Source organism: Emydura macquarii, unplaced genomic scaffold (genome assembly GCF_026122565.2).
Source record: "Emydura macquarii macquarii isolate MOO-44397 ecotype Brisbane River unplaced genomic scaffold, CSIRO-AGI_Emac_v2 contig_2531, whole genome shotgun sequence".
NCBI classification, from domain to species: domain Eukaryota; kingdom Metazoa; phylum Chordata; order Testudines; family Chelidae; genus Emydura; species Emydura macquarii.
Window position 1 is genome coordinate 9770873 of NW_027132668.1, and position 127190 is coordinate 9898062.

At 41.5% G+C, this 127190-nt stretch overlaps 1 protein-coding gene across 4 annotated transcripts; it reads right to left on the bottom strand.

Moving 5' to 3' along the window:
- Positions 1-373: 373 nt before the first annotated feature.
- On the bottom strand, positions 374-75749 carry NAXD (NAD(P)HX dehydratase). Of its 4 annotated transcripts, none has more exons than XM_067563696.1 (12): positions 74464-74490; positions 73100-73681; positions 71387-71758; positions 67491-67641; positions 62317-62362; positions 61022-61110; positions 45526-45634; positions 33441-33491; positions 33251-33355; positions 32758-32878; positions 13562-13682; positions 374-779 (listed from the first exon to the last, which is right to left on the bottom strand). In XM_067563696.1, the coding sequence occupies exons 2-12, from the start codon at positions 73659-73661 to the stop codon at positions 629-631; spliced, it is 1878 nt and encodes a 625-aa protein (XP_067419797.1). In that variant the 5' UTR covers positions 73662-73681; positions 74464-74490; the 3' UTR covers positions 374-628. The 4 variants fall into 4 exon arrangements, with proteins under 4 accessions (XP_067419797.1, XP_067419796.1, XP_067419798.1 ...); XM_067563695.1 differs by lacking the exon at positions 74464-74490 and adding an exon at positions 74167-74446; XM_067563697.1 differs by lacking the exons at positions 71387-71758; positions 73100-73681; positions 74464-74490 and adding an exon at positions 75614-75749.
- Between the last annotated feature and the right edge of the window lie 51441 nt (positions 75750-127190).

The window sequence follows — 127190 nt, forward strand, 5'->3', positions numbered from 1 at the left end:
AGTTTTTAAAATGTGGTGATCCTCAATTTTTTCTGAAAAACTAAGAGCAAGAATTTCAAATCAGATATTGCTGTCTCAGTCTAGGAATGGGCAAAAGCAACCAATTATATTCAAAATTGAAAACAAGTCTCAAGTTTTCCCTTTCCAAAAAGGCATTTAAAAAGGGGGGAATACAAGTGTGGAGAAAAATGAACTGGAGTAGCTAATTCTAGAAACAGAGTCTAATAACAAAATCATGACAACCTTGGTGCAAGCCAAGAAATTCAGTTGAGCTGGTGGAAGAATTTTACTTTCATCTTAAGTATCAAGTGCATTTTTGCAGTTCACACACACTTTAGTTATTGCTCAATAACTATGAAAAAGAACAAAGGAATACTTTCACTTTAGTTTTATTATATTATATAACAGATCTGCAACTACAGCATATTTCAGCCAAAACATTTTTTGTATTCCAAACTCTTAAAAAATATCTACATTAATCATTTTTTCTATTTAAAAAAAAAGAAACTACCTAGCATACCAATGCCGCTACAGCACTTGAAAGGGTGCATTACTTATGTATATTCTACTGTAAATTTAATTACTGTTGTAGCCATTGTTCTTTTCCTTTCTCTCTGCTGCTTTGGCTTCAGGTTTCAAAAAGTTTGTTAAAAGCTGTTCCAACTTCTGAAACCATATCAGATGCAGTCATTGAACGTCCAAATTTTTGAAAGGCTTGGTTGTTACATTGCCTTGTAAGAGAACAAGCTCCAAATGCAGCCACTAGAAAAGGATTTTGACTAAAGAAAAAAGGAAAAAACTTGGTTAATTTTTGAAAAAAAAATTCTTTTACACAGGGCAACCTTGCACAACCCCAAAACCTAGTGGTTTATGAAGATGGAGGGATGCAGTAAAAATTAAATTCTGCTGGAATACACTGACATCTTGTTACTGAAGTTAGTGTTAATGTAATTTATATGCATGAATGATTTCTGCTACAGACTAATTATGAGATTCTTCAATTCTTCCAGTATTTACCTTCTTGGCGCATATATTTCCTATAGCTATAAAAGTTATCGACATTACAGTGAATTTATCCTTATTTACCACCTTGCACTGGTTCTTACGCTTCCACAGTATGGAACCTGGCTAGGCTAGAAATCCCAGTGTGAACACTTCTCTCCTCAACCCCCCATACTGGTATAGTACTCAATTATAGGAAGAGTAGTATCAGGACAGAAGGACACAAGATAAAAACAGTCTTGCTTTACTGTAATGGGTGAGTGCTTAGTTTCATTCCTATCTTGTATCCATGCACTGCATTTCCTTTTCCTGCGGGTAGGGCCATTGCTCAGCCCTTGGCAGATCTAGGCTTGGTAGTTCATAGCCCCAGCACTTCTGGGCTTATTGCATAAATTATGAATGTAAAAAAATTGCTTGAGCCCCGACACCTCTAATTACAAATTAAGCAACGGGCAGGGCTTTAGAATCAAATCTCCCCCTCTAGCCTCTTTTCTAGTCTCTCTCCTTTAGTTCTGTCATCTCGTATATTTGCAACAGGCTAGTACATAGGGAGACACAATCTCTGTTCCTGATCTTGGTGCAGGAATGGGAGAGGATGACAAATGCTGCTTTAAGTCACCTTTGTGCCTCCCATACTCTGCCTGACTCAGGTGGGGAACTGTCAAGCTGCAGGACCGCTCGAAAGCCTGCTGTACAGTTTTGTACAGAATTATTTCAAGTAGAGGTCTTTTTTTAAGTCAAATAGTTTAATCAGTACAGCCCCTAGTGAGGATGTAGCTATACTGGTAGAAAAGTGCTTACCGACCAGTATAATATTAGTCCCATAAATTTACAAGAATAAGCTATACTGATACAACAGCATCTACCCTAGGGGGCTATCCTATTTTAACTAGACTGGTTTCAAACAGATGTAGTTAAAGCAGGACCAAACTGTGTAGACAAGCCCTAAGCTGCACTGCCTTGTAATGACCCCAAGGTCTGTTCCGCCAGCTGTACTTCAAGCATAGTGTAATCCAGCCATACCTCTTCCAGTGGAGGTAGCATAGAGCCCTCACAGCAACCCTATGCTACATCAGGTTCCCCCTTACACAGAGCTCATTCCAGGATAGCCATTTTGGCTGCCTTCAACACTGCAGTGTAAAAGGGCTGCAGCATAATTAACAATCTGTCCAAGAGTTCAGAGAAGTGACTGGTTAAAAGAGCTTCAAGAAACCTGGAGTGCTGGTCTGGACTACAATAAGCCAGAAGTCAATGCTTGAAGAGCTACAGATTTCTGTAGCAAAGTAAGAGTTCTGTGGGCCAACCAAAAGCAAAGGAACCCTATATTAAATAGAACTTGAATTCAAGATTAAATGGAGCAGCACAGCCCTGACTACTGTTCCCACTGAAAGCAGCAACTAAACCTATTGCTATTCCTCTTCCAGGTGTCAGGGCAGTGACAGCTTTAGCAGCCTTCTCTCTAGCAGTTAAGAGACTTCCATAATTCTGCACATTCAAATGCTGCACTCAGATTAACAAGAATCACCTTAAAAGTCCTACGCTCAGAAATATCTAAAGATTAGCACCTGTAGGAAGCTGTTTCTAAAGCTACTACATACGCAGCTTATTGCATTATCAAACTTCTGAGAGGACTCCTTCTTATATCCTGTAGTAGCTGCTTACTTACACATAAGGTCCATGTATTCCACAGCAATTACTCCTGAATTCCACTGCTATCCTAATTTATTTGACAGCCTTCATTTCTACCTCTCCCCCTTCCCCCACAGGCCCATTGTCTCTGGTTTCGTGTTATCTAAACTAGCCAGGGAGCGCCAGAAGTGTGGACTGGTCACCTGGCAACCCCTAGAACATTATGGGGGATGAGATCCAGGGACATGAGCCATTAAAGCTAGCTACAAGAGTCCTTCTCCCTGGCACATGCAGGGAAGTTGGCAAGAGAGATGTTCTGAGCTGGGCCACCTGAAGAACACTCCAAGAGGCAAGACTGATGAGGCACTAACCCTAAAACAAGCAATAAGCTCCTCCTCCTTTCCCTGGCACAGATGGAGAAAAGGATGTTTCATGTGGGCTACCTAGAGAAAGCTGCTGGAATTAAAGACTAGGGAGCAGAAGCAGCCCACCTCTCTGAAGGATTAGCAACCTGCTTTATGTTGCACACAACATAATATTTTTAACCTATCATGGCAGCTGCAACTAATTTTCAGCGAATAAAATTGTTTATTTCACACTAGACATCAAATTTCAGCATTTAAAAAGTGTCTGATTATTCTGTCAATAGTTCTGTAGCAAGTCCTTGTTCACTGATATAATGAAAGCGTAACTACAGACTACACTGAACTCTGTGTTCACACTAGACAGCATCCAGAGAACACTAACATAAGTCATTTCACACCTGTAATGTCAGCAAGAAATCAAAATTATTTTTTAAACTACAGTTTAAAAAAAGTTGAGCCAACCGAAAAGAGCACAAGTTATGGCTGACAAAACGTAAGACTGGAATTGAGAAGTAAGATGGAAATCTGAAGAGCAAACTGTCAAAGATGCAGAAACAAAAAGGACATTCTTTAAATATTATTACAAGCCGAAAGCCTGTGAGAGAACTGGTAGGTCTGCTGGCCTACAGGGAGTAAAGGGAACAATTAAGATAAGGACATTGCAGAGAAACTAAATTGATGCAAAAAAAGTAACCAAGGATGATACTGGGGAGACACCTAACCAAGATCTACTCTTTTCGGTGAGTGAAGATGATTGAGATGTTGGAACAAATGGATTAAAAAGTAATAAGTCAGAAGGATTAAATGTTAGCCAAGGAGAGGTTACTTACCTTACAGTAACATGAGTTCTTTGAGATGTTTTGGATCTATGGGTGCTCCACTATAGGATTTGCGTGCACCCATGCGCTCGACCAGAGAATACAAAATAGTGTCCAGAGACCCACACAAGAGCAGAGCAGTGCCTCATGCCTCCATATGAGGGCATTTGAGACGGCGTAGGCCTGCCACCATTCAGTTCGTTCTAGACTGCAAAGCTGAAGATTCCACAGCAGAAGGGAAAGAGGGTGGGAGGTGGAGCACCCATAGGGACAAAATATCCTGAAGAACTCAAGTTAGTGTGAAGTAAGCAACTGCTCCTGCTCCTTCAAGTATATGTCCCTGTGGATGCTCCACTGTAGGGTACTCCCAAGCAGTAACTCATTGAAAAGGTGGGTGCGAAGGAGACAAGTCAAAGGTGTAGTATCATCCCTAGAAGCAGATGAGATGGCATCATGATTTGCAAAGATATGCATGGATGGATGGTCTAGTAGCAAATCTATGGAAATTTCTTTCACAAGAGCTAGAGATACAGAGTGGACCCTCATGGAATGTGCTCTCTGTGAGGAGGCTGCATACCTACAGATTCATAGCAATTTAAGATGCATCCTGAAACCCATTAGCTAGCTTTTGTGTGGAGATAAGTTATTTGTATCATTTGAAGACAGGACGAAGGGACAACCTAAGAGATCCGAAAGGTCTTGAGTCCTATCAAGGTAGAAGGCAAAGGCCCTTCTGACCTCCAGTGTGTGTGAAGGCATGTTTCCTCTCTGGAGATTTTAGGTAGAACACCGATAGGCAAATCTCCTGGCTAATGGGATATTCCAAATAAATCTTCAGGAGGAAATGAAGATGGAGCACAATGTGACTTTAACTCTATATAAGATGGTATGTGCCGAGCTCCCACTGTCAGGCTGATATGATGACTGAGGAATGAAGTCTTAAGGGAGAGATGTAGAAGAGAGCAAGTAGCTATTGGTTCAAAACGAGGCTTCCTCAGAGCATTAAGAACCAGGCTGAGGTCCCACTGTGGGGCTGGAGGAAGAAGGTTGTGAAGGCCCTTGAGGAATCTGGCTGAGGTAGGATGGGCAAAGACTGAGAAGCCTTGGATAGGTGAGTGGAAGGCTGTAATGCTGGCCAAATGCACTTTAACTGATCTTACTGATAGCCCTTGTGTCTTTATTTACCCAAGAAAGAAAATCTCAACCTCCCTCCACCAGTTGAAGAGGTCATGAAAGCCATCAAACAACTGAACTCTGGCAAGGCATCCAGAAAGAATGGAATTCCAGCAAAACTGTAAAAAGCAGCAGGCCCAAAGGCCATTGAGGTGTTTCATGACATTCCGAGTTGCATTTGGGAGGAAGAAGAAATGCCACAAGACTTTAAAGATGCTATTATTATATCACTGTTCAAAAACCAAAGGCAGCAAAACTGACTGCAGAAACTACAGAGGCATTTCTCTCCTCTGTTCAGCAGGGAAAATACTAGTTTGCATTCTACTGAAAACACTCATTGCGAATATATCTGAGGAGAATCTACCAGAAGCTCAGTGTGCTTTCAGACCAGGTCGCAGTACTACAGACATGATTTTTGTTGTAAGGCAGGTTCAGGAAAAATGTTTAGAGCAGAACATGAATTTGTATGCAGTTCACTAAAGACTGTGGAGGGTCTATGCGCTATTCTACATAAACTGCGCTGCCCAAAATGTTTGATACAAATCATCTGTCTGTTCCATGATCACAAGACAGTGCAAATGCTCTCCAAAGGTGACTCTTCTGATGCATTTGAAATCTCAAATAGAATGAAGCAAGGCTGCATACTTGCTCCAGTGCTCTTCAATTGGTTCTTTGCCTGTAGAGTGGTCCTAACATCTCTTTTGTAAGGTTCTGAGACATGGACTGTTTATAGATGGCACATTAAACAGCTTGAGCAATTTCATATGCGCTCCCTCTGCTCAATAATGAACATTTGCTAGCAGGACAGAGTGACCAATACTAAGGTCTTTGGAGAGACCAAATACAATCAACACTGAGGACATGCCACTGACAGCACAACTTAGGTGGACTGGCCATGTCATCAAAATGGAAAACCACTGCCTCCCAAAACAGATCCTCTATGGGGATGCTAAGGCAGGGCAAAAGAAAGAAAAGTCATCTGTATAAGTGCTTCAAAGATAACTTGAAGAGCAGTCAGCAGTGGGGGCTGACATCAATATCAAAGAACTTGAGCAAACGGCTTAGAACAGGATTCACTAGCAGCCTCTGACAAGATTGGCATGCAACAGGTTTGAGCAGGATTGATGAAATTGTCTCTATGCTGCACGTGAAAGGTGCCACAGAACTGCATCATCAATCATCATGGGTAAGGACTTCCCACATCCTCAGTGCTGACTTTGTGCATCAGGGTTCACACTTCAGAGTCATATGCATAGCCATAGATGAGAATTGTGACAATAGTCAGTGATGGACTACTACTAGTGTGTCTAAGTGTAACAGATAATCCAGGACCTTGGAAGGTGGGACTCTGAGGCTTGCGAAGATGGAAGAGAGCACCAGGAATAGAAATGTTTCCACTTTTGAAGACAAATTTTTTGGGCATTAGAGGTCTTGTACTGGACAGGACGACTGTTTGAACTCCAGTGGAGCAGGTTAGTTTCATGCTTGATAACCATCTGGGAGCCAAGCTGTAGGGTCGAGGCCTGGGATGGAAGAGGGTCCCTAAATTCTGTGACAGGAGGTCCTTCCTGAGAGAGAGTCAGATAGGAGTTGCAGCAAGCGCAATGTGAAGTAGGTTCGAGTACCACACTTGTCGTGGCCAGGCCAATGATTTCAGGATAAACCTTGCTCTTCGCTGACAGTTTGAATAAAATCTTGAGGATTTGAGATAGGGGTGCATGGGCATACATCAAGGTAAGGTGCTACGTTATTTTCAGGGCATCTCCCAATGGCCGTAAGCCCCTCTTGGAGCAGAAAAGGTGACATTTCGCATTATCCAAAGTGGCAGAAAAGTGTACACCACTGAGACATCCAAAGTCTGGCAGATGCTGTGGAAGACATTGTCTTTGAGTTCCCATTAGTAGTCCTGCCAGAAGTATCTGCTCAGAGAGTCTGCAGTTGTGTTCTGGAGGCCTGGCAGATAGAAAACTCAGCAGTCTATCTGATGTGAGATGCACCAATTTCACAGCCTCAGAGACACTGCACTAGAAGATTGGGATCTTGCTTCACCCTGTCAATTGATATAATATATCACTGCCCTTTTGTCAAATATTGCCCTGACGGAGCAGCTCCGTATACTGTAAAGGAAGTGCTGGCAAGCATACATACCACACTGCTTTTAACTCCACGATTTTGATATGGAGCGCCGCCTTCTGTGTGGACCATTTGCCCTGGGCGATATCCCTTTATAGATGGGCTCACCATTCCAATGGAGAAACATCTGTTGTCAGGATATGTGTTGATGGACGCTGAGAGAAGGGAGGTCGCATGCAAACCTTCCAAGGATCCTTCCACCATGTAAGAAAGTCTAGCATCATCTGTGATAATGTGACATTTGCAGAGGTTACGTCTGCTTGGAGTATACATGGATCTTAACCATGTTTGAAAACATCTGAGATGCAGATTTGCAGGAGGTGCTACAGATGTGGAGGTTGACACGTGGCCCAAGAGTTGCAGGAAGGTCCTACAGCTTTTTGTGAACTGCACGGTACTGTCAAGATTAGACTGGATAGCATGGAAAACCTGTATTTGGGTAGGTAGGCTCTGGCTGTTAGGAAGTCCTGGGTCGCTCCTATGATGTTTTGGGGTTGTTTTTTTTTTTTTGATTGGAGTTAGAATAGATTTCTTATAACTGATGAGAGGGCCCAGGGATTGGAATAGGTAGTGCCTGGGAGGTTGCTGACTGAAGCTGTAGGTCTGACTTGCCTCTGATCTGCCAGTTGTTCAAGTATGGGAATATTGCAATGCCCCGGTGACAAAGGCGAGCTGCTATGGCTAAGAGGATGTTTGTAAAGACGCTCAAGACCACGGAGAGCCTGAAGGGGAGGGTTCACTATTGGTAGTAATCTTATCCTCTTACAAAGCATTGAAAACACTTGTGGGAATGATGGGTAGCTACATAAAAATAGACATTGTGTAGGTCAATGGCAATAAATCAATCTTCCTTACCTAGGGATGGAATTATGGTCGCTAGAGTCACCATTCTGAAATGCTGTAACGCAGTTGTTCAAATTCCTGAGGTTGAGGATTGGTCTCCATCCTCTGTCCCTCTTGAGGACTAGGAAATAGCTGGGCTAGAACCCTCTTCTGATAAACTTGGATGGTACCAGTTCTATTGCCCCCAATAATAAGAGAGATTGTATCTTCTGTTGTGGGAGATCCTCGTGAGAAGGGGTCCCTAAAGACGGAATAAGAGATGGGGGGGGTAGAGTAGATGCATATGGTGTAACCCACTTTGATGACCTCCAAAATCCATTTGTCCAAGGTGATGCATTCCCAGGAAAACAGGAATTGAGACAGGCAGTTTCCAAAGCTAGGTTGGATGGAACAATTGCACAGCACAAAATCTGCTGGAGAAGATTGCTCGATGCCCTCGACCAAGGTTTCAAAACTGCCTCTTAGAAGACGGTGCAGACTTGACAGTTGTAGAAGCAGGTGGACTTCTCTTTTGAGATTTAGGTCTTTGCCTGAATGTCTTCAGGGTCTGGGGAAGGCGCGATGGTATTGAAACAGCCTGGAATGCTGAGTGGTTTGAGATCTGCTAACACATATTTATACTGCAGGGACATAAATACCCAAAGATCAGAGTGTTGTCCTGGAGTCTTCAGGGTATGAAAAGAGTGCTCAATGAAAAGCTTGTGCCTTTCAAAGGGAAGGTCTTCTACAGTGTTCTGCACCTTTCTTATGAGTCCAGAAAACTGAAGCCAAGATGACCTTCTCATAACCACAGCCATGGCCATAGATCTAGATTAGCAACTGTGTCAGCAGCATCTAGATCAGCCTGCAGACAATTAACTGGACTTCAGAAATGAGGGACAGAAATTGGTCTCTTTGGTCTTGTGGCAGGTATTCAATAAAGTGTGTGAATTTCAAGTAATTGTTGAAATCATATTTCACCATCAAGGCCTGATAGTTAGCAATTTGAAATGGAAGAGCAGATGATAAGTAGCACTTTCTGCCCAGTAAGTCTAGTAATTTTGACTCCTTATCCGGGGAGAAGGTCTAGAGCAAGCCTGACTGTTCCTTTCCCTGGCTGCGTCTACCCCTAGAGAATTTGGGGTGGGATGAGAGAAAAAGTGCTCTATTCCCTTTGGTGGAATATAATTTTTTAATTGTCCACTTACAGGTGGGTAGAACTATTGCAGGTGTTTGATATAGAGTGTAAGCAGGAGACAACAGTGCCTCATTAATTGGAAAAGCAATCTTTCCCTTTGGATTGATGTTAAAATACCCACCAAAGGGTGCTGGGACTCCTGGACTTCTTCCAGTGAGATCTGTAGGGAATTTGCCAGGCACTTCACGAGGTCCTAGAAGGCCCTGAAATGATTAACATATGATGGTGGCAGAGGCATTACTGCCTCTTCTGGAGGATGAGGACCATCTGCCTGAGGAAGCGAGACCTCTTCGGTCTGTGGTTCTTTGCTTCTTCTGTGTGCCATCTGATAGTGAGGAAGTCCAAAGCAGATTGTGAAGATTTACAAAGGGATCTCACAAAACTGGGTGACTGGGCAACAAAATGTCAGATGAAATTCAATGTTTGATATATTTAAAAGAATGCAGATTGGAAAACATAATCCCAACTATACATATAAAATGATGAGGTCTAAATTAGGTACAGAAAAAGGCAACAAAATGATTAGGGGTATGGAAAAGCTTCCATATGAGGAGAGATTAATTAGTGATATTTTTCATCTTGGAAAAGAGAAGACTAAGGGGGGGTATTATAGTGGTCTATAAAATCATGACTGGTGTAGAGAAAGTAAATTAGGAAGTATTATTAACTCCTCCTAACACAAGAACTAGGGGTCACCAAATGAAATTAATAGGCATCAAGTTTAAAATGAACAAAAGGAAGTATTTCTTCGCACAATGCACAGTCAACCTGTGGAACTTGTTGGCAGAGGATGTTGTGCAGGCCAAGACTGTAATGGGATTCAAAAAAGAACTAGATAAGTTCATGGAGGATAGCTCCATCAGTAGCTATTAGCCAGATGGGCAGGGATTGCTGTTTGCCAGAAGTTGGGCATGGGCAACGGGATGGATCACTTGATAATCAGCTGTTCTGTTCATTTTCTCTGAAGCACCTGGCATTGGCCACTGTCCGAAGACAGAACACTAGGCTAGATGGACCATTGGTCTGACCCAGTAAGGCCGTTCTTATGAGGTGCTCCATGGACAGGAATCTAGAGGATGGTAGAGGACGATGCTAGCCAATGGCCAAAGCTGGAGTCAGCACCGCAGCTGGGAATACCTATCAGGAAGAAGGTGGCAAATGAGGTACCAAAGAGACTGCTGGATCTTCTCTGACTTCAGAACTCTGGTGGTACCTGAGCATGTAGGGGTAAGTCTACGTGTATGCGATGCTTCGGTATCAGACGGTACCAGTGAAGATGGTGCCTTGAGGGTAGGGGGCTTGTCCATGCGGAATTTTTTATGCAGTACCCGTGCCTCAGTACCAGATACAATGAAGCCACAGTGGAGCCTTTTGCGGGATGTGAGGTCTCCTGGTAAGTCTTTTGAGATGTTCCACCCCTCTCTTCTTGTTTCCTATTTGGAGAAGTTTGCTTTTTTCCAGAAGATCTTATAGACTCAGACTCTAAGGTCAGAAAGGACCAATAAGATTATCTACTCTGACCTCTTGCACAATGCAGGTCACAGAACCTCACCCACCCACCCCTGTAATAAACCTCTAACCTATGATTAAGTTATTAAAGTCCTCAAATCATGGTTTAAAGACTTTAAGGGACAGAGAATCCACCAGCAAGTAGTGAGCTGTGCCCCATGCTATAGAGGAAGACGAAACTTCCCCACCCCAAGCCTTTGCCAATCTGCCCTGGGGGAAAATTCCTCTCTGACCCCAAATATGGCGATCAGTTAAACCCTGAGCATGTGGGCAAGACTCACTAGCCAAACACCCAAGAAAGAATTCTCTGTAATAAGTCAGAACCCACCTCATCAAATGTCCTATCACAGGCCATTGACATATTTACCACCAATAGTCAAAGATCAGTCAATTGCCAAACCAGGCGGTCCCATCATGCAGTCCCATCATACCATCCCCTCCATAAATTTATCAAGCTCAGTTTTGAAGCCAGCTAGATTTTTTTCCCCCCACTGCTCCCCTTGGAAGGCTGTTCCAGAACTTCACTCCTCTGATGGTTAGAAACCTGCGTCTAATTTCAAGTCTAACTTCCTGATGGCCAGTTTATATCCATTTGTTCTTGTGTCCACATTGGCGCTGAATTTAAATAACTCCTCTCCCTCCATGATATTTATCCCGCTGATGTATTTATAAAGAGCAATCATGTCTCCCCTCATCTTGGTGTCTAGGGCTGCTGACAAGGTTCCAGTAGACACTGGAGTGGCCTGAAATGTTGATGTTGATGTACTGGGACAGTGCTGCCTTTGCACTTTGAAGGGATGTGGGATTCATCCAAACACCTCAGGCAACTGGCATGTCCATCACTATGGGGAAAAGACGTTTGGCAGGTCTGGTAAGGTTTAAATCCTGGGATTTTAGGCATAACCAAGAGGATCTAAACATTAACTCCAAATTCTAAGGTGTCAAGCCCTGTCCCCTCCACCCCAAACGAGCATAACTGTGCTACAGTTGAAATAAAACAAATTAAATAAAATAAGTCAAGGTTTCACAGGGAAAAAGCAGGAAGCTGAAAACAAAGGACATCAAATCACTCTGCTGGAACTGCAGGAGGTTGAGAAGGAACTGAGTGGTGGCAGGCTCATGCTTCCTCATATGCCCTCGTATGGATACACTAGATGCTTCTCTGCACTGATGTAGGCCCATGGACACTATTTTGTATTTTCTGGTCAAGAGCGCATGGGCATGCACGCATCCTAGAGTGGAGGACCCATGGAGACACATACTCAAAGAACTAAGAGTTCTAAAGAAACTTAAGAATAAAATGGCAGAGCTGCTTCTAAAACTATGGAATCATTAATATCAGCTACTATAATGGAGCACTATGAGTAGTTAACATTCTAACTATTAAAAAAAAATGGCACTAGAGATGATGCTGGGATTTACAGACCAATGATCCTTACCTTCAGTACCAGGAGAATAAGTAGAAACGATGATTAAAATTAGAATTTAAAAAAACACCAAGATGAAAATAATAATGGGAAGAAAAAATTGGGCATCACTATGGATAGTTCACTGAAAAGCATGTTCCATGCACACAGGTGGTCAAAAAAAGCAAACAATATTAAGATGTATAAAGAATGGAATAGAAAAATAACTGATGATTTTCTAATACTAGGAGTCAATGGTATGCCCAAACCTGAAATACTGTGGTCAGTCCTGGGTTAATTTATCTCAAAACAGATACAGTGAAAACAGAAAGGGTTTAAAGATGATGAAAATGTCTAGAAGCATAAATCAAAACTGCCACATGAGGAGAGATTAAAAAGACCGAGACACTTTAGGCAAGACATATAATAAGGTGCGTCATAAAAAATATATAAAACAATTAGCATAGAGAAAGTAAATGGGAAGTTCCTGCTTACTCTCTCACTATAAAAGCTAGGAGACATGCAATTAAATTTAAAAAGGCAACATATTCAAAATTTACAAAAGGAAGTTCTTTTTACATGTGTACAACCCATGGAATTGATTGGCACAGTAGGCCTCTGAGGCCAAGAATACAGTAGGATTAAAAAAGGATTACATGTTTATATGGCTAATGAGAACATCTCCAGTTCCTAAGGTATTAGAAAGAAGGAAAGTTATTCCATAATTGTGCACTCCTGGATTTTTTGTGATTTCTTTTCAAGCAGCAGGTACTGGCTACAGAAAGGATACAGAACTATATAGACCGCTAATCTGATCAGATAGGAATCATTATATATTCTTAAAACAGCTGACAACAGTAGCACAGTTGCTTAACCTTTTATTTAAAAATGTTTTATTGTGAACTCAAACTACTCCTGAGATTTTGATATAACCAAATGAAACGTTTAAGTACCTGTAATTGGTTTAGTTGGTTCTTCAGTTCATTAGAATTTTACATTTTATTTATATATTTAAAATTTACACGCCAAATTACATTTGTATAATCACCTGATTGCACCAACATAATTCATCATCAATATACCACAGAAAGAAAACAAAATTATATATTATTTGTGTACTGTTGGGATTTCACTGCTTTACAGCAACTGCCATTTATTTAATATTATGTTTTATATATATGCTGTCTAGGAAATTCATTTAGAAAACACATTCTGGTATATGAATGTTCTTAGAAGTCAGTTCAGGTTTGTGTTACTTTTCTGCCTCATGATCTTGGGTCATTCTCACAGTCAAGAGACAGTTCAGCTTCATCAAAATCAGAACTATTACGATGACTACTGTCTAGTCTAGAATGCAAAGTTTTTCTGGATGTAACACAGATGTCCTATCCCAATGGCCCAAATTCTGATTTTTTATGGTTTCTTAATAGCATTTCTACAGCAACGGCAGAAAGGAACATGGGTTCATATGAGATAAAAAAAGTTGAAGAATTAATGAAATCATACCCATTTGTTTTTTCTGGTCCAGCAAGAAATGCCCAGTGTGCCAGGACTCCAAGAGAACCTGAAAGAAGATCCCCTTGTCCACCACATCTTCGGCTGCTTCCTTCATGACTGCATACAAGTACTAAAAGAAACCAAAAACAACAGGTCATATATACTTATCCTTTATTTACATGACATACTGCCATGGCTGCGAGGGCTGAGGAAACACAGGAAATGCAATGTATGTTACACTTCTTCACTGAGGAGAGACACTGTCAGGTTAGAATTTATTTTAAAGAAGATTAGATCACCCATTTCTAAAAGACATCTTTTAACGAGTAAAAACAAAATTATTTAAAAATAAACTTATCAAGTATGCAGTTTACTTTTTCCATTTCTGTCAGCATGGAAAATAGACTCTGCCTCTAGTCAATTTCACGTGTAGGTTTTCGTGTACTATTAATAATAATAATAATTATTATTATTAAATATTTACATTACCATAGTGACCAGAAGCCCTAATCAGGATTGGGTCCCCATGGTGTGAGCCACTGTACAAACACAAAGCACACCACAGTCCCTGACCTGAAGAGTTCACAAATCTCAGACAAGTGATTTACAAAGAGGGAAAGGGGGGGGAAGAAATAGAATTAAAAACCAACCAACCAACCTGTATGTAGCGTTTGGGTTGTAAATACTGCTTGGAAAAAAAGTTTTTTTGACTTTGTAAAAGAAAGCTTTTTTTTTGTTAAAAAAAAAATCTATATTGTTGGCAAAATTTGATCCAAGTATCCCTTTCAAAGGTCATAAATAATTATCAAAACACTCAAACATCTTATGGAATCTGCATTAACTGTCCCAACAACTCGGTGTAGGCAATTTAAAAAAAATTAACAGAATATTAGAGCACAAAAGTTTACTGTGTCTCTTAACACATTGTAAACTCCCAGGAAAAAGGACAATAGGCAAAATTTTCAAAAGCATCTAAAAGTCATTTAGGAGCCTAAGTCCCACTGAACATTAATGAGATTCAGGCACTTCGGTAAATGAGACCAACGTGCTTCTGAAATTTTTACTTTCAGATTTTGATTTTACTAATCAGAAATTATTGAAAAGCGCTGTTACTATATTTACAGAAATTTAATTTTCCCATTACCTTACTTTGTGCAACTTTACCTTGGCCAACTGCATATATTTAAAAGTATTTACTCTTGCTTTTCCTTGTTAAGTGTGTAATGTAATAGTTCTGTCTTCTGTTAAATGTAAAACTATACAGCATAACACGGTTATGTTATCACTGTTGTAGAAGCCACATAGAAGATAGAGCTCTGGACTGTACTCAGGAGACCTGGGTTCAAAACCTGGCTCTGCCACCAGTGTGCCGGTGATCTTGGCAAGTCATTTTATTTCTCTGTACCTCAATCCCCTCCCAACCCCGCTCAGTAAAACAAGAATGATGCTTACCTCCCTTTACAAAGTGCTTTGAGATCTACTGATCAAAAACTATATAAGCAATAGGTAATTTTTTTTAAAATGTTAACTTTGACACCTTTATATGCTGCATTACTTTTGGGGTGATCTTTTTTCTTTTTAAAAGGGAAAAGATTGCCTATGCTAAGTAGATTCTAGGTAGCGTTTAAAATTATTTTCTTATGGAGGTGGAGGAAGGGGCAAGTTCAGACCTGTGCAACTAAGATTTTCTTCTATCCTTTGCTGGCAATGTTACTGAGGAAAGGCTAGGTCACAGTACTAGATTTTGCATTTTTACTCTGAAGGCACCAAGATTCATGGTCACACTGACTTCTTCCTGGAGTGAATTCAAGATACTATGGGCATGTAAATAGTTTAATTCCTACTGCCCACAGGATCACTTTCCACATATTGAGCTGGAAGGGCTCATGAAGCAAATGAAAAGAAAACAAAATAAACTCAGGCATATCCCCTCCAAAACCCCTCAACCAGGCGAACACGCAGCCTCACCCTCTTCTCTCTCTGCTGTCGGTCTATGCGGCAAGAGGCACAAAGCCTCTCCCAGGTCCACAATAAACCAACACTGTACCAGCAATTACTTGGCACAGTAACCCCTGCTCTAGTTCTCTAAAGACTACCTCTGAGTCCTGGCCTTGAATTCCCCAAGACCCCTGAACATTGCTGTTCATCTCAAATACCTGAGCTGCTCTCACTTGAATTTTCTGCAAGAGGAACCACTCAGCCTTTTTATTTAGAAAGCTGGGTGATTTGCATGAAAAATTAAGATGTGCAAATAAATTTCCACAAGCAGTAGCATTTAAAATCTGGTTCTCACAATCACACCCGTTCCAGTTCAACTCTAAGGCAGTGCTCTCTCTCTCCCTTTGTTGGTGGGTGTGGCAGAGAAATGAGAACCTCTCTCTCCTGCCAGTTGTCCCAGCAGTCTGGGCTCATCAGGCCAAGCAACTGTGCTTTGCTGGTGTCATCAAGAGGGCATGGATTTATTAATTACCAACAGCATTTTAGCAGATGCTACTGCAACCTGCAAGAAGTTAATTTTTCAATCACTCCTCTGTCCACCCTTCCCCCAAATTAGGCTGTGGATTTGTTTCTCAGTGAGTACTATTTATGTCTCAAGTTTCAAAAAAGTCAGAGGTTTTTTTGAGTTAGCAGTGTGAAAAGGGTATGTAGTTTGGAGGAAATTTTCTCTAATTCTGCTATTCTGAAAATAATATAATATATCTCAGGATTTTCACTGGAAGGTCTTGAACTCTTGGCAAGAGGCAGGATGGAAAATCCTCTGTTCAACGCTTTTTTTGATCTGAGTGGCAGCTGAGCACAAGACCCTGCTTATTAGTCATGTGTCACCATCTGTCACTACCCTCACAGCCCCTGAACCTTCCAGTCAATTCTGAATTGTGCAGGAAGCAACTGCTCCTCAAACTGAGCCAATTATAAAAGAAAACAAAGTAAAAGATTTCTGCAAGCCTCATATGTACACATCACAAACAAAAGACCCCCAAACCACAAGTAGAGATGATGGGGCACAAATCAGTGAGGAAGCTTCAAAGAAGAATTACCCGTAAGTAACTTAAATAATGGGGAAAGGTACCATCAGCCTCAAAAGATTCTTACTCTTGGAGACTCAGTAACTCAAGGTATGTTTCAAGATAGAAGGATGACACACTGCAGTAAGCATTGCAAAAAGGAAAAAAGGCCAATGACCAGTATTAATACCCAAAAATATTTTAAATAAATAAATAAAAAGGAATAAAATACTTCCAAGCAACAACAAAGGCATTAACCGGTGGACTGGCAGAGCTTCAAAGGATATGTCCGTCTTCGTGACACTTTTTCAAAAATTTGGCCAGCTCCATAAGAGATCTCTTCTGACTTTCCAAAGGAACTCTAGGGCACCCTGTCTTGGAAACAGGTTCTGCTGTACTGACAGTTTGGATCTGGGCTCTTTCCTAGAAGCCAAATCTAAGCAACAGTGCTTTGTAAAAATGGGTAAGGAAGACCATGTGGCTGACTTTCATATATCCTATATTGAGCACTGGCAGCTAGTGGCAATGGTGTAGGTCCATCGCTAGATAGAGATGCTAAAATTGTTATTAAATGATGCAGAAAAGAGTTCAATAAATATTTCTGTTCTGTATTGGAAAGAAGCAGAATGACGTACTTATTTCATACAAGGATGAAATACTTTCCATACCATTATTTACTAAAGAGGATTTTAGACAAGAACTGCAAGGGATAACAAACACTTTTAAATCAGGGCCAGATAACTTGCACCTAAGAGGCTTAAAAGAGTTGGCTGAAGAGATCTCTCACCTGCTGATGTTAATTCTGAATAAATCATGGAATACTGGGGAAATTCTAGAAGACTGGAAGAGTGCTAACGTTGTGCCAACATTCAAAAAGGGCAAGGCTGACTAGCCTGACATCAATCCCAGAAAACATCAGAGGAAAGCTGATATGGGATTCAACTGATAAAGAATAGGAATATAAATTAATACCAGTCAAATTGGTTTTATGGAAAATAAATCTTGGCAAACAAACCTGATTCCATTCTTCGATGAGATTATAAATTTGGTTGGTAAAGGTAACTCCACTGATGTAATATGCTTAGACTTCTTGTAAGGTGTTTGATTTAGTATTTTAGGACATGCTGATTTTAAGACCAGAATTATAATATCAACAGAGCATTTGTTGAAGAGATTAAAAAACTGGCTGACAGATGTAAAAAGTAGTTGTCAATGGGGAATCATCATTGAATGGGGTGTTTGCAACAGGGTTCTAAGTACAAAGCTCAACGATATTCAATATTTTCATCAATAATCTGGAAGTAAATATAAAATCACTGCTGATAAAAATCTGTGAATGACACAAAGATTAGCAGAATGGTAAATAATGATGAGGATAGTCATACAGAGCAATCTGGATCTCTCTGGAACCTGGGCCCATTCAAACAAAATGCATTTTGATACAGCCAAATGCAAAGTTATACATCTCGGAACAAAGAATGCAGGCCACACCTTCAGAATGGGGGATTGTATCTTGGAAAGCAGTCATTCTAAAAAGGATTTGGGGTCATAGTGGACAAACAACTGAGCATGAGCTCCTGATACAAGGCTGTGGCAAAAATGGCTAATTACGATCCTTAGATGAATAGTTAGGGGAGAAGTGAATATGAGTAAAGAGATTATTTCACCTCTATCCATAGCACTAGTGAAAGAGATATTGGAACACTGCATCCAATTCTGGTGTTCACATTTTAAAAAAACTATGTTGAAAAACTGGATCCAGTGCAGAAAAGAGCCAAAAAAATTATTTGAGGGCTGAAGGAAATTGTTAGAAATAATCAAACAGGTTGTCCCGGGGTGGATTGGGGAGATGGAACCCTTTATTGCCTGCTTGTTCCACCTTGACGCCGCGAGTGAGCAACGAGGGGATTACTTTACAATTCTTTTATCCATAACAGTATATAAATGTATACATTTTCAGCAACTCCCCATAGACTCTTAGTTGGTTACATTGACACCTATAAAATGAATATTAACAACTACCTAATGAATATAATTATACCCGCCCCTGTTTGTTGTTTACAGGATTACCATACAGAGGTCAGACACATCACTTTAAAACCTATAAATTTTACACTAACATTCTTTGAAGTAAAGGGATGCCAGGGGGAGGAGGAAGATAATACTTTTTTTCCCACCAAAAGGCCTTGCACAGAAATAGCGATAAACCTATCCCCTGCGAGATGGCCAGGAAGGAAGGAGAAGAAGAGAGATGATAGACTAATTAAAATTCCCACGAATTAGAAACAGAAACAGAATTTGCCCTTGCCTTGACCCCATTTCCTGTAATTTACGCCTGGCCACTTGTCCAGCTTTTAACTCTTTACTTTCCTACACTCCCCCACTCTCTTTCAAAGAAAGGCCCAGGCGCCCATCCTTCCCGCACACTGGCCAGCGAGGCACTGTTCCAGGAGGCCCTGGCTCTAAATGGCCCAATGCCTTGATCCACCGGTCATGCTTCGGGGAGGTGAGGGAGGCAGGTTACTGACTGAACAATATGCCTAAAATTACAGATATGGCTTTCGGGGAGAGGCTAGGACGGTGCAAAATTTTAAACATCCCATAAACATAATTAAAAAAACTAATATAATTAATATTCCTACAACATGAGTACTACGACGGAGGAGCAAATGAGAGTCTGTTAAGCCTGTTCGAAGGGCACAGGCTACATCAGTCCAATCACAGTCAGCAGGCAATTTAGTTGGAACGCATTGGTTCCTCAGAGGGCCTGGGCTTCCAAAACCTGCGTTGCTCAGTTTGGAGTTGTTTTAAAAGCTGTGTTAGGTGGTCCCAATTTATCCAGGAGGGTTCAGGTACAGCCTTAATCCAGTTCATTGGAATTGTTGGGTGTCCTGTTATATTAAGCTGTTTTATGGCCCATATGTGGATTTGATAGCTGGAGTTTCCTACTTCCAGGGAAAAGTTTCCTGGTCCAAACCCCACCCGTTCCACACACCTTCCATCCTTTAGCCCCTGACCATTTAGCACAGCTGACCCCGCCCAGCAGATTTTATTTCCCTGTTCCACTCAGTGCTGAGGGGATACCGGTTCTATACATCGTAATGGTGGTGGTTCTTGTGACCATCCCAAAAATAGTTAACATCCCATCGTTTTTGGAGATTAACCCCTGCTGAGTTTGTAATTGCCCACATCAGCAATTTTTCATACTCTGGTAAATTATGTTGCACCCTCCTCTTACACACCATACCCCCACTCCTGCAGTCACATGCCCTTTGATGCTTTATACTCTATTTTGGGGGGGTTGAAGAGTAGCATTTGGGTGACCCCTCCCCTTCACCACCACTCTTGTGGAATTGTGATTCCCAATACCAAGCAAAACCGAGTGTATTATTATCCTGAATTACCACCCCTACCCTGCCTGATGATTTCCATTGTTCCTACTAGCCCTTTCCTTCCACTGCAATAACTGGGCAAATAGATACCTTAACTCCCCCAACAACTTGTGAGAATTTCCATTCACAGACAGACATATTACATCCCCCTCCCAACTTGGATCAAGTGACAGTGGGCCACTGTTTGTGCTGTTACAGCGAGCTGTCCCACTTCGATGACTCCCTTTGGAGATATAGTGATGAGTCTAATGCTTGCAGCAGAATTGGGGGTAGAAACTCTGGATGTACAGACACCATGCTTGGTACGGAATGCGGTATTTACAATAAACGTCCGAAAGCCTTTGGAGTATTGGGGTTCACAGGTTACGCACAGCAGCACGGTACCACCCACGTTCCAATCATAGAGGTCTGAGCAAAAATTTGTTACTTGTTCCCTCCCCCCACCTTCCCAGGTTCATATTGCGAGTGGTCAATTACCCAGGGACCGTTCCCGGGCTGTGTAACCACAGCTGACCATTAGCCATATTAATTGTACAGCCCGGAGGATCATAAAATCATAGAATATTAGAGTTGGAAGGGACCTTAGGAGGTTATTTAGTTTAACCTCCTGCTTAAAGCAGGACTAGCCTCAGCTAAAATTATCCCAGCTAGGTAACCCATTCCAGTGCTTCACCACCCTCCTAGTGAAAAACTTTTTCTTAATATTTAACTTAGACTTCCTCTACTTTAACTTGACACTATTGCTTCTAGTTTTGTTATTTACTACTATTAAGAACAGCCTAGCTCCATTTTACCTGGAACCCCGTTTTAGGTCGTTAAAGGCTGCTATTAAATCCCCCCTCCCTTTTTTTTTTTTTTTTGCATACTAAACAAATTTAGTTTCCTCAGCCTTTCCTTATAAGTCTTGTGCTTTAGCCCCTTAATAATTTTTGTTGCCTTTCGCTGGATTCTCCCTAACCTATTAACACACTTTTTGTGGTGGGGGGCCCAAAACTGGACACAATACTCCAAATGCGGCCTCACCAATGCCAAATAGAGAAGAATAATTACTTCCCTCGATTTGCTGGTAATGCTCCCCACAATGTTAATAGTTAAATGGGGACTCATTGCCCAGGTACCATGGACATGGTGGCTCGAGGAAGCCTCCTTGAACCATGCCGGTATTAGCATAGCACTTTGAGAAGCCCCTGCCAAAATTACATTCTTTTGTTATTGAGGTATTTTAAAAAAATTAAACACTCAATAACAAAGTTAAGCAATACTAGCTATTTATGTTTGCTTAGTATTTTTTATACTATAATTTTTATACACTTGTATTTTTATTTTGTACATTTAGAAACAGTCAAATTTTAATGGAAACCCCTTATTTCTTTTTGTAAATTTGACTAATTGTTTAGTAATTAAATTATTTCAATAAGATTCTTCTTTTGCCTGCTGCCCACAGCAGTTATTTACAATTAATTGTTTACAGATGATTCCTTCAGGAAAAGGGCCCATTTTCCTTCAGAATAGCTGTAAAGGCTCCTGGGGACAAAAACATGGTAGTATTAGGTTTGCACGCAATGTGACTGTACCAAATTATACATATATTTACTTTACTGAATATTATTAAACCAAAATATTTTAACACTATTACTCTTATACCATTTCCACAATCATCACCCTTCAACAATTCCACAACTTCTAACTGTTCAATTGTCCTCAACCTTTGTAGTATTAATTCTTACAAAAGCTACCTTTAACTCCTCTCCTTTCCTTAAATTACTTACTTTTGCATTCAATTAAACTTATTTTAGCTTTATTATATCATTCTTTGCTGCCATAGCTTGAACACTTCACTGGCAACATAGTTCTGTGATTTAAAACCTTTTTTTTTTTTTTTTTACTGTATTTATTAGCCACTGCTTTTACTGAGCTGCATTTTTTAAGGTGGCATATTGTGCTTGTATAACCTGAGCCACCAAGTACAATCTTTGCAACACAGCTACTTTAGTCTGTGCCTTGTTAAAAACTTTTTACTTTTCAAGTATATTAAAAATTCCCTCCATTAAAATTTCAGAAAAACAAAAGTGCAAGCGGGGTCTGGGGGGGAATGAGAAGAAAGTGAAACTGGGGGTGTCAGCAATCCTTTCCAGCCATCCCAAGGCTGTACTCCAGGATTTTTCTGCTAACATTCTTTGCTGATTTACTAGCTCCTCCAGGTGAGATTGGCTGTTCCCATTTTGACGGACGGCAGGACCCTCTTCTCCGTCCGATTGGGGACAAGTGGAAATTTGGATACCAGACCAGCGGAGAAGATCTGCGTTAGGGAGGGCATTGGGAACAGTCACGATAGGACAAACAGGGTTATTGTGACTAAGTTTATCTTTATAGGATGCGGGGGGCACAGGGACTAGATGGAAGGGAAGAATAAAAAGGGGACGGGGTAACAGAAGTTTGCTTTAAGGTGTCCTCTTGACCCTTCAGGGACTGGTTCTCTGACTTAAGGCGGTTAAACTTTTCCATGTGGCTCTCAGCCATTCTAACCGCACGTACACTATGATGATTAATTGTGCGCTGATCCTCTGTGATTTGTTGCAAGGTTTCAACCAGGCTTTTAAGACTTGTAACTTCCCATAATCCAGACAAACTCTCCCAGAGAGCTGGTACCAAAATAGCTTTTTCCTTACCCTGGGAAGACCTGGACGTGAGGAAGGCTTCCACCCACCCCTGGATGGCTGGGCCAGTCCTGACATCCCCCGGGAGGCACCCCATCCAGCCCCCCAAACTTCCCTACCAACTTAATATATTCCCTAACTGTGGTTACTTTAAAGGGCCCATCCAACATACCCATGGCGAGGAGTGGTGATCAGGCACTTCTTTATCCTGGGATCCTGTTCATGATGCCAGATGTTAGAAATAATCAAACAGGTTGTCCCGGGGTGGATTGGGAAGACGGAACCCTTTATTGCCTGCTCGCTCCACCTCGATGCCGCGAGTGAACAACGAGGGGGTTACTTTACAATTCTTTTATCCATAACAGTATGTAAATGTATATATTTTCAGCAACTCCCCACAGACCCTTAGTTGGTTACATTGACACCTATACAATGAATATTAACAACTACATAATTAATATAATTATACCCACCCTTGTTTGTTGTTTACAGGATTACCATACAGAGGTCAGGCACATCACCTTAAAACCTATAAATTTTACACTAACATTCTTTGAAGTAAAGGTATGCCAGGGGGAGAAGGAAGATAATACTTTTTTCCCCACCAAAAGGCTTTGCACAGAAATAGCGACCAACTTATCCCCTACAAGATGGCCAGTAAGGGAGGAGGAGGAGACAGATAACAGACGCTAACTAAAATTCACACGAATTAACAGAAACAAAATTTGCCCTTGCCTTGACCCTGTTTCCTGTAATTTAGGCCTGGCCACTTGTCCAGCTTTTAACTCTTTACTTTCCTACAGAAATGCCTCACAGTTCGGGACTTAAAGAACTCAATCTTCTTATTTTATCAAAAAGAAGATTAGGAGGTGACTTCATTACAGCATGTAAGTACCTTCAGAGAGAGAAAACACCAGGTATTAAAACGCTGGACGCTGAAGCCAGACAAATTCAAATTAGAAGTCAGGTACAAAATTCTATCATTGAATTCTATTATATTCTATTCTATCATTTCTATCACTGAATTCTATCATATCACCACTGCAACAAACTACAAGGGACGTGGTGGACAATACATCTCTTGATGTCTTCACAAAGACTAGACACCTTTGGACAATATGCTTTAGTAACACACAAGTTACTGAGCTCAATATAGGGGAAACTGGGTGAAATTTAATGGCCTGTGTTATACAAGCGTTCAGATTAGGTGATCTAATGGTCCCTTTCTGGCCTTAAACTCTATGAATCTATGACATGAGAAGATTTCAAGGAAAGATGATCAGTGGTTCAACTCGTCTATTGCAGTGGTTTTCAACCTTGCGTCTGCAGACTATGTCTAAGGGATTTGCAAAAGGTGGTTGTTACCACAGAACAGTGGTTTTTAACCTGTGGCCCGCAGACCCCTGAGGGTCTGTAGACTACTTCTAAGATTTCCAAAGGGGTCCACAGTTCCATTCAAAAATTTGTAGGGGGTCCACAAATGAAAAAAAGGTTGAAAACCACTGGTCAAGTGGACCTGAGTTCATTTCCTGGCTCTACCACAGACTTCCTCCGTGACCTTAGGCAAGTCACTTAGTCTCTCTTGTGCTTCAGTTCCCCATCTATAAAAAGGGCATAATAGCATTTCCCTACCTCGCAGATAAAACACATTAAAAATGGTCAGGGGCTCAGATATTAAGAGTCCATTGGATAGGGACCCTCATGCCTAGCTACCATTGACAAAATGTTTTGAGCTGAAGGAGTTAATCAGAATGATTAGACTAATTTTGTATATTCGTGGTCATAGTTTTAAAAATATGAATAAATAAAATTTTCAAAATGTGAGATATGGCAGATAATGACTAGTGTAAAGATATAAGTGAAATATGTATAGTGAGGCTGTAGACTAAGACACTAATTCAGAAGAGCAGAGTTCTATTAGTGACTATGCCTGTCTAATTCTTGACTGTAATGACTCAGACAAGTCGCTTAATTTTCTCTGTGCTTGTTTCCCCATCTACAAAGTGGGGATAATGCTGCTTACCCACCTTCTTAAGGTACTCAGAGATCCTCAGATGAAAGGTGCTGTAAGTGCAGTTTCAGACATGCTGCCTGGTCCCAACAGAATTAAATTTCTTCCATGTTTCTCTCAGACATCCATTTTCTTATTTGTTCCATAGTAGCTAGATGGTTTAACTAAATGATTAAAGATTTTTATTTCCTACACAAAACACTTCGTGGCCGTTTCGTGTAGCTATCAAGGACTATTTTAGTTCATTAAATGGAAGATTCAGCTTTAAGAAAGTTATTTCAATTTGAATGAAATCCCCGATCAATACATTTATTTGACCTGCAACTATTCATACTAATGAGTAACATTTTAACCTTTTCTCTTTTGCAGGTTGGTCCACAAAGGAATCCTGTTGACATGCCCCAGCACGCAAAAGAACAGCGATATAAATGCTAATGACTGGGACTGAAGTCATCACTCTAGTGATGTGGGAAAGGTAAGATGGCTTTTATTTAAAGGGTGTTTATACTGTTATATTCCTTAATCACACTTAACATTTAGCTAGGTCCTTGAGAGTAAAACACCAATCATTTGAAAGTTAAAAAACAGTCAGATTTCATTTTAATTTTCCAGTCTTCTCTATTTCTTTGATGTAGGTAGGGACTGAAGAGCTGCTCTGATGGCAGGAGGTGTAGAATAGTGACAGGGAGAATATAGACTGTGCTCAATGGAGTGCATATGGAACCAGTGCACTGGAACTGCATTATCTCAATCAGGTCCAGCTTGGGGATGCAGAGGGGGACAAACACCCTGTTCTCTGATTCAGAGAGCAGAAGAGTCTATTGGCTGGGTGGACATTGCAAAAGCAGCTAAGCAAGAAAGGGATTCTGACAAGCTGTCGAATAGCAGTGGCGTATAGCAACGGCCAAGCCTACATTTGCGCCTTCTTCCCCCTCCCCCCAAGGCCTCATGCCTGCGCCCCTCCCCGCACAGGGCAGGAGGGGTCCCGGCGCTACCCCCCAGCTGCTCCGGGGATGGGAGGTCTGTACCTGTGGGGGTGGAGGGCGGGGTGTGAGGCTTGGGGGAAGGGCACAAATACAGGCTTGGCTCCGCCTCCCGACACTTACCCACTGCACGGTGCCTGCCTCTCCCGCTGCAGCCCTGCGCCGGCTTGGATGGGGCGGCCTCACCCCCAGGCCAGGGGGAGGTGTTTGTGTGTCGCAGGGCCGGCCCTTCATAACGGGCAGGGTGTGGAGGAGGCTCTGCGCCCCTCAGAGCTTCCTGCACGCCCCCCACCCCGCTTGTCATGAAGGGCCAGCCTGGCACGCGCCCGTCCCCCCACTTCCCCACCACTCCAGCCCCGCAACCTGGTGCCTGCTTGGATGGGACAGCCTCACCTCCCCGGGCGGGCACCAGGTCGGCCCTTCATGACACGCGGGGGGGGGTGGGGAGGAGACGCTGAGGGGCATCCCTCCGTCTCCTGTGTCCCCTGCCTCCTGCACATGGTGAAGGGCCAGCCCAGCACCCCCCACAGGCCAGTGCCCCGGGGGCCTGGACACCCCCCTCCACTCCCACCTTTCGTACGCCACTGCTGAATAGCCATTTATCCAGCCATATAGGAAGTAGGGGGAGGAGGTGGGATCTTTAATTTGAAGCCTGAGTGGCACTGAGCTGGCACTTCTGCCAGGAGCTGGCTTTTTGACCACTATTGAATAGCAAGATACTCCTCTCACCTGATCCTTTCCTACTTTCTCATACACCTCTCCAGGCCAGAGGAGAAGAACTGGTGAGGGCAGCATGCTGCTGCTACCTCCTGGCAGATGGAGGCTTGGGGAAGAAGCTAGCTGGCTACTTGTCAGAGACTCTGGCTATGGCTACCCTACAGCTTAAGTCAACATATGTTATGTCACTCAGAGGTGTGAATTAGCCACCCCCTTGACCAACGTGACTTATGCCAATTTAAGCACTGGTGTTGACAGCGCTATGTCAGCGAGAGAGCTTCTCCCACCGACATAGTGACTGCTGCTCACGGGGGCTGGAGTAAATATGCTGAAGGCAGAGCTCTCTCCTGTCAGCTTAAAGCAGCTACACTAGAAAGCAGCCATGTAAGCTCCATATGGCTGTAGTGTAGCCATTGCCTGAGTGTCTTTTCAAGGTATACTTGGAGTAGAGAGAAGCCAGTAACTGATATGGGGCTGGGGGAAAACATACAACAATTTTAAAAGGCAAAATATAAACACTTCAAGGACCTAACTAAATTTTAAACTTATTAGGAACAAAAACCGGTATAACCACACTTTATTATTGCCCAGTTCTCCAAAGAATAATAAAAAGAAAACCTTAGAGAGCTGTGCTATACTGAATAAAAGCTGACTTACCTTTTCCCCATATGCTGAGTACTCACGCCTGCCCTGACCAGTGATGGTACTGATATCACCTACCAACAGAATGTTGGGGCACATCTTTGTAGAGAAGGAAGTCAACAACTGTAGACCAGGCTATAATGTAGAATTGCAAAAGAAAAGAGAAAAAAGTATATAAAACTTAATTAAAAGCCTTCCTGATTATGTTTACTGGGCAGTTGGCAGTGCATACCTGACGCTGAGACTTTTAAAAACCATTACTACAACTCTCAGTCTCCAGAAAAACAGCAGAGAATTTTTACTGGTTTCTCAGAGGACTATGTATGTGAATAAACAAGTCTCAGATTCACAGGCCAAAAGGGGCCAGTATGATCATCTAGTCTGACCTCCTGCCTAACAAGCCATAGATGTGCACCAAATGGCTTCTGCATCAAGCCCATATATTCTGCTTGAGCTATAGTCTATATTTTACAAAGATATCCAGTCTTGATTTAAAGACTGCAAGTGACTGAGAATCCATCAAATACCTGGGTAAACTGTTCCCCTGCTAATTACCTTTACTATTAAAAACACATGTCTTATATTATTCTGAATTTGTCTATCTTCAGTTTCCAGTCATTGGACCTCATTATGCTTTTTTTTTCTGTTACAGTAAAGGGCTGCCTACAATCAAAAATCTTTCGATATAGGTACTTCTAGACTGTGATCAAGTCATCTTGTAACCTTCTCCAAGTAAAGCTAAATAGATTGAGTTTCTTTAGTCTGTCACTCAGATTCGGATACCAAAATAAATAAATAAATAAAAGGCTACTTGTGAGGACTGTACTTGCCTTACAATCATCTGAACAGAAATATGCAATTAGCCAAAGTAATCAATAGATAAAAAAAATAATGCTCATCAATCTAATTTTCACTGCTACAGACATCCGTGTTCTCAGAAAGCTTTCCTGTGCACCAACTGAGCGCAAAGCATCCTGAAAGCTTTATCTTCCAAGTTTTACCTTTTCTGTAGCATATTCAGATATAGTTTTAGTTTCTAGATTTTTTTTATTAGATGTGTAAGAGGTAAGTAAGATGAAGGGTGAGGTCTAGAAACTGCAGTATTTAAAAAAAAAACAACAACAAAGACTAGTGTGCTAAATGCATAAATTGAAGCAGTAGATGTCTGGAAGAAGAAAGGTAAGGGATCAAAAGTAGGCAGCAGGAGTACAAAGATCTTTCAGAACATGGAATTGTATCCATAATCCAGTCCTAATCCAGTGATTTGGATTTTTCCCCAAACTGGAATCATCTCGTGTGTGTCTCATCTGATAAAAAATGAGATCAGACCAGGAGGCCACAGTGACAGATGAAGCAGAAATAAAAAGACTAAAGATCTTGGAAAGACACAGCATGGAGATTAACCTTAGCTGCAGCACAAAAGCAGCCAGCCAGCATTGCCCCCCCCCTCTCAGTACAATTCTGAGAAGCACTTCTTTAGCATCAAGATGCCTCTTAACATTGCCACTGCCAAACAAGAAATGCCAGACTCAGCTGTCTGAGCCCAAAGAACCTCTCTGTCAATGAGTTTGAGGTGTACCTCCAAAACTTTGCAAACTGAATACTTGTCTTGGTTATAACCTCTTCCCCGGCACCACGGACACCAAACATGGACATTTGTAACAGACATCATAACCCTGTATTAAGTTTAGGACCTGAAGACTGCTTTCTTAGCTATGTCAACAATGCTGCCTGAGATGTCAAAGGATCCAAGACAGGGAAAATACTGAATATATGTTCTGATAGGACCAACATAACGAGTGAGGAAAGCAGCTTAACACATTTGGGCCTCAGACAACATCTGTAACAGCTTGGCACCTGAAGTTGTTTTTTAAAATGAAAAACAGAATGGCTGGCTAACACAACCATGAAAAAACAGCACTCAATAGAGTCAGAGAAAGACAGGGGGACCAATGAAGAAACTTCAAAGACACCGGGCATGCTCTGATCTCATTGCACACCTGATGGTCAAAAGTTACTGGAGAACAATTGGAGCATTCCCTCTTTTATGGCCTCTGAATCCTGTGAGAGGAGAGAGGGTGGGGGCTGAATGGCCTCATCTTCTAGAAGATTCTGAGGATGCACTTATCCAAGCAGTGGGGAATTTTCAAAAGGAGAACAGAGAGATATTCCCACACTTTCCACCTTCCAGGAAAACACCTGTATGTAATAAGGAAGCAGTGAAGAAAAACAAATATTGAAAATATCCTACATTGCTCTACAACACTGTTGACAGTGCACCCATGGGATAGCCATACACTGGAGGTCAGGATATTTTGACTTCTGACAGCATATATATAAAATAACTGTTAAAATAACTGTTAATGTGGCATATCCACTTTTTTGAGATTGGTATTCATACCAGCTCATATTAGACCTCAGCTAGCTCGTTTCTTATATAAAACAAGGTCACACAGTCACATGGGCATTACAACATTGTGTGAACTAATTTTCTACTAATTACTAGAAAAACCGTAGCATCAAATAAACAACTCTTAAGAACAGCCATACTAGGTCAGACCAATGGTCCATCTAGCCCAGTATCCTGTCTTCTCACAGTGACCAATGCCAGGTGCTTCAGAGGGAATTAACAGAACAGATAATTATCAAAATGACCCATCCCCTGTCGTCCATTGCCAGCTTCTGGCAACAGACACTAGGGACACTTCAGAGCATGGTTTTGCATCCCTGCCCATCTTGGTTAATAGCCACTAATGGACCTATCTTCCATGAACTTACCTAGTTCTTTTTAGAACCCCATTATAGTGTTGGCCTTCACAACATCCTCTGGCAAGGAGTTCCACAAACTGACTGTGTGTTGCATGAAGAAATACTTCCATTTGTTTGTTTTAAAACTGCTGCCTACTAAATTTCATTTGGTGACCCCTAGTTCTTGTTATGAGAAAGAGTAAATAACACTTCCTTATTTACTTTTTCCACACCAGTCATGATTTTATTTATCTATCATATTCCCCCTTAGTCATCTCTTTTCCAAGCTGAAAAGTACCAGTCTTATTAATCTCTCCTCATATGGAAGCTGTTCCATATCCCTGATCATTTTTGTTGCCCTTTCCTGTACCTTTTCCAATTCCAATAGATCTTTTTTGAGATGGAGCAACCAGATATGCATGCAATATTCAAGATATGGGTGTACCACACATTTATACAGAGGCAATATGATACTTTCTGTCTTATTATCTATCCCTTTCCCAGTGATTCCTAACATTCTGTTAGCATTTCTGACTACTGCTTTACACTGAGTGGATGTTTTCAGGGAACTATCCACAATGACTCCAAGATCTCTCTCTTGAGTGGTAACAGCTAATTTAGACTCCCATCATTTTATATGTATAGTTGGGATTATGTTTTCCAGAGTGCATTACTTTGCATTTATCAACACTGAATTTCATCTGCCATTTTGTTGCCCAGTCACTCAGTTTTGTGAGATCTCTTTGCAACTCTTTGCAGTCCGTTTTGGACTTAACTATCTTGAGTAGTTTTGTATCATCTGCAAATTTTGCCACTTCCTTGTTTATCCCTTTTTCCAGATCATTTATGAATATGTTGAACAATATTGGTCCTACTACAGACCCCTGGGGGACACCACAATTTACCTCTCTTCATTCTGAAAAATGACGTTTATTCCTATCCTTTGTCTCCTGTCTTTTAACCAGTTACCGATCCAGGAGAGGACTTTCCCTCTTATCCCATGACAGCTTACTTTGCTTAAGAGTCTTTGGCAAGGGACCTTGTCAAAGGCTTTCTAAAAATCTTAAGTATACTATAGCCACTATCATCTTTGTCCACATGCTTGCTGACCTCCTCAAAGAATTCTAGTAGATTGGTGAGACATGATTTCCCTTTACAAAAATCATGTTGACTCTTCCCTCAGCAAATCATATTAATCTATGTGTCTGATAATTCTGTTCTTTAGTGTATTTTCAACCAATTTGTCTGGTTCTGAAGTTAGGCTTGCTGGCCTGTACTTGCTGGGATTGCCTCTGGAGCCCTTTTTAAAAATTGAAATCACATTAGCTATTCTCCAGTCATTTTGTACAGATGCTAATTTAAATGGTAGGTTATGGGAATTCTCTGCAATAGCCTTATCTTCCTTGAGAGCTCCTTTAGCATCTTGATCATCCAGTGGCCTCACTGGTTGTTTAACAGGCTTCCTGCTTCTGATGTACTTAAAAAATTTTTTTTGCTGTTAAAAAGTCTTCGGCTAACTGTTCTTACAAATTCTTTTTTGGCCTTCCTAATTATATTTTTACACTTCACTTGCCAGAGTTTATGCTCCTTTTTTCCTCAATAGGATTTAACTTCCACTTGTTAAAGGAGGCTTTTTTGCCTCTAACTGCTTCTTTTAATTTTTTGTTTAGCCACGGTAGCACTCTCTTACTATGTTTTTTAATTTGGGGTATACATTTAAATTGAGCCTCTATTATGGTATATTTAAAAAGTTTCCATGCAGTTGCAGGGATTTCACTTTTGGCTGTGTACTTCTTAATTTCTGTTTAACTAACTTACTCCTTTTTGTGTAGTTCCCCATTCTGAAATTTAATGCTACCGTGGTGGGCTGCTTTGGTGTCCCTCTCCGCCGCACAGGGATGTTAAATTTTATTATGTTACGGTCACTATTACCAAGCGCTTCAGCTATATTCACCTCTTGGACCAGATCCTGTGCTCCACTTAGGACTAAATCAAGAATTGCCTCTCCTCTTGTGGGTTCCAGGACTAGCTGCTCCAAGAAGCAGTCATTTAAGGTGTCAAAAAACTCTCTCTAAATCCCGTCCTGAGGTGATATGTACCCAGTCAATATGGGGATAGTTGAAATCAACCATTATTATTGAGTTTCTTATTTTTATAGCCTCTCTAATCTCCTGGAGCATTCCATAGTCACTATCACCATCCTGGTCGGGTGGTCAGTAGTATATCTCTATGCCTATATTTTTATTATTCAAACATGAAATTACTACCCATAGAGATTCTATGGTACAGTTTGGTTCATGTAAGATTTTTACTTCATTCAACTCTTCGCTTTCTTCCACATATAGTGCCACTTCTCCACCAGTAAGATCTATTCTGTCCTTCCGATATGTAATGTACCTGGTATTACTTTGTCCTATTGATTATCCTCATTTCGCCAAGTTTCTGTGATGCCTATTATATCAATATCTTTATTTAATACAAGGCACTCAAGTTCACTGATCTTAGTATTTAGACTTCTATCATTTGTATATAAACACTTTAAAAGCTGTCACTTTTTTGCTGACTGCCATTATGTGATGTAATTGAATGGGACTCTGTTTCATTTGACTGGAGCCATCCAACACATCTTCATTCCTCAGTCACATCAATATGTGGTGAAACAACTAAGTTGCCCTTGAGTAAATACATCTGGAGCTAGTTTGTTAATAATACATCGAACTAGACTGCACTCTTTTCATCTTAGGATTTTAAAGCACTTCATGAAAAACTAAGCTTCTCAACACCCATGTGATATAGATAAGTATTATGCCCGTTTTAAAGACAGGAACAGAGAAGTTAAAGGACTTGCACATCAAAGCCTCTAAAAATCACACCCCCTTTTTTAAGCATCAAGTTTCAAAAGGCATCTAAAATGCTGTGAAAAATGTATCAGTCAATCCTTGAATCAAATGAATCCGCTACAGATGGACCACAATTTAAAAAAAACAAAAAAAACCCAAACCAACCCTAGAAACCCCCCAAATAATCATACAGCTGAAGACTTCACTTACCTTTTTCTCCATCTGAAATAAGATCTCGTTCTCCCTTCTGAACAACAGTCAAATTCCCCATGGCTTGACTGAGCCTTAACACGCATCCATGTTGATCATTACTATCCACAGGATCTCTAAGCTACAATACAAGAATTCCATACAGAATTACTCATTTTACCATCAATCCAAAACCAAACAATTTAAATCTATGAAAAAGATATTACTTTCAGTCTTTCCATATATATTTTTACACTCTTTCCATCCATCCATTTTGTGCTTCCAAAAAAGAAAATCCTTACAAAAGGGTCTCTTTTTTTGTTTGCTTTAAAGATGTGCCAGCAGTGATCCAGTGTTGTCATGACAACTATCACATGCAGATTTACTTATCCCCATGATGCTTTTTACATAGATAAGGAACAGTATGAGAGTTTGATATAATATCAACATATATTTTTTGAAAGATGAAATAAATACATTCTTATATATCACCAAAATATTATCAGCAGCTCACCATAGCTTCATAAAGTCTGCTAAACTCCATATAGTTTGGAGTAAGAATGGCTCGCTGGTAACCTTGAATAAGAGAAGGCTGTTGGGAAATGAGCCACAATCCATCCTGCACAAAACAGTTAAAAAAAATAATTTATTTAATAGCTTTTTAAATGTCAAGACAAATAAATGAATGAAAAAAAGATACTTACAGCATCAATGACAATAGGAATTCCTTTGACCTTGGCTTTTTCTATAATACCCTGCAAGAAATGTAAATGATTGTAAGTGCTTGCAATGTTAACTCTCAAAAGATCTAAAGGAAATTTAGCAGTTTGTTTCAGTCTAAAAATGCTGTGTAATGAATCTGGTCATATAGATCACCACTGCAAAGAAAGAATTAAAATGTCATTAGAGTATGATAGAAGATACTTCTATATCAAATTTGTGCATTTTACAGACAGATATATCTTCTAACTGCAAGCAATGCAAACTTAGTATGAGGTCTTAAAAGATAAGCTATGCTGTTTCTAGTTCACGCACAACCGGCAGCAGTGGAATCCTGCAACTGAAACTTGGATAACATTTGTGTTGATGTGTAAATGAGAAAATAATCCACCTCACACTCCCACAGCTGTATTGGCTCCACAATCTAGCAAGTAAAATGCAGTAAAAACATCTTTGGTCAGAAAAGGAATAAGATGATGACTAAATACGTTCAGGAAATATATCTGTTGATCAAGACTGTGCTAAATGTAGCCACTTTTCTGACTATAACCACATTGTAATACAACTGCATTAAAAACATATCTTGTGTGACAAGAGACACGAGATGTGTAGTTTCACTTATAAAATGGAGATTCTACACTAGTAGAATTAGTTTAAAATCAAACAGAAAGGGTAGACTTTTACTTGCAAAGTTTCTTGCAACTAGTATCTATCAGTTCAAAAATAGACTGGCTCTCCCTGTCCCCTCATAACTGAAAGGCAGAAGTGATTAATAAAAACTTTTAGAATGTTGTTTGTTGTTGGCTTATGCTCTGAAGCTTGAGGGTTTAGATTTTTTTCTATATAATGTAACGGTGGATATTATCCATCTAAATGGATAATAATTTTTTTAATGCTACTAAACTTGAGTTCAGATGATATCACATGCTGTGAGCTCCACAGATTAACTATATATTTTGTAAAGAAGTATTTCTTTATCAGTTTTAAATTAACCAAAGCTATTCTGTTCTTGTATTATAAGGGAGAGCAAATAAGAGTCCAATTTGCCTTGTCTATACTATTTGTTATTTTATATACATCTATCATGTCCTCACTAACTCATTTCTTCACCATATTAAACAGTTCTAATCTTTTTAAATCTCTCATTGATATGGACATCTTTCCATTCTTCTAACCATTTTCTCTGCTTGTCTTTGGACCCAATCTACTTCAAGTCTACTACTACCTACACAAAATCTACTGATACTGCTGAGGTGACCAGAACTGAACACAGTGCCCATTCTTTGCATACCCTAACATTTGGTTTTTTGTTTGACTGCTGCTGTTAATCAAACAGATGTTTTGAGGGAGCAGTCCACTAACACCCAGGGGCTTTTCTTGAATGCTTACAGTCAATTGATAACCCAATAATGCATATAAGGAGTTCAAATTAGTCCTTCCAATGTTTTTAACCTTTAATTCGTTAACAATTAATTTCAACACGCTCTCATCCTGTTCATTCACCCTTTTTTAGGGCCCAAAGTTCTTCAATCTTCTCATCTCAAACAACCTAAATAATTTTGTACTATTTACGAATTTTTATCACCACACTATTCACCCACTGTTCTAGATCATTACTAAATATATTTAATAGTGGCTCTACTACGGAGCCTAGGGACATCCCCCACAATTTTCCAAAAAATATGCTCTAGTTCAAGCAGGAATTAATTCAGATAAGTTCTATTGCCTGTGTTATGCAGGAAGTCAGAACAAATGATTACAGTGATCCCTCCTCTTTTTATAATCTATGAATTAATCTATTGGAATATTGAAAACTAGGACTATGTATTCCTACTTTTTGCTTTCTTTTCAAGGCTTTATGAAAGTCCAAATGAAACATACGGACATGCTCTCCATTATCCATTATTTTGTTGACACACAAAATTCTAGATTTGCACAGTATGATTTTCCTTTACAGAAAACATGCTAAATTTGTCCTTATATCATGTGCATTTACAATTATATTTAATTGCTATAATCAATCAGTTCACCTGGTAATAAAATAAGGGTTTTGTTTAATTCTCAGGACCAACCCTATCATTTTTAGAATATAGCAACATCATTTACTGCAATCTGGTATCAGAGTCAGTTTTACATAGATTATTTTGCTAGTATCTCAGACACTTCATTCTTAAACTTCTTCAGTACTCCAGGATGATCATCATTCAAACATGGTGACTTACTGCTGCTAAACCTAATCATCATTTGTTCCAGCACCTCATCTTTCAACACCACCTCATTCCTATTACCTGAAAAAATTAGACCTAGGGTTGACACCTCCCTAACACATTCTGCAGAGAAGACATGAAAAAAAAATCAGATCATCTCTCTACAATCCTTATCTTTTTAATTATTCTCTTAACCCCATTACAATCAATCTTATGGACTAGTTAATTCTCTCAAAATGTTTCCTGCTTCTGAAATAATTTGTGTCTTTGCCTAGTTCCTCTTTAAATTCCTTCTTAGTTCTCATAATTTCCATCATAAATTTTACTGGTCAGAATTTATATTCCCAGTCTCTTAGGCTGGATTTCAATACAGCGGGACATCTGTTTGGCTGAAACAGCCTCCTGAATGCTGCCATTTAACCATACTGTTTATTTCTTGGTGCTTCTTTTTTCTTTTAGAGATATGTACACCTTCTGTGACCCAATTATGTGATTCCTCTGCCCTGTCCCCATTGCCATTCTTCTCTTCTCTTTCTGTGTAGCTTATCCCCTCACTGAGTAACTTCTCTCCCCCCCAAAAAAAACTGTGGAACTAACATAACAGTTGCCGTCACATTATTTCAGGGCAAGGACCCCCTACGATATGGTGTTTGTATGGTGCCCAGCACAATGGCTAGCTCTTAGGCCCTACCATAACACACATGAAGAGGAGAAGGATAACAACAACAAGCCTACATGACAAATCTAAGAATTTTAAATATCCTCGCTTTTGACCATAGAGTCTTCCTGACAAACTCTCTTTTAAAAAAATTCTTCCTAAAATTTAGTGTCACAGAGCTATTTTTGGAACATTCCCTTGCTGCCCATTGAAGTTTATTATACTGTAGTCACTATTAACTCCTGTGATTAGTTCAAAAGTAACTTCCTCCTTGTGTGCTCTATACTTACTAGAATTAGTAAATTAGTTTTTGTAGCGCATACAAGTGCTTGAAGATAATTTGTGTCTATTTGGCATGGACATACCACAAAATCAAAAAATGGATGCAAATAAATTTAAAGACTGAAGTTATACTATATTAAAAGACTCTTCTAGGACCCGGAGCTCTTGGAACACTGGGCCAGTGCCCATTGCCACAGAAGTAAGAGATGTCCACCTGATAATGTTTTGTTAGAAAAACAGAATGAGCATATACCTGTCCTCCATAATTCCAATGGAGACACCTTGCTTCTTTCTGCTTCGAAGAAGCATTTAATCTTGCTGAGTAAACTTAATGAACAGTCAACCTGTATTGCCTGGTGAACCTCTAGAGCACCAATTTCTAACCCACCTTACTAAATTAGCCACTTTTTCTGGTCTTTTCTATAGCAAAGATTCAAAGGATCTGAAATCCTTTGTCTTGTCTAGAAGTACTAAACTGCACTTTCTCAATCCAAAGAATGGCAATTATTTTCCTTTTCCAATTTTAACTTCAAGCAAAAGATAGGTTGTTTAAATACAATTCGGAAGTGATCTTCGGAAAAGAAGATTAGACTGTTCTGTTACTATTGTATTGTAACAACACGGATAGAAGAATCCACACAAGGTGGCCACCTCACTTTTCCTCCTGGTAGAACTCAATCTGCAAAGGAAAGGGACTTCTGCTTCCTGTTGCTTATGAGTTCTAAATCCTTTAAATCTTAACTTTTATCCTGGCTATCACCTTCCTTGCCTCTTGAAAAACACTGCTGAGTCAGACAGTCACATATGGAAGATGATGGCTATATCCTCCTTCCAGAGTATTTGTATTGTTTTTGGGGACCATGAAAAATGGCAAGTAAATCCTTCAATTAAATCTGCAACTCCACATTTGGTACTGCTAGTCTACGATTTCAATCTGTGTAGTCATGACAAAATCTTTTTTTGCATTTTAGGACAATTGGAAAATGGAGACTACTTTTGGAAACTCAGGGAAGAGACTAATTCTATTCCCAGCCAAAGAAAAACTTCTTTAACAACTGGAGTTAGGGTTGCAAATAATTTATTTATGGGGAAAATATCCTTAGACAACATTGCGGATGACTAAATAAAATAAAATAAATCAAACTTTAACCTTGAAATTCCAGTATTTCTAAAATATTGTGTACAAAAAACAATCTAAACATACAAAAGCATGGAAATGTAGAGTTAAGGTCATCTATACTGTCTTAACTCTTCCCCAAAGGTCCCCAACAAAACCACCAAAATCCAATTCCACCTTCAAACACTACATATCTTCATCACATCAATAACTCTGAATATTGAAAAGACATCTAAATGGACTCTCTTCTCCTCCACGCAGAACACAATGTACCATAGCAGTTAAAGGTGAATTCCCCTATTCAAAATAGGACGGGACCACCACCTATTTACAGGGTCTTACTTTGGAACCTAATTAAGCTATTTTATGTGCTGACAGGTCATAACAAAAACACCCAGCTTCTTGACACACACTACTTCTCGTGCTCCAATACTTCAATACTCTATTTATTTGAATGAGCATTCAAAGGCAACAAAACAAGCATTAAAAAATATAAAACAGTCTACCAAATATAATAATTAAAATAATGTAATTGTTTACTTCTGTTAAAAAATATGGGAACTGGAACATAGGAGTACAGCCAAATAGAATACAAGATACCAAACCCGCTGGGCAGAAACACCTCTTCAGGAAAAACTCAGCGGATTTGCACATTTAAACTAGTGTGCCCAGGAGATTTCTATTGCTGCTGAACCTCAATCTACAACAATAGCAAAATAATTTTCAGGAACACACCCTGGGTGAGAAGCGCCTACTCTGAGAAGAACCTATGTAAAAATTACTCCTTCTTAATCAATAGATCTGTTCCTTCTGTTATACCTGCTGCTTTTAGTAACAAAGTAGATTATACTGCTTTTTATTTCTGTTAAACTTGCAGAGCAAAAATATTGAGAAAGAATGAGTCTAGTATTTTATTCCATCTTGGGCACCAAAACCAGAATTATTTACTACATTCCAACAACACTAACACTTGTGCAAACCCATTGAAGGCTATGGAGCGGCACAGGTGTGCTGAGGGCTTGATTTGGCCAGCAGAACTTTTAATAGTGGAAAAATGTAAAAGATGGAAAGAATTAACCCAACTTGACTCGGCGGGTATGTCAACACTGCAATAAAAGACCACAGCTGGCCTCAGTCAGTTGACTCAGGCTCGCAGGGCTTGCGCTGCAGGGCTAAAAATTGTAATGTAGACGTTCATGCTTAGGCTGAAGTCTGGGCTCCCGCACGGGAGGAGAGTCTCAGAGCCTGGGCTCCAGCCCAAGTCCTAGCTCCAACCTGAATGTCTACACGTCAGTGACGTAGGCACCTGTTTTTTTTTGTTTGTTTTTTTTAAACATACGCCCTTCTGTATGTGAACTATCCATGTATCAATTCAAACTGAAAGATAGTTAGGAGATTTAATTTTAACATGTACAGAATGCATACAAAATTACTCCCAAAACAATTTTCTTTTGCACAGAAAACAAGTATAGGCAAGACCCACCTCTAGCTTCTCTTTGAATTCAAAAAGCATCCTCTGCCAGTGAACTTGCTGGGAAACTACAATGAAGGGCTCAGGGCAACTGTGCCTGTATTTCCCATCAGTTGTTCAAGGGCACCCATTCTTGGCTCCCAGCTCCCCAGCTGTTGCCTCTTTGGGTCTCTCTCCCTTCTGATCAGAGTGGATTCTCTGAACCTTGAATTCTTTAAACCATTATTTGAGGACTTCAATAACTCAGTCATAGGTTAGGGGTCTATTACAGGAGTGGGTGGGTGAGGTTCTGTGGCCTGCATTATGCAGGAGGTCAGAATAGATTATCATAGTGGTCCCTCCTGACCTTAAAGTCTACTAGTATATGAATTTATTCCCAGACTGAATAGTTGCCTTTCCTTTACTGTGTCATTCCCAGTCAGGTTGTCCTAGAACACCTGGCTTCCTTTCTCTCAGAGATGTATAACAGTGTAACTGCTACAGATATGTTACCACACAACTTTTTGTAAGCAACCCAACTTTATAAAGGTACAAAGCATTACAGAGAAAACATACTAATAACAAGAAAAGAACTTATGCGACATGTTAATAAGCTTACCAGAGTTCATTCCAGCTCTGACACGGGCTCTGAGCAAGTGCAGTCTTTTAATACCCTGCCCTTGAAGCATCCTTATAATTACAAGTTCATCAGACTATGAGCTCAAAACAAGCACACTCATAACATGTTCAGTTTCCTTTTTTATACAGTTCAGGTTCTTTGAACTGGAGCTTCCAGTCAGAAGCAGGTAGTTAGTATACAAAGGGTCTTTCTCTCCAGAGCATACCTTCAAAAGGCTGGCTTTGGAGGGGGACAATTTGCATCCCCTTCACCTCAAGGTGTTTCCTAAGGAAATCCATTTCACATGTATTGATCCAAAAAGATCTTTGAACTTCCTCATATCTAGTTTTTCTGCTAAAGAAATTCCAGTCTCACAATAATACATAAACATTTGCATTTGTAATGCAATGATCTCCAAAGGTGTGAATCCTAATTCAGTAATGTTTAATTTAATTCAATAAAGTTTAATGTCTTAATTCCATACGGTCTGTTCAAGATATTACGGGATATTGTCAAGCTTTCAAATCTAACCTGTTACAACAGCTTCTAATCACTTCCTTCAACCATCGACCATATTCCATAGGAGGAAGGGACATCATTCTTAGGGATGCTTGAAATGCAGAGAACAGCAAAGCAAAAAGATTTTGAACTGCTGTTCCAGTCAGACAGAAAATAAGGCATTCCCTTTTAAAATGTTTCCCCAAAAATTCATGTATAAATGCACACCATTTGGGAAACTATATTTAGCTACTTTCCCCCTAACTCCATCCAAATCCAGTTTAAGCACAGTTTACTTTAATCAAAAGATAAGAGCCCTAAATCAGAACCAAACACATGCACGGACTACCCAGATATTATCTAATCATACTGAACAGATTATGCCAATAAGACAAATTTAAAAGTTCCCAATTCATGCTACATGATGTTCATTGGATTTTAGTGAAGCCTGAAAATTCTTTCCCCATCTCAGTATTATTAGCTTCTAGTATTTCATCTTCAACTGAAAAACAAACATATAATAATAAAAAATCCTATCTATTTAACCACTAACAAATTACATTGTTATGAATGCTTGCTAAACAGCATTCAGAGTGACTCAATCAGACATCTAAGTGCCTTGATATAAATTCCAGAATTTTGCCTATAAACGAAGACTTAAATAGCAAAACACACAAAAGCAAACAAGATAGTGCAAACATAATTTGAATAGAAAAACCAACACCCCACTCAACCCCGGCTCCCCTTTGACATCCCCAGACACACTGACCAAAGCCAGTTAGCACATTTTAAAAATGTGTTGAACCGTGCCTGCACCAGGTACAATGCCACATTTAAAACCCTGTTAGTCAACACATTTTTTAACAATCTATTTTTCTACCCAAGGTAGAAGCAAAATATTTGTAATATCACTGCTTCTAAATACAAGCAGCTGGATGACTCTTTCTGGAGGCTGTGGACAATATAGGATACTCTGTTAGTGCCTCATCTTACACTACACATAAAAACATAAGCATGGCCATACTGGGTCAGACCAATAGTCCATCTAGCCCAGTGCCCTGTCTCAGATGCTTCAAAGGGAATGAACAGAACAGGATAATCATCAAGTGATCCCTCAAGTGTCGTACAATCTCAGTATCTGAAAGTCAGAGACTTAGGAACACCCAGAGCCTGTGGTTGCATCCCTGAAGATCGTGGCTAATAGCCACTAATGGACCTATCCTCCATGAACTTATCTAGTTATTTTTTTTAACCCAGTTTTCCTTTAGGCCTTTACAATATCCCATGGCAACAAGTTCCAACAGTGGGCTTTGTGAAGAAGTACTTCCTTTTGCTGTTTAAAACCTGCTGCCCATTGATTTCACTGGGTGACCCCTGGATCTTGTTCTATGTGAAGAGATAAATAATACTTTCTTATTCACTTTCTCCACACCAGTCATGATTTTATAGAACTTAACATATCCTCCCCTGCCTTAGTCGCCTCTTTCCCAAGCTGAACAGTCCCGGTCTTTTAAATTTCTCCTAATATGAAAGCTGTTCCATACCCTTCATCATTTTTGTTGTCCTTTTCTATAGTTTTTTCAATTCTAATATATCTTTTTTGAGATGTGGCAACCAGAACTGCAACCAGTATTCAAGGTGTGGGCCTACCATGGTTTTATATAGTGGCACTATGATATTTACTGTCTTATTATCCTTTCCTAATGGTTCCTAACATGAGAAATAAGTAGTCTGAATGTATTACTATCTGAGCTCACTCAGGTAACTATGGAGATGTTCAGACAATACAGCAATGAGACAAGATCAGAGTTAAGACAGATGGATAGAGCCCTGAGCCCTCCAACTCCCTAAGGAGCCCTCTTCTTTCCCATATTCACTGCAAGTCAAAGAAAGATATATGGGAGAATAACAAACCTACATCCCATTCCTGTATGCATAAGGCAGCTTGCCTACAGTAGCCAAAAATATTGTAAGGAGAAGAATATACAAAAACCCACCCTTCAGTACAAATTTAAATGGCCAACTGCTGCAACTGCTTTTTCCCCTTCGGGGAAAAAAGTTACAGAAGCTAAATCTAGCACTGGAGCAAACAGACGGCATCTTTCTCTAGCACAGAGATGACATGGGAATCACCACACCTCGCTAAGTGACTGGGATTCACCAGCCCTGACTACACTCACATACTGAAGTCGCAGGTGAATAAATATTTAAACAAAACCAAGTAAGCAACAGAAAGGGGAGTTGAAAAGTAGGCACTTTCTACCCTGTACTGACCCAGGGAACACACACGTAAGACAACATGGTTCCTGGACTTGATGTGCTTTTGCACAGTGCCTAGCAGAGTGGAGCCCTTAACCTGGTAGGCTTGGTCTCCACTATTAAAAAAGGTGCATATTTCATCTCAGGTAATAAATGTGCCTGAGCTATCCTCAAGGCTAAAACACAGTGAAGACAAGAAATTTTAATTTTACCACCAGGTAAGCTCGCCAAGGTCAACCCTATGTTCCTACCTGGAGTTGACTTCGCCTAGTTTACCACATGGCGAAACTAAAGTGTCTGGTCTTCACTGTGTTTTTATCTCAGGGATAGCTCATGTGTGTGTTAGTTACCCTCCGATAAAACATGCCATAATGGCCTCTTCTACAATACAAATAAATAAGCAGATCAAACTGTTTAGACTGAAATTTTTTTACCATTTCAATTTAAACAAGTTTTTGGACTTTTCTTTGAAAATTCTAAACTTTTTGTTTTGCTTTTCAAAAACTTGAAATGAAATAAAAATTTCAAATGAAAATGGAACATTAAAATTGTTTTTTGTTGAAAAAGCCAAACTGCTCATAAAAGTCACATTTTTAAATAAAAAATGTAATTCAATTGTTTTGTTCAAAGTTTTTCACAGAAATAAAGTTGCATTTTTTTTGAACAGCTCTATAAATAAAGAGAACTCCCCACTCGTTAGCACACCAGGAAGGAGGGGGGAGGGTGGGAGAGAGGACATGGTGTTGAGTCTTTTCAGTAATATAGCACCTATATATCATCAAATAATTTTTAAAAATAAGTAGAGGGAAAATGAGTCTCAGTTTGAATGCAGAAGGTCCCAAAAATCATTTTCTATCACATTCAGGGTTCTTTAAACCTTCTGTTTAAAACCTTAAGTTTTTCTTGAATCTACTGTTTTGTAAATTCCACATTTCGCTGTCAATATCTCTGTAAAAGCCAAGCAATCCAACTTTTTGTTAATGTCACGGATTAGTCCAGTATTTCCTTTCACCAGAACTCAGTTTCCAGCATTAGACTGAAACATAAACTTTGGTGTGTTGACACATGATAGCAATAATGCAAGACTTCATCTTGGAATACTGTGCAACAGTTTGTTCCTATCTGTAGAGATACTTAAATGCTCCTTTTTCAACTTTTCACCAAGACATGAAACATGCAGAATTATTGCTTCAATTAGAATGGGAAGTTGATATTTATTTATTATAATGAATAGCAACTCCTCCAATGTGTGGGCGCACATTTGCTACTGATATCGTTCTTGGCCAAAATTTTCAAACCTGGGTGCCTAAAGTGAGTTGAAGCTTAAGCATTTCAGTGATTATTTTGATCATTTCCATTTTGGTGGTGAATCTGTAAAAAAAACAAAGGGAGGAGGCAATATTTTCTAACACAGGTGCCTAAAGTAAGGGGACTAAATACGGAGCTAGGTGCTTACTTTTTAGGCACCCATGTTAGACTATGTTGGCCTTCGTTTTTACAATTGCCACGTCGAAATAGAAGTGATCAAAATAACCATTTGGATGCATGAGCTTCAAGCCTCACTCTGAATTTTTGATGATGCAACTACTACTTAGGGTTTGTCTACTTGGCAAGTTAGTGTGCAGCAAGCCAGGGTATCTATCTACAGTGTACAAATCTGCCTCCCATTTGAAATGGGAGTACGTCAAGGTATACTACATAACTTAATTCAGGGTAGCAATATCCACACAATGAGTTAATGTGCGTCAGCCTAGTGCTTTGTAGACTGACAACCTGGCTTGCTGTGCACCAACTTGTGTGTAGCCAAGCCCTAAGACCTATGACCCTCACCACAAAGCAAATCCCAGTTTTAACTTCTCTCTTTAAATTACAGGTACAGTAGAAATTCAGAGTTATGAACACCACGGGAATAGAGCTTATTCTGAAATGTTGTTACTCTGAACAAAATGTTAGGGCTGTTCTTTCAAAAGTTTATAACAGAATGTTGACTTAATACAGCTTTGAAAGTTTACTATCCAAAAGAAAAATGCTACTTTTAACCATCTTAATTTAAATGAAACAAGTACAGATACAGTGTCCTTACCTTGTCAAATCTATTTTTTTTAAAACATTTTTTTTTTTTTTTTTTTTTTTTTTTTTAATAGCTTACACAATACTGTACAGCAGTAGTTCTCTACCTTTCTAGACTACCGTACCCCTTTCAGGAGGCTGATTTGTCTTGTATACCTCAAGTTTCACCTCTAGTAGTTTAAAATCTACTTGCTTACAAAATCAGACAAAAATACAAAACTGTCACAGCATGCTATTACTGAAAAATTGCTTACTTTCTCATTGTTACCATATAATTATAAAATAAATCAATAGGAATATAAATATTGTACTTACACTTCAGTGTATAGTATATAGAACAGTATGAACAAGTCATTGTCTCTATGAAATTTTAGTTTGTACTGACTTCATTAGTGCTTTTCATGTAGCCTTTTGTAAAACTAGGCAAACGTCTAGATGAGCTGATGTACCCCCTGGAAGACCTCTATGTATCCCTGGGGGTATGTGTATCCCTGGTTGAGAACCACTGCTGTACAGTACAGTATTTGCTGGGGTTTTTTTTGGTCTCTGCTTCCACGTGCTGCCTGATTACACACTTCCGGTTCCAAAAGAGGTGTGTGGTTAACCAGTCAGTTCATAACTCTGAGGTTCTACTGTACTAACATTTAGCGACCAACAGATGTTAACTACTAACCAGTCATAACAAATAGAAATTGTTTACATAAATTTCATTTGAAGGCAGTTTTGATTCAGTTATAGCCAGTCATTTTATTAGATGTTTCTTTCAAATATATTTTAATGACTCCATTAAGACTACTTACACAATAACCCCACTCAAAAATATTTGTTTAGCTGCACAAAAAACTGCAAACTTAGTTTATAAAATTCAATAACAAAAGATGTAGAGCAAAATACTAGAGTATACATTACCTTAGTATTCTCAAGAAGTAAGTCATCTTTACCTAAACCAGGTCCTATGACAACTGAATGCAGTCGCGGCAACCACTTTTCCACTTCATGAACAGCGTTAGGACTGTCACTAAGTAGAGAAAACAAATACAAAGGATTTACTTTCAACACTCTGATCTGAAATCTAGGGTCTCCCATGTACATGTGAGGTTAGCCAAAAGTTACTGCTACCATGCAGGTTCTTGCCCCCCTAGTGAAATAAATAGGTTTCTGTTTTGTTGAAAGTTTTTTTGAGGTGTTTTTTAATCATACTGGGAAGAGGAGAATTGAAAATCATTTTGGGCCTGAGCCTGCGGGCTCTCTAAGGCATGGAACGCCTGTTAACACAGGCCCCAGTCATGCAATTAGATCTGTGCAGATGGGAGCCCACAAGGAATCCTGTTTACTTGAACAGGATGCTACGCAGATCCACCCACATGGATCTACTTGCACAGTCAATGCCCCAATTAGGAGTTCTAGGGATCAAGACCTTAGGCTCAAATACCTGGCTACTTCATTAGTTAAAAGGACTGGTGTGCTCTGCTCTATACAGAGCACACACTTCCCTCAAAATTACTGCACAGAACTGTAAAGAAACCACCTTTTAAAAATGGATTATTTGTGGTAAACGATGCATGTCTATTTACTTATCTTTCATCTTTTCAAAGGTAAGGTCCACTTACTGACGTTACTGTAAGCCCCTACTGTAAATAAATGTCAAACAAGTGGAGTTCTACAAAATTCTGATTTGAGTTTTAAAATATGCCCGTATGAGGAACTTGGCAAAGTACAGTACAAAGATAAATGCCATTGGAGAAATAAGATTCCCGTTCTATTAATATATTAGGCCTTGTGTATACTAAAAAATGCAGTGGTTTAATTAAACTGATTTAACAACTGAGTTAGTTTAACTTGTGCAAAACCCCAATACAGCTGTATTTAAACCATTTTAAGTCTTACTTAAATTCACTTAACTCATATCGATAAATTACCAAAGGGTTAAACAAGTTTAAATGCATGTAGGATTATCGGTTTGCACTGATTTAACTAGACCAGTGGTTCCAACCCGTGGCCCACAGGGGCTTTCAAAGCCACCCCGATTGTAGCAGGGAGCACGGCAAAGCGCTCCACCTGGATCCCTAGGCACTGGGGCTCCTGCCGGAGCCAGAGGAAGGGGAGCACTGATCTCTCATCCTCCTGGCTGCAGAAGAGAGTCATTGCCTAGGGACGCAGGTGGAGCGCATGGGGCTACAGGACTCATGCGGCTTCTCTGCTGCAGCCAGGGGGACGGGAGACCTGCGAGGTGACTGAACTGCTTTCATCTGGCTGCAGGGGGTGGGGGTGTAGCTGGCAGAGACTGGTGGCCTTTCAGGGTTGTAAAAATTATATCTGTGGCCCTCAAGCGAAAAAGGTTGGGAATCACTGAACTAGACTGATTTTTAAATCTATTTAGTTAAAACAGTGCATCTTTCTAGATTAGACAAAGCCTTAGAGATGGAAGAGCTCTCTTAGATCTAATCATTCTCCCTACAGAATTCTTTCCTATGACACAGGAAGATGAAGGTTACTTACCTGTAACTGAGTTCTTTGAGATGGACTCTGCATATTCACGCTCCGGGAGATGTGCCAGTGGGTACACCTGAGACAGAGAAACCTGCTCAGAGCAATGCCAAGCATTCATGTGGCATCCCACCACTCTCCTCTGCATTCATAGATATTCCAAGGCTGAGGCTATGAAAAGGGGGCTTGTTCCACTATTTCCTCAAATTCAAGATTCTGAGGAAAAGGAGAAGGTGGACAGGAAGGGTGAACATGCAGAGTGCATCTCCAAGAATTTTCATTACAGGCAATTAACCTTCATTTCTTCTTTTACTATCCTCTGCATTGTCCCACTCATGGGATAGTTTGATAAACATCACTTCCTGTACAGAAGATGTGATTTGGGGTTCTAACTGAATAGGGATCAAAGCAATGCTCTTCCAAATTGATGCTAAGTCTAGGGAGTAGTTTTTTGTAAATGTACATGCAGAGCTCCAAGTTGCAGCTCGGCAGATTTTCACAATTCAAAGATGTCTAAGACATGATACGAAAACTGCCATTGTCTAGTGGAGTGTAATCTAACCCCCAAGGGAGATGGATCAGATACTAGTTCATAGTGCTCCTCTATGCACTCACTGCCTAACCCATCTAGATAGTGTCTCTGAAGAGAGTGTGCCCCTTACAGTTGTCTGCATATGAAATTAAGGTTTTGTTATGACAGTAATCCAAAGTATGCAGCTCTGTCTTGTCTACATGAATATTAGGTCTAGCGAAAAGACACTGGATAATTAAGATGAAAATCAGACACCACCCACAGAAGGAATCTATGATTAGAGCAATGTACCACCATATCTTTTGGAAGATAGTGAATGAAGGATTCGTTAGGAAGCCATGTAATCCACTCATCTAGCTGATGTTATGGCTATGACGAAAGCCGTTTTGATAGACAAGTAGAACAAAGAACACTCTGCCATGGCCTCAAAGGAAGTCTGCATAAAGACTAATTTGAGATCCCATGATGAGACTGAAACTTTTATGCATGGATACATGCTGACAAGTCCATTCATAAATTCCTTAACTATATCATGTGCAAAGACTGATTTATCTACCAAACACATTATGGACTGCTATAGCTGTTAGGTGAATTTTCAAAGGAGAATATAGAAAATCATGAATGATTAATAAAGCATTCAAGAATAGACTGTATTGCTGCTATTAATGGATATAGGTTTCTCATCTGCCCATTTCACAAACCTATTCCACTTGAGATCATAACACCTTCTAATAACTATTTTCTAGAGAGTTAATCAATGCACTTCTAATATGCAAGATTTCCCAAGGTATATTAGAGTCCTATAGGCTCTGCAGTCAGGCGTAATAATAGGGGGGGTTCAGGAAATCAAATGAGAATGGAACACAGGAGCTTTGTTGATATGCTTAAATGTTTAAAATCTTCCTAAACTTGCAGCTCCAACCTTGCATCTGATCTTAGATCTGACTCAAATTATTGGAGAAACTACGTGACCTGCCGTATGTAAAACGGAAGAAGGGCAAAATAACTTTACTGGGAGAGACCACACACATTTTAAAGGTTGGAAGGAAAGCGTCAAGGGATATCTGCAACGATTTGTCTGATCTTTTCTCTGGCAGGGAGTTTGGAGCAAGAGAACTACCAGGAGTCTTCCTCTTTTATGCTTTCCCTTTGGGAGATGAGACAACATTGCCTCCTTTCAGCTGTGACAACAGGTCCAACTGCAGTTCCATATGATAAACTTGTGAAGACTGATGCAAGGTGGATGGGAGATGCAGAACCTGCTGCTGGATCTCTTCAGATCCAATACAATCTTAGAAACCAGAACATGGCTCTTAACCTGAGTTTACCGTGTCAGATTTTTATTCTTTGGTTTTGGATTTGCAGTCCTTGGATCCGAATCTGAGGATTCCCCTGAATGAGATTTGGCCATGCTTACAGGAACCTTCTTATTCCGCAGAATAAGGCAGCAGGGATGCCAGCTCTTCCCCACCCCCCCTTTTATAGCATCATTGATGAGCACAGAAGGCAGGGATTGGAGGGGCCCATTAGCTCACCAGCAAGCACTGCTATAAGAAAGTGCCACCATCTGGGCTGCATTCACCAGCTCATCCCCACGAGTGGGAAGAGACAAAAGACATCTGTAGAATGTATAGTATTCAGATCCTGTTTGGGTGGCTGTAGACAAATGGAAAAAGGGCAGCAGATTTCCCTACTTGCTGGTGGAAGGAAAAGAAACAGAACAATGGAAGAAGGAATTTAGCTCCTTCCTCTCAATAAGTGTATACCGTTGCCAAAAAAAACTGGTAAATTTAAAACCAAATGAAATTACAAAAAGTGACTCATTTTGTGTGCCCTTTCCACTTCTTACTAGTACCTGGACATTAAGCTATTAGTAACTATCCTCACTTTTGACTGTTAAGTCTCGTACTTAACAGTAACGGTCATTTGCTTGTTGCTGGAACCTTTGAAAAATTTTAATTAGAGAACAATAAGCACAAACTGTTATATGTTTGAGGCATACACCACAACCTGCTTGCAATGAGTATCACTGTTTATTGTTCTAATATGGCAAAGCTATGATCTACTTGTATTCCTTTTCTCAGCTGTTTAAGCATTACAGTTCCGTTATGGCCAAACTCTCCATCCCTTCCCTGTCAATTAAAAGAAAAATCAAACTATTCAACTGGTGACATTACCCAGTAATAATACTTTACGACTTGTGTTCATGGGGAAGTTGAACCTAAGAACTATTGCAGAAATCTCATCAGTTGCAGAATAGCTTTCTCTGAAACGGCTATATTCTGATCCAGGACATTTGGGGACAGGGAGCAGTTTGCCCTGAGTGGGGTGCTGCGACCCCTGTACACCATGTCACAATGCCACTCACTGAAATTCACCTCCAGGGCCCCCCCCGTCACGACGGAGAGGCTAAACCTGAGTGGTGCTGCAGCACCACAGGACAGGAGCCACCACTGGAGGGTGAGACGGATGGGCTCACCCTCCACACTGACCCCCACCAGAGCCTCCCTCAACAGAAAAAAAAGTTTTCTTTGAAGAGGGTGGAGGGCTCAGTTTCAGATTTTGCCCTGGGCTCCCCAAAACCTCTGGGCAGCTCTGTTCTGGTCCACAAGTCCAAATGTTTTCAACGCACTTTACTCAGATATTAATTAATCCTCACAATACCCCTTAGAGTTAGGTAAGAGGTAGTAAGGGGGGGGGGAGGGAATTAGGACTGTTTTTTTTCCTTTTTTAAATGGCAGAAGCAAAACTACATTGTAACAAAGGAATGAACAGCAAACCTTCTCTACATTAAGCAAAAAGGTGTTGCAAGATACTATTACATGGAAAATCCTGAATTTGCAACACTTGTACAAGCCATCCTGGGTGTTTTATAAGCATCAGCCATGACGATTGGTCAAAACCACTGGGAAGCAAATATTTAGCTTAGGTCTGTCAGAACTAATGCACTCTACAATGATTTCTTCAAGTGCGAGGCAGGAGTCAAAAGCATTTGCAGCAACACCAGCTCAACCAGTCCTCTGAAACCCATCCTATGATGCAGTGCCTCATCTGGAAGTTAGCCAAAAGCCTCTCTGAACAGCAACAGATGCTTCAGGAACCCCAGAATGCATTAGTACGAGCTCCCAAAAGGGCACTGTGCGCTGACACTCTAAAACGGTTTAGTAAAAAACAAGGCTGCTAAGCAGAAGTGATGAACCACTGCAAAGATAAATGAGACAAACAGCCATTGGATAAAAATTAGTGTCTCTCCAATGCTTTCCTTGCACAAGTGTATGGATGCTCAATTTCTAATTAAACAATGCAGTTTGTCTCCTTTAAACCATAAGGAACAATAAAAAGAGAGTCTCCAAACAGCTAGTTTCTGACCTCTCTCTAACCTGATCCCCATAACAATTTTATGATATGGATATTAGAAAGTATAGAAAAAACATAGGCGAGTAAAAATGTGCTTCTGGAAGTCTTGAGCTTATAAAGCACTTGTAAAAATGAACAATTTTTAGTATCAAGTAATGTGAAAAGCCTCCAGTAACCCAAATTCTAATTTTCTGGGGGGCGAAATGTATGTGGGCCACTGTTTTATTCATTTATTAAATAACATTTATTTAAGATGTAGAACACAGAGAAGAAAAGTGATGCAATAAGATTCTACCCCATGCTCTAAGAGAAACTTTGAAAAACTTGGATTTAAAATGAACTTGGCTAGTAAAGGCTAAAAGCATTTAATACATAAAAGAGGTGTGTTAAATGTAGGCTAATAGCTGAATCCAAGTCCTCACTAGTTGCATGACTGTCACTTTTTGGACAATTTATGAAAATAGTCCTCATAGCAGGAAATTTGTTAATTGTTTTTTATTTTCAAGCATGAAAAATAAGAGTTTTGTTTCTGCAGCCCAACCAATAATACACACTCCTCAAGACAGAACCATCTCTTGAGAAATGCATAGTCCGATGTCAAGCCACTCCTGCTGATTTTGCCTCTGGTGGTAATACTTAGCGTTCTGTACCGCTTTTCATCTTCAGAGCATTTTACAAACATTAAGTTTCACATAACTCTTTTGCAATTTCACATCAAGAAAGAACACAAAGCAGATGGTCAGAAAGGCCCAGAGATTAGGAGCGACAATAATGGTGATAATACCACAAATCACTGACATAAAGAGGTGCTGAAAAATTATTGCTGGCTGTTTTTTTTTAAATAAGGAAATCAGAACAAGTACTGCATAGAGTAGCATCAACCTAGATTCATTTCAGGATATCTGTGTTCAGAACACAGAAGCTAATGAGAATTATGGATTGCTTATACTGCAGAGTAGTTCTGAATACATAAATTATAAAATTGCTGTCTGATAGACTATTACACACACACACACACACACACACACACACACACACACACACACAGACGTAATCTATGACCCAACACGTAATCTCGCTTTGCTGAAGATATAAATTTGCAGGATTCTCAACCGAAGTAAAAACTAGATCCCCCATTGTAACTGTCCGCCTCCTAAGGCAATGGTTCAGAACCTCGGATGCAGGACCCCCTTGGGGGGGCATCAAAGATTACATGGGGTCCGTGAACTTCTGTAATACTGAGGTCATTTAGCCCCCCTGAGCTCCATGCTAGCTGGGCGCAGCAGCCTCAAGCCCTGAGCTGGCTGGAGTGAAGGAGCAGCCTGCCTCCCCCCGGGAGCAGCAGGACTGAGACCAGAGTGGTGCAACCACCTCAAGCCCCATGTTGGCAGGAGTAGAGGAGCACCCCTCTCCCCCAGTCCTGCGGAGCAGCCCCAGCCAGCCTGCCAGTGCCCTCCACTTCCATTACCCTCAGTCCATGAGGTATGTGAAGAGGCAGGGCCACACGTGGCGTGCGGTGACGGCTGCGCCAGGGCAGGCTTAGTTTCTTACTCAGGTAAAAGTAATTTATTATTATTATTCATGTAATTTTGTAATATCATAATTATGTGTTTATAGAGGTTATATGGGTTTATGGCTGGGGGATGGGGAAGAGCATGATTTACTAGTGTTAACTAGTGAGGTTTTCACTCAAAAAGATTGGGAACCACTGAAAGGAACGTAATTGCTACCCTTTCAGTCAGCACCTTGAACTGACCACTAGGCTAAGCTCCCAGAGAAAAAGAAAAGACTATTCAAAATGATTAACACAATCAAAAATGTGCCTCAAAAGGCAAAAATGTGCCTCAAAAGGGAAAAAATGAAAAACAAAGTGCAAGAGAAACCCTCTTCAAAAAGCATAACCACAAGGCTCTGAGGGGAAGTGGTCAGGAGAGCAAGAATCATAAAAGATGAGCTCTTCAGAGAAGCAAAGTTATGAGGTAAACAAATTTTCTCTTATCCAACAGGCATCACCTCTGCAGGACTCACACACCAGAAGCGTAAGAAGCTCTAGCAGTGTCCCAAAAGAACAACATTAACAATATAAAGAGGAGCCAGAAATCGCTTACAAGTCCAAAAAACAACATTTGATCCTGCAAAAAGGATTAACAATCCAATGCAAGAATTAACCGAATGAAAATTAGGGGTGTTTCCAAATAAAAACTTTTTTGAGCATGGTGACTGGGCAAGAGTTTGGATTCCCCTATCATGGGAATGAAAATCTCACAGTAAAAAATCCACCTGGAGGTTGAATCCAAGCAAAGCAACAATGATTTGTAAATTTGGAGCGTAAACTATATAGTTGCTTTGCAGATCTCTGCAATGGAAACATCCCTGAGGCAGGCCAGAATGGCAGCTTTGCTTCAAATGGAGGGAACCTTCAAGTGGCCACTTAGCTTCAGGATAGCCAGGTAATAGCAATGTGAAATGCCATCAGATAGCCTGTTTGACTAGATTCCCTCAGTAATAGCAAATTAGATGATAGATATAAATAAGTAAGAGAAAGTGGCCCCATAGTGGGATCCGAATGTACTCTCCTGAAAGCCTCAGCAAACATCTCCCTGGTCTTCCTCTGGCTACCGGTAAAAAGAGTGGAAGGGGAAAGGGATACAGAGCTTCACTCTCTCTCTCCAATCAGCTGCTGAGAGGGCATTAGTTTTCCTGGAAGACAGATGTGAGAGTTTTTCTTCCCCGCTCTCCGTTTGAGGGATAACCTACATTTTATTTTCTCATGCAAGTGTGTATAGGCGTTTGTCAGTATCTTATATGCTTGTCCTTCTGCTTCTTTCTACGCTCAAAATATGTACGAGGCAAAATCTGCAGTGAGTAACTAGGAACTGTGAAAGGTGATAAAAAACTATGGTCATAAACTCCTAGGCAAGAGTGTGGCAAGATTTGCTGCTCCTGAAATTTGTTTTAGGTAGAACTGGGAGCGTTCTTTTGTAATCAGAGCTCTGCATCTGACCAAGTGTAGTCTAATCTCCTGCATAATACAAGCCATAGAACCTGCCAAAATAATTCCTACACCATATCTTTTAGAAGACATACTAATCTTGATTAAAAATTTCCAGTGATGGAAAATCCACCATGATCTTTGGCAGACTGTTCCAATGGTTAATTACTCTGACTGTTAAAAATTTACCCCTTATTTCCCATCTGAATTTGTCTAGTTTCAGCTTTCAGCCATTGGATCACGTTATACCTCTCTCTGCTAGACTGAAGAGCCCATTATTAAATATTTGTACCGCAGGTAGGTACTGACAGACTGTAACCAAGTCACCCCATAACTTTCTCTGTAAGATAAACAGACTGAGCGCTTCAATCATATCATTATACAATATGTTTTCTAATCCTTTAATCATTCTAGTGCTTCTCCTCTGAAACCTCTCCAGTTTATCAACATTCTTCTTGAACTGTGGACACTAGAACTAGACATGGTACTCCAGAAGGGTTCACACCAGTGCCAAATACAGAGGTAAAATAACCTCTCTATTCCAACTCAAGATTACCTGGTTTATGCATCCCAGGGTCACATTAGCTCTTTTGGCCATGGTGTCGCATTGGGAGTTCATGTTCAGCTGATTATCTACCATGACCCCCAGCCTTTTTCAGAGTCTCTGCTTCCCAGAATAGAGTTCCCCATCCTGTAAGTGTGGCCTTCATTTTTTGTTCCTAGATATATACATTTTCATTTAGCCATATTAAAATGCATATTGTTTGCTTGCACCCCCTGAATTAGTAACCTGTCCTCTTCATTATTTATCACTCCCCCAATGTGTGTGTCATCTGCAAACTTTATTACAAATGAAGTTATATTTTCTTGCAGATCACTGATAAAAAAAAGTGTTAAATTGCACTGGGCCAACAACCCAATGGGACCCTTCTGGAAACATACCCGCTCCATGATGATTCCGTTTACAATTCCATTTTGAGACCTATTAGTTAGCCAATTTTTAATCTATTTAATGTGTGCCATATTGATTTTATATCATTCTAGTTTTTTTAACAAAACGTCAAGTCAAATGTCTTACAGAAGTCTACGTATATTACATCAACACTACTACATTTATCAATCAAACTTATGATCTCACCAAAAAAAAAAAAGATATCAAGTTAGTTTGACAAGATCTATTTTCCATAAACCCACATTGATTTACATTAGTTACGTTATCCTGCATTAATTCTTTATTAATTGAGTCCTGTAATCAGCCATTCCATTATCTTGCCTGGGACTGATGTCAGGCTGACAGACCCCATAATTACCCAAATCATCCAATTTACCATTTTCAAAAATTGGCTTTTTTAATTTGTTTTGATAGAAACACATACACATTAGCCTTCTTTCAGTCTTCCAGGAACTCCTCTAGTGCTTCCAGACTTACTGAAAATCAACATTAATAGTCTAGAGAGCTCCTTAGCCTGCTCTTTTAAAACTCTTGGACACAAGTTATCTGGACCTGTTGATTTAAAAATGTCTATCTTTACTAGCTTCTATTTAACATCTTCCAGAGATACTAGTGGAAGGGAAAGAGCATTACTACCATATGATGAGATATAATTTTTTCCCAAAATGCAGAACAGAAATATTTATTGAACACTTCTACATTTTCCACATTATTAGTGATAATTCTACCATTTCCATCTCGTAATGGACCAATTTTTTTTGTTAACATAATTAGGAAATTCTTCCTTACTTTCCTTAACTCTGCTGGCCATAGATTTCTCCATGTGTCCCTTGGCTTCCCTTATATTCTATAATTCTGAACTTCTGATATATATTCATTACTATCAATTTCCTCTTTCATTTTTATATTTACACACACACACACACACACACACACACACACACACACACACACACACACACACACACTTTGTGTAGCTGTTCGCATCTAAACCAGGTCTTCTTTTAAACCAACATGGCCTTCTTCTCAACTGTGGGATTGCAGATTTTAGATCATGTAATAAAGTGTTCTTAAATGATTCCCAATCATCACTCATATTTTTCTGATTAAATTCTTCCTTCCAGCTGATTTGTCTCATAATTTTCAGCTTTGTGAAAGTGGCCCTATTAAAGCACCAAATAATACTGGTCTAGACTATATTCTGCTTGCACATTATAAATGTGTTAAAGATCATCAGGTATACCTCCAACTGGCTCACTTCTGGAATTTACTACCCAATATCAAGTCAATGGCAAAATTTTATGCTAATGGAGCGTTAAGGTTGCGTGGTGCTATGCTGTCCCGTTGCAGAACACCGAGCTGAGCAAAACTCAAACTTCTGAAATACAGGAAATATGCATGCAACCTTAAGGTTTTGTCTACACTAGCACTTACGCTGGCAAAACTTTTGTGTTTTTTCACACCCCTGAGCGACAAACGTCTTGCCGGCATAAGTGCTAATGTAGACATGGCCTAAGGCTGCCCTCATTCAGCAATGCCCCAATATGCCCATTAACACATCTTTACTCTGCTCATTCCAGTTCCTCTCCTTTTACAACCCATTCACTCTCACCCACAGAACTCCATTTAATGCTATTAAAAGGACAAAAAATGTGTACACTCATACTTCGCCAAGTCTCCAGAAGGAATACAGCACATGCATAATTTAAGAACCACTTCAAAGCCTCTTACAACTCCCTTACACTTACTCGGAGGATACCATCTCAACCTACACTTTCATTTAACTATTATTAAAGCACAGAATCCTCTCATATTCCACCTCAGAGCTGACAATAATCCATTCTAAGAAAAGCTCTATGCCCTGCTACTGACATAACCTACACAATTCTCCATAAAATGAAGCATATTGCATTCTGAAAGTATGCTTCTCTTAACACAGAGAGAGTGGTAAACATAGATCTTATTTCACAGTCACTGCTCTGTCACACACCTCAAACTAATTCACAGATCTCCCAAACACATCTATACCAAACAGAGCTAACGACTGTCTCCACCATTCAATACAACTACACCTGACACCAACCATGCTCACTTTACTCAAAATACTTGCAAATATAAATGCAGACTGCTGTCATATCCCAGCTTGCTACTGACAACACCCTAACAAAACACTGTGCCCTAATTATATGATGTACACAATTCTACATTGAAATGATGCACAGTAGATTCTGAAGACACACGTGTAGTAATTCCCTTTGCTTGCTCACACAGAGAGGGTACAAATAATCACACCTCAAAAGTAACCCACACATGTCCTCATATCACAAACACACCTTTCACAAGCAGGCCCAATTACTGGTCCACCATTTACTGCAGATACATCTTATAAATTGTCTACACCTGTAGCATATAGAAATAATTACCACTGGCTATTGCCATCTCCAGGAGAACAGAGGGAATGTAGTATGACCAAATTTTTAACCCCTGTCACGCTGCGTTAATGTAGGTTTTTTTGGTACTGAATTTCCTAGTTTTTTTACTAGGAAAAGATACACTTGATAGGATTTAGTAGTCATTTAGGCAGTTGTGCTGCAATTTGCATACCAAGTCAAATCAGCCTATAATCTGCAATCCCCATACCATACTGTACTCCTCACTCTCTCACAAACTTCTGCAACCTTGTGATCAGAATCACCCGCATCAGATGGATATGATGAGAGAGTGGGAGAGGGTAGGGGAGAATTATGGTCAGGGTCCTGTGTTCTTTGCAGCACAATGGGCTCAAATTCTGCAGCATGAGCTATTCAATTCCACAGCAATGTTAATTAGGTTGACTTGTTGATTTGTTGTATTACACTGGCAAATCCTCTCTGAAGGTGCAGTATTATATTTTATGGAATCCCTGGATAAAGGAGAAAATTACTCCTGATAAGGCGGAATGTTTAGGTTCCTTGTAGAGACAGCTGCTATTAACCAGCTTCCTGGGATGGGGAAGGGGAAAAGTAGTATGGGGCAGCTAGGTAAGACTCCATCCTATCCAAGCCCCATGCTGTTACCTTTGCCTCACTGGGAGTAGCATGGGCACCCTCTGCCACCATCTGTCCAAGTGGTGGGTGGGGCAATGGTATGAAACAATAAGGAACCTGTGTTGCAGTGCACTTAGAACTGCAAATTACCTTAATTTAGCTCTGCATCCTTCGCAGCTCACAAAGGATATAATTCTGCCCAGTGCCTGCAGTCCATCAGGTGGGCCTTTACCTTCAAAACACTCCCTCTGCAACCCTGGTCAGACCTACCTCCCCATCACACACTTGGCATCCTGAGCATTAGAGAGCTCTGCCTGGTGCCCCAGGCTCACCAGCTCAGCCTCTGTCTGCCATATACCTCCTCTGGCCCACACCTTCAAAGACAAGCAGACAGTCCTGATGAGCCGTTGTCTCACTTTCCAGCTCCCACTTTTATGGAGAGCAGGGCAGGAGAATGTGCTGCTTACTGTAATGCACTCCCCCTTGAGGTGAAAGCAGCACCGAAAGAGGAAGCTGCAGTCAGGGAACAGCAGAGCAGAGAGAACAAGATGTCAGTCTCCTGACTGCAGTATAATGGTGCATTGTTCAGCAGTTTGGCTAAATGTCAAATTTTGCAAAATCAAATCAGTGAACACAGAATCAGAGTACACAAGGCCCTAGTAATGATTGGCATAATGAGCAAGGGTCACAGTACATCAGCTACCTAGCCATTGTCATGCATCTTGCAGATATCATAGCAAAGGTGACCTTTAAGGAGGGGCACAAAGGAGGACTACGCAATAACCTGCAAACGTTTACAGGGAGCTCCCCCTCTGCATAAAGGGCAGCATGGGTGACAACACAAAGGATGTTTGAGAGGAAAACGGACTGATGGCCAATAAAGGTTGCTGTTGCTGGAAGATCAGAAGCAGAGATTGTCAGCTCAACACCACATAAGAAATGATATACGAAAGTCTTGGATGGCCTTAAAAGTGAACGTGGGCAGTCTGTGTTTGACACAGACAAAACTGGATTTAAACATTCAGTCAATACATTTGGGCACCCCCAAAAAGGTAGATTGCTCTCATTTATGAGGAATGACCATTATCTCACATTTGGAGGCAGGAGAGAATGCACAAATATATCTTATGAGGAAGTAGAAAAAAATTTAGAAAACCAAATCTGAATATTCAGTTATTTACATTTTTAAATCTTAAACTTTATTCAGTTTTAAATAATAATGTTCCCAGTAACATCCAACCACACTAAATAAGTATATTAGCTGACTGTTTCTGCTAAGTCAGTTTGCAGTGTAAAAATTAGCAATACTGACATTTAAACAGTCACCAGCCTTCAGATCTAACATTCTATTTGGATGAACAGGGCAAGTTTACCCAGACCTATATAGTGTTTGTCTTGTTACAGAATTAATAGGACAGTGCATCAGTTTAGCATAGAAAGGCTCTCTTTGCAACTAGTCAGGCAACAATTTATTTTTAGTTGAAGATTTTATTCTTCAGAAGACACTGAATTAAAAGTCTGCGTGGAAAGAAAAATCCACAGAAATTCCACATATAGAGATTTCCAGTGCCTCTTTTTAGAGAGACAATCTATCACTTTTTGAGATCCAGCAATCTCTTGTTTGCTCATGGTTCTCTCCTTTCTGATCATATTATCTCAGTGTTTTCTATGATACTTTTCCATTACCACAAACTAGTCAACAGTACTGTGTATCAACTCCTCCCACAAAAATATCATAGTTGGTAGCCCAACGGCTTGTCATCAATTAACACAGTTTGAGAACTAACAGTTACTTCAGATTATAATTCATGCATGCTTTCTGTGATCTCCGCTGGCATAAAACCATCATAGTTCCACCGACGTCAATGGAGTTGTGACAATTTACACCAACTGATGGTCTGCCCATTGGATTTTAGATATTAGTGTAGTTGCACTAGTGCAATGCAAACCACTCTACCTTGTCTGGCCTAGGAAAACAAAAGGGTATGCTCAAAAACAAACAAAAAAACAAAACAAAACCCCAAAATGATTGTTAACTTGTTTTAAAGATTTTTTAAATGCTAATTTTCACATAGAAGAAGTTTAACGCTTTAAAATGTGCTGACTGTAGCTGTCAATACTAGGCTTCTCTTTAGGGTTGATCACACACTTTTAAAAAGGCACTAACATGTTTTTAAAAGTATTATACCCTGTCTACAGTAGTGTTCAGCAAACAGGATTTGATTCTTGTTTTTAAAGCACTGTTTTTTCTAGTTTAGATAAGGATCTAGTGTAGACATGATTTACACCAATGCAATGCAATATGTACTGCAAACTTATCCTAAGCTAGAGCCACGTAAGCAAGGCCTACTTCTTGATTCTTCTTTGGAACATTCATTCCAAACAATTTGCAAAACCTAACCCAAACAACATCACCTGTAGATATTCAGTTAGTGACTTGCGCCAGCCAACAATTAAAACAAACCAACCAACACCCCCACCCCACAAATGCATATAAGCAGACCTGGACATTTTATAGTGAGTCCTGTTAACCCTTAAATGTTTCACCTTGTAGATAACAAATCTAGTCATTAAAGAAGTTTAGATTAAGAAGAAAATCATAAAAAGTTAAGATAAGTTTATTGTGCAGCAGTTTAGCATGAATATTGTCATATACACAGTGGTGAGAAAAAAGAATATATTGCTATAACAACTGATTAAGAACAAAGAAGAAAGAAATTTGGGACGTTACATGTGAGTGTTTTATTTTGGCTTTTTAAAAGATTCTAAAATGCTGACTTGTCCCACACACAGTTCTGGATTTTGCAACTGCTCTCTTTTAATGCATTACAATTACAAATATGTCAGTAAGCATGCTGAAAGCAAAATCTTTGCTTTTTTAATTTGTACTCTGATACACACACACGCACAAATGTTTCTAACAGGTCAGAATTTCTGCATGATCTTCAATGAAAATAAATAATACATAATCACTTTCATAACCTTTAATTCACCTCCCCTGTGATTCAGGAAGAGAAATAATGTAAACCAATGATTATTTAAAGAAAAAAGTCACTTACAGAACTGGATGAACAATCAGCTCTGGACTATATGACTTTATTACAGCTGCTGCATCTTTGGTACAAAATACGTGGGATAAGTCTGCACCCTAAAAAAGAAAATTTGCAGAATTACCAATTGTAATCTTAGTAGTGTGTAAACAATTATTCCAATGGCTACCCGTTGAACAACTGTGAATTCCTATTGCTTGTTAAATAAAGCAAACTTGGTAACTGTTCCATCTTGACTAACACACCATTCAATGGTTTGGAGAGAAATAAATCAATTTCTTAGATCTAACTTCCATGCCAAATAACAAATTTACAAAAATACAACTTATTGAGCAAGATTGTGGCAAAATCAGACAGAGTTTAGGGCCAGATCTTGAAACCTGTTATCACATGAGTAATTCTTTCCATTCCTGCATGAGCAAGAATGACAGGCCCAGGCACACAGTGAGGAAAAAGACAAAATGGACACAGCCATGTAGGAGATAGGTCACAGCACAGACAAAAAACAGTGTTGTGCTATATTCATGCAGGACAGGCAACATTACCCATGAGTTCTTTTCCAATCCCACTATTTTTGTGCCAATGAGCCAAATCTGGACCAGAGATAAGTTGGCATTATTCAATTTATTACAGTTAAATTGCATGCATTGCTGAGTTTGACCCTAAGCTTCTTTTACCACTAATAAGAAAAAGCAAATAGAGTACATGTAGATTAGGTTGCAATGGACAAAAAGTTTGATATTTTGGATGCAGAAACACCCCCCAAGCTTAAAAGATACAAACACTTGACAGAAGACAGTACCCAACTAATGGCTCCTCTGAAATATTAATAAGATCACTTAACAAGCCCTGAGCAATTTAAGGTCCTGACCCTGAAGTTTGTTCTGTTAAGGTGAAATGCTGTGGCTGTGCACAGGCCCACTGACTTCAGGTTCCAGGTTGGTGCAGCAGATTGCCCCCCGTAGCAGAATGGCTGGATCAGTGCTCTAATATCTTGTTAGATACTGAGTATTCATCTCTGTCCAACTTCAAACATAAAAGAGACCATCTTAAACTATATTTGGTATCACCTAAATTAAATAAACTTAGCTTACTGAAAAAAATGAATGACATTTGTTTACAAATATGGTAACTTCTATGACTAGGAAGAATATTAATCTTCCAGAACACAGAAATTATTAATAAGATAAAAAGAACTAAAATCTCATGCACAGTACAAAGCAAGCCTTTTGTAAATGACACAAAACAATCCACTTATGTTTTTAAAAATACATTACAACACAGGAAGGCAGGAAAACACGTACCACTTTAAGAGCTGAAATTGCAGCAAAATATGGTGCCCCAGTGTACCTACAAATGAAACACGATCTAGGTTAGGAAACAAACACACCACACTTGTATTAAAAAACAAATTGACAATTGATCACCCCGCCATAATGAAGACTCAAATTCAAGAGCAAGTTAAGAACTACTTCGATTTATTTATTTATAAAGGATGGGTGAAATCCTGGCCACAATGAAGTCAAAAGCAAAACTCAAAGCGACTTCAATGAGGTCAGGATTTCACTCTATGAGCCCTGTGGACCAGGGTTAAAGACACATAGTCCCTATCATCGGCTCACTAGCAGAGCCTCGGTCTTGTAACTTCCAGTCCAGTGCCCCACTCAATTGTCCTATGCTGTCTCCTGTTACCCAGAATTCAAAACAGGATATTATTAGCCAAAATATCCCACCTGACAAGGGTTGAGAAGGTGCATAATAAGAGTCTCAAAAGGAATCTTGAATCCAAACCAAGGACCATGGCCAGGTAGCCAAGATGTTGTTCATAGGTCTGGTAGAAGTCAAGACTTGCATAAGGGTGTCACAATAGGATCAGTCTACAGCAGATGTTTCACCTTGTTACTTAATTCTCAATGCTTCTCCCATAAACTCCATTCACACAGTGTAGAAGGAAATTCATAGTAAGAGATTAAGATGGAAAGAAGAGAGAAGATGGAGAGGAATGGAACTGAAATGACCAAACTTCAACCACATGTATAGCCAAAACAGGGATGGCATGGCATTTACCAGAGGGGGCTTTTACCATCCAAGGAAAAGCTAGTTAGAAAGTGCCTTAAACAGGGACTATCATAAAAACTGTTCATTAATGCATACCACCTTATGCTTAGTTTTAGCTACAAATTTTGGTTACATAAACCAGTAGATTTGGAGATTAATTTAAACTGGGCAAAGAAAGAGTAAAACTGAAGTGGGTGTAATTCTAATATATTTAATTATAACACTGAACACTGGAATGTTTATACATTTTGTGTGGTATTTTCTTAAGGAAATTATGCATGTCAGGATTCATTCCATTTTTCATTATTACATAAAACAAAAATAAAAAAAGACATTTGATTATATGAAAAGGACAATAATGCAGAGCAGTGGTCTTGAAGCGTTAAGCAATCAGAAGCACTCAGAGTTGTTGACTACCACTCCAAGTCCATATGACTACACAGTATTCTCCAGCGAAGGCCCAATTTTGATGAAGTGCACAGACTGAACCTATTCTTCAGGTTTTGAACAGATGTATGCAAAGTTTTAAAAGATTTGTTCCATGCTTGCTGAACAGTGATGTAATTGCATCACTGGTTCTACAAAGTCAGATGAAATATCAGCATTCTTCAGATTTTTCCACCATGTTACAGGGGAAACTTTTTTCTTCAGAGCAGATGAAAACAGATTTTTGGATACAGATTTTCTACTTTAAATGCAAATTATGGCAAAAAGTGAGGATTTTTACTGAGTAACCACTGGCTTGCAATTTCTTCTTGTTCAGTTGACAAATTTCTTTCCTGCTTTTTTTGGATGAAGATCAAACAAGGTTGGCCAACATATGAGGCAGTTACTTCTGTACACAAAATCTCTTCTATGCTTTTGCTTTGTGTAGTGCAAGATCTTCATTCCTCAGTAGATTCAACCATACTTTTCATGCAACTGCAATTGTTAATGTGCCCCTTTGGAGTGTATCAAGAGCTACAGCAACTGATTTCACTTCAGTGATCAAGTTCTTTGCTTCTCTTTACTTTATTTGTTATACTGACCACTGTACCTTCAAATTTCACCTCCTGCTCACCCACAATCCTGAGATAATGCAGCCTATTTTTAAATTTATGTTTCCAGGCATGTTATTTGACTGTTCCATTGTGTGCCACTAGGGATTTGGGGTTTTACAAATACTTATTTTTTTTAAACAGGTTCCAGTATTCACAAATACTTTTGTAAATCTACTATATGTTCCATCAAAGCACTTGGTGCAAGATCTTGTCCAAGCAGATTTAGCCAACGCGAGGCACATCCATATGTAACCGAAGTGTCATCTTGTTCTAAAGCACTTCTCAGACTTTACATCTTTTCCCCCACTGCCTGTCAGGTTGCTCTTACCACCCAACCATACAGTTAATTTACTAATGCCTTGGCTTCTCTTGCCAGTGTAACACAGTATCTTCCACTATCAACCACTGTCGTTTGGGGTTCAGCCCAGACCGGTGAGAGGTTATGTCACTGCTGGCCCTCTAATTCCAAGTGCCTTAAAAAAGCTCTGCTGCTGTAGCGCCATCAGGTGCTCCCAACCAGCATACAAGCATGCACTGAATGACTGTGTTAGGAAGTCCTGGTTCGGCAACTCTGATTCCAGCAGCCTGCTTGTTACACTACAGCCACACTCTGGTCTCCCACAGCCTTGGTTATTACTAGCTAAGTGAACCTAACACACACCCAGTCCCAAATTTCCCCAAAACCGTCTACCCTAAAAACGTCCAGCCCTCTCCTGGAACATTAAAGGAGCAACGGACTGTGTTACTTCTCTGAAAGAGACAAAAGCACAGCAGCCTGTTGCTTTAACTGGAATTAATAATCACTTTAAGTCAAACATAAAACTGGGTTGATTTAGAATAAAAGTAGAACAAGTTTATTTAATCAAAAATACAGATTTTAAGTGAGTTCAAGTATAAGGGATAAAGTCAGAAATGGTTACAAACAAACAAATAGAAGTGAAAACATGCATCTAAAAGTTTAAAACTTGTATCAAGCAAGATACAGTCTTTGTTAAAGATGGTTTTCCTCTGATCCAGTCTTCTTTCCAGCTTTTTACTGAACGGCCTGGCCAGGACACCCACTTCACAGAAATCAATTTCTTGGTTTTCTTGTCTCTTTAAGGCAAAGGATCCCTTAAGGGTTCACTCCCCCTCTCTTTAGAATTCAATGAACCTTTGAAACATATTCTTCTGAAGGGTACACTCATGTAAAGTTCGTTAGTTCATGCTGAATAAAGGAGCCATGAGGTCTGGAGGATAAGGCTGCAAGCTGGTTCCTCTCCCACTGGTCGTTGCTACTACTATGCACGTTATCTTTTGCAGCTGCAACTTCCCATACAAATGAATAGCCCACTGAATTTGGCCACACCTGGTCTGAGGTGTCAGCCTCTTTCCTTGTCTGAAGAAAACCTGCTTATCAACCCGCCCTGTCATGCCTGGTTTAAACACCTTTTAGTCACAGACTTTAAAGTAGGGGTGTCAACATGGGCTGGATACGGCCTGCCAACCTTTTTGGTCCAGCCCCTGGCGGCAGCGCGCACTGCTGCGAGATCTCACAGCATTGTACTCTCTGGCAGTAGCCAGAGATCTTGCGGTGGCGCGCACTGCCACAAGATCTGTGTACTCTGGCAGCAGCACGTGGAGCGCTGTGTGCACGAGACAGTGCTCCAAAAGGCAGGAGAGGGACAGTATGGTCTTGGGGCATCGCGCAGTACTATAATTCTTAATCATTGATTGATTCTTTTAATCGTAAAATAGTAGTAGTTGTAGAAATCAATTTACTGCAGTTTTTATATAGCTGATATCTAGCAAATAAAATACTACGTAAAAATGGTCATGCCTAGTATTTCGATTTATGGTATATATGGCCCACTTGAAGTACATTTAATTCATATGTGGCTTGCCATAGTAAATGAGTTTGACACCCGTGCTTTAAAGCATAATATTAATGAGTACCCATAGTTTCACATACAGCCTTGTTACATATATTTTACAATGACACTATTGACCAGCATGTTATTAGTTTTCAAATGATCTCTCACAAGGCATATTCTGTATAAAAATCATTGCAGTAACGTGAAGACTGTGAATACAGGGGTGCCTAGGGTCACATGTACTGATACATAAACCAATTTTCCCTGTGCATAGTTAGCTCTCATTGGGTCATGGTACAGATTGCTCCAACCATCTGCTTTTCCATGTAATTTCTTGCATGCTACTATCCTCAAGACATCAAGTAATTGCATCTAACAGTTCATCTGCTACCTGCTTTTGTCTGGGTGCTTTGCAACTTGGCTTTAAGCAGCTGATCAAAAGTTGCATACTGAAGAACAGAAAAGGGAATATTACAGCAATAAAAAAATTCTGCAATTTTCAGTCTATTTTTTGTTTCAGTTTTGGAGTTGTTTTTGTTATAAAAATATCCATCTGTGGTTGAAAAAACTGTCATACTACTTCTTTGTTTTTGTTGGCCAACCTCGTTCTAGCTTTCTTTTGATGTACTTCGCAATGGCAATGTAGTTATCATCAGTACTCGTCCTCAAGCTCGGATTCCAGTACTCACACATGTGTAGCCAAAGTCAGTGGTTCTGGTGTCTTTCCACAGCATTTTGCAAAATGTTTTCTCATATGGTCTTGCCTTCCCATTCGCTTTTTCTTTGCAATTTCTGCCTCTAGGACTCTCTGCCATCTTCATGAACTTTCTCAAAATAGCCATGAACTGGGCTAAGTAGTCTTCCACTTCTGTTCATGACTGGAGACACTGTACTCAATGGAGTTCAGCTGCAGCAGTTGTACTCCAACTAGCCAGAACAAGAGACAGGCCACTGGACTGGACAGTTAGTCTGGCTGTTTATCTCAAACAGAAACTGAAACTTCAGAATCTGGGAATTCCCCTTCGTTTGCTTAACACGCATCTAATTTCCATTGCTAACCATGGCAATTCCCAGATTCAGAAGTTTCAGTTTCTGTATAAGGTAACTAAGGCTCTACCATACAACTTTAGGTTGAGGGTATTTTTTTATTTTATTTTATTTCTTTTAACTGAGGATTAAATGGGCCATGTTATTGCAATACTATTAACAAATTGCTAAATGTTTCAGTAGTTTTCATTAGTATATTCTAGTAATTTTATTATTTCAGTTTAAACCGGTATTCAGTAGTTCGCCTGTCCTAAACTAGTTTTTTCCCCAGGAAATTGCCAACCGTGAAGTCTTGCATCACTGACTTAGGGGGACATGTATTCTGCTGCTAATGATTGACTAAGCAAAGTCCCTTTTGAAAACATGGGGTCCACAGTCCTTTAAAAACAGTATTTTCAATGTAAACACCTTTTAAAATCAGTAAAACATGTACTTGAGATCCCTATTCAACAACAACATATATATTTCTGTTTAACTTACTCTTGACATCCTCCCACAATGCCTATACGTCCATCTTGACCTTTATGCTTCTTTGCTGTTAGAGGAGGAATAACATTGCGCACCAACTGAAAAATATTCTCCATATCCTTTATAGAATGTGTTTTGTGTAGTGAAAAGGCTCTCTCGATAACTGAAAAAGATAAAGACATTTAAAAAAATTACTTCAGAAATGTTTCCTTTTAAATCATTTTGAAACATTCAGAAGAATTAGTGTAATCAATTTACAACATGAAAATAGATACAATTCCAAGAAACTGAACATTGCCTATAAGTCAGTCTTCAACACCATGCAAATTTTTGTTCTAGTAAAGGCCTCACTCTTACAAAGTTTTGTGCACATGCTTAACTTTACACACTGTGAATAACAAGTCCTGATTTAGGAATTGATCCTGCAAAATATTCCCATTGACTGCTCACTGTTTAAAGATGTGTATATATCCTTGCAGGATAAGAGCCTAACCTGTATTTTTTACGCTAATATACAGATTCTCAAACTAGGGGTGGTGCCCCCTGGGGGGCACGGAATATATCCTGGGAAGCATGAGATGCTTGGGGGGGGGGGGGGGGGGGGGGGGAGGCATAAACTACTATAGACACAAAGAAGGGGGTGCAATCAAGTAAGTTTGAGAACTGATCTAGTAGATGGCTTACAAAGTCTAACAAAAACACTCCCGCTGAATCTTATTTCTTACATATAATAGGTGCCTTTACATAAAATACCATTATGCAAGATATAATTTTTAACTGTAGTTTAATTTCTCATCTCCCCAGTTTAGTAGTTTACATTTCAAGCTCTAGACCAAGGAAAATGAAAATCGAAGGAGTTGCATTTTCAATTTACTGTCTCAGTAAACTATGTAAGAATTTGTAGAGAAAAATGTAATATTCCAGTAGTTAGGGTTATAAAAAGTAAACAAATGGTGAAATTTATTCCATTTAGAGGGGAAGTCTATACTGGGGCAAATTTTACTTGAAGAGAACAATGCATTCACTACAAAATACAGTAAAATATATTAAAGAGCAGACCACAAGAATTAATTTAGAACACTAATTGCTGCATTTTATTTTAAACACAGATTTCCCTACCGAAATCAAATCTGTAATTCTGACTGGAAAAAATACACATTTGAAATTCAATAAAGGCTACATTAAACTTTTACTGTTTTTCTATTGTAAGGCTGTTATTTATTAGTACAAAACGATTAAAAAAACCCAGCTCTCCAATTTTACTTTTAATAAAACTATTCGGTCTTGTACTCAGTAACTATCCTTGCCATCCTAACTCCACAAGTAGAAAAAAAGATGTTAAAGTTAGGACATAATCCTGAAAATATTCTGGTAGCAAAACAAGAAAACTCTGGATCTGTGCAATGTCAGCAGAAAATCCTTTTCTCCAACATTTAAGAATCTAACACTAAACCAGACTAGCTAAATTGTAGCAAAACACACTGTATAGTGTTCAATAATGATAAATATGCCTGGCTGATCTCTTGCTTTGGAAATCCTTCTATAATTCAGACATTCCACTCCCATTGGGATAAAAAGACTACTCCTCTAGGAGCCTGACCAAAATAGCATTGTGTAGCAAAACTCATCTCTGCTCCGGAAATAGGACTATTTTTTCCTCTTCAAATTATTCCACACTTTATGAACTATCCAGTTTCCTACCCTAAAATGATACACCTCAAAACCTTCTTACAGGGCCATGGCTACTAAAAAAACCTTCCATTTCCTTGCTTTTCTAGAACAGAGACTCTATAAGGAGGGGGGAAACAGTAGAGAACAAGAAAAAAGGAACTCCAAACTGGATTCACTTCTGCCTAAACATTTCACTTCAACTTTAGGTACAAATAACTAAGGTTGAAATCATTAGCAGAAAGGTTGCCTTAAATATTACTTTTAAAGCATATTTTATTATAAACTTAAAATACCCCTCACATGACAAAGTCAGAATTCTGAGTTTCTCTTGCTACTGTATAAAATTACAACTGTACATCTGTAACATCAAATGTAGTAAGAGAAGCAGAACCCTGGCTTCAGGTCTTCACAGGTAATAGAAAGTCTTTCAGATTAATAGTCAATGCATTTTAGAAGGAATAATATTAAGACTAATTCAGTACTGTGTTCATGATTTAGAAGATTAAGTAGTTTTCTGTATGTTTTCTAAATTAGACTGAAAAAATGAAACCATTTTGATCAACTACTATTCGAACATCAAAAACACAATACTACAGACCAGATATTCATTCTAAAGGATAAGAAATTGTTAACTTAAACCATGACAGGCCCAAACATTCATTCCTTGTTTATTCAGGACTCCACTAAATTTAAAGAGAAGTTTGAGGGTCTCAGAAACATAGGACTGGGCCTTACATTTATTTGGCTCTTTAAGTGTCCAAACTATGTTAAGTTCTGATAGCTTTCTAGAGCCAGAAAATGGTTTACAGAGTTTTATTTCTAGTTCTGTTGATCTACATTATATTTTTTTAAGACAACTACTTGTCTATTGAATACTGAACCAACATATGATTTTAAAAACAAAAGTAAAACAAAAAACCATGTTCATTCCAACCTGACAGACTATAAACATCATAAGCCATATAGGTTTTATTTTCAAGGTGGACAGAACACTTATGTGATTATTGGTACTGTCCATTCTTTCTATGTAAATATACAGAGAAATCATCATCAACATAAATGACGTATTGCCATAAATCTTGAAGCGTGTATTACTCTACACTGCATACTTGATTGGACTCTAGCCTACATGCCTTCTGTAAAGGGAAAAACCACCACCACCACCACCACCTTTGCATACATGCCGATTCTAAGGATATTTTTAAAAAATCCATACCCCGATAAATTCATAGATGAATTGGTACAGTAGAAAAATAAGATCCAAGAAATTTTTGTAAAGGAACATCAGTATTTGAAATTAGCTCTTTTGCAACATTTTGGTCAACTTCAATGGCTCCAGGATTTCACCCTCTGGCACTGCTCTGCAGAAGTTTATGCATGTGCACAACCTAACACACTGAAGCAGCCCCACTGACTTCAATGGAGCCCGAATTTCACCCCCAGTGTATAAAGATAGCACGTGAAGCATTTTTAGGACTGGGGACAGATCCTCAAGCAGGCATAAACTGTCCTAGCTCCGTGGAATTCACCTAAGCTATGATAATTTACATAAGTTAAGGATCTGGTTTTTGGCATGCAGATAAAGTACACTTCCACATAATTCAATATCTAGAGTGAAACCCAGGCCCTACTGAAGTCAACGGCAAAAACCTCCTTTGACTTCAGCAGGGCCAGGATTTTAGCCTTAAGGTTCAAAACGTGTCTGACCTACCCACCATTAAAAACCCCCAATGTGTGTCATTTTTCTAGGTCTCCATTACTTTTAATAAACATTTTCAATTATGTTGAAAGACTTGACAGCAAGTGTATCACTGGAGAATGTTTAGATGTATATTTCTTTTTTCAATTTTAAGTACACTATTGTTTCCTTCTGCTACAAGACTTTACTTCCAGATCATTTTTGCTAAAGGTCAAGTTCCATAACATATTATATATAACCACACACTATATATAATTGCATTCTACAGAGATCTGAATGTGACATGAACTGACTAGTCCTTATGGACTACTTTACCAAAATGTTATTTCAATAAATTAGAATTGGTTAGAGTTTATATATATAAACAAATCAGTTCAACAGCATGGTACGACATTTTAATTCAATTTACAGATAAAAAAAATCACAATATTGGGAAAAAAAGTAAAAATTAGCCATTTATTTTCAGATACTACACCAGTTATTGCACAGATCTTTTAAAATTAATATTAGATCTTAGTTATGCTATAGAATGAAGTACCTATTGGTGGAGAAAGTGCTGCTGTCATAGCATTATAATTAAAGTTATCGCCATACGATCGGTGATTTGCTCTCTGAGGTGGACTAGTTGGTATAGACTGTGACCTTTGTGATACTGTAGAAGAAATTCCTGCCAACATTTGTCCCAACATTTGTAACATCTGGAGCTCTCTGGCATGCTCTGCTTCACGGCGCTTGTCCTCAATTTTAAGACGTTGCTCTTCATATTTATAAAATTTCTCTTCTGTATCCACACTTTGTTGCAGAAATTTTTCCATCATTTTATCCAGTGTTAAATTTGCATGGCGTTTTTTTGATCTTTTAGGTTGAGAGAGTGGTGGTGTACTGGTTTGAGCACTGATTTGTTTAAAGCCTAAAACAAAATAGATAAAATTATTTTCAATATTCCAGACATACAAAAAGAAAAGACTAAATAGTAAAATTTTGTTCCCCTTGTGAAAAGTACATCTATTTTGCCATATCACGGTATTATTTTATTTCAAAATTGGGCATGATTATGTTGGATGGTTTTAAAAGTACCATAATAGAGAATAAATGCTTATCCAAAAAGTTATACAGGCAATGTGTAATCAGAGAGGGACACCTTTTAACTACAGTAGTACTAAAATTCAAAAAGTAGGAAGAAGCTTTTTGATCTTTTAAAAAGATTTAAGTGAAGGCTATTCAACAGTAGGGCCTCCTCATTTGTGTATTGCAGGTAATTACATTAATCCGAATTGAGTTTCAGCCTGCTGGCGTTTTGGATTTGCATTTCAAAAAAGATGTTAGTGTAAACAACACTTTGATGAGAATTATGTATAAAAAGGAAATTGGTTAAATGGCAACCAATTGGCTAACCTCTAAGTGATGTCAACTTCTGAAGACTGATTCTGGTTTTAGACAAAAACATACAGCAGCACAAGACTGGACTTAAAAAAACATTTGTGCAGAGTACAAAGGGCAAGGGGGAAAGGCTCAGATTTTATCTTGCTTTCTGCAGAATTTTTTTCTGCAACTGCACTATCTAACTGAATCAATTAAATAGTATAAGAGTTCTTAAAAAGGCCCAACTAGGTTTTTGGCCAAATAATGACACTGATAAACAGAACTGCACAGCATCTATAGCAAACTTTAAACACAGCAGTAGGGATGAGGATACTGCTGTTTTATTCCACAACTGTTTGGCACCTCCTATCTTATCTCTCCATTAGTTTCCGATTTGTTTCCTATTGAAAGAAAACAAATAAAAATTATCTGAACCTTCATTTCCCCTTGCCCCCACCCCTCCCGAAGGCAACTATTTACTTTGTCATTTTTAAAAGCTTCATAAACTAATTCCTTTCAGCTCCTCTTTTCGTTCAAGGGTGAAAGAATGGAACACTGCGATAGGGAATGAGAAGGGCAAAAAGGGGGAGAAGAGAAATTAAATGGAAGATACAGGACTCTACGGGGGGGGGAGGGGGGGGGGGAGGAAGAGGTTAGAGACCACAAACGTTTTAACCCAGTTCCCATTGAAGAGGATGAGAGGAATGGAAGAGGGTAATGCAGAAGCGACTGGAAGCATATTAGCCAGAGGCGCTAGCACGTCTATTTTATGGGGAGTGGTGGGGGGGAAGAGGAGGTTACAGAGCTTATGGGGGAGTACGGGGGGGATTCCCCTTACCGGGGTGTGTGTGGGGTGGGGCTCCCCGGCCTGGGTGTTGCTGGTACTCACCGTCCGCGGGCGGCACGGGGATGGCGAAGGAGGGGCACTCCACCTTGATGGGGTGCTCGGCGTAGGAGGAGCACTCGCCCGAGTCCTCGGTGAAGTGGTCGTGAGGGGACTCGAGCTCGGCGTCCTCGTCCAGCTCCGTGTCGGGCTCGCGGCTGTTGTGGGGGGTGCCCGGCGTGGGCGGCCCGCCGTGGGCGGCGGCGGCGGGCTGGGCGCTGTCGGCGGCCGGGGCCAGCGGCTCGGGCGCGCTGTCCGGCCCGCCCCGGCAGCTGAGGATCCGGTCCATCTCGTCGTAGTACTTGCAGATCTTGCGGGCGTGCCCGTTCTTCTTCAGCCCGTCCCGGGCCTGGTAGTACTGGCGCTTGAGGCCCTTGATGCGGATGCGGCACTGCTCCGGGGTGCGCTCGAAGCCCAGCTCGGCCAGGCGGCAGGCCACGTCCCGGTACACATGGCTGTTCCGAAAGTTGCCGTCCAGCGCCGACTGCACGTCCGCCTCGCCCCAGATCTCCAGCAGCGCCCGCGTCTCCAGGTCGGACCACAGGAAGCCCCGCGTGTTGGTGATCATCCTCGGCCGGCCGGCCGGCGCTGCAATGGCCGCGCACCGGGGAGGGGGGGGTGAGCGCCCGCCCGCCCGCCCGGCCTCGCCTACCACAGCCCCGGCGGCGCAGCGGCAAGTGGCGGGGAAGCCAAGCCCGGGCCCCGCATCCCAGCCCGGGCCGCTGCCGCTGCCCCAACAAACTTTCCGCCCGCCGCGCGGTTCCCCCCGCAGCCCCGCCAAGGCAGGGCGCCCGCCCGCTCAGCCAGTCAGCCGGCCCCGGCCGCTCGCCTGCCCCGGGCCCCGGCAGGTCGCTGGCTGGGCTGCTAGGCCCCGCTCGCTGCTCATCACACGGCGCCCCCGCCCGCCGCGGCCGGAGCCCGCACGCTGCCCTCCCTTCACACACACACACACACACACTCACAGGGCGCCGCAGGCTGCTCCGCGCCCAGACCCCCCCCAACACACACACACACACACACACACACACACACCACCACCGCCCGGCGTCACCGCGCACTGCGCGCTACCTCACCCCGCACGCGGCCGCCGCTTGGCCCCGGGGCTCCGCCAGCCGGGCCGGCCCGCGGCCGCAGCTGGGGACGCGTCGCCGTTCGCAGCGCCGGGCCTCCCAGCTTGCTCGGCCGGGCGGATCGAGCCGGGCCGGGCCGGGGGATGCAGCCGGGAGACAGACAGCACCTGCTGCCGGAGTCAGGCGGCGGCTGGTTTCCTTGGAACAACCAACAACCACCTCCCGGGGGCGGCGGCGGCGGCTGCTGACCCGGCCTCAGCCCTGGCAACATCTCGCTCCCCTCGCCGCGTCTGTTCTTACCGAGAGGTCGCTCGTTCTGTCCATCCGCCTCGCGCTCAGCGGCAGGTGTGGAAGTTTTGTGCCTGGATTTATTATTTTTATTCCAGACGCACCGGGAGGGGTCATTGTCGAGTCAGGCGCTATGCAACCCCCCCGGGGCGCCTAGGCTTCAGACTGCTCCGTACCGGTGTGGGCCTCCCCTGGCTAAGAGACGGGTCCTGCCCCGAGCAGCCTAATCACCCCTTAATTAATAACAACCATCTTCTTACCGACCCCCGCTCAGAACAAGCCGAGCTTTCAGCGATTGTCCCCCCAGCGAGTTACAGCTCACTCCTATGTGGACGCTAGTAAGTGTCACATTGTCGCTTGCGCTGAAACGGGCTTGCCCACACGGCCAGGGGAAAGCCTACCTCCACCCTACTAAAGAACAGTTTCTATTAAGCACATCTCCATGTGTAGTAGGTTTTATACAAGCTATGAAGGCACAAGGTGTCTCTTGTTAGGCCTAAACATTAGCTAGTATTTGTACAGACCGCTGTAAATAAAAGGCGCTGCTGAAATCAAATTCACACCCATTTCTGCTCTCAGACGAGGCCTGTGTCTAACTGCAGGAAGCAGAGCCCTCTTCCTGGTCTTCCTGAGCTCCTTCTTCCAGTGGTTTCAGTGGCACGGCTCTGGGAAAACACTCACCCAGGCTTTTTTTTTCTAATTCCTCCGCCACGCATGTAAAACCCCGCAGGGGAGTCACAAGGGTAGGGTGCCCTAGGAGCATCAGCTCCAGGCAACCCAAAAAGAAGGGGCAGTTTGACATGTAGACTGGGTACAGGGCAGGTTGATTTGCCCCAACAGTTGTAATAAAGCCAGCGACACACACACACACACCCAGCACACACCTGTCTGGCCCCGTGGCGAGCTGGAAAAGCTGCTGCCATTCGCTTAGGCTGGCGGCAGCTGCCGCCCAAACAAAGCGGCAGGTCCCCCATTCCCTACTGGCGAGAGCCCCCGTGGAAAGGGTTTAACTTTATACCTTTATCATAGTGCAGCCAGCAGGTCATAACTGCAGCCGAGGCCAGTGCTGCGAGCACACAAGTGGTGACAGTGCCCCCTCCCCAAATCATCGCGGGAGGGGGGGGGACGGCCCCGCACGCACCGCTCTGCACTCGCCTCTTACCTAGCCACCAAGCGGGGCTCACACCACCTCCTGCCAAACACGCAGGCAAGCGCCTGACACTACTCATCAGCGCTGCTGCTTCCGGCTCCTCGCCACAGCAGGGGAAGCGCCGGCTGCTCGCACAGGCCCCGACTTCCACGCCTTCCTCTGGAGCACACCCACCAGCGGCAACCAATCCTGGCTCTAGCTGAGCTCCTGACAGACACACCAGAGGCTTGCTTGCTGCAGCAGAGCTGCCCGCCCTGCTCGAAGCGTGTACAGTGTACACTTAGGGCACCAGGCTAGAGCTGGGCCTTCTGAGGGCATATTGTCTGCTGCTTTAGGGCAACAAATATGCACCAGGAGCCACTGTATACCTCCCATGCCCTGTTGCACAGATTAAGAAAAGAATGAAGGTTTTCTCCTGCTGCAAACAATATTATATATTGGCCAAAAATAGGGGTAAATGGGGAAGAGGAGCACCTAAACCTAAAGCAAGGTAAGCATGGGCACTTGGATTTTAAAGGGAGCTTACTGCCCTGTACTAACTTCAGCGCACTCTTCCCCTACAGAATCCAAGACTAGAGGAAGAAACTGCTTGATTCCCCCTCCTTCTGACTTCTTGAGCCCAACAGATTGTAACATCTGCCCTCTAGGAAGTTACCAACAGTACAATTTGCAAAGTTGCCAAAGAATCTGGATGTAGTTTAGGATTGTTGCTTGACAAAAGATTAGGATTAAAAATCCAAGCCAGATGCTTTTAGAATGTAAATGAGACTGTTCAAGCCTGGATTTACTTTTCCTATACAAAATATATTTCTAATACAGGCTTTCCAAGTTTCTGGTTTAAAATTTTTTTTGGCACCAATTCAACTATCCTATAAATTATCTTTTCCATTTTTTAGTTTAATCTCTTCTTTCAAAAAAGCTTTCCATCTTCCTCATCTGACCACGGTTGTCTGTGTGACTCTTATTTATGAGGGTGAATCATCTCTAAACTGCTATTTATATCTCTTGGTATATCATTAGAATGGGATTCTTGCAGTACTTCCATTAACTCCAAAACATGCTAGGGTGAATGGAAATGCCCTGGTTATGGTCATCCTTGGCTGTATTTCACATATGAAAACCAGGTAACAAATCAAAAGACGAGGCTATGGAAGGTGAGCCAGTGAGTTTGGATTTGGCTTATAAGAAATCTGAGACATTAAGGGTCAGGACGGTTTTAATTTCTGCCCTGGATTCATGCACAGTTTTACCAAGAATACTTTTGATCTCAGTTCATATAAGCACTTGGTCTAACTACAGGGACAAAGTCAGTACAGTTTTAATGGCTTGGTCAATTGATATTCTGGCAGGGACAATACAAATGACATTTTCTCCAGTCATTTTTTAAAACTTTAGGGATATTGTGAAGTATTAATTTCTTTCACTATTTTAAGTTGCATTTCCTTGGTATAGATTCCTGGTGTCTGGTATGAATATAAAAAAATACCAGTTTGGGCAAATTTGCTCTGTACTCATTTAGTACAAGTAGCGTCCTTTTTCCTGAGCTGATGTACAGATTGCATGGCAGCCCAAAAGAGATCTAATTACTAATGAGCTTTCGCTATTCCAAGGAATTTGGCCCAAGGAAGGGAATATTAGGGTGTGGAATTAAAAATTCCAACTCCAGCGTGAACATGTCTAGAATCTGGCATCAGGGAAGAGGCCATTTAACCACCTTGGAATCTTGTTGCAGATGATCATTTGTCCTTTGGAGGGTGAGGAAGAAGAAAATAAATGTCTGTTGACTTCCATCAAGACATCTCCAGCTCACAGGGTGCAGGCTACTGACAGCTTCACCAAAGATATATTTTGTGCTGAATATAAAAGTGATAGATGACAAGATGGGAAGTTAATTACAAAAATGTTTGTTTCAGTCTTCTGATGTAGCAGGATCCTCTGAAGTCTGTCAATGCAGAAAGGAAAGGTACTCCCCCAAGAGCCCTGTTTCTTAGTTAGTTTAAGATTTTGGGGAAGGCAACTATAAGCCACCTTTGCACTCCCCATATTCAGAGGCTGGCACAGACCTGGCATCAGTTAGAGCAGCTTCATTATTGCTCTAAGATACATTCTGCTTCCCATAGCCAATGGAGCCAAAGGAGCCTTAAGCAGAACAAAGAATTACCTACAACATGTCCTGCAACTCCACATCTAAGGTTGAGTGAGTGATCCAGGGTCCCTCTTTTGGTAGTCATGGCTGCAACCGTGAGTCCATAGAGCATGTTCCATAAATATCCCACAACTATTAATGTTCCCTTAGCCCATTTACCCATCTCAAAATAGTTTATTCAAGTAGGTGATAGGGCAGAGAAAATACAATTTGTATAAAAGTAGATATAACAAAAGACCCTTGAAGCAGCAGGTCACATCCCCATGGCACAGTGAGAGAGAGTAACCACAAATGCATTTACTTCAAGTGAATTTTACAGCCTGTGTTTCTTTCTTAGCAGCTGGTCCTGATGGTTCCTTCACTTGCTCGCTCTCTCTTTCTCCGTCTTTTTCTTCATCCTCTGGTTTCCTTTCTCTATTTCCCTTGCATGCTTTGTGCACTCTTCTTCTCATCCTTCATTCTGCTCTCTTTAATTACTCCCCCATGACTGGGCCCCACCATCTCCTCCCAGGTCTGACTACCGTTGCTGGCTGCACTTTCATCAGACCTTTCTTTCTCCTCACTCCATCTACTCCCAACCTTCCTGGAATCTTCTGGCTCCCACTATCTGCCCCTTCTCCAATTTAACAGAGTCTCTTGACACATCCTGCTCACTGTTTGACTAGCTTCAGAGACTAAGAACATTGCTCCCTGCAACCTCCTGTTACCCACAAGGAGAATGGCCACCAGTGGCCTACCTAAAAATGTCCCATTGTTGTCAAGGGCCAAGAAGTATGCCCCACTACAGATGAAGTAAGGCAGGCAAATGATTGAAGACTTGGGATGGTATTGGTATATGGAAGGAAGGAGTGCACTGATGTTTATTGAGGACATTGAGTGTATACACACTTGGCATGGGGATGGAATTTAGACAAGATATCACTACCTTTGGGAAATGTTAGCCATTATTTTCTTCTGCGTGTCAATTCTTGTCCCCAATCCCAGGTCCCTTATATATTGTTTACTGTCCGTGATAACTTTGGACCCTTTTTAAATTAGGTGCTCATCTGGGTCCTTCACCTTTCTTAGATAAACTGTTGTGCAATCCTTGCTATCCAAGCATTCTTAGGGGAGCAGGGACAGCAGATGACAAGACACAAGGCTCATTGCCATATCTCTCCAGATTCAAAGAAATTGCAAGTCTGTCAGAGAATTTATTTAAATTAATAATATCACATTCAGAGAGTTTAAACATGCACATGGAGCAAAGTATTGCAAGAAATAAAATCCAGGTATAAGGTGTCAGTTCATACCAGTAACAGAACAGGAAAGTTGAAACAATGTTTTTCCACTAATAAGACAGTAATAGATGATAGATGGAAGCATTTTTTAAAGCTATTAATTAGAAAGATTTTAGTGTCAATTGGATGTTTGCCTAGCTAAATTGTGGGAGTTGGGACTGATATTGCTAACTTAATGGTAGAGATCAGTAATAGTGTAGGTGTAAAAATACACTACTGCTAAAGTAAATAGGATTACTCATGGTAGTAAACAGGAGTAACAAATGGGAGTTTTGCAAGGGAGTTGTCCAGGTGAAGGAGGAGCAACTATGTGACCCTTGGGGTACTTTTGTTGTCTGTTTGTTTGTTCTGTACTTGCTGCTTGACTGTAGTATATAATGTGGTCTGTTGGGGGAGGGGAAGTGTGTGCTGAGCCTACTGGCCTGCTAGGCAAGGCTAAGCACTTCTTAACCAGGCCTTGATCCCTAATCCCTTTAGGAACCATTACCTACCAGGGGGTGGGGTTATTTAGGGAGAACAGGGGTTTTAAAAGCCAGCTCCTAAGTGACCAGAGGAGCTAGTGAACAAGAGCAGCAAACAGAGGAGTTTTGCAAGGGAGTTTAGAAAGAGGGCATGGAAGCCAGCTACCCCTAACATTCTCTAAAGTTAGGCTAATAAACACCCTCCTTCCAAAATAAAACAAACCCCAAAACGATGCCGGAGTAAAAAGAATGCAGGCAGAAATCCAGCAGCAGAGTGTGAACTATCCTGTTTATTGCACTGAATGCAACGTGTATGATTGTCCTGTGGGTGGGTGGCATAAGTCTGCGTTCAGTGCAAGGAGCTCCTGGCCCTCAGAGACCACATATGGGCTTTGGAAAACAGAGTGGCTGAACTGGAGGAGTTAAGGACGACAGAGAGGTACACAGATGAGACTTTCTGGGACACAGTAGAACAGTCCCATCCCCGGTATGACAGCCTCTGTACTGTTGAGGATGATGAAAATCTTAGGGAAGGAGAACATCAAACTGGAGCAGAGGGAAATGATTACGTAGTTGGGACCCTCCGTCCAGATGATGTCATGGTATCCTCTCGCACTGGATACCTATCTGGGGAAGGGAACTCCAGTTATTAGGAGAAGACAGATAATAGTAATGGGGGACTTGATAGCTGGGTTTGTGATGACCAAGAGAACCGCATGGTGACTTGTTTGCCAGGTGCGAAGGTTGTGGATCTCTTGAGACATTTACACAGGCTTATGTACAGTGCTAGGGAGCAGCTGGGAGTTGTGGTACATATAGGTACCAAGGACATAAGGAGAGGTAGGACAGAGATCCTAGATGCCAAATTTAGGGAGCTCGGTAAGAGATTGTAGTCCAGGAACTCCATGGTAGCATTCTCTGAAATGCTTCCAGTTCCATACGCAGGGCCAGTTAGACAGGCAGAACTGCAGAGTCCCAATGCCTGGATGGTGTGGGAAGAGGATTTTAGGTTAATGAGGAACTGGGGAACCTTTTGGGAAAGGAGGAGACTATACAGGAAGGATGGGCTCTATCTAAACCAAAATGGAACCAGATTGCTGGCATGTAAAATTAAAATGGTCGTAGAGCAGTTTTTAAACTAAGAGTTGGGAGAAAGCCAACGGGTGCGGAGGAGCACACAGTTTATACAGAAACATCCCTTGGGAAGGCTCTTAATGGGGAATCTTTATATCCTAATGAGGAGGAGAGGATGGAAGTTGATAAAGTACAGGTAGGAACTGAAGAGAAACAGTCAAATAAAAAAAGAGTCCCATTCAATTACATCACATGAAGGCAGACAACTAAAAAGTGACATATTTTACCAGTGTATACATTTGTATACAAATGCTAGAAGGCTAAATACTAAGATGGGTGAACTTGAGTGCCTGGTATTAAATGAGGATATTGATATAACAGGCATCACAGAAACTTGGTGGAATGATGAAAATCAATAGGATATGGTAATAGCAGGGTACAAAATATACAGGAATGACAGAGTAGATTGTGCTGGTAGGGAATTGCACTACATGTGAAAGAAAGCACAGAGTCAAATATAGTAAAAATCTTAAATGACTCAAGCTGTACCATAAAATTTCTATGGATAGAAATTCCATGCTTGAATAATAAGAATATAGCAGTAGAAATATACTCCCAACCACCTGAGCAGGATAGTGATGGTGACTGAAATGCTCAAGGTGATTAGAGAGGCGATAAAAATAGAAAACTCAGTAAGAGTGGGGGATTTCAGCTATCTCCATATTGACTGGGTACACGTCACCTCAGGACGGGATGCAGAGATAAAGTTTTCAAACACCATAAATGACTACTTCTTGGAGCAGCTAGTCCTGCAACCCACAAGGGGAAAGGCAATACTTTATCTAGTCCAAAATGGAGCACAGGATCTGGTCCAAGAGATGAATATAGCTGAACCGCTGGGTAATAGCGACCATAATACAATTAAATTTAACATCCCTGTGGGGCGACAAATACCAAAGAAGCCCACCACAGTTGCATTTAACTTCAGAAAGGGGAACTATAGAAAAACGAGGAAGCTAGTGAAGTGGAAATGAAAAAGAACAGTCACAAGAAATGCTTGCAAGCTGAATGGAAACTTTTAAAAAACACCACAATAGAGGCTCAAATTAAATGTATAGCCCACACTTAAAAAAATATATTAAGAGGATCAGAAAAATGCCACCCTGGCTAAACAACAGAGTAAAAGATGCTGTTAGAGGCAAAAAGTCATCCTTTAAAAAATGGAAGTCAAATCCTACTAAGGAAAATAGGGTATAAAACTCTGGCAAGCCAAGAAGAGTATAATTAGGCAGGCTGAAAGAGAATTGGAAGAGTAAATAGCAAAAGACACAAAAACTAACAGCAAAACAATTTTTAAGTGCATCAGAAGCAGGAAGTCTGTCAAAAATTTATTGGGGCCACTGGGTGATCGAAGTGCTAAAGGAGAACTCAAGGAGGACAAGGCCATTGCGGAAAAGCTAAATGAATTCTTTCCATCAGTCTTCACTGCAGAGGATGTGAGGGAGATTCCCACACCTGAGCCATTCTTTTTAAGTTACAAATCTGAGAAAATGTCCCAGATTGAGGTGTCAGTAGAGGGGACTTTCTGTGACTCCATGTTTAGGCTGCTATAGTGCCTGAGGTTATTACATTTGATAACTGGTTAGCAAAATCTAAATATAGAATTCACAACCAATTTGGGGTTTGTGCCCTAGTTCTTAACAATCTAGCCTGAGGTTGGTATTCATACTCTTAAGTCACTGTAGGCAGCTTTACAGTAGGGTCAATGGCTAGATTTTATTTATTATTTATTTGTATTTTGATAATGTATCAGAGATCGAAGCCTCATTGTTCTATGTACTGTACAGACGTATAAGAAAAATATAGTCCCTGTCTTGAAAACAAAAAAACCATTCAGTTAAGACAGAAATGATCAAAATGATGGGCCAAATCCTTCAGAGGTATAAATTGGTGTAGATTCATTGACACAATTTACACTACGGCCCGGATCCTGCAAACATGCACCTATTTAACATTACTACCATGAGGAGACAATGGATATGTCTACATTGCAGCTAGGTGAGTGCTTCCCAGTTCAGTAGACAGATACACACTAGCTCTGTTTGAGCTAAAGTTCTAAAAATAGCAGAGTAGCTGGGGGTAGAATGGGCGATGGCTCAGGCTAGCCACTCAAGAACATACCCAGGGAATCAAGGTGAGTTTGTACTCAGGCAACTAGGTGCCATCCACGCTATCCCTGGCTGCATTGCTGTTTTTAGCATGTTTGTCTACCCACGCTGGCAGCACACTCCCAACTGCACTGTAGACAGACCCTAATGTTTGTGGGATCAGGGCCTATAGGAGGATCTGGTTCAATCAGTAAAATAATTAATAAATATAAACACACTTCTACTTATATAGTCATTTCCATTAAAGGAAGTCAAAGCTTTTTAAAAACATTTATGAATCAGTTTTCACAAATTGACTGTGAAATAGGGAAATATTGTTATCCCTGTTTTATACATGGAGAAACTAAGGGATAATGAGATTATGGCCAGAATTTTCAAAAGGTTCTGTAACTTGCCCAAAGTCATACAGGAATTTTGAGGAAGAGCACTGTGACAGGGTGCTGGGAGCAGCCAGGCTGATTCAGCCCCCTGCCACTGGTGCCCTAATTCGCGCACATCCTCTGGGAGATTGTCGACCATCACTCCCTGGTAGATGTCTGGCATGACCACCACCTGGATGATGTGTCCACCTTCACCTATGTCTGGGTAGGGGGAAGATGGGTCACGCCACTCTCAGTTGGACCACATTTATCTATCTCGTCACCATCTTGCACGAGCCCACTTCTCCGGCATCCGGCTGGCCCCGTTCTTGGATCACCACCTGGTGACTGTGACGGCATCCCTCATGTTGGAGAGGCTGGGGCCAGCCTATTGGCACTTTAACAACAGCCTGCTGGAGGACATAAGCTTCGTGGCGTGCTTCCAGGAGTTCTGGCTGGCCTGGTGAAGGGAGAGGCGCACCTTCTCCTTGGCGCAGCGATGGTGGGACGGGGGGGAAGGTCTGCGTCCCACTTTTCTGTCGTGACTACACTTGGGGGGCCAGCTGGCGAAGGGGTGCAGTGATAGAGCAGCTGGAACGGGAGGTCTTAGAGCAGGAGAGGGATCTGGCCACCAGCCCTGAGGATCCACCCCTCTGTGGAGCATGCGAGGAGAAGCGGGAGGAGCTTCAGGCCCTTGAAGACCATCAAGCTCAGGGCGCCTTCATTCGATTCCATATCCATCTCCTACAGGAGATGGACCGTGGCTCCCGCTTCTTCTATGCCCTGAAGAAAAAGAGGGAGGCTAAGAAGCATACCACCTGCCTTTTGGCAGAGGACGGCACCCCTCTCATGGATCCGGTGGAGATGCGCAGGAGGGCCAGGGCCTTCTATGCCAGCATTTTTTCCCCAGATCCGACTGATGCTGACGCCTGCAGGGTGCTCTGGGACGAACTGCTGTCGGTCAGCGTGGTTGACTGGGACCCGCTGGAGCTCCCTCTCACTCTGGCTGAGCTCTCGGAAGCTCTCTGGCTCATGTCCACCAATAAATCCCCAGACATGGACGGGCTGACTGTGGAATTTTACCGCATGTTCTGGGACGTCCTCAGTGTGGCCCTCACCATCATCTGAGCCGAGTCCTTGGGGAATGGGGAGTTCCCCCTGTTGTGCAGGCGAGCCATGCTCGCCTTGCTACTCAAGAAGGGGGACCTCTGTGACCTTAAGAACTGGCATTCTGTCTCACTCCTCAGCATGGACTATAAAATCATAGTGAAGGCCATCTCTCAGCAGCTAGGATCCATGCTGATGGACGTGGTCCATCCTGACCAGACCTACACTGTCCCAGACCGTACCATCTTTGACAATTTTTATTTGGTCCAGGACCTCCTTGAGCTTGGGTGCAGGGATGGTATGTCATTTGCCCTCCTATCCCTGGATCAGGAGAAGGCGTTGGACAGGGTGGACTACGGGTATCTCCTGGGCACTCTGCAGGTGTTTGGCTTCGAGCTGCAGTTTGTGGGTTTTCTCCAGGTGCTGTACGCTTCCGTGGAGTGCTTGGTCAGGCTCAACTGGACCCTGACTGCACTGGTCAGCTTCGGGCATGGGGTGCATCAGGGCTATCTGCTGTCAGGCCAGCTGTACACTCTGGCATTGAGCCCTTCCGCCATCTCCTCCACAAGAGGCAGACGGGGTTGGTGCTCCGTGAGCCAGAGTGGCGGGCGTACGCTGATGACGTGCTACTTGTGGTCCAGGACCCGGGCGACCTGGTGTGGGTGGAGGCCTGCCAGGCTGTCTACTCAGTGGCCTCCTCCACCTGGGTCAACGGGGTCAAGAGCTCTGGCCTGATGATCGGGGCTGGGTGGCAGGCAAGCTCCATCCCACCCACGCTTCAGGCCATCCGGTGGAGTGCAGGTCCACTGCTCTATCTGGCTGTGTACCTTTCTGCCACCCATCCTTCTCTTTCAGAGAACTGGCAGGATTTGGAGGGCAGGGTGGCTGAATGGCTCCAGAGATAGACAGGACTGTTCCGGTGTCTCTCCCTGCACTGGTGCTTAACCAGCTGGTCCTGTCCATAGTCTGGCACTGACTGGTCCCTGGTACCTACCCCAAGTTTGCTGGCCAACCTCCAGAAGCCAATTCTGGAGTTCTTCTGGCCAGGACTGCACTGGGTCTCTGCAGGGGTCCTGAGTCTTCCCCTGGAGGAAAGGGGACAGAGCCTGTGCTGCATCCGCAGCCAGGTCCATGCCTTCTGCCTTCAGGCCCTGCAGAGACTCCTTTATAGTGCAGATAGTCCGGTGTTGAGCGCACTGGCGCACACCTTCCTCTGCCACCTCCAAGGACTCTGATATGACCGGCAGCTCTTTTATCTCCACTTGAGGGGTCTTCCGCAAGACCTCTCTGAGATGCCGGTCTTCTACCAGGACCTCCTTCAGATCTGGAGGCTGGTCTCCGCAGCCAGGTCCATGTCGGCTGCCAAAGGGGCGGATCTCCTCACGGAGCCCCTGCTACACAATCCCCATCTCAGTGTGCAGGTGGTGGAGTCCCCCTCGCTGCCTCAGAGGCTGGTCTTGGCAGGCATCACCAAAATCAGAGACCTCCTGGATTACAACCGGGGGGACTGGGTGGATCCCTAAGTGCTGGTTCGGCGCATGGGGCACTCCACCCTTTGAACCTCCTGGCGCGGACTCCAGGAGGTGAGGGCAGCCTTGCCTCCCGCTGCTCGGGCCTACCTCGAGCAGGTTCTGAGGGAGGGTGCTCCCTGCCCGCCCCTCACCCCGGGCCTTCCGGACCTCTTCATCGGGCCCCTTCCTCATGAGCCCCCCCAACCACCTCCTCCGCACACCCTGAGCCAGCTGCGGGATCTGCATCTGGCGCGCTTCCAAACCATGCCATGGGCACATCTCCACATGCTCATGCTCCACACTCTCCATTTCCTCACCCTCGTGTCCCGCCCTGACACCAAGTGGCGGGATGTCTTACTACCTGTCGAGGGCGAGAGACCCCGGTGGGCCAGCCTGTATTCCACCTTGCTTCCATGGCCTGCTGGGGATATCAGCTGGCGGCTCCTTCACGGAGCCGTGAGCACGGGCTGGCGCAGTTCACCTCCCATCCCAAAGCCTGTCCCTTTTGTGGCGCGCAGGAGACTGTGGTGCACATCTATCTGGAGTGCGCCAGGTTGCAGCCACTATTCCGGCTCCTCTGGAACTTCCTCCTGAGGTTCTTCTCTCCATACCTTCTGATCCCATCTGCGGCCCCACAAAGTTGCGCAACTTCCTTATGAACCTCCTCCTCACCTTGGCCAAGGTGGCCATCTACAACACCAGGGAGAGGAGGCTGGCTGAGGAGGCTCTTCAACTGCGGGGTCTCCTTCCTTTCCTGCATCCAGTCACGTCTCTGAGCAGAGTTCCTCTGGGCCGTGTCCACTGACTCCTTGGCTACTTTTTAGAAGCAGTGGGCGCTGTCCAGGGTTCTCTGCTCGGTGTCCCCTTCACATTCCTTCTGTTTAGCCCTTTGACCTTCACGCCCGTCCCTGTTTTTCCATTTATTGTCCCCCATAATTAGTTGAGTCCCGGGTTCAGTAGATCCTCCCCTTAGGCTGGGGGAGGGGCTTTTAGCTGTGGGCGGGCTTGTGTCTGCCCATGTCCCGGTACCCAAATAGTACTGGTGCCCTAATAAAAAGAAATGGGAAGAGGCTGAGTAAACCCTGCACAGGATGAGTTAATGAGGAGCAGCTGCTGGGCTTATTAGCTCCATAAAGACTCCCAGGAAGGAAGTGGTGAGGAGGCAAACAGCCAGCAGAGGAAGAAGCTGCAGCAGAGGGAGAGCTTCCCTTGACCTGTGGCTGGAGCAGTGAGGCTCCTGGGGCTGTTAAGCTGGAGTGTATATTAGTAGATGGTAGTAGGATAAGTTTGTAAATAAAGAGAACTGGTGGGAGCATGAAGCTGATGACTGTGCGTTGTTTGTGGGTGCAGAGGACTTGATCAGCAGGGGTCCTGTGAGAACCTGCTACAAACACCCAGATCTTCTGATTTGCAGTTATATGCTTGAGCCACAAGGCAATCCTTCCCCAAATAAGGAAAGTTAAACTATGCCCATTTCAAAGATCATAAGTTAGTCTTAAGAATTTTTCTGTCGAAATTATCCTAATTTGGCACATTGCATCTGTTTTAGCTGCTAGGAAGTGGTGCAGCACATCTGTGTTTATCTTCTGAAGTTTTTTCTCTTTGGCCTGAATGATTAACCAGTATTCAGGGCCTTGGCTGTTTCTGTTGGGAGGAGAAATTGATGATCTGAGTCAGGTATTTCTTTGGTGCAATCCTGTTTATTTACAAAGAATATATATATAGTTCTATTTCTCTGAGCCCAGTAGAAACAAATACCAACAGGCAGTTTCCTAGCTCACAGTTTTCAAGTCTGCCTTTCCAGTCAGTTCTGTGTCCCATGGAACATTGTCTTTCTGCTCACTCTTAGCAGGACAGCTGCTTCTCTAGTGACTGGGCTGTCTTTTCTCACACACACAACTTGCCTAACAATCCTTTAGCACCTGTCTTTTGCAACCAATCCAGGGAAACCCTCAGACCAAATGGTTTAGCACCCATACTCAGGCTTCTGTAGGGCTGACTGCTTTGGGCAATAGCTTCAGCTGTCTCCAGCTATCTCACTTCATAAAGGGTCTTAATGCTTCTTCCATTTAACCATCTTTTATAAAGTCTGTCTAACAAAGACCTGCTTGTTGCAGCTATTAATACTCTTCAGCATAACAGAATTTAATCCTTCCCTGCTGCTAAAGTATTTTATCAGATTTGCCAAATAAAACACATCCACTAGCTCAAACATTGGTCATCTTTTAATGATCCCTTGCCTAGGAACTAATTCATTTGTTCAGTTATTAACTTGGTCTCAGCCATCAATTTTGTTATAACATAATCCCTTTATTGAAGCTAGAGTCCTAATATCTGTTTGTGACATTAAGGCAGTTTAAGATCAAACTGGATATTTACTTTGAATTGGGCCCACTTAAAAGAAGCCAGGTAAAGGCTAAGGTTCTTTGGGCTTTATCCTACAGCCACTGACTTCAGTCAAACACTTGATCTTTCACAAACTACTGTCTACGTGATTGATCAAAGGGATCTTTCTACCGAGATCAAAGAAAGCCCTTTTCTCTTTGTCTGGTTAAACTACTTTGCCCATGCTCAACAGCGAGATTTGCGATCAAAGAATGAGTTTACTGTTAAATACATTCAGAGTACCAGTACAGACATCTTCATAACATTATTACTGAAAACAAAGCAAGGAAAAGTGATGAAAAAAAGATGTAGAAAATCAAATGTTAAGCACTGACATATGTAGTAAAGATTTTGACTAGTAATATATATTGCTGCCAGATCAAGAAGTGTATTTCTATAGAAGATACACTTAGTGCAAATTCATTGGCCAGGGATTAATGCCAGTTTACTCTTTATGAGATTTCACAGTTGTTAAGTTTAATAATTTGTACATTTTGAGTAGCTCAACTGAGAGCAGAATTTTCCCCTTCCTGGTTGTTTTTCCCAAGAGTTGCCTGCACTGTTGATAGTTGAACTGTGTTCTGATATTATACCTCATTTATTAATGAGAACATGTTAAACTGTTAAATCAAATCAATATGAGGACTAAAACTACTACCTTGAATGGCCCCTTACAATATGTTCTAACTCAGGGGGGTGGCAACCTTTCAGAATTGGTGTGCCAAGTCTTCATTAATTCAGTCTAACTGAGGTTGTGTGTGCCAGTAATACATTTTAACATGTATAAAGTTTAACCCCCCCCGACCCCGCCCCTTCTACCCCCACCCCTCTCCCACGTGACGTAGGCCCAGCACCCTAGCCAGGAGTCGCTCCCGGCCCCAAGTAGTGCCACTCGGAGGCCACTCCCCCTCCTGGCCCCTCTCCTCCCCCCTGCCCCTCTCTCACATGACGTGGGCCCTCAGCGCCCTGGCCAGGAGCTGCTCCAACACCACCAAAAATTATACAACCCTGGAGCCAATGGCAGTTTGAGTGCCACTCAAAATCATCTTGCATGTCACGTTTGGCACACATGCCATAGGTTGTTCTAACTACTTATGCTAAACAATCTGTTCCACTTTCTATTTTTGCTTTGATGCTTGGAGTACCTTTCCCAGACTTGTAGAAGAACTCTGTGTAGCTGAAGAACTTGTCTCTCTTACCAAAAGAAGTTGGTCCAATAAAAGATATTACCTCACCCACCTTGTCTTTCTGCTAGCAACATATGATATACTCAGATAAGTTGTACTTAATTAGTCACAGATATTACCTTCCGCCCCGGAGGGTCCTAGAACCTGGGCTCCAGCACGAGCCTGGAAGTCTAGGCAACCATGAAACAGCCCCACAGCCCAAGCCCCGCAAGCTTGAGTCAGCTAGCACAAGTCAGCTGCAGGTGTCTAGTTGCTTTGTAGACCTATTCTAAATTATGTCTATTCTAAACGCTTTCAGCTGTAAATAATATATGCAAATGAGAGAGTGCCTTATTCACTTAGTCCAGATCCTCAAAGATATTTAGGCTCCTAACTTCCACAATGGACCTTTGGAGATTTGGCATTCTTGGGTATGAGTGCATTACAATAAAATGCCCTTGGCTGTCCTGTGTCAGCTGACTCGGTCTTGTGGGCCTCAGGCTGGGGGCTATAAAATTGCAGTGTAAACGTTTGGGCTCAGGCTGGAGACCCCATGAAGGGGGAAGGTCTCAGCGCCCAGGCTCCAGTCTGAGCCGCACTGTCCACCTTGCAATTTTATAATCCCACAGCCCACGGATGTTTTATTGCAGAGTATATCTACGCTGTCTACAGTGATTTATGTGGCTTGGGAAGGAAGAATTCAGCTTTTCCCATGGCCTTTCCTCAGACTTAGACCATCAAATTCCTCCTGCTCTGGCTCCCTTGGTAGGAAATAACTTAATTTGAGAATGCCCGCCAATAATTTCCTTATATATATTAAACAACATCTATGCTGTTTGGATTATAAAATTAGTAGTATTTATTAACAATTTATATTGGAGAAAACCAGAAATTAAAAAAAGCTAGCCATTATACCACTGAAGTAGACATGACAGAATGAATATCCTTTCAAGCTAACTTTTCACTTATTTGTAAAATTTAACCTAATCTGTCACACAGTAGAAGTCTTAAGATGCATCTTCTTTGTCTTTCCCTATCAGAACTGTGAGTATGACACATATCTAAGAAGGCATCTCTAGTGTATCAAGAAAAAATACTTTAATATAAAAGTAGCAATTTACCATACTCATCTGGGTTTAATTACAAAATCCTCTGTTTGAAAGTTGGTCAGAGTATGTAAAAGTATACTTTCCTTCTTTCATAAAAACATATGGGGAACAACAATTCATTTCATCAATACCCAGGCGTGCTCTACAATGTCAATGTTTTACAGGCATAATTATGCGGGTCAGGGGTATGATTTTTTTTTTAAAACAAATATTTATACTGGTAAAAGCTCTAGTGTGATGCAGTTACACGGGTAAAAAGTGACTTATACCACTATAGTGCTTCCCCTTTCTGAATATGAATAGCTATTCTGGTATAAAGTAGCTAGTGGTGGGACAGGATCGCACCGCAGTCAGGTTAAAGAGCACGTCTGGGCATGGTCAGCCCCCACCCTGGTGCATTTGTCAGAACTGGAGGGGAGCGGCTTAAAAAGGAGGATCCCAAGCCCACTGCAGGCTAGCACTCAGAGGAAAGCAGAGCTAGAGCTGGGACAGCCTATCAGGGTAGCTGCTGAAGAGCCTGAGCCACCTGGACCCTCTGTAGAGGACAGAGGGACCTTCTTGACTCTGTTTTCTTTTTCAGAGCCCAAGGTGCTCAGCCTGGGCCCCTCAGACAGAGCGGAGTCTAGGAACCCAGATCCCTGTCACAGAGATTCATCTTTTGCCTTGCAGGGAACAGTGGGCGTGAACCTGGTTTGTCTTGTGGGCTGCAGGATTGTTTTTGTTTTTGTTTTGGACTGCTGTTATACTCAGAAGAGGGGGTGCTGTATTTCTAGGATTTACTGCTGGAGAAACACACCCTGGACACCAAACTGATGCTACTGTGATTTCTATATCCAAGGACGGATGTCTGGGATGAGAGAGGTTCCTAGAGTCAGATTGAAGAATTTTGGGGCCCTGTGCACTAGAAATTGCCCCCCCTTCCATAAACTAAATAGCAAAGCGCTCCTGCTCCACACATAGACCCTTGAATGCCCCTCTCTTCCCATCCCAAACATAGACCCCTCCAAATACTCCCCTAACCCACCCATACATCACCCCACACAGACCCCTAAATGTCTCTCCCACCCTACCCCATGCACAGACCTCAAAATGCCTCCAGCACCTTCTACAAGCCCCCGCTTATCCTGACAGCTCCCACACACAGACCAGCAGCTCTGATATACATCCGGCTGCCCCACCAGCCACAGCTTCCAACATCCCACCTCCAGGGTCCCCAACATGCCCCATTCCCCACGCAGCCCCCACAACTCACCCCACTATCCCTGACATCCTCCATTCCCCCCACAATTCATCCCATCTCCTCCACTCGCCCCTCACCCCATAGCCCACCAATGACTCATCCCCAGCCCCTCACTCCCTGCCTTCAGGACCTCCCTGGCTCCTGTCCGGGGCTAGGGCAGCTCCTCCTGATCCTGGCTCCTAGCTCCACACACACCCCACACTGCTCAGGTTTGGCCTCTCCATGATGACGGAGGTGTGGCTGTGCCAAATTTGAGCAAGTGGCACTGCGACACATCGCTGCTCAGTTTACCCTCTCCCCCCCACAGTTGTCTGGAGTCCCCCTGAGATGGGGACCCTGTACTAATGCACAAAGTGCACGGTGGTTAATCTGGGCCTGGCGGTGTCTACCCTCACCCCAATGGGGTGCACTAGAGGTTTAACCTCTGATATACCTTTATATCAATATAACCGCATCTACATTAGAGGAATTGTACCACTTTAACTAGACTGCTATAGTTAAGGCAATATGACTTTCTAGTGTAGTCAAGCCTCTAACAGCCAATGTCCATTTTAAATTAATTATTTTAACCCCAGGTTTTGTACAGAGTGATTCCAGCCTTTCAGGTGAGGCTGAATAAACAAACTTTCATGAATACATTTCAATGTTCTGTCCTTTTGTATGGCTAAAGATTCCAGGTAACACCTTTCCCAGGATGACATTATCATGTAAATGACAAGTTATCTTCTGGTAGATCATTTGCATAATGAGCAGTTCACTTGTGTAAATAAAGATCAAGGACAGGACTTTTGAATGAGGTGGGAAGCAAGCTTTCCCCAGAACTAGCAACACTGCCGTGCTTCTTGCGCTGAGGTGGATGCGGACAAGGACCGAAGAGAGAGAGGTAGCGTGAGCGAGGACCATGGAGAACACTTCTGGAATCAAAAGTCAGCTCCATCCAACATCATTTTGTCTTCAGTGTACTTGATCCCACATGGCCGGCCTGCTTGCAGCTTCTCCAGCTTCATTCATCTCCAGTGTTTGATGCACCAGAAAGATAATGCCAGTAAAAACCCCGCATATCAGCATGCAGAGACTTGGCCAGAGGCTGACAAGTATCTTCATGAACCTTTGGGACAAAGTGAGTAAGACTTATGACTAACTCCTCAAAGAGGTACTTCAGACTGTACAATGATGATATATCACAGCAACTGCTGGCTGATCAAAGTTTCAAGCAGAACAGACAGGGCAGAGAGAAGAGGTGAGGTAACAGAAGATCAAATATACGAATTCCAAATTTCATGCTGCCCCGCAAGCTGTTCTTCTATGAACAGGACTACGTTCTGAGGAGTGCATTAAGCATGGACTCACCTAGGATGGGTGTGTGTTCAGAACTTGTATGTTTGCAAAGATATCCTCTCACTCCTTCTTCCCTCTCTCACAGCCAGCTTTGAGGGGGTGGGTGGGCTCATCTTCAGAAGGGATACCAGTCCCAGTCCCAGTATCACTTCCTTGGCTTTGATGACCAAAAAGATTACAGTGGGGTGGAGGGGCACAACATAGAAAAATCAGGGGAGAACGGAGCAGCGCAGTCAGGTAAGATGGACGCAGCTATCTTTGTTATTGTCAAGCTGTCCTGCAGTGGCTCAAGAACATGAGTACCAACCTCAGGGCAGATCATTGAGTGTACAAACCCCAAATTGGTCCTGAGTTCTATACTTAGATTTCACCAACAAATTATCAAGTGTAAACTCCTCAGCATTATTACAGCCTTAACATGGAGTCACAGACAGTCCTCTTGGTACTCCAATCTGTCTTGCCACCCAAGTAAGCCTGCTTTTGTGACATTAAAAATCACAGCAATATTCAGGTTACTCCCAGTCCCCGTGGACCAGTCATTTACTCCAGGTCAGTTGCACTTTATATATCACACAAGACACAATGCCTGTAGCCAATCCTATAATAAACTATCTAAAGGTGTATTAAAAAGGAAAAGGAAACGAGAATTAAAGGTTAAAGCAGGTAAACATATATACACAAATGAGTTACAATCTTAAGTTTCAAAAAGTAATAGAAGCTTCTGTGATAATCAAACTCTATAGGTCCTTCGGGACGAACCCAGACTAAGCACTTGGGATCTCTTGCTTATGCCTTGTAATCCTTGTCTCCCACAGAGTCCATGTAGCATAAAGATTCAGTGCCTCCTTGTAAGGGGTTTTTATTCCCTTCCCCCTTGCTTTGAGCTGCAAACTCAGAATTCACTTGCAAGACACATTTTCATGGGGTGAGGGGAGAGTAAACAACATGTCCTCTTTAATGTTCCACTCTAGTCCATCTGGTGTTGATGGGCCTTCCTTGCAGAGCAGCATATAACATCTGTTGGAGACCAGCCTTTCACACAAATTAATGTCTTTCTCCTGCCTGGTGATTTCCACAGTTACAGACTTACAATGCAAATTCTAAATTTTACCTTCCAATACGGGATACAGATGTTATAAGTGAGATTAATGCATGCAGCAACTCACAACCATTAAATAAAGTTTAAACACCACATTCTTATAATTTTAATACTTATTTAGCAATACTAACACACAGGTGAGCCAGACTAAGTCTCGACATGCATTTGTCAGTATTCAATTGAGGCCTGGGGACCTTAGCATGGGCTGGCACCCGGTCTACCAACATCACAATTATTAGGAAGGATATTATGAAATATTGGGCAGGTTTTAGCCTATTCTTAGCTGTTGCTTCATTTATGGGCAGATGCTGTGCCATTATACCTGTGCACCACGTCATCTCCTTCTCCCTCTTGCTATCACATTGCTTCAAATGGCAGACAGATGGGGAAGGGGAGAAACAGCAGTTTACAGGGACTGAATGCAGCAGCATTTTTTAAATGGAAAAACATTAATGCACAAGTTAAAAGTTTGTGGCTATATCTCGGACAAAATGTAATTTGTTGTAACACAGTCCTTAAAGGCACTTCTATCCAATACCCCTGCAGGCTAAGTCACTCTCTCAATAGTGCAGAAACTGGCTTATTGCTGAACTTACTTGGGCCACTTCTGGAGAGAGAAATAAAATAGAATTTTTCACTTAGTAAAAAATTCCAGGCTGAAGCAATCTCTGAGATTCACTGGTAAGGGAAGCCTCTATCTGCCACTGTTTTAACTTGCAATCCTTGTCTAGACCCTTATCAGTTCATCTGTCACGAGACAGAAAGATTTCCTTTGCATAGACAGAAGATCTCCCTGAGGCCTGGAATTACTGGCCCTTCTTCCATTCTGGTATGTGAAGCAGCATGACATCTTGAAAGGTGGAAGCAGCCTGAAAAGGGTATAGTATAATCACCATTTCTGTTCTGTCTCCAAGGACGTGGAACTTCCTTTTCTCAAAAAGAAATTTTTGGGAGAGTTGGAAGTTAAATTAACTCATCATTTCTTTTCCTAGGAAAATTCCTTCACAAAGTTTCAAAACAGAGAGAAGCTTGGTAGCCAAGAGACTCAGCAAAGAGAGATAAATTCTTTCGCGATAGAAGTTGATATTTTTTTATTTGTGGCTGTGTACAATGAGGGATTCAAAGGCACTGACAGACTTTTTTTCCATCTCTCTGTCATGACCAAGTATGACAGCATCAGACAGTGAGGGAAGGAAGGACATCTAAGAGATGAGTTAGTAATAGTGAAAGGCTTCAGAATTTGAGGTCAAAGCAACAGAGGACCAGAGAGTGCATAAAGATTCCTCTAGATGTTTGGAAAAGCGTGAGAAGTCTGAGAAGTGAAGGAAGGAGGACGAGGAGATGGAGAAGCTGCAGACTAGTGTCTCATACATGCTCATGAGATGAAGGAGGGAGACATGGCATTTCAGAGAGACATGTTTGAGAGACTATTTGGGCTCATGAGCCATGAGGGCAAATCCTTAGGGTGTGTGAGCACCATGACTCTGCTTCAGTGTTACCATGTCCTACAGCCTATGAACAGCAATGCCTTAGGGAACCAGTCAAAGAACCATGGAACCTCAGGCCATCATGAGATCTGTGCACTCTACACCTGTTCCAATTCAGGGGAAAGAGAACAGATACACTGATGTGCAGTTTCCTTGTTAGTGACAAGGTTTTATGTTATGTCTTATGTTTGCATGTTTGAATCACATTAGGGCAGCTGGTCTGCCCACATTTTTAGCATCAATCAACTTCAATAAAGGTAAAGAGAAAGGAATATTTATTTCTTTAATGCATGCAGAAAATTACCTATGATTTCAAGGCAACACCATTAATCAGCTCCAGTGTATTCCACATGCAGGTCAAGAATACCAGTGCACAAGGCATACTTTCTGCCCTTTACTGTAACTGACCTTGTGCAAACAAGAGGTGCATTTGGTGGTTGCCTGGAAGCAGACCCCAAAGCATCACTGTTAGCAATCAAATCCATTGCAAAGTACTTGCCCTTATCCTCTCATATAACATGAAGCATACAACATGCCCCAGTAACATGTGTTGTATTAAACACACTAAAGTCCAAATAAATCAATTAGCAGTGCCATCTTGCTTTCAGTTGACCATCATTCTGTACCTGCTCAGAGTGTTGTTACAAGGCTCTTTTTCCAGTTGGTGCAAATTAGGATAAGCCTTCATCCACTAGGGCAGCAGAAGGTCGGCTGGGTCCCTTAAAATCACAGTTGGCATGGAGACCCCATTGATCACTGTGTTGTTTGGGGGAAACAACATACTAGCTTGCCCATGTTGAAACAGGCCAGTCCTGAATGCCTTGGCATCATGCTCCCTGCCACTGCATCCGCAGTAGGTGTTCATGAATATGCTAGAGTGCTCCACAAAGCCTCACATAATGATGGAATAGTATCTTTCCTGCTCATGTACTTGCGTGCATAGGATGGGTATATGCATGCCAGCAATCAGACCTGCACAGTGCAGGAACTCCATCCACAATTAGTTTAGGATTCCAATTTTTACAATCCTGGGGGACAGCACAGCATTAATTGTTTTGCAAACCTCTATGATCAGTGTGACAACTATGGATTTGCCAACCACCAACTGACTACCAACAGATCTGCAACAGTCTGGGGTTGCCAGTTAGCCCAGTTGATAGTGAAATGCTTCTGGATCATTGTTGTTCTCTCATCTGGATGTTTTGCTGCTCAAGGGCTAGAGAAACTCCCCACACAGCTCGAAGAATGAAGCCTTCCTTAAAGGAAAGTTCTGGGACATTGGTGGCTATCCATGTTTCCATCACAATGTGGACCCACTACTTTATAATTGTGTTCCTGGTCCAGAAATGGCGGTCTGCAGTGGAGTCTTCTGCCATTAAAAACAGTATCTGCTCGGTCCTCACCTCCATGTCCCATTCTGCTGTTGTTTGGCTTCTGCTCATAACTACAAACTATTGCCTAAATCTTCTCCAGGCCAAATGCACCCTCTGAAATACCTGCCAGCGTCCTTGGCAGCAGCTTTGCAAAGGCAAGCCAAAAAAACACTGCCTCTATAACAAACAGCTGTTAGTTCTGACACATAACAGCACACCACCACATGGGTTTGTGTCATGCCAGGAAATGAATTTCCTGGGTCTAGACTCATTGACCAGAGTGGACAGAGGGATGCCTCCCAACACCTTGTGAATGGGAGCATAGAGCAACATAGTGATTTGTGGCGCTATAAATCATCTTCTCATCCTTTCCATTATTCCTCCTTTTTTGAGCAGCAGTGCATCTCCTCTTCCATGTTGCTGTCATCTACTGCCTACCCAACTCTTCCCCATCAACCTTCCTCTCTGAGTTTGACTCCTGGCTCTCACTCCCCTTCTCCTCACAATCTTCCACACTCATCCTCAGGGACTTCAGCTTTCATGGTGATGTCCCATTCGCCTCCTTAATGGCACATTTCCTTGCTCTTACCTCTTCTTTCACCCCACAGCCCTGGTTCACAACTCCTACTCACCAAAAGCACTGTTCATTTGACTTGGTCTTTACGAAGCACTGCTCACTCTCTCTCTCTGATCTCTCTGTTTCTGAGTTTCCCCTCTCTGAACATCACCTGGTCTCTTTCAGCATCACCAATCAGCCCCCACTCCAACCTGTCATCTGGCCTTTCTGTGATTTCCAGTCCATCAGTGCCAATGACTTCTTGTCTGCTTTCAGCCCCATCCTCCCTGCCTTATCTTCTTTTTTTTTCAATTGTCATGGTTGTTGTTTCTCTACTTTCCTCCATCCTTGACTCTTTTTGCCCCTGTGTCCCAACTCAAGGTCTACCCTGCCAACCTCCAGTCCTGTCTCACCCTCAACATCTACTTCCTATGCTCCTGCTTTCATTCTGTGGAACATCTGTGGTGGAAACCTGGTGACCAGGCTGACCTCCACTCCAGATTCATTCTCACCTCCTTCAGTTTGGCCATCTTCTTTGCTAAATAATGTCACTTCTCCAACTAACTGAATTGCATGCCCACAATCCCAGCTGCATTTTTGCCACCTTTGACTCACTCCTCAAACCTTCCCCTTCTCTTGCCTCCATTTCTTTCTCCATGCAGGGTCTCATCAATTTCTTCCAATGGAAAATTGACAAAATATGACATCACCTTCCCCTGCCATCCATGACTCCTCTTTCCTTCCCACCCTCCAATTCTCTTCTCTTTCTCCCCGTCACAGACAAAGTTTCTCATCTACTTTCCTCCTCTAACCCATCCACTTGCCCCAGTAACCCCATTCAATCTCCCGATCTCCTTTGTGCCCACAATCTTACTCTTCTCCTTAACTCTCATTCTCGTCTAGCTCTTTCCCCTCACGATACAAGCATACTTTAGTCACTCCCACCTTAAAAAAAAACTCCACCCTTGACCTACTTGCCTCTCCAACTACTGCCCCCTCTCCTTTTTCCCTTTCATCTCTAAGTTCATTGAACACACTGTTTACAATTACTCTCTGGAGTTTCTTTCCTCCAATTCTATCCTAAACCCTCTCCAATTTGGCTTCCATTCCTTGCACTTCCATGAAACCACCCTCAACAAAGTCTCTAACTGCTTCCTAGCCAAAGCTCAGAACCAGTACTCCATCCTCACCCCCATGACCCGACAGCAGCCTTTGACACCATCTACCATGCTCTTCTTCTTGAAATCTTGTCTGTCCTTGATTTATATGACTCTGTCTTCTCCTACTGCTCTAATCACTCCTTTGGACATGTCTTTGGAGGATCCTTCTCAACTTTCTGTGGCTTCCACAGGGCTCTGTCCTTGGTCCCCTTCTCTTATCTCTGGGTACTCATCTGCAAACACAAATTCAACTACCATTTCTATGCTGATGGCTCACAGATCTGTCTGTACTCCAGACCTTTCTCCTTCTGTCCAAACTAAAATCTCAGTCTGTGTCTCTGACATCTCCTTGTGGATGTCTAGCCATCAGCTTAAGCTCAACATGGGTAAAACAGAGCTCTTAATCTCCCCCCTAAACCCGCCCTGCTATCTTCTTTCTTGATCACTGTGGACACACCACCATCCTGCCTGTCACTCAGGCCCTTAATCTGGGTGTCATTTTCAACTCAGGCTTTTTTCTAGGTCCTCATATTCAGGGTATGTCTAAATCTTGCAGATTCCTTCTGCACAACATATTTAAGATATGGCCTTTCCTACCCATTCACACAGCTAAAACACTCATCCAGACTCTCATTATTACACACCTAAGTTACTGCAATGTTCTTCTACTGGCTTTGGCAAATGCAGCCTTGTCCTACATTTTCCTAGCCTGCTCCTTTGTCCATGTCACCACTCACTGAATCCCTCCATAGGCTCTCTTCTCTATCACATGAAACATGAGTTGCTTGTATTTACGTTACAAGGATCTTTATGGCCTATCTTCACCTTACCTATCATCTCAGTCATTATCGAGATAACGACTTCTACCACTGATCAGCACTGATCAGGGTTGGGGGCAGATTTCTGGGAAGCCACAAGGCTGTTTTCCTGGGGTGGGGGTCCTTATATCCAGCATGCAGGGTTCTTTCAGTGGAGGGGAAAAATTGCTAAGGAAATAGCGCCAGCGACACTCATCTACTAAGAGCCAAATTTTACTCTCAGATACACCATGGTAAATCCAGATGATTCCATTGATATTACTAATTTCTCTCTCTTTATTTTGATACTGCTCCCTGGTCCCCGTGTTGTTAATTAGCATATGGCCCATGTAATTAGGCTCGTCACAAGATTGCCCCTTAAATCAGCTTGGTTCTCCCACAAACCACTCAGCACTTTTTCTTATACCATCCCCTGCACCTGAAACAGCCTCTCTGCCCGTGTGCATTGCACAACTTCACTCTTGTTCAAAATCCTCCTTTGACTCAGTTCTTTTGGTTATCCTTAGAGCTGGACAGGAACCAGATTTTCCATTTCATAGGTAATACTGTGAATTCAATTCTTTCTTCCATTTCGAAATGGAACAAAACCAAAAATTTTGATTTTTTCCATGAAATAAGCACCTGCACCCCCCAAAAAAATTATTTCAGATTGATTGAAACATTTCACTCCAATATTGACATTTTACAATTTTTTGACATGTAAAATAAAAGAAATTTTTAAACAAAAAGTCATTTTGAAATGAAAATTGAAACATTACATCCCAAAAGAGTCAAATTGTTCCATTTTGACATTATCAGAATACTTTGTGTCTTATTCTTCTACATGAAATTTCATTAAAATTGACATTTCAACTAAACATTTTACTTTTGACAAATCAGCATGTTCCGACATAAAAATATTCTATCAGAAAATTTCTAATCATCTCTAGTTATTCTTCTATCTCTGGTTTTCACCTTTTCCTCTTCTTCTGACTTTGTTTCCAAATGTTAATACAGTATATTAACTCAATAGACGTACACTCCCTATACCCCCAAAGAAGAGCTAACAACATGCATATGTAAGAATACAAACATCTCATGATTCTCCAGCGTTGTAACCCTCTTCAACCCATATCCCCTCTGCCAAACCTTTGTTAAGTGTCACTCTTCTCTGTATTATGTCTAATTTAGCCCCAATCCTGCAAACACAATGGGACAACTCGCTTATACAAAGCTATTCACATTCATAAATGTTTGTAAGGTCAATGCCTTAGGCCCCTGATGTGCTTAACTTTATGCACTGTGTGTAGTTTTATGGTCTTCATTGAGACTACTTGCCTGTAAAGTTAAGCACGTGCATAAGTTTTTGCGCGATCAGGGCCTTACATTGTAAATTCCTTAAGGCAGAGACCTGATGTTTTTATTGGTATGTAGACTGACACTGTATAATAATATCTCCTAGTATATTGTAATTTTGTTTGGACTTTTTGAACAGACATTCACATATTATCTTCACCTGCAAATCTTGTACAAAAATGACAGTGTATTGGATACACGACATGCAGGAAAAGGAGTACGCAAATCAGGTAACTGGGAATATATTCAAAGGGCATTGGCAAGGCATTTTTCATATTTTTTCCACTGTTTATAATAATTCCTGGAAATTTAATGAAGTTGTTTAACACATGGGTTTTTCCCTCTTCTATCAGTTGTACACAATTTTGCAGAGTGCTCATGGGTCCTGGGCTACTGGTACTGATTCTTTCTATTGTGAATATGTGCATTAAAACACTAAATTTGAGAAAAAAAGAAATATATAGACTATTACATGGATTTAGCAAACAGCCTTCAGAAATAAAGAGTGGTCAGGTTTCAGGTTTCTCAATCTTGACAGTGTCCCTTTAATGTCAACTGAACATTTTACACTAATGAGATGACAGCTGGAGATGTTCATGGACTTACAGTAGCTTTGACTGACTGCACACCAGACTTTCTTGAAAACATTCCAGTTTTTGTGTTTGTGAACTGATGTGGTGCCTTTATGCAGTATAGATCCTCAACTCATTCCTTTGCTGCACATTCTTGAACATGGGCCACTTCATCATCTTGTTGACAAAAATATTGAACGTGAAAAATTTCACTTTTGCTTAAAGTTAAAAGGAGAATCACACTTTCCTGTTCCTCCCCTCCCCACCTCCAAAAAGAAATCATATGCAGCTGTAGGCTGGGCCAAAGAGAGCCCTAGAAATGTTCACCTTTTTTGCCTGTAGCACTAACTAGAGGAGAATAAAGCAATTTGACAAATGTTCAAAAGACAGGCATGCCACTGTGGGTTTTCTAATTTAATGCAAGTATTTTCTTTCAAACACATTATACAAGTATGCCATGCTATCCTGTGGTCACAGAGAGAATAATAATTCAGTGTATCTACTTTTCTCATACAATTTTCTAGAAAAACATCCTTGAAATCAATGGGGGCAGAAGGAGATAGTTAGAACTTTATAATAATTACACCACTGAAAACTGTACATAGTTAATTGTATCCCTCTACCCTGACCCACTTGCCTTCTTAGACCCTAACCTTTGCAAAGACTTATGCATGTGCTTAACTTTAAGCATGCAAGTAGTTCCATTGAATTCATAGGACTATTCACATGCTTACAGTTAAACACAAGCTTAGTTTTTGCAGAATCAGGCCTTAGCTTGTAAGCTCTTCAAGAGAGGGACCATGTCTTCCTAAGTGTTTGTATGCTTCCTAGCACAAACAGACCCTGATCTTGGATGGGAACTGTTTACAAGACCTAGATCAAAGATTACTGTAGGATATGCTTTCATATACTTTCATATGCATAGCTCTGGCATTGCACCTGAGTCCTGACCTCAATTACACCTTTGTTATTTCAGTTAGCTGTCTACACTATGAGCTAGGGATAGATTCCACTGCTCATATGCACAGACTTGAGGCAGCTCGATTAGAGATAGTGTGAGCATAAATATTAACATAAAACAGTGGGCATGTACTTGGCATAGCGCAGCCATGCACCACTGCTGCTGCCCTTGCTACCAATGCTATACTACCATTCATATTTGTGTTAGCTCTCATTGAGCTGCTACAAGTATGTGTACATAAGCATGGGAATGACACCCTGAGCTTGTAGTGTAGACATACCCTTAGTATCTCTCCACTCAGAGAACAAGAATTGTCCCAGAGGTTTGGTTTGTGATCATAGAATATTAGGATTGACAGGGATGTCAGGAGGTCATCTAGTCCAACCTCCTGCTCAAAGCAAGACCAACCCCAACTAAATTTTCCCAGCCAGGTCTTTGTCAAACTGCACCTTAAAAACCTCTAAGGATAGAAATTCCACCACCTCCCTAGGTAACCCATTCCAGTGCTTCACCACCCTCCTACTGAAAAAGCTTTCCTAATATTCAACCAAGACCTCCTCCACTGCAACTTGAGACCATTGCTCTTTGTTCTGTCATGTTTCACCACTGAAAACAGCTTAGCTCCATCCTCCCTGAAACCCTCTTCAGATAGTTGAAGCCTGCTATCAAATCCCTCCTAATTCTTCTCTTCTGCAGACTAAATAAGACCAGTTCCCTTAGCCTCTCTTCATAAGTCATGTGCTCCAGCCCTGTTCATTTTTGTTGCCCTTCGGTGGACTCCCTCCTATTTGTCCACATCATTTCTGTAGTGGGGGGCCCAAAACTGGACAGAATAATACAGTTGTGGCCTCACCATTGCCGAATAGAGGGGAATAATCACTTCCCTCAATCTACTGGCAATGCTCCTACTAATACAGCCCGATATGCCATTAGCATTCTTGGCAACAAGGGCACACTGTTGACTCATATCCAGTTTCTTGTCCACTGTAATCCCCAGGTCCTTTTCTGAAGAACTATTGCTTTGCCAGTTGGTCCATAGTCTGTAGCAGTGCATGGGATTCTTCTGTCCTAAATGCAGGACTCTGCACTTGTCCCTTGCTGAACTTCATCAGATTTCTTTTGGCCCAATCCTCCACTTTGTCTAGGTCACTTTGTATCCTATTCCTACCCTCCAGCATATCTACCAGTCCCTCCAGTTTAGAGTCATCCGCGAACTTGCTGAGGGTGCAATCCACCCCATCATCCAGATCATTAATGAAAACATTGAACAAAACCGGCCCCAGGAGCAACCCCTGGGACACTCCATTTGATACCAGCTGCAACTAGACATCAAGCCCTTGATCACTACCCATTGAGTCCAATGATCCAGCCAGATTTCTATCCAACTTATAGTCCATTCATCCCACCAATACTTCTTTAACTTGCTGGCAAGAATACTGTGGGAGACCATATAAAAAGCTATGCTAAAGTCAAGGTACATCACTTATACCGCTTCCCCCACATCCACAGAGCCAGTCATCTCATCATAGAAGGCAATCAGGTTGGTCAGGCATGACTTGCCCTTGGTGAATCCATGCTGTCTGTTTCTGATCACCTTCCTCTCTTCCAAGTGCCTCAAAAAGGATTCCTTGAGGACCTGCTCCATGATTTTTCCGGGGATTGAGGTGCAACTGACTGGACTGTAGTTTCCCGATCCTCCATCTTCCCTTTTTAAAAGATGGGCACTATATTTGCCTTTTTCCAATCGTCCGGGGCCTCCCCCAGTTGCCACGAGTTTTCAAAGATAATGGCCAATGGTTCTTTAATCACATCAATCAACTCTCTCAGCACCCTCGGATGCATTGCATCCGACCCATGGACTTGTTCATGTCCAGTTTTTCTAAATAGTCCTGAAGCTATTCTTTCACCACTGAGGGCTGTTCACCTCCTCCCCATAGTGTGCTGCCCAGTGCAGTAGTCTGGGAGCTGACCTGGTCTGTGAAGACCGAGGCAAAAAAAATATCGAGTAATTCCGCTTTTTCCACATCATCTATCATTTGGTTGCCACGTTCAGTAAAGTGCCCACACTTTCCCTGACTTTCTTCTTGTTATTAACATACCTGTAGAAAGCTTTCTTGTTACCCTTCATGTCCCTTGCTAGCTGCAACTCCAATTGTGCTTTGACCTTCCTGATTTCACCCCTGCATGTTTGAGCAGTATTTTTATACTCCTTCCTAGTCATCTGTCCAAGCTTCCACTCCTGTAAGCTTCCTTTTTGTGTTTCAGTTCACCAAAAATATCTCTGTTAAACCAAGCTGGTCACTTGCCATATTTGCTATTCTTTCTGCACATTGGGATGGTTTGTTCCTGCGCCCTCAATAAGGTCTCTTTAAAATACAGCCAGATCTCCTGGACTCCTTTCCCCCTCATATTAGCCTCCCAGGGGATCCTGCCCATCAGCTCCCTGAGGGAGTCAAAGTCTGCTTTTCTGAAGTCCAAGGTCCATATTCTACTGTTTTCCTTTCTTCCTTTTGTCAGGATCTTGAACCCTACCATCTCATGGTCACTGCTGCCCAGGCTTCTATCCACCTCCACTTCCCCTATCAGTTCTTCCCTGTTTGTGAGCAGCAGGTCAATAGGAACACGGTCCCTGCTTGGTTCCTCCATTACTTGCACCAGGAAATTGTCCGCGACACTCTACAAAAACTTCCTGGATTGTCTGTGCACAGCTGTATTGCTCTCCCAGCACATGCTAGGGTGATTGAAGTCCCCCATGAGAACCAGAGCCTGTGATCTGGAAACTTCTGTTAGTTGTCTTGAAGAAAGCCTTGTCTACCTCATCCTCCTGGTCTGGTGGTCTGTACAGACGCCCACCATGACATTACCTTGTTGCTCTTGCCTCTAAATTTAACCCAGAATTTTCAACAGGCTTCTCTCCAGTTTTATACTGCAGCTCTGAGCAATCATACTGCTCTCTTACATACAGGGCTTGATGAGTCTCAGTGGACTCTCTGCCACATCCTGAATTCTAGCTCCCCCAGGCAAGGAGCACACTTCTTGAATTTTCTTGTCTGGATGGCAGATGGATGACTCCGTCCCGCTTAGGAGGGAGTCCCGGCCCATCACCCACACGTCTCCTGCCTTTGGGAGTGGTGGTTGTGGAACCCCCATCCCTAGGACAATGCATCCGATGCCTTCTGATCGATGGGGTCTCCTGATCCCTTCTCTCAGATGACTCTTCCAAACCATTCTCTGCCTCAGTATCTGTGCAGATAGCCTGAAAAGGGTTGCTTACCTCTATCTGCATTGGGGATATATGAGTTCTCCTCTTTCTTCTTCTGGAGGTCACACACCGCCCATTTTCTTTCCCATTCTTCAGTCCCCCCTGCAGTGCCCTCTCTGATTCTTCACCATGCTGAGCCTGCAGTACCAAATCCTGACTTCTATCCAGAAAGTCTTTGTTTTCTCAAATGCAACACAGGATTGATACTTGGGTCTCTAGTCCTCTAACTTCTCTTCCAATATGGAGATTAGCTTGCACTTCGTACAGATAAAGTCACTTCTATCCTCTGGAAGAGAGACAAACATGGCACAGCCTGTGTAGGTCAAAACAGCTGCTTGCTCACTATCCCTGTTGTCTTCTAAGAGCCTCTTCAGATGTTGTATTTACTGCTCACACACAGAAGCCCAAAAGGTGAAAATTCTGTGGGAACTACCTCAAGGTAAACTCCCTCTGTTTGCTTCTCCTCTGTTTGCAGCTCACTTGGTTCGCAATTGGCTCCTTATTTTTATAAGGCTGCTGGCTTGAAGCAGTTGCCTCAGCTCAAAGCCTCACCCTCCAATCAACCACTCAGGGCCCACCTGGAACAAAGCTTTCCCAATTCACACGTTTCAAACAAACAAACAGTCCCTGCAACTAGCACCAGTCAAACAAATGGTCACAAAAGAGGGACACTCAGATATTCACCTCACCAACTCCCAACACAGCCCCCCTAATACAGCACTCTTCTCAGACAGTTGATATGTATAAATGTCAAATAGAGATGAAAATGGAATCACCAAATTTATTTTCTATTTTTGGTCAAATTCAAATTGGAACTTAGGATTCTAGTGGTGGAAAAGTTAGTATGTGTATGTTCTCCCACTCCACTCTGTGATTTCTTTGTGTCTATCTTTGTCACAGAAGCTGAAGGGAGAATATCTAATATACATCAGGGTTACTCTTTGTAGATAACAATGGTGAGACATTATTAGAAAGAGCATCAAAACAAGTGATGGAACAACTTGAGATAAGAAGTGACAGTAAACACCAGGCCTGGATGGTATTTATCCAAAAGTACAAGTGGAAATTAAGAATGGAATGGATAACCTGTTAATGAAAATACAAATTTGTCCTTATTGTGCTGAGATATTACAATGATGCGTGCTTCAGAAATACCTTAGATAGATTAGACAGATATTTTATTTTTCTATTTTATTGGAGAATGGGAAGGTTGCCAGCACTGGACCCATGTTAAAGAAGATCTAGATAAATATAGGCCAATTATCTTGATTTCATTACTGGGAATAATAGTCAAGAAAGTAATTAAAGACAAAATTACAGAGCACTAAAATGAGTAAAATATGAGATGGATAAATTAGCACAGCTTCTGTGAGACTAAATTGTGACTAACATTTTATAATTTTTTTTTCAAAAATTAACAAAAAATAGTGGGTAAAAGCGAACCAACAGATGTAATTTATTTGATAAATTCTTACCCCAGAGCTATAAAAGAAACTTGATAACCACAGGGTAAGAGGTAAAGTATTTTGATTGATCAATAACTGTTGAGGAGGAAGAAAATAAACTATATGAACCGATGGCGAATTCTCATCCTAGAGAAGGTTAATATTGGATTCTCCCAGAGATCAGTACAGTGAAAAATTTCTATTGTGCAATATCACCAATAAAAGAGATAGCAAATTCATGATAAAAAGACGTTAGAAAATATTATAATTCATTAGCAAAATGTTACAAATCCTAAAAGTTGTTGGAAATTGGTGATTAGTACTTTTCCTCCAAACTTAATATCAATTTACTATCCTGCAAAACCATTCCACAGTATAATGCAATTCTTTTGTTCAAAGCTCTCATGATGTGAAAAAGGGTCCAGTTACCATCTTTTCCTCCCTGGAATAAATCCACTTGCTAAAGCTCAGCCTGTGCATCTACCTATGCAAAGGCTGATGTGCTGTTGGGCCCAATGGCTCTCTGTTCATGCCCCCTGGAGTGCTAACAGGCGGGAAGGCACGTGGGCATGCCAGGGGCATAAAAGAGTATGTTGGGTTGAGTATTTGGCCAGTGGTGCGCAAAATACAAACCCAAATCCCTGGCAACAAAACCCAGACCCAAATTACTGTTAAAGCTGTAGCAGTAACAAACAAATAAATGAATTTACAAGTCAGGTAACAAACCTTTAACATGCTAAACATCTCATCTCCTCAATTAAGTTTGAGGTCAGTCTCTAGACCCCTGGATGAGACTGGAGAGGTTGGAGGAGACCCCAATTCACTGTCTAGCTATCTGTGTTGGCCTGATAGCAATGGAGCCTCTCAGGATTGTATAGGTGCATGGCTATTCACCAGACACCTGCACAGGGCCAGGCAGCACTGAGAGCTTGGCAGGAGGGCCCGAGAACTCCCTTCTTCATTCTCTAGATCCCTATAAGAGGCCAGGAAGCATCAAGATCCTGAGGAGGAAAAACTCCCTTTTTTATTGGTTGGGAGGCTGGGGCACTATGGGATAAATGCTCAGGTCTTTCCCAGAATGCACTGTAACAAATATGGTTTGGAAATTGGTAGTGTAATAGGTTTGGCTAAATCAACTTAGATGACACATTGCTGTGTTGTGGGAAAAAGTTGCTGTGTGCAGACACAATTCAGTTGTATTCATTGTAATTCACTTAGATGAGAGTGTCACAAACTGGCTGCAAAAACTCAGTTGTACTTTTTGTATGGATAGGGCCTCAATGGGGCCAAACAATATTAGAACTACATTTAAACATAAAAATGGCGACACAGGGTCAGACCAATGATCCATCTAGCCCAGTATCCTGTCTTCCCACAGTGGCTAATGCCAGGTGCTTCAGAGGGAATGAACAGACCAGATCATCAAGTGACCCATAGTGCCTGGCTAAGCCATGTTAAAAATCGATTTAGCTAGAGTTTTAACTCAATTTGACAATTTCTCAACTTGATTTGAGTCTCGATGTGGACAGGGGCTTAATCTTCCCCTTTTTGCATACTTCTGTTCTTCAAAACTTGGGAACACAATAATTTTATGCACAAGAATTGTTTTCTATACCTGAGAGAAGGAAGGCAAGCCGTATACTATGTGAGGAGAGTCTCTGATTTTTAAACGTATTAACATTTCAGAGCTATATTTTGCTTCATTAACACATTCTCAAAAGAAATGCATGCAGGTATAATTTATGGCATGTGATTGTCTTTTGTTTGTTTCTTTTGTCACTTATATTGTCAAATAACTTTCTGAAGATCAGGGCCTTATTATTCTCTTTACAGAAGACAGCTGAAGTAAGGAACAATTAGAGAATGTGAATAATAAGCATGAAGAAACCCAGTCCCAGGGTCTTAGCCACAAATTGATGTTTTTGAAGAAATAATGGCGACTTTGCAACAACATTCTTTTTTTTTTTTTGGCCATCATCTCAAAATGCCAAATGAATGAATCAAAGTTAGGAGTGCTCAGCAGAGCAAGAAAGAATGTATAGAACTACTCCTGCTAAAATGAATAGAAACATGACCCAGTCTCAAATGCATGAATGGGTTTCTGACCTGAACTATCATGAATTTGTTATATATGTAGCATTGGGGGATTTACAAGACAGACTAGCTAGAAGACTATGGGGGAAATGGTAAAAAAAAAGTTAGTTACAGTATCATTATCTTGCACTCAGAAATAGATGAGTACAATCTGGTTATACTCACATAAAACAGTTTCTGAGAACAGTATGAATTGTAGCGACTCGTAGGGCCAATTTTTACCCTTACGCATACTCTCTGTGACCTCATTAAAGGCTCAGATTGCATAGGTTTTGATCAGGGCTCAGATTTTACTGGGAGCAGATTTTTTCTTTCCAGCCCTATTGCGGCTCTGAGAATAGAGTCCCCTGACAACATTCCCTTGCTAGAGAAACACCCCTTCATTTTTCCTCTGTTTTTATTCCTCTCTGCATCATGCATTTCAACTTCTAAGAAAGAAGGACTTTGAAGCCCATCAGTCCTAGTTTTTAATCAACCATAGGAACCTCCATCAGTCTAGCAAGCAAGAGACCAGAACAAGATATTGAATAATCAAGCCAGAGTCTACTGTAGAGCAGTACCAACTAACTACCAGGCTTATATGAAGAAAAATATTTTTGATACACTCACAGAAATTAGAAATGGAAGGCATCTATTATGCCATCTCTCACAATAAGAATTCAATGTGTGCCCAGTATCACTGAAAATCAAACCACATGTTTATGTGCCTAGCCTTAGGTATCCAAGTTTGAACATTTTGGCCTAGGTTACTATTTCTTATGATTATTATTATTATTTTTTTTTAAAACCTTTTCAAATGTGAACAGAAATTGATGTAATGTTGTCTTCTTGAGACTGCAAATTGACAGCTTGAAACAATAGCTGGAAAGTATCTCCCTGCGCATTGAGTTTGAAGTCTAATGTCAACACATATTTTAAATATCAACGTTAACTCTTTTACTACTGATCATTTCAGTAGAAATATCCTGCTAATATGCTTATCTTCTGTTGTTGGTTACAGTGGTGGATAATAAGGATGGAAGCAGTGGGACAACTGTTTGGTCAGATGGAGATCTAGCACTTCAGGATCGCTCCCAAAATTTCAATTCACCTCTTATCCAACTCACAGTGAGGTGGGAAAGAGGAGAGTTATTTACTCCCCATTGCCAAAGGCCTCAACCTATGTCACGACTTCCTGAGTGTCCAAAATTCTAATTATATCTTATCCACATGCAAAACCACTTGATATTTTTCTTCTCTGCCCTGACAATTTCTCCAGTGCATTATATATTGTCAATAATAACAGCTGCAGTTCATTGACACTTGAAATTTGGGAGCATCACAAAATAAATTGAAGTTGATTATTAAAATAAATGTCACATGAGATAACTTGTGTTACTCATTTTCATACGTGATTCAATAAAAACAATTTTTTAATTTACCTGAAGTAAATTCATTTTGTCAGAAATTCTGCACTGGCCTCATACTAAACTCACATAGACTGATGTTACATCAGTGTTGTGACTCTTCCGTGCCTAGGGCAGCCACCTGAGAATGCCAAGGTCAGGGCAGGCTGTAAAAGGAGAGCAGATTCTCCCAGCACTGGTGAGTGACACTGAAGTCAGACCTTCCCAACTAGCCACAAACAGTGCTTCTGATTCTCCACACTGGTTATCGAGAGGCCAAAATAAAAATATACACAGCCTCCTTTAATGCATTCCAGTCTCTGGCTCCCAATAAGCCACTATGTTCAGTAAAGAGACCAGTTATTTAAAACTCTATGCTCTTTACTGAAAAGGTTTCTCCTGACCCCAAAGGGTCAGCCACTGCACCAGATTAATATAAATTTGGATCTTACCCAAAATACCACGCTGCCAGCCAATCCTTTAGTAACTAAAACTAAAGGTTTATTATAAAAAGAAAGAAACAAACTATAAGAGAAATGTTAAAGGATTAAAGCAATTAGATACATACAAATGATTTGAAAGTCCATACACGTCAGGTTTCTAGAAGAATTGTGGCGTTTGCAGGCTCGTATAGTCCCTCTGATGTACATCCAGTACTTGGATGGGTCTCAGTCCTTTGTTTCACAGCTTCAGTTTAGTTGTAGATGAGCTGATTCAGAAGTAGGTTGGTAGCTGAAGCTGAATCCCGAATGAAAAACAAAAGATTTCCCAGGCCTTTGCCTTATATACCCTCTGGCTCTTCCCAGGCTGTTTGTGGAATTTTACAGGAACAAAATGGAGTTCAGAGTCACATGAGCAAGTCCTGGTGACTCATCAGGTATGTCTTTGGCTTTTCCCCCTGGGCCCCTTGCATCTGTGGATGTCTCAATGGACCATTAAGCAGGCTATTGTTCTGCTGCCAACCTGTCTAGGGTGTGTCTCATACAGCACAATTTGAAATACAGCTATATCAAATATATCCATAACTTCCATTACACATATAACACATGAATATAAGTATTATCATCTTACTTAGCATATTATAACCTTTCTAACAGTACCTGACTTGGCATATCTTGCATGAATTATTATGATTTTGACATACTGATCTCACATAATAAAATAAATGCCCTCCCCTCCCCCAATCCAGCCAGCGTGACACCCCCAACACAAGACTGGTGTAGAAGGGAGTAATCAGAGCTCCTGAATACACCTCAAGGGCCCCCCGATCCAGCCAGTGTGACAAGTGTAACTCAACTGGCATCAAAATGACAGGTTTAAAGATTATTATTTACTTCTATTACTATTACTTCTGCGGGCTTGATTTTGATTTTCACTTACACTGATATAAATAGTGTCAATAAAGTTAACATTTATAATAGTTTAAGTAACATCAGAATCAGGCCCTTAGAAAGAAAAATAACTTTTAATCTGGTCATTTCACCACTTTACTGCCTATTGCTTACTTCTATATACTTTGTTCCTAATACTATGTTCACCAATGCCTTCATTCTAGTTTCATTGTCACACCTGAACTGCAAGTAAAATAAAACATCTGGTTCAGAGTCTTCCTTCTCTAGCCTTTTCAGTTATTTTCCTAAAACCTCCAAGAGGAAATACTTAGATACAGAAATGCTTTTTTGCCTTTTAATTTGCTTGATGTGGCCTTGCTCTGTCTCCATCTGCCCTGAGAACTCTCTGCATTTCACCCAGCATTTTCTGCCAGGCACTTTCTTTTTCATTTTCTTGACAGTAGTGTTTTGCATTTAAAAGTACACTGTCGGCTACTTTTAAAAATAGTTTGAGATTCCTTTTGATGAACTTAAAAATATTTCCCCCGTACTCCTAATCAGTCAAATACAGCTACCTTTGTTCACAAGAGCAGTCAAAAAGAAATCATGATGTAAGGCAAACAGGATTTGGCCATAATTTTTTTTCTATTTAGCTGACATTGATTTTTGTTTTCATTTTCCAAATTTCTAATGTGACAGAAGCCAAGACTACTTATTCCCTTTTGTTCACTTCCTCGCTTGGGCATGAGCATCATCAAAGAGGTCAAAAGGAAGGGGCTCAGCTCTTGGAAAAGGGTTTGTTAACCAGATGAAGACAAAAATACCGCTCTGTAAGTCTACACAGCATGAGTAAGGGTGGCAGAATCAGGCGTACAAAAGAGCACTCATACTCTTTATAAAGTGAGAATATCAAGGCTTGGATTAATAAGGCTAGAAGAAGAATATTTAGAACCCATCTGCTTAACTCTTAGAATTATTGATGTCCTTATTTAATAGATTTATTTGTAAATGGCAACATTTTCTGAAGCAATCGAAGTACAAATGAAGATAGAAGGCATCCCCTGATGTTAGATTATAACAGTTGATGTTGGTGAGGGAAAATACACATTGGAGAAAAAAGTGGACATAAAAGAAAAAGAGACTGCTTAGTCTGAGGCCATAGTCTCTTCAGGAAGCACACATTACAGGTCTCATAACAGCCCAACTCATCATCCCAGCACACAGCCCAGGGAGATGTGCTATATGTGGGGATAAAGCATAAAAACATCTTCCTCCCAAGGCCATGGAGTATCATTGGAGATACTCTGAGGCCATTACTGCCACCTAAAGGCTGCACTAGTCCCTGCAGCTGATGTGCTCCCCCTTTCACAGGGGGTTGCTAGTGAATCCATGTAGTCCTCCCACTCCACAGGGTCCTAGAACCCAGGCTGCAGCCCGACCCTAGTAGTCTACACAGCAATGAAGCAGCCCTGCAGCGCAGCCTGAGCCCCACAAGCCTGAGTCGGCTGGCACGGGCCAGCCACGGGTTTTTCTTTGCTGTGTGCACATACTCTAGAGACACAGCTTCCATTAGGAGACTGGACACAGTCCTTGGAGTCACTGGAGTGGGTCCTTGCCTGTGGATTGGCTGAACCTGGGTTGAATGGCATGGGGCCTAATCGGAGACCTGCAGGTAATTGCCTCAGATGTCACACTCTGGCTCAGTGATGATTCCTCAGGTTAAAGCAGGCTCAGACTCAGGTAACTCAAGGATGACTCACCAGGCTTAAATAGGCTGGTGCTCAGAGGTAACTCAGGCTTAGTATACATCCATAGTATACACTGGCTTTTGCTGCCAATTGGATTGAATGTGATGTTTGATTCCCTATGTGGTTTGGGTGCTGGCTGTCTTAAAGACTGCCTTTGTCATTGTGTCACACCATGGTAACTACAATCAACTGAGTCATTCAAGCTAACAGCCCTCTGGTTTAAATAAGAAGGGTGGATAGCAGGGCTTTTTGGTGAGGGGGCTTCATATCTAGAACTCATTTTCCCCCTTGGTCCAACAGTCCAGATGAAGGCTCTTCAGTTTTCCAAGGCTTTTCTGGGAGCGTCAGCTGAGTAGGCTTATAGAGGGGGCAGTGAGTGACTTTATTTGTGTGGCCCAAACTGCCCCAAAAGAATTAAAAGTTAGGAGCTTGTAAGGGCGCCAAGAGTCATTCTGTGAGGAGGAACATAGGAAAACCGCAGGCAGGTTAGCTGTGTCTCATTCGCTATCACATTGTGCACAGCCACTAGGCTACAGGGACTTGAAAAATTGTTGATAGGCACTTCTGATAAACAGAACCTGCGATCAAAAGAATCACTCACTGCTTTCAGATGACTGCATCAAAATACATGTGTAACTAGCTGCTGAAAGGGTTCTAATGTCTCCTTCACCCCATACTACTCTGTGCAGCAACCTAACCTCTTTAGTGTGACTCTTCAATCTGGCTAACTTCCCACAAGTTCAAGGGATAAAGTCTGCTCTTGGTTACACAGGTGCAACCTCACTGAAGTCAATGTAAAGTCTGTAAAAGCAGAATTTGGTCTATGTTCTGTAACCCCAGAGGAACAGATGGACAGTTCTGATGGAACAGAACTCCAAAATATTTAAAGGACCAACACAAGTTCTAACTGAGCCTCTTCACAAGCTCTGGCAGAGAAGCAAACTCCTATTTTTAATTAATTGTTTCTCATAACAAAACCACATGCCTGCATTGAGAAACTATTAGGTTTATAGGCTTCTCAGAAACATATAGGAAAATGCTTGCTGCCACCTTGTGGGGTTTTAGCTGAAGCAAATATTGAGTACCCAAAGCTGATATTTGTGTTCATGTGAAACTTGAGAATAAACAAGAAACACACACTTATTAGGACTAGGAAACACCACAAGTGCCAACTCATGGAATTCCCTTGGAGCAGTTGAGTTTGCCTTCCTTGAGGAAGAGGCCATGGGCCTGAACTTCCTAGCCTGGTGATGTTATGAGATTTGCCGGGAAATTCTGCAGATCACAGCACACCCACAAAGAACGGAGGCCCAATGCATCCTCAGTACACTCAGGGTCTTGCCATTCCCCCATGGCTCAAACAAAAGCTATACTCTCCTGGGCTACCCCAAAATTCCCATCAGAGGGTTTCCGTGTGTTGAGAAGGAATCAGTATAAGACAGATTCAGCGTTATCCTACACTGCTAAGTCCCAACACTGTAACTTTACAATCGAGCTGCTCTGAGATTGTGGGAAGGGGTCAGGTGAAACCATCAAGATTTTTCCCTAACACCCTGAAAACCATATGCCAGTATCTTTGGACAAGTTAGACAATGGTATTTTGTACCACAAAAGATATCTCCTGATTATCTAGTTCTGTTTGGGGCCAGGACTGTCTTCCTATGTGTCTGTACAGTAGCTAGCACATTTTGGGTACCACAACAATATAAATAAATAAAATAATACGCACAGCCTCTGATTGACATACCTAATTTTCTAGAAGTGCCTGCCAAAAATTCATAAAAATACAAGACCGATACTTTTTTAATGAGAGAAAACAGTACCCTTACCTTTTTTTTTTGGTATGAATTTGGTTCAGTATTAACTCCATGACAGTCTTGAGGTCCATATTGACCAATGAATGTTTTAAGACATTATTTAACATACATTAAAAGGTTTATGCAACATGCAGCAGACTTTGTACCAGTTAAGATCATATATTAGGCACAAAGCATGTCCTCTTGGGAGGGTTAGGAAATGCCTAAAATTTCAACTAGTGGAATTTCATCTGAACCATTTCATTGTGTGATTCCACCCCGACAGAGCAGTCAGGGAGCATGGCTTTCTTAATTCATGCTCTAGATCCATGGGAAAAATTCTGTAGATTTTAAGGCATCTATGTAAGACTGGTACATTTGAGTAGGGGTCCACTGCTTCCATGCTTACTCCTAAGGGAGCCATGATCACAACAGCACTGTGCCTGCTAAAATTCCCAAAGCCTTCAAATAGTGGAGAACAGAGTGTTAGAGAATGGAGTGGGAGTCTGCATAAAATAATGTTGACAATGGGCTAGTTTATTCTACTTTTCCTGTGGAGAGAGTGAAAGGATCAGAAAAGCCTCTTCTTTAGTCAATTTTAGTCAGCGGGAAGGGTTTGATCCTATACATCCAAATCACCACTCACTTAGCCAAAATAGAGACTCCTACAGGTAACCCCTGTGTGTTTGTGTCTGCAGTTTGTGGGAGGGATGGCTAGTGAAGAGGGAAAAGGCTGTTCTTTCTGGCAGTATCTGCCTCCAGGATTTTGTGACTTTCCCCACATCACCATTATCTTACACAGACTTTTGTTTTGCAATCTCAGCCCAGGAGTGTTTTGACTCAAGTGCACTTGGAGAAACAATGAGAGATTGGCTGCTATGGAAGCCATGATGTTGGTAAGGATGGGGAAGGGAAGGATAGGTTGTAAAGCAGAGATACTGGGCCTTTATGCTAACATAATGGCAACCTGATAATGTCTCAAGATTCCTGGGACTTCCTTGCAGATCTTAAGACAGGTGTTCCACAGGGAAGAACAAATCTTTAGTTTTCTCCCTCATACTTCCTTGGGTTTTTCTACAGAAGGACATGATTTAATCCAGTGTTAGCATTACCTTATATGAGATCTTTCCCATGGATTTGGATAAGGATGATGCTTGGGAGAGTAGATATCCCCTGGCTTTGTTCCCTTCCCAGGCCCTCCTCAAAACCATAGAAATGTTCAGAGTTCACCATATAGAGGCTTCTGCTGAGTTGGTGAGGGTTAGAGGAGAATGATGCAGTGACTTACTCTCCTTCCCCCTGACAAATTGTGGACCAAATGAATGCAGTTTTTAGTCTTCCTCCTGTCTACAGGAAAGGAGAATCTGGGACATAGTATTGAACTATGGTATAAATGTCAGGATTCTTATTCATTGCAAATTAATATTCTACTACAGAGTATTTAGTTATAAAAGTGATAGCAGGAAAAACCAACCAACCCACCCACCCACCCATCAACATATACAGCGAACACAGATTCTTTCAAAAGATAAAATGCCACACTGAAAATTGATGATTTATTCCTGTTTTCTTTCCTCTCTCTTTGTCAGTTTTTGATCCAGAACAACACTTTGCCTGTTGCCCCATGACTATTTAGTTTCTGTATTTGCCTCATGTGAGGGGATCTTATCAAAGGCATTTGAAAGTCCAACTAAATTACATCAACCAGTTCTTTATCTACTATTTTATTAACACATTTAAAGAACTCTAATAGATTAGTCAGACATGATTTATCTTCATACTGGTTAGATTTCAGGGTGTGAGAGAGATTTTAGAGAGTAAGAGTTATTGTTGTAGATCAAGAAGTGGCTAAAAGGCTGGAAACAAAGATCAGGAATAATCGCTTTAGAAATACAGTTTTCATCATGACAAAAAGTTAATAGTGGGATGACAAAAAAGTTAACGGTAATAGGTCTGGTGTCGATTAATGTGTTTATTAATGATCTGGAATAGAGAGTGAGTAGTGAGGTAGACACATTCACAAAACGATACAAAGTTATTTAGGTTACTCAAGTCCAGAAAAGACTGAGGAAATTCAAAGGGACTTAACAAAGCAAGGTGAATGTGTAACACAATGGCAGATGAAGTTCATTATTGACAAATGCAAAGTAATGCACACTGGAGAGAAAATCTGAACAATTCATACACCTAAGAGGGTTCTAATTAATGGTATCAACTAAGAAAAGGGAGCTGAACATTACTGAAGACTCTTGCTCCATGTGCAACTGTAGTCAAAAAGCAAACAAGATGCTAGGATGCATAAGGAACAAGATGAAGAATAATATGAAGAATAATATAATACCGTTAGATGGATTGATGGTACACCTTAATCTGAAATAATCTGTACAGTACTGGTCACCCCATTTTAAATATGGTATTGCATAATTGGAGAGGGCTCAGAGAAGGGCAACCGGAATGATTAGGGCCATGGAAAATCTCTTTAAGAAGAGAAATTGAAAAAATTGGAATTGTTTACCTTGAAAAGAAGCTGAATAAGAGGGGACAAGATAAATGTATACATAATAATGAATCAAATAGAGAAGATAGATTAGGAGCTTCTTATCTCCAAGTTTCATAACACAAGAACAAAGGCACGTTCCATGAAATTGAAATGTGGCGAATTCAAACTGATGAATTATTCTTCACACAGTGTACAATTGGAACTCATTGCCACAAGATGTCACTGAGATCAAGAACATAGCAAGATCCAAAGAAAAATTGGACATTTATTTGGATAAGAAGAACATCCAGAGTTATAACAGTTAATGCTAAAAAGAATGAGGAAGAGATATAATACCTCATGCTTCAGTTTTTAAAACAAACAATCTCTGCCTAGTATGGATTAGGATGAGACCTTCATTTGCCTATTGTGGGGTTTCTTGCCCTGACCTCGGAAACATTTGATGCTGATCACTGTTGGAGACAGGATACTGGACTAGATGAGCCATGGATCTGATCCAGTCTAGCTGTGCTTATGTTCCTAATGCCATGGAAAATATTTTTTAAAATAGCTTTTTTAAAATGTATAGAGGAATGTGTTTATTCCTCTAGGTAGCCATATATAAATGAAATTATGCAGCAGTTGACTTTACCTATATAAGGACCAGATTCTGAAAGGTGCTAATAATTTCTTGCTATATACTGGGCATTTTCTACTAATTTCATCTAAGAGGGTCACATTCAGCAAGGTGTCTCTTGCGAGGAGCTGAGCATGCTCATTTCCCATTGAGGTTGTTGGAAATAATTTTCCTAATAAGTTTATTAAGGTTTATCGTGATTCAGTTTCCACACAAGCATTCCTCTATTAGTCCAAAGGCCCCTTGGTGTTGATTAGATCCAAAATATCAACATAACCATATACATCCTCATATTCTTTATCTTTGTAACAATATTGTGATAAGCATTGGCTAACATACTTACAACAGGTTGAGACCCGGGAGGTATCTTCCCATCATGGCATGACTCCAGGGGGTAAGGAAAGCTCTGACAAAGAAGAGAAAACCTTGCTTTTAGTACACTCTAATAAACCAGTGATGTTGTTGTTAGTTCTTGGACTTTAGCCAAAGCTAGCTGAAAGCAGTTTAGGGCAGCACTTTGCTCTCTTCAGGGTTTTCTTTTTATCTTATTTTGCTATCTTTTTTCCAGCTACTGAACTAAGCATTTCTAACCAAGTATTTACAGCACCTGGTGAAGAATTAACCATGTTTTCTTTATTTCTATCGCTTAGCCCAAACCTCAAATAAGGAGCACTGGTATTTCCGAGGTTACTACAAATTTAACACAAACAATTCCTTTTTCTCATGATTTTATTTTTTTTAGGTCCCATGCTTTGGGCCTATTACTTATGTTAAAATAAAAACAATTTAACACTGTAATTCACTCAGATCTAACCCAGGCATATATCCCTATAGCTGTCAGTGGGAGTTGTCTGCCCTTAGCACATTGCAGGAGGTGCTCAGCTCCTGGCAGAATTTGAAACCTTTGTGAAGTTAAAAGAAGATTCCAAAAACTATGACTACTGTTAATTTCCTGCAGAGTAAATGAAGGAAGATGTAATGGACAAGTCTTATTAAGGATTTTTACAGATTTAATAATATAAAAATGTGCATCAAGTAATAGTAAAGATGCTCTTTTTGCTACAGTTTTATTTAAATAACTTCAAATAACTTAATAAATAACAGCACAATGAATGCAATCACTAGGAATTTCTGTTACAAAATGAAAGTCTTTATGTTATGAAAGAATTGGAAATGTGCCACTCACTCCTCCATCAATAATGCTCAGCCAGTCATCTAAGAAGAGAACATTGTGGCTTGTCACAAGTTAAGAGGAAATTATCTTAGTTCAGAGGCAGTCCACAAGGAAAATGGAAGGGATGGATTTGTGCAATTATTACTCCCGTTTGTGAGCACTTACAGCAACAGTCCCACTGACTCCAGTGTTACCACTACAGTGAGTCAGCACTTACCAAGATGAGTTCAAGTTGCTCTAAGTTTGCTTGAGGTACAAAGAAGTTTCAATTCTGAGGTGCGTGCAATGTCATCAAAACAGCTGTCATTATTAAATTAGCACTTTCATGAACCCTATTTTGCAGAAGCCAAAGAGGGTGGCCTATTTGTACTGTGTTATGTTGTCTATAAAAATGGAATTACAATCAAGGCTCAAAGGCAAGACTGTCAATTCATTCAGACAAAAGTTGCAGTCAAAACCAAGGGCCAGATTGTGAGCCTCTTAACACATGTTGGTGAGCAATTACTCTCACAAGCAGTTACTGTCAGCCGTAATTGTAATGCTATATTTTAATAAATTACCTTACCTCAAACTAAGGGAAACCTCAAGGACCATAAACAGTAACAAAATTAATATTCTTTAATAAAGAGGAAAATTAACCCTTTCTTCCTTCTTTCCAACCCCTTTTGGCTCTGGTCACAAACAACGTGTGTCGAGGTCACGAGCCAAGTTCACTCTTAGGTGATATCCTTTCTCACAATATGACCTCATCCAAGATTCAGTCTACTGAAAATATCATATTGTCTCTTTATAAATCCAGGGTACGCCCATATCTTGAATGCTGCGTGAAAATCTGGTCACCCCATCTCAAAAAGGATATATCGGAACAGGAAGAGGTACAGAAAAGGGCAACTAAAATGATTAGTTGTATGGAAAAGCTTCAATATGAGGAGAGATTAATAAGATTGGGACTTTTCAGTTTGAAAAAGACGACTAAGAGGGGATATGATAGAGATCTATAAAATCATGACTGGCGTGGAGAAAGTAAATAAGGAAGTGTTATCTACTCCTTCTCATAACACAAAAACTAGGGGTCACCATATGAAATTAATAAGCAGCAGGTTTAAAACAACAAAAGGAAGTAATTCTTCACACAACTCACAATCAATGTGTGGAACTCCTTGCTAGAGGATGTTGTGAAAGCCAAGACTATAACAGGGTTCAAAAAAGAACTAGATAAGTTCATGGAGGATAGGTCCATCAATAGCTCTTAGCCAGGATAGGCAGGCATCATTGTTTACCAGAGACTGGGAATGGGCGATAGGATGGATTACTTGATGATTACTTTTTCTGTTCATTCCCTCTGAAACACCAAGCATTGGCCACTGTCAGAAGACAGGTTACTGACTAGATGGACCATTGGTCTGACCCAAGATGGTTGTTCTTATGTACTAGTTAATAGTTAAAGCTTCTCTCAAGTACTTGATATTTCTGGGTAAGAGTGCCTAGAAACATTTGAGGGCTCTGAGTTAATATTTATTTTAGCCCTTTGAAATATGAATCACTTATTCCAGCTCATGTTGTCTTTTGTGATTTTAAATTAGTTGAAGGTGTGAAAACAAGTGGGACAAAACCAGTCACCCTGGCTTACCAAAGAGATCTAAATAAAGAGCTGAACAGAAAAATATTTATAAAAATAGAAAAGCAGATGGAAGGAAATAATAGACTATGATCAATAATAATTATTAGGTTATTATAAAAATTAATGAGGGAAAACATATACAGTATTAGTCCATCTGATCCATCTGCCTGTTGATGCGAGGTTGTTCCCAACAGCATACTCTCAACTGCTATCTCCAGTCTAGTTTTAAAGGATCCAAACAACAGGGCTTTTCCAAACTGGAACTTCATCCCACTAATTCAGTCATTGGCCTCTGTTGAAATTACTAGCAATGTTACTAGCTGCTGGTGTTAATCTGAGAATTGGTATTGTGCCTATAAATATCTTCCTAGTAAAAAGTGGACAAAGGAGACCTCAACTCATTTAGAAGGTCTAAGGCACGGAAGAGCTGACATACAGATTGAATGTTTGTTCTTAACTGCCTGCATTTTGACTGAATTATTTGTTTTTTGCAGAATCTATTCAATTCCTTGATCTTTTAAACCTTCCTTCTGCATTTCTCTGCTTAAATGCAATTTGCATTATATTGCCTCTGCAAATCATGCTTGTTTAAATTTGACCCAGTTTCATTGCTAATTAGATCATCATGATACCACCAACATACCGATCCCCCAACATAGCAACAGGGATGTGCTGTCAAGTATAATTATATTAGATTGTTGGCAGCTAGTATAGATTACAGTAGCCTGAATGCTGCTCTAGTTTATACTTGAGCTAGATGGGGACAATATCCAGGGGAGTAGGTAGGGGAAATAAATGGTACCTGCTCTCCATGTTCCTCAGTTCCCTCCTGACCCATGCTGTTTGCCCCTGGATTTCTCACTTTCTGATTGAGAGCTCTACCACCAAGCGATAGAGTCATTCTCATGCTTGTGCTTTCTCTCATACATTCTCTCTTTGGCCCAAATGACTCTATGAGTGTACGTGAGGAAGAGCACAGCATGAGAATGACTCTATAACCTGGTGGTTAGAGCACTCAACCTGGAGGTGGGAGTCTAGAATCCAATCCCCCCTACTCCAATGACACTTTAATTATTTACCCAGAGTGCAACAACTTCAATAGGCGAGAGAACTCATCTGAGAGGCAGAAGGAGGATTTGAATCAGGGGTCTCCCACATCCCAGGTGAGTACCCTAACCATTGGGATAAAAGTTATGAGGGATGTTAGTCTTCTTCCCAGAATCCTCGCTAACAGCATAGTTACCTACTGCCAAGAGAGAATTTGTAGCTGAGAATCCAAAGCAGAGATACTTGTCTCCCTGCTGCCCAGACTCAGACACTTATCTTTGAGACAGGGGCAGGACTTATCACACAACTCTCTTGTTGGCATCTCCCATGGGCTGGTTTAGGCAGCATCCTGCCTAGCATGCTGGCTTTTGTGAATCACAGTTTAAGGTGCAAAAACAACAAGAGTCCTGCAGCACTTTAAAGACTAACAAATTTGATTTCTGCAGGCATATGCTTTCGTGGGCTGCACCCACTTCGTCAGATGAAAGAAACAGAAATCAGATGGGGGTATATATATACACATCCAAGGGTAAGGAACAACAATGGGGAGGGTAGATGTTAGCAAAGTCCATTCAGTTAGGGTAGATGAGGCCTATTCACAACCATTGATTAGAAGGTGAGAATGTGTGAACAGTGACAATTACGTCTTGTAATGAGATAACCGTTCCAAGTCCCTATTCAGACCCAGTTTGATTGTGTCAAGTTTGCATGTGAGTTCCAGCTCTGCAGTTTCTCACTGAAGTCTGTTTTTGAAGTTTTTTTTGTAGATGTATGGCAATTTTCAAGTCAGCTACAGAGTGTCCTGGGAGACTGAAGTGCTCTTCGACTGGTTTATGGATGTTACCATTTTTTATGTCTGATTTGTGTCCATTTATTCCTTTGCGTAGTGACAGTCCGGTTTGGCCAATGAACATGGCAGAGAGGCATTGCTGGCACATGATAGCATATATTACATTAGTAGATGTGCAGGTGAATGAACTCCTGATGGTGTGGCTGATGTGGTTAGGACCTGTGATGGTGTCACTAGAGTCAATGTATGGGGCAAAGCTGGCAATGGGGTCTGTTGCAGGGATAGGTTCCTGGGTTAGTGTTCTTGTTGTATGGTGTACAGTTGCTCGTAAGAATTTGCATCAGGTTGGGGGGCTGTCTGTAAGCAAGGATAGGTCTACCTCCCACGGCTTGAGCAAGTGAGGGATCATCTGCTAGGATAGGTTGTAGATCCTTAATGATGTGCTGGAGAGATTTTAGCTGGGAACTGTAGGTGATGGCCAGTAGTATTCTGTTGTTTTCTTTGTTTGGGTTTGTCCTGTAGTAGGTGACTTCTGAGTACCCATCTGGCTCTGTCAATTTTTCTTCACCTCTCCAGGTGGATATTGTAGTTTTTGTAGGTGTTTGTCTGTGTCTGAGGAATTGGAGCAAATCCGGTTGTATCTTAGGGCTTGGCTGTAGACAATGGATCGTGTAATGTGTCCAGGGTGGTAGCTGGAGGCATGAAGATATGTATTGCGGTCAGTTGGTTTTCGATATAGGGTGGTATTAATGTGACCATCCTTTATTTGTATTGTAGTGTCCAGGAAGTGAGTAGCACTTTACTCTGTAAATAGCTCCACTGATGTCAAATTAGGCTACTTGTGAAGTAAAGTACTACTCCTCAAGAGCAATAGCGGAAGAATTGGTTAAGAAAGAAAGGGCAAAAGCAAAGCAGAGTGGTTATATAAAATTCATTACCAGTGCATTTATACACCCTAAAATGGATAATGCATTCTAAGGAAGAGAGAGAAATATGTCCCAGAAACATTTTTGTTTAATATGCTGCAGTTTGGAAATAAACATTGTGTCAAAGACGCAGAAAAAGAGGAAATTCTGAATGTAACATCATCATGCACAACACTCTGCATTATCACAGTACTGCACCAGGTCAGATGTAATGATGTAAACCTTACATTATGCTTGGAATTAGTGTAAGAAGCCTCACAGGTTTTTTAGTAGATTTTTTTTTAGTGTATGTATGTATGTATAGTTTCTCTCTGCCTGTCTAATATATTCTTTTGGCAATTAATCAAAATGCTACTAGTTGGTTAGTTGTTCAAAATCTGAAATAACACTTCTCTTTCCTGCCATATCTAACACTCTATACACAATATGGACAGTAACTAAGAATTTCTCTTCCACATTTTGGGGAAAATAAAGATTTGTGTATGGCAGAACTAAAATCACAGTAACATACTACTGTCACAGGATCATTGTATCTGCTTTGAAAATAAATCTAGAACCAGGCATGAAACATTTCCACCATATTTTCTCATTTGAGGATTAGGCCTACTAATTTAAGCCAAAAGTACCATTTCTGCCACCTCTTCCCAAAAGCCAAGCCTATTTCATTGATGTTTGTATAGTTGCAACCCCACCCCCTATAAATCAGTTATTCACCCCCTACCAATAAATTAATTATACCCCTTCTCACACTTCATTAAGCTACCATCACTACCTCTGTTCACTCCAATAAATCAGTTCTACCTCCTCAAATAAATTCTGTACAGTCTGGCACAGACACTGTCTAAAGGCAGACTCTGAGTGGGTGTGGTGAGAATCAGAAATAGCTCTGGATTTTTCAGGAAAAAGATATTGTGATAAACTGTAAATCACAGTGATCAGTTTACATTTTGAAGGTTCTAAGGTTATCTTTGTATTGAAAAGGGACAGAAGTTTCTTTTATTTAAAAATGCAAATAGAGAGTATCATTGACATTTACAGAGTCCCCCAAATTCAGAGGGCACATAGCTACTGTCTTTGCATATGCAGAAGTGGACAATGCTTGTTGGAGGGAATGAAGGAGAATATAGGTGACTTGAGTGGATTTTCCCTCCTTGCAAAAAACACTTCAAGTGTGGACAGCCTAATGACACTGCTAGCTGCAGGCCAAAATTTGATTCTTGTCTGGACTTCATCTCTTACTTCCAAACCAGGGTTAACCTGTGTCATTCAGCAGCGACCTTTCTGGCTGATAAGGAACAATATTAATGGGCTTGGCTCCACAGGAGTTTCCTCACCTGCAAGGATGGTGGCTGCAGCTCCAGAGCCTTGACGTGAGGTTTAAAGTTGGAAGAGAGAAAGAAAGGGCTCCTCAAGGTTTTGACAAGAATGACTTCAGGAGTGGGACAAGGCTACTTGAAGGCAGGGCTGGTGCAACACCTAGACAAACTAGGAGGTTACCTAGAGTGGCAAAATTTGGGGAGTGGCAAAAAACTGAATGAACTATTCATGAAACTACATAAGTAAACAAACAGGCTTCAGCAATGGGAATGAAAGGTCTAGATCATAGTTTCTCAACCTGTGGCCAGGAGTACGTGAAACACCGGCAGGGAGTACCCAGGGAAAAACAGAGTGAAGGGAAGGCAGGGGATGTCCCAGCTCCCAGATGGGAGGCATGTGGCAGCCCCCAGCTTCTGGGGAAGGCAGGCGCAGCCCCCCATTTCCTGTCCAGTCACAGTTCCCAGTTGGGAGGCAGGCAGCAGCCACCGGCTTTTGGGGAAGATGCGTGGTAGCCGCCCGCTTCCTGCCTGGCCACAGCTCCCAGCTGCGAGGTGGGCAACAGCGGCTAGCTTCTGGGGGCGGTGGGCAGCAGCCCCCGCTTCTCGCTGGGTCCCAGCTCCCAGGTGGGAGCCCAGTGGCAGCCTCCTGCATCTCATGAGCTGGCCTCGCAGCTGGGTGGCAGCTACCCATGCCCCGGCTCCGAGCCGAGGGACAGCCTCCAGCGCCCTGGCTTGAATACGGGCAGCAGCCACCTGCTCACATCCCTGGGTCCCAGCCAGCATGGAAGCCTCCTCTACCCCAGCTCGGATTGGGTGGCAGTCATCCACATCCCAGGCTGGCAGTCAGGCAGCAGCCACCTGCAACTTGCCCATGTGGCAGCCCCCCTCCCTGGCTCAAAGCCCAGTGCCCAGAAAACTTGTCAATTTCACTGCTCTATGACAGCCCCAGATTTTACCAGTTACCCTCCTTCCCTGTCTCTTTTCAACCCCCTCCTCCTCTCAAATCTATGGCATAAAATTTGGCGCAGCGCTTTATATTCCCCAGCATTGGCATGCCGCTCAAAGCCTCCTAGTTTTGGCCAACATCACCTCTAGCCCAGGTACATACCTGAGTTGTGCACCCCTGGTGTAAAGGTGGTAACCCTACTCACACTGGATCGGACATCTGTCATATCATGGCCTTATACACTCAGCCCTTCTTCCAACATATGGCTTACATTAGTCTGTAAATATAAAATCCTGTGGAAAATTGAGTGTTGGGTTACTTATTAAAATTTGCAGAAGTTAGGAGGTTCTTGCTACTTAAAAGGTTGAGAAACACTGGTCTAGATCTGCAGCTATACATCCACATGTACTGACATACATACAAATTTCAATGTATTTACACTGCAGTCTTTTCCAAAATTTCATATTATATTCCTTCTTCTGTTTCAGTTGATGTGGCATCATGGCAGATAGTATCATAACATTCTCCTTTTTCATGTAAAATTAGTCTGTAATTATAAATGCAGAATTTTTATTCATACTAGTGCAGAATATTCATTTTTGAAAGTTAATTGAGGGGGGGGGGGGGGGGGAGAAGAGGCGTGGTGCAACCCTGAAGGTTCATCTAGGGCACCTAATATTTTTGCACTGGCCCTGCTTGGAAGTGCTGTTCTACTCTCCAAAACCTCTTAGGTTTCCATGTTTATTTTCTCTACATGATTTACAGAGTGAATTTACAAATAAAATTATGGTTTGTCTAACTGCCAGTGCTGCAAACTCAAGCCGGGGTTTAAAAGGCAAGCTGTGTTCTTTCTGGCTCATGCATCAGCAATGAAGCTTCTGTCATCA

Bases quoted from the DNA above. Each gene is read 5' to 3' on its own strand.
- NAXD (XM_067563695.1), bottom strand. From the start codon at position 74,434: ATGTTGCCAGGGCTGAGGCCGGGTCAGCAGCCGCCGCCGCCGCCCCCG. The intron at 62,363-67,490 runs GTAAGTTAAACA...TTTCATTTGTAG, and splicing joins ATTGTGGGAGGATGTCAAGA to GTACACTGGGGCACCATATT. The intron at 33,492-45,525 runs GTAATGTATACT...CATTTCTTGCAG, and splicing joins TACTTCTTGAGAATACTAAG to GGTATTATAGAAAAAGCCAA.